This window comes from Maylandia zebra, linkage group LG7 (genome assembly GCF_041146795.1).
Source record: "Maylandia zebra isolate NMK-2024a linkage group LG7, Mzebra_GT3a, whole genome shotgun sequence".
Classification (NCBI taxonomy): Eukaryota; Metazoa; Chordata; class Actinopteri; order Cichliformes; family Cichlidae; genus Maylandia; species Maylandia zebra.
Genome location: NC_135173.1, coordinates 1,299,314 through 1,413,590, shown reverse-complemented (window position 1 = coordinate 1,413,590; position 114,277 = coordinate 1,299,314). Strand labels below are relative to the sequence as shown.

General features: G+C 43.6%; 5 protein-coding genes and 2 pseudogenes across 12 annotated transcripts; all 7 read left to right on the top strand.

Moving 5' to 3' along the window:
• Window positions 1-7,069: 7,069 nt before the first annotated feature.
• LOC143419615 (uncharacterized protein F54H12.2-like) lies at window positions 7,070-8,311 on the top strand. Its single transcript, XM_076887024.1, has one exon. It carries the CDS (start codon window positions 7,070-7,072, stop codon window positions 8,309-8,311), a length of 1,242 nt encoding a protein of 413 aa, XP_076743139.1.
• Window positions 8,312-24,044: 15,733 nt separating this feature from the next.
• Window positions 24,045-34,619, top strand: LOC101482289 (cytochrome P450 2D3-like). Of its 2 annotated transcripts, none has more exons than XM_014409551.4 (11): window positions 24,045-24,254; window positions 24,994-25,156; window positions 27,796-27,948; window positions 28,018-28,178; window positions 28,367-28,435; window positions 28,512-28,616; window positions 31,018-31,156; window positions 31,647-31,732; window positions 33,774-33,875; window positions 33,969-34,110; window positions 34,197-34,619. In XM_014409551.4, exons 1-11 carry the CDS (start codon window positions 24,087-24,089, stop codon window positions 34,382-34,384), a joined length of 1,476 nt encoding a protein of 491 aa, XP_014265037.3. In that variant the 5' UTR covers window positions 24,045-24,086; the 3' UTR covers window positions 34,385-34,619. The 2 variants fall into 2 exon arrangements, with proteins under 2 accessions (XP_014265037.3, XP_076741640.1); XM_076885525.1 differs by having other exon boundaries at window positions 24,126-24,254; window positions 24,883-25,156.
• Window positions 34,620-36,005: 1,386 nt separating this feature from the next.
• LOC112432575 (uncharacterized) lies at window positions 36,006-43,803 on the top strand. The gene has a single exon (XM_024801090.2). It carries the CDS (start codon window positions 37,181-37,183, stop codon window positions 42,791-42,793), a length of 5,613 nt encoding a protein of 1,870 aa, XP_024656858.2. The 5' UTR covers window positions 36,006-37,180; the 3' UTR covers window positions 42,794-43,803.
• Window positions 43,804-43,838: 35 nt separating this feature from the next.
• On the top strand, window positions 43,839-69,886 carry LOC101482583 (cytochrome P450 2J5-like). 5 transcript variants are annotated; one of them, XM_076885522.1, is made up of 16 exons: window positions 43,839-43,913; window positions 55,458-55,610; window positions 55,720-55,880; window positions 56,197-56,265; window positions 56,374-56,478; window positions 60,114-60,221; window positions 60,960-61,122; window positions 61,872-62,024; window positions 62,122-62,282; window positions 62,471-62,539; window positions 62,617-62,721; window positions 62,936-63,074; window positions 63,611-63,696; window positions 65,697-65,798; window positions 65,894-66,035; window positions 68,133-69,886. In XM_076885522.1, the coding sequence occupies exons 2-16, from the start codon at window positions 55,466-55,468 to the stop codon at window positions 68,318-68,320; spliced, it is 1,896 nt and encodes a 631-aa protein (XP_076741637.1). In that variant the 5' UTR covers window positions 43,839-43,913; window positions 55,458-55,465; the 3' UTR covers window positions 68,321-69,886. The 5 variants fall into 5 exon arrangements, with proteins under 5 accessions (XP_076741637.1, XP_024659006.2, XP_076741639.1 ...); XM_024803238.2 differs by lacking the exon at window positions 43,839-43,913 and having other exon boundaries at window positions 53,758-55,610; XM_076885524.1 differs by lacking the exons at window positions 43,839-43,913; window positions 55,458-55,610; window positions 55,720-55,880; window positions 56,197-56,265; window positions 56,374-56,478 and adding an exon at window positions 56,557-56,650 and having other exon boundaries at window positions 60,849-61,122.
• Window positions 69,887-74,431: 4,545 nt separating this feature from the next.
• On the top strand, window positions 74,432-84,803 carry LOC101464957 (cytochrome P450 2F2-like; annotated as a pseudogene). The gene is made up of 11 exons (XR_013099257.1): window positions 74,432-74,626; window positions 77,663-77,852; window positions 78,021-78,173; window positions 78,283-78,443; window positions 78,760-78,828; window positions 78,937-79,041; window positions 79,204-79,342; window positions 79,922-80,007; window positions 83,097-83,198; window positions 83,286-83,427; window positions 83,536-84,803. The product of XR_013099257.1 is annotated as a cytochrome P450 2F2-like (transcript).
• A 2,285-nt stretch (window positions 84,804-87,088) lies between these two features.
• Window positions 87,089-91,935, top strand: LOC143419614 (cytochrome P450 2J1-like; annotated as a pseudogene). The gene is made up of 8 exons (XR_013099623.1): window positions 87,089-87,155; window positions 87,368-87,436; window positions 87,865-87,896; window positions 88,568-88,583; window positions 90,681-90,841; window positions 90,939-91,084; window positions 91,225-91,737; window positions 91,834-91,935. The product of XR_013099623.1 is annotated as a cytochrome P450 2J1-like (transcript).
• Window positions 91,936-93,894: 1,959 nt separating this feature from the next.
• Window positions 93,895-113,249, top strand: hsf4 (heat shock transcription factor 4). Its single transcript, XM_004569159.5, has 14 exons — window positions 93,895-93,953; window positions 95,650-96,080; window positions 98,203-98,311; window positions 98,388-98,515; window positions 99,258-99,382; window positions 102,227-102,302; window positions 103,412-103,479; window positions 104,573-104,672; window positions 106,759-106,877; window positions 106,956-107,186; window positions 107,289-107,406; window positions 108,552-108,617; window positions 111,256-111,350; window positions 112,814-113,249. Exons 2-13 carry the CDS (start codon window positions 95,955-95,957, stop codon window positions 111,313-111,315), a joined length of 1,326 nt encoding a protein of 441 aa, XP_004569216.1. The 5' UTR covers window positions 93,895-93,953; window positions 95,650-95,954; the 3' UTR covers window positions 111,316-111,350; window positions 112,814-113,249.
• The last annotated feature ends 1,028 nt before the right edge of the window (window positions 113,250-114,277 follow it).

The window sequence follows — 114,277 nt, the reverse complement described above, 5'->3', positions numbered from 1 at the left end:
TCATTCCTGACTGCTGAATCATGCAGTTTTTCAAATGACCTAAATTATTGATGAATATTCAAAAATATTACTGAACAATATAAAGCACCTTGAGGCGACTATTGTTGTGATACAGCCAAGTGTGACTCACTTCACACTTGGCTGTATCCAGTGAATACTGTGAGTCAGTTCTTTGGCAGTTCTGAGCCTTCCTTTCTTTATAAGCCAATATTTGCAAAGATTATTTTCTATATGGGTGAAAGGGCTTGTGTTACATAACTGATTGCATGTTGATAAGATGTTTGATCCTTAGCAGTCTGCAAAGACTCTGTGTGCCTCCCAGAGCACTCTGGCATACACACGCATCATAAGGTCATGAGAGAGGTCGTACCTTCTCTTACTGATTTATGCTATGGGAAGACACCTACTCTGTATCTGCTTAAGTAAGACACAGAGAAAAAACCCAACAATCATATGACCCCCTATGAGCAAGCACTTTGGCGACAGTGGGAAGGAAAAACTCCCTTTTAACAGGAAGAAACCTCCAACAGAACCAGGCTCAGGGAGGGGCGGGGCCATCTGCTGTGATTGGTTGGGGTGGGAGAAGGAAGACAGGATAAAGACATGCTGTGGAAGAGAGACAGAGGTTAATAACAGATATGATTCAATGCAGAGAGGTCTGTTAATACATAGTGAGTGAGAAAGGTGACTGGAAAGGAAAAACTCAATGCATCATGGGAATCCCCCGGCAGCCTACGTCTATTGCAGCATAACTAAGGGAGGATTCAGGGTCACCTGGTCCAGCCCTAACTATATGCTTTAGCAAAAAGGAAAGTTTGAAGCCTAATCTTGAAAGTAGAGATAGTGTCTGTGACAGGGGATTTCTTTAAATCACCCGTAGTTCTTCAGCTAAGACACCTGAGTTAGAAAACACAAACACTGCAGTTGTCTTTACTAATTCATGAACGCAAGACCTGCGACCTGCGTCTCATCACTGTCTGCGTTCTTTATTTATACTTTTCTGTGTGTGCATGTGTGTGCATGTGTGTGTGTACAAAAATAACAACGTCACTCAGAGCAACGGGTTTTCCCCTTTTCTACATCTGTATGTTCTCGGAAAAGAGTTGAGGTTTCTCTTCTCTACATCTAACTGTTCTCTGAAAACAGGAAGCGGTTAGTAGCTGAATAAGTTCATCATCACAAAAGTTATTAGGTGAAAAGTCACGTAGACATGTAGATTGCTTAGTGATCAATAAAAAGCACATTTCATGAAGCTGATCACATTATATAAAAACAATTTCCCTTTGACATTCCCTCCTGTTGATCAAAAAAAATGAAATGTACAAGTCATCAGTAAGTAACTACTTGTCTTTCACATTTTCAGTTACTACATAATTAGTTGCACGTCATCTTCATCTTACAAATAGGAAAGAAGTCTTCATGATCTTCATCGGTTTGTGGTACATCTGCGTATGCTGTGAGTGATAAACGTATCATCTGTGAAATTACAGCTTTTAAACAAGGAATAACACAAGTAAAGAAAAGCCAAATAAAATAAAATAAAACCAGGAAAACTCCAACGCCGATCAGCAGTCTCTTTAGAATCTGAAGCCATGTTTAAAGAATGTACATTATCTGGTATGTAGGTGCAGCACATGGTGTTGAAAAAGACACACAATCCTCCTTTCTCAGCCAGGATCATGTCCAGTGCTACACGATGTTGCATTACAGCAATTCTGAGAGCGTCTATTTCTTGGTTTTGTCCCTCGTTGACCTTGCAGGATGCATTGAAGAGCAAGCCGAATCTATAGTCCAGTGTCTCACTTCCGAGACCATGAGAGAGATACTCCCATACGGTTTATGACAAAATTTGATCCGATTTGATTGATGGCCCTAATCATGACCTTTTGACCTCCCCCCTCCCCCCCGGAAGTGTGTAATTTGATCCCCTAAGCGTGACGAATTGCATCCTGAGAAGGGAGGGGGGAAACCTCCGGAAGCGCGGCACCTGTTGTTGGGAAAAAAAGAAAAAAGTTTTTAGAGGGAGGGAGGGTCTGCGGTATGGGAGGAGAATAAAAGCAGAGAGGAGGAGTCCGTCACAATTTCTAAGGCACAGACGCAAGATGGATTTCCTTCTGCAGCCCAGCAGCGCTCCTGTGTACTTGGACGGCGAAGAAATCTGCTCCCCCGAACCCTCGAGCATGGGGGGCAGCAGCAGCGAGTGGTCCTCGTCGATTATCAGCGATACCCCCGTCACCATCTACAGTAACAGATCCGGAGCAACCGCCGCTCCGCGGAAAGAAGGGAGAAATAAGAGCGTCTTTATGTTCCGCAGCCAAATACCAGCACCGAGAAACTTGCGGGGAGAATGGACTCTGCCTTTTGAGGGCTGTGGAAAGTGGGGCTACATATTCAAATATGAGGTAGGAGAGCTTTGGCTTTATCAGCTTAATGAAGGAGAGAGCTTGATGGAGTCGAGCAGCATTGTGAAGCTGACTTCCGGTGACTGGGCCGTGCTGAAGCTGCTGATTGCGATGGTTATCGGAGAGGCTAACGAGGATTTTCCCATTCCGGAAGAGGAAGATGTTGCCCCTAAAAGACGCCGGAGAGAGGTAGATCCCCCTCCTCCTTCTCCTTCTGATGAAAAAGAGCATGATGATCCTCCTGCTGCTGAGAATGATGAAAAAGAGCACGATGAAGATCCTCCTTCCCCTCCTTCTGACTCCTCTGATGAAAAAGAGCACGATGAAGATCCTCCTTCCCCTCCTTCTGACTCCTCTGATGAAAAAGAGCACGATGAAGATCCTCCTTCCCCTCCTTCTGACTCCTCTGATGAAAAAGAGCATGCTGACCCTGCTGCTGAGAATGATGAGGATAAAGAAAAGACCCTCTCTGTAGAAGATGTTTCCTCCTCGGATGAATCATCTGATGAGGATGATCTCTACACCATTACAGAAGATGATGAGCCCCTGGCTGAAAAACTTCCAGAAGATGACGATGTTCCCCCAGCTCCTGAAAAAAAAGAGGAGAAAGCAACCCCTGCTTCAGCCGCTGAGAATAAAGAAAACATTCCCCCGGCTCCAGAAAAAGCTTCTGAAGAAGAAGAAGAAGAAGAAGCTATTCCCCCTCCTCCACCACGGAACGGGGGCATACGCTTCAATGACGAGGAACTGATCAAGACTAAAACAATCTTGTCAACCGTCTGGTCTTCAGGAACCACAGCCACGGGGAGATGGAGAATGCGTGCCAGCCTGCGCTCGACGGATGAGTCTGATGCGCCTGACATTTTTGTCATGGAGAAATTCAACCCCGACTGCGGTTTATTTCGCAGCATGATGGTTTTACCAGCCAAAGAGTGGGTCGTAAGAATGCTGCAAGTGAGGAAGGATATTACAATTCTTTTTCAAACTTGCCGCTGCTGGAGGGATGCTGTAGGGGTGAGAAAATCTCTCAGCTTTTGAAAATCCCCGCCCCTCCCGGACCACGCCCCCCTTCCTTCTGTTTTAAAAAGGAAGCCCGTTCAAAAAGCCTTTTTTAGCTCAGAGAGAGAGATGGACTCTGCACCCCTGCTTCGCGATGAGGAGATCAGTTTTTCGGACGAGGGCGAGCTGGTACCCGACACTCCCGGCTACTACGGACCTCTGAAGCGACGGCGGCGGCAGCAACAGCAGCAGCATGCCGACAAGATGGACGGCTGGGCGTCTTCTTTATTCATCGACACTGTGAAAACGGCCGTGTATCATCTGGTCAACTTGGTGATCAACAAGTACCGCACCGAGGAATGCAACGGCTGTAAGATCGATCATCCCAGCCAGAGACAACACGAGTGTCTGCAAATCCTGGAGGATGATTTTTACTCCGACAACTATTACAACATCAGAAAGAAACTGCTCACCCCTCGCTTTGTCCCTTCCATTCAACGTCTGCTGATAGCCCGCAACATCAAGACTGATGACGTCAAAGTCGGGACGGTGGCGGAGACTCTGCTTCATGAGCTGAAATCGGTGAGGAAAGTCTTTGACGCCATCACCGATGCTTATGACAATTTGGTGGGTCAAGACGTAGTTAAAATCGGGGAACTGCGTTTGGTCACAGAGTGCTACAAAGGGTACTGATTCTTATTCTGCATGCAACCTTGTTTTCTGAATCATGTATTCTTTTTCTTTAAAAAGAAAAAAAAAAAAAAACTACCTCGTTTTTTAATCCTGCTTTATTTTTTTAAAAAACAGAACAAAACGAAAAAACATGTATGCTGCTTTTTTTAATCATGTATTCTGTTTCTTAAAATCCTACCTCATTTTTTAATCGTGTATGCTGCTTTTAAAAGAAAAAAGTATCCTGTTTGTTTGTAACCTTTTAGCATGTTTACCTCAGGTTTTTAAAAAAAAAAAAAAGTTTTTGTAATTGTATTCCTGTTTGATTCTATAAGTGTGTTTTATCTCAGGGTTTTGAATAAAAATGTATTCCTGTTTTTTGCATGTTAAACCCTCTGGTTTTGAATAAAAAATATTTAAAAAGCATTCATCTCTGGTTTTTGAATAATGTATTCCTGTTTTCTGCACATTAAGCCCTCTGGTTTCGAATAAAATAAAATAAAAAAAAAATAAAAAATAAAATAAAATAAAAAATAAAAACATTCATCTCTGGTCTTTGAATAAAATAATAAAAGCCGACTCCTGCGACGCTATAACGCAGACGGGCTTTTTATCAGAAGACGAGATGGCTGAGGAAAGAGAGATGAAAAAAGTGTATTACGACCCCGGTAGCTTCGGAGGGGTAGATAGACTCCGACGTGCTATAGAAGATGAGACTGGTAAAAAAGTAGATGTCCGCAAGGTGCAGGATTTTTTATCTGAGCAGGACGCCTATACTCTACACAAGCCGGCGCGAGTAAGATTTAAGAGAAATAGAGTGTTTGTGACCAAACCCCTGAAGCAGCTTCAGGCCGACCTGTGCGACATGAGACACCTGTCTGAATACAACGACGGATTCAATTATTTATTAACCGTCATAGACGTATTTTCAAAAAAGGCTTACGCCCGCCCCCTGAAAAAGAAGACGGGTTCGGAAGTGACTGAAGCTTTCGAATCTGTGTTGAGAGAGAGTGAAATACCGGAAAATTTACAGACCGATGCGGGAAAAGGGTTTTTCAACAAGAGTTTTCAAGCTCTGATGAAAAATCACAGCATCTCCCATTTTGCGACCGCCAGCGACCTAAAGGCCTCGGTGGTGGAGAGATTTAACCGCACCCTGAAAACGAGAATGTGGAGATATTTCACCGCACACAATACCAGACGCTATCTGGAGGTGTTGCCCGATCTGTTAGAAGGTTATAACCGCAGTTATCACAGCAGCATTAAAATGGCACCTGCCGAGGTAAGCCTCGAGAACGCGGATCGAGTGTTTCGTAACCTGTACGGAACGACCCCCGCCCGTCCTAAAATAAAGATGAAATTTAAGAGGGGTGATCTGGTGAGAATATCCAAATTGAGAGGAGTATTTGATAAAAAATACGAACAGAGTTTCACGGACGAAACCTTTACTGTGATCCGGGTCCTTCGGCGCTCGCCACCCATGTATAAGCTAGAAGATTATGACTCCCTATCGAAGGATCGTTTTATGAGCCCGAGCTGCAGAAAGTGAAACTGACCGAGGACAAAGCGTTTCATGTGGAGAAGATTTTAAAGCGGCGCGCAGTCAGAGGCGAAAAACAGGTTTTTGTCAAGTGGAAAAACTGGCCGGATAAATTCAACAGCTGGGTGAAAGCCTCGGAAGTGGTCGGCGTATAAAAAAAGAGGCCCCTCGGATCATTCGGCTCATTTCTTTTAATTTTCTCATGGAGTCCGATGGGTTTTACGTGACCCTGCCTTCCAACGCCAGCAAGGACTTATTTAAAGATAACACCAGCGGCTGCTACACGGTGGATCTGGCCAAACCCCTCGAGCTGACCGGAGAATGGACCGTGGGCCTCTGCGAATTTATTTATCCGCGCACCTGGTACAATCTACCGTCGGACGCCTCCTACTTGGAGCTGATGCGGACGACGGAGGAGGAAGCTCAGCCCGTGGTGATTTTAAAATTCGGCAGGGGAGGTCATTACGGACGCGTTAAAGATCTATTGGATCACCTGGTGCCGGCGATCAAAAAGTACGACCCCTCCTTCGAGGCCTCTTTCAACAACATCACCAAACGTCTGGACGTCAAAGGAGACGGGAGCCATAAAATAAAGGTCTTCCCTCCTCTGGCTTACATGCTGGGATTGAAAACGAACGAGTGGTGGACTCTGACGAAGCGCTCTACCCCCTATCCGTGCGATATGAGCGCGGGCGTATATAACCTGTTTCTCTACACCGACATCGTTCAGTACCAACCGGTCGGTGACAGTTACTCGCCACTACTGAGTGTGCTGAACGTGAAAGGCGATTACGGAGACGTGGTGAGCGTCAGACACAACACGGTGCATTACCTGCGCGTATCTAAAAAATACATTAAAACCATACGCGTAGAAATTAAAACGGACCGCGACAGATTCGTGGATTTTGTTTACGGGAAAACGATAGTCAAGCTGCACTTTAAACCGGCTTGAGAATGGCGGCGCGTCTCCCACAGGACCCTCACCGTTTTGTGAGATATTATGAGGGTCAGGTGGGCGGATCCCTTCCGGGTTTTTACGGAGCCCCCGTGATGTACGGCAGAGGGATAGGATCCATCTTCTCCAGGCTGTTTCGTTTCGTGTCTCCTCTCTTCAAATCGGGGTTCGCCGTAGCTAAACCTCACCTGAAAACAGCCGCTACCAACATCGCTACAGACGCTGTGAAAAGAGTGATGGGTAAGCTGACCGAGCCTCGCCAGGAGGGGGCGGGGGGCATGATGGTCCTCTCCCGCAGGAAGAGGAAACGCCCTCCGGGCAAGCGGGTTAAAAATAAAAGCGCCGGAGTAAAAACTAAATCAGTCAAGACCGGCGGCGGAAAGAGAAGGAACCCCCAGCGGAGCTCGGACATATTTTAGAAAAAAAAAAAAAAAAAAGTCTCTCTTACACAAGAAATCTACCGAATGCACCCTGGCCGAACTGGATCTATTTTCGGCTCCCATGACCCAGCTATCTATAGAGGATAAAAAATATCAAGAATGTCAGCCCCTCTCTGCGTTGAACGACAACTCACCCATTGAATTTTTCATCCCCGGAGACGGGGAAAAGTATCTCGATCTGAACGACACCATGCTCCATCTGAGAGTGAAAATTACGGAGAGGGACGGGAGCGACATCCCGCCCGACGCCGGGGTAGCGCTCATCAATTACCCCCTCAATACAATTTTCAGTCAGTGCGACGTTATACTGGGGGATCATTTGATTTCGCAGTCCAGCGCCACCCATCCTTACAGGGCCATGATCGAGACGCTGCTCAACTTTTCAGAAGACACTCTAAAGAGTCAATTCAGCGCCGGTCTGTTTTACAAAGACACTGCCGGAGACATGGATTCTATAGTTATAAGCAACGGGCCGAACAAAGGGTTAAAACAGAGAGCCGTTTTCACGGCCGAGTCGCGAGAAGTGGACCTGCTGGGTCCACTCCACGCAGATATTTTCTTCTGCGAGAGGCTCCTGCTGAACTCTGTGGATTTGAGAATTAAATTGATACGCAACAGCGACGCCTTCAGTCTGATGGGAACTCGGGATTCGCAGTTTGCCCTGAAAATAACTTCGGCCTCTCTGTTCGTTAAAAAGGTCACGGTCTCGCCGGCCGTCAGGCTGGGGCACGCCGCGGCCCTGATGAAAGGAAACGCCCTCTATCCTCTTTCGCGCGTTTCTGTGAAAACCTACTCCATCCCTGAAAATTCCAGGATCTGCAACCAAGAGAATCTCTTTCTGGGAGCCATGCCCAAATACGTGGTCCTGGGCATGGTTCATCACGACGCCTTCACCGGGAGGAGGGACATGTCGCCTTTCAACTTTAGACACAACGACGTGGAGTATCTGGCGTTGTGTCAGGACGGCAGGCAGGTGCCCGCCAAAGCTTTCCAGCCACAGTTTGACCGCGGAAATTCGGTCAGGGAGTTTTACCACATGTTTTCTGCCACGGGGAGACACCTCAAAGATTTGCCTCTGAGCATCGACCGCCGGGAATTTAACGAGGGGTACGCCCTGTTTGCCTTTAATCTGGAGCCCTGCGAGGATGCGGACGCCCTGTCTCCTGTCTCCAACGGGAATTTGAGGCTGGAGATGAGATTCAGAGTTCCTTTGCCTCAGACCACCACTCTCATAGTATACGCCTGCTACGACTCCATTTTGGAGATTGACTCTAAAAGGCAGGTGCTGGTGGATTATTACTAAAAAAAAAAAATACATGGATAACCTTCAGCTGGAGCACATTCTGCATCGCGCCTTGGGAGACGTTTTCTGCGGGGTTTGGGCCTCGGACCAGCTGGCCTTTTTGAGGCGCGACTTTAAACCCCCCGCCTACTTTATAGTAAACACTCACCCCTCGCACTTGAGGGGAGAACACTGGCTGGCTCTGACTCTGGAAAGGGACGGTTCCTCCACTTTTTTTGACTCTTACGGATTCCCTCCCGACTTTGCTCACTATCCCTCGGTCATCTCAGAGTTTCTGGAAGACCGCTCTGACAAAATACTCTATCATGATCGTCAGCTTCAGCACCCTATGTCTGTCGTTTGCGGGCAACATTGCATTTTTTATCTATGTCACAAGGCTCAGGGGTTATACGTCGGCAAAATACTTTCTCTGTACTATAACGATGTGTTTAAAAATGATGACATGGTGTCTGACTTTCTGAAAGGACACTGCCCCGCTCGCTCTCGCAGAGGTCATCACGGGGCGTGCTCCTTACAAAAGTTTAAAGATGCGTGTATCGAATAAAGAAACGTAAACAAAAAAAAAGTTTGTTGCAGCGTTTTTTATTTCATTTGTAAAAAAAAACAAAACGTTTGTTTTACATAGAGGTCCAGGTCGGGGAAAGCATCTTTTTGACCCGAGAGGGTTTTCTCCCCCTTCGCGCAGGTGTCTGTACTCCCTCCTCCTCCTCCTCCACAGATTTAAGACGCACGTACTGGTCGCGAGCTCGACGGTTATGTATGGAGGATGAGGGGATGTTTGATTCGACCAAAGTAGTTAAAAACGCGTTCCATCCTTTCGGTCGCGTTTGGTTTTTACTTTTAAAAGAGAGGGAGAGGTTTTTAAATAGATCGATCATGTGCGAACCCCGCACCGCATCCCCCTTGTAAACGAATTCTCCCCTCTTTGTCCATCCTCCTCCCCCCTCCGCTAATTTCTGCATAATGTAGCGGGCGTTTTTGCGGTCTCGAGGGGGTAAGGATTTTAATACTTCTTCCACCATTTCATCCTCTTCCTCCTCCCTGGGCTGCTGCACCTGCTCCTGCACTTGTTGCTGCTGCTGCGCCTCCTCGGGCGGGAGGTGGAAAGTCACCTGACTCTCCTCGTCCCGACCCTGTTTAGAGAGTGTGAGATATCTCCGCAGCAGAGACTCGTATCTTTTGACTTTTTTGTACGAATTTAGCCGCGGATCCTCCAGTATGGCTTTCATCTTTTCGTCCAAATCATCTTTGGCAGTTTCTCTGACGGTAGGCTCGGTGGGTCGGGTCAGTTTTTTCAACTCGTGAGAGGGAACGAGAATCATTTTTTTAAACATCTCAGCATTTTTGAAATATTCCTCCCAGCAGGTTCCCCAGAATGGGTACGGCTGCAGACAGCAGAGGGAAAAGAAACCCACCCGTTTGTTTCTTTAAAACTTGACGTTTACGGTTTAAGCTCGTTCTCTTGTCGGCCAGCAGCCTGATGATCTTTTGCTGGCGTTTCAGTTTTTGGTATTGAGAAGCGGAAAGAGGTATGTTCCCCTTTAAAAGATTTAAAGCTATCTCGCACAGCGCCTGGAGGAAATCCGGGGAGCTGTGAGCGAGAATGTCTTTGCGTTTCTGCGGCGACGCGTGGTACAGAGCTTGCAGTAAGACTGCGTTTCTTTTTATACGCTGAGACATGGCTACTTGGGTTTGGGCAGGTAAATGACGGGGTACTGCCCCGGAAGCAGACCGGCGCGCACTCTGTAGCGTTCTGGGCACGAGGGAGTGAGATCGAGGATTAAATACCCGTGGGGCTCCTCGGTGGCGTCTTTGAAACTGTCTGAGAAAAATGTTTTTTGCGAAGGGAAAATCTGACGGGCCAAAATCTCATTCTGCAGCTTGTCTCTGGGGTTTTTAAACAACACCATATAATTGGAGTTTAAGCTGATGGTGCGGCTGTATTTACCCTGATGGAAAAGGTTCTGGGTCAGCATCATGACCGAGACGTTTTTATGGTGGCGGTATTGAGTGAAAATTTTAACCACTTCCTGGTGATCCGAGGCCTGAAAGATGACGTCATCCCGCACCACCAGAACGTCTCGGAAATCTTTGAAAGAATCAGGCAGCCCCTCGACAAATTTAATGTTTTTATTGGTCTTTGAAAGTTCCTCGTACATGGGTTGAAAAGAAGTATAAATCCACACAATATTCGCGGGCACAGTATCCATGACGCGTTCGCAGTTTTCCAAAACACACTTTACAAAATGAGTTTTCCCACACCCGCTAGGCCCCACAACGAGACAGGAAAAAGGCACTTTCAGTCTGTGATCAAAATCAGTTTCCTCCATTTTTTAGAAAAAAACAAAAAACAAAAACAAAACAAAACAAAAAACAAAAAACAAAAAAACACCCTAGTACCCGAAAGGCAGAGTTGTGCCGTCTGGAAAGAGACGTCTCTTGTCGTAAACCACGCGAAACTTTTTCTGAAATGATCTGTTTTTGAGCACAAAGCCTCTCTTATCCCTCTGAATCCCGTGCTGAGGGGTCTCGAGCTCCGCCTCCTTCATACCAGAAAGGTAACTTTCCACCAACCCGCTCATACTGTCAAAATTGACCCGGTCGCAACATTCTCTCGTCTGCGTTATACCTTTCATCTTTACCACCATTTTCTTTTTGTTTCTGGTCCAGTAGGCGTAACTCTTTGGACCCACGGAGACAAATTCCTGGATGGTGTCCCCGTCTAATTCGTCCGTGAGATCCCCTAGATAGTTGCCCAGCTCTAAAGGTTCCTCCCCCTCTTTCACTACGTAGATCAGAGAGTCGGTGTCAGTGTACAGAACGCTGCGCTGCAATTTTTCTAAATACTTGTAGAGTTTTAGACGGGCGTAGGCTGTGGTGAAAGCGGCGATGAAAACGTTATTGGTCACGCCGGGAGGTATCACGCACCGCTCGTTATAGCTCCACTGAATTAACGCCACTTCCTGTTTTTTGGTCTTTAAAAAAGAGACGTGTTTAAAGTCGTACTGGCCTGAAAAGACGTAGTTAAAAAACTGACTGGGCTTTCTGACCAGAGTGGTCTGAGTCAGGTTGGTTCTCTGAGCAAACTTTCCCCAGAAACTGTTGAGACACAATTTCGATACCTGCCTTTTGGCCGGATTCACCTCTATTTTTGACGGGTCTAAACGTATGCCCTGATGCCTGTGGTACTCTTCCACGTATTTGCTCCTCTCATCCTCGTCGCGAGCTTCCGGAGGATAGCCGGAGGCTTCCTGTTTGCCTTTGAGAAAAGTGTTAATATAACCGGCAAAAATGTCGCTGCTGCGGCTATCAAAGTGCCAGACCTCTGTGATTTTTGCCACTCTGTAACCCAATTCTAAGGCTTTGTTAAACTCGACGGTGACCCAGACCCCTGTGAGAGCTCTGGTCTCGTCGTCGTGAAGGCACGGGCCGCTTTGATGATTAGTCTCGGCGCAGGTGCGACAGAGGGAGAATATTAATTTACCTCCGGGGGTTTTGTACGGTAGAACGGGGAAATAGAGCCCGCGTGGCGGGTAAACGGTGGCTCTGATCAGCCCGAAATAACTGCGAGGGTCTGCAAAATTCTCTCTGATGATTTGGGGGTGATGCAGAGGGTAAGCGCGCTTGGCGTTGACGTAAGGGTACAGGGATGTGACGTCTACGTAATACACATTTTCTCCTGGCGAGGCGCTGTAACGCAGCCTCAAGGCCGAAGTGTGGCCTCCGTAAAGTCCCGAGTGAGGAGACAGAGGTTCCGGGGCTTCGTAGCTCCGCATAAAATTTTTAACCTCCTCGTTCGATTTTTTCATCTCGTTCCATTCGTGCTCCCACAGCGTGACCGTGCGGACTCTGTAAACGTTTCTCAGCTCCCGGAGCCTCGCCTCGGCGGAGGCGTGCAGGTCCCCGTAAGGAGCGCGGGTCAAAGGGCAGATTTCCTCGGGCCTGTAGCATTTTGGACAGCCGTGATAAAAGCATCCCAGAAATTCCCACACCCACTTTTCCCCGTTAATCAGCGCGTATCCGTCGACAAAGTACGGGCCTATTTTTTTCTCCCCTCCGGTTGTGAGAGCGTGTTGAATGGGAATTTTCTGAGAGCGAGCTACCCACTCCAGCCACTGAATGGACGCGTGCGAATAGGCTTTGAACCTGCGGCCATAGTTGTCGGGCGAGGGGATGGCCAGACTGTTTTCGGGTAGGAAATTGGTGAGAAACACTTTCATGCAGGCTGAAGCTATAGTGACGCAGCTGAAAGGGTCGACTTTAGTTTCGCCTATAAACCCGTCTCTGAACTTTACGCACGCCTCCCTCAGGATATTAACGTCGTTTCGGCAGTAATACAGTAATACAAAGTTAAACACCCCACGGGAGGCCTCGCCGTGCCAACGCAAAAACTCCTCCCGTTCGGAGAGGGACATGCGTTCTACCCCGTAATCCGAAGGAGGCGGGTACGGACCCACGTATTTTAAACGGTCCCGCGAGCTGAATTTGTGAGGAAAAAATCCCTTGGATTTGTCCTCGAAGCCTAAAGCTTTGGGCATAGCGCTGAGACGCATGGTGAGAAAAGAAAGCGAGTCTATGAATTTGAGAAGGAAATCGGATTCTGTGAAACATATAATTTTACTGCCTTGCATGATGAGAGAGGGAGTCATCCCCTCTCCCACCAGGTGACTTAGAATTAAATAGCTGTCAAACCCTTTCGCGTTGTGCGCAACGAACGTGGTCTCTCTATATCTTTTCCTTCTGTATCTTTGGAGAAACTTTTCAACGCAGTCTACACCGTAAGCGTGCCACTCTTCTCCTTCTAGAGATTTTGTGCACACTAGGTAAGGGACGTGCGCCCCCTCCCTGTCTGGGAAGGTTTCAAAGTCATAAAAGATTATGGAAGCGGTGTCGAAGCTTTCGTGTTTCAGAGGTTGAATGTAACACAGGTGCTGATTTTTGTCGGGAGGAAGCTCCGCGCGACAGATTTTACATCTGGCGGCTGTGCACCTGTGCTTTTCGCGACGGGAGAGGAGTTTGCAGTCTGGACATTTATACAATTGTTGACAAACGCTGAGGCCGGAACTGGAGTGAATTCTGGGTTGTTTGTGTTTCAAATAACACATGCGTGTGCGACATGATCTGTTACAATCCGTACAGATTACAGAGTCCAGAAAGTGAGTGGGGCACGCGGGGTCAAAACAGAGGTTGCAGCGGTTTTGACAAAAGTGTTCCTCTCTTTTATAATATATGACACTCCTCGCAAATGTACTGGATTCCTAAAAATGTTTTTAGATTTTTTATCCCGTAATAGTGATGTCGGAATAAGAATAAGTACAGCGGGTGAGACGTGTTTGGGTAGTCTGTTTCGATTAGCGAAAGAGTTCTGTCCTCGGGCGGGCGGTAAAACACGACGATTTTACGATTTAGTATTTGCTCGAATTTACCTATGTCGGTGAGGGTTACCTGGGTGCGATCGCTCAGCCCCGCTAAACGTTGCAGCTCTCTGCCGCGTTCCAGGGCCTGTTTATCTGTGAAATGAGGTTGAGTGAGGTGAATCAGGTTAATGGCGAAACACAGATTATCGTTTTTGTTTCTTACCACATACAGACAGCGTCGCTTTTTGACTAGAATTTCATCATCTAACGTTTTGCGAATCTTTTTACGCGGGTCATTGCCGCCTCTAGGATTTCTAATTACTTGCACAACAATTTCTAGGGGAGAGCCCGCCACGATCGCGCCGTTTGATTGTATCAGCCTGGCCAACAGGTCCTCAAAAACCGGTACAATGTTTTCAACGCTTTCGTCGACATTAAAAACAGAGTGATTTCGCGCGTGCTCGCTGATGATCTCCAGTTGAACCCGGTCGTTACGACTAACTTCCGGTCTCACCCTATCCGCTAGATCTACAAAATTATCCCTGACGTCGAGGTAAAATTGAGCGAGGTCGGTCGCTTCATCCGGAGAGGGAATGTTAAATACTCGCCTTATTTCAAAATTATTAAATTGTTCGCGGCGAGTCACCGCATCGTTCTGTACCCGAGATCCTCCTTGTTGATGCTCCGCAGGCCGCTCCTCCTCCGCGGGCTCCTGCTCTTGTTGCTGCACCTGCTCCTCCTGCTGCTGCTGCTGCTGCGCCTCCCTCTGCCGGTCGTAGAGCTGAAGAGCATTTTCTAACGGTTGCAGAGGATCAAAGTTCAGTAGACCGGCACGCCGTTCGTTTTCAATGTTTTGAAGGAGGGCTTGCAAAGCGTTTTCTAAAGGCTGTAGGGGGTCGATCGGTGGTGGGGCTATATTGTTTTCTATCGGTGGGGCTATATGATCAACGTCTCTGTTCATTTCTGCCACGGCTTCCAACAAAGCGTCAGGAATGCTGCGTTCTTCTGACATGATTTTCTTTATTTCTTAATTCACAGACTTTTACATGTGTATGCTTTTACTTTGCATCCCTTTACAGGTCCTTGTGTCGATATATTGATGCATATGCGCGGACTGTTATGCGTGAATGAAAGCGAGGTCTCCGAGGATTCTCTTCTTATGAAGTAGCCGTCGACCTGTAAGAAAAGACGGACAGAATGTAATTTTTAAAACTTACATTTTTTATAGAGCGGAGAAGTTTATTAGGATCGATTCATCCCTCGTCAATTACCTCTCAGTCTCCTGAGAGGAGGAGGAGGAGGAGGAGGAGGAGCTCTGGACGGTTCCTCCTCCGCCTGATTTTCTGTATCGGTCTCTGTCGAGAAATAAAAACAGAAGAGAGAAAAGTTTTAAGAAAACAATCTCCTGCTTCCTATTTTTGAGAATGAAAAAAACTTTTATTTACCTCGCTCCTCCGTCCGATTGTCTGTAGCGGGGGTTTGAATAGGTATATCCACAATCTCGGCTGTCGAGAAATAAAACAAACTTTTAAAAATCCGCTCCAAGTCGGGAGGGGCGGTATAGCACACTCGGATTACTCCGTCACATCCTGTTATTCAACAAAATGACGGATAATGCAACATATTGTTTACCTTCGGATTTAAAAGCTATTTTCCTGCAGTTCTCCTGGTATGCGGAGACGAAAATAACATCGTCTTCTTCTTTTCGCTGCGGCGGCGGGGTCTGTATATTCTCGATTACCGCTGTCGAGAAATAAAACAAACTTTTAAAAATCCGCTCCGGGTCGGGAGGGGCGGTATAGCACACTCGGATTACTCCGTCACATCCTGTTATTCAACAAAATGACGGATAATGCAACATATTGTTTACCTTTGGATTTAAAACTTTTTTCTCCGCAGTTCTCCTGGTTTGCGGAGACGAAAATATCGTCGTTTTCTCGCCGCGGTCTTTCGCCGATCGGCAGCGGAGGTTCTGTGGGGAGGATGGCATCTAAATCGCCTCGGAAAACGGCCGGATTTATGCTGGTATTCACCGCACTATCAATAGCGTCTGTAAGTAAGTAACAGAGTTTCATTGAAAAAAGTCTATCTAAACTTATTTAAAAAATGATATATACTTATTTAATCGCACCGTAGTCCACTTGCGTGAAATCATTGATGTAGAAATCTAAAAGAAAGTAATCAAATTATTGACATCTCTGTTGATATATAATTTAAAGTCGTAAAGAAAAAAAGGCTTACCGGGGTGAGGTACGAACAGTTCTGGCGAGATGGCCCTGGCGCTCTGATCGGCGGCGTTGTTTGAACGGAATGCTGACATAATATTCACGGATTCTTCCTCGCGATTGGTAGAACTTTCACAGTAGGGGCTGAGCAGATATCGGCTCTTTTGACTCCCCTCCCGTTTCTTCTCTCATTTTATCCTCGTCTAGCGAGGCATCTGTTTTTTCGCATCTTTCTCCTGACAATATTGTCAGTTAGAGAGGGTTTTTTTTTTTTTTCTCATCCTTCGGGTCTCTGTGTGTGTGTGTGTGTGTGTGTGTGTGTGTGTGTGTGTGTGTGTGCAGTCGGGAGAGTCGGGGTATCCAATTTCCTTTTTTTGAATGCCTTCTTGTGAACGCTGTCTGTTTTCCACATTCTGCAACGGTAAAATACGACTTAGAGGCGGATATTTGTTTTACCTTATGGGCAACAGTTGTTCTTGCTCACCTCCTGTTGACAAAACTCGCCTCATGGTTGACTCTGAGAAAAAACCTCTTTCCCACAGAGGGGAATAAACTTATTCGAATATGAGCTTTTTTCACATAAGGCTTATTTTATGGGGAGATGTACGAAATTATTTACCGGGTTACAAGCAATGATAATATCGGCTGTTGACTCCTCATTTTCATTTTCTGTCTATTGAGAAAACCCATTGTAAAAGTATTGAAAAAAAAAAAAACTCTACCAAGGAGCAGGCTGCGCAAAAGCTACCTCATATAGATGTTTTAATAATAATAATAATTTTTTGGAGGACGCGTTATAGGTTATAAGCATTGAGAAAAAACTGATATCTGCTGTCTCATTCCTCCTTGACCCGCGGTGTGTGTGTGTGTGTGTGTGTGTGTGTGTGTGCGTGTGTGTGTGTGTGTGTGTGTGTGTGTGTGTGTGTGTGTGTGTGTGTGTGTGTGTGTGTGAAACAAGAGCTCCTGTCACGGCTATTATGGTTTGTTTTTCAGTCTCTTGTAAAAAGGACTCTCAAAGGGAAAAGTAGTATTCACTAAGGGATATTTATTCATTTTTACACATACGGGGTAGGCAGCCTGTAGGTTACAAGCGGATAGAAAGTTCTTCTTTTCATCACAAGCTATGGTGTATCTTAAAGGTTTTTTTACTGCGTCTGTATTATAGGAAAATAAAATACTATTGAAAGAAACGGTTCTCTACAGGAAGTCACTCTTTTTTCCCATTACAAATGCCGGTGCAGCTTAAGAAAGTAAAATTACATCCGCTATTGTAAAAAAAAAGAAATACAGAGAAAATTGTCATAATATCGAAACAGAATTCAAACTATGAGTTTGCGGAAAACTAACTGCCGCTCTGTCTCTCTATACATCACAGAATCATCTGCTGCATCACCGCTGTGCTTCAGGAACCCTCTCTGATCTCCCCCCAGCAACCATACCCCTCCCCTCATGCTTAGGGAACATGACGCATCAGGTCTGAAAATGACTAGACACTTCCGGAGTATTTCCGGTAGGGTCATAAGGTCCGGATCGAGGCCTTCCATAGTAAATATGCTGTATTTGAATATGTCATATTTGTGCGGCTAACTTAGCTGCTTGACCTGCAAAGTTATTGCCTTTAGTTATTTCTGATTTATCTTTCTAATGTGCAGCACATTTGCATAATGCTAACTGTTTTGGCAATATTATTACATCTAATAGTGTTTTCAGAAGACTTCCATGTTGTACCGGGTTTCCAGTAGATGTAATCATTCCTCTGTTCTGCCAGATTTTTGCAAAGTGGTGCACTGCTGAAAAAACATACTGGCTGTCAGTGTATATATTTATATCTTGGCCTGCGTGCAATTCACATGCACGTATGGCTGCTTTGAGTTCTGCACTCTGAGCGGAGTGTGAGGATGTTAGCAGTTTTGCTTCTATCACTCTGTCTGCTGTCATTACTGCATAGCCTACACAGTTTTGTCCTAGGCTATTCTTAGACACTGAGCCATCTACAAAAATGTCACTGAAACCGGGTTGTGGTGTGCTGTGAATGTCAGCACGTGGCTTTGTCTCCTCATCTAATTTTTGCATACAGCAGTGTGGATGACCTTCTTCGGGTGAGGCCAAAAGTGTGCTCGGGTTCAGCTAACAACATTTCTTGATTCTAATGTGTGATTGCGACAATAAGATTCCAACATATGAGAGCTGTCTCGCATGTGTGAGGTAGATCAAATTGGCTTGGAGTAGAATTGAAGTCACTGCGTGGGGTACTCTGATTATGTGCTCTAATAGGGTGATAAGGTACTACAAGGTCATTAAGATAAGATGGGGCCTGATTATTTAAGCCCTTGTATGTGAGGAGCAGGATTTTGAATTCTGGATTTAACAGGAAGCCAAAACAGGAGAAATCTGCTCTCTTTCTAGTCCCTGTCAGGACTCTTGCTGCAGCATTTTGGATTAGCTGAAGGCTTTTCAGGGAGTTTTTAGGACATCCTGATAATAATGAATTACAGTCGTCCAGCCTGGAGTAATGAACTAGTTTTTCAGCGTCACTCTGAGACAGGATATTTCTAACTTTAGAGATGTTGCACAAATGGAAGAACGCAGTCTTACATATTTGTTTAATATGTGTGTTGAAGGACATGTCCTGGTCAAAAATGACTCCAAGGTTCCTCACAGCGTTACTGGAGGCCAAGGTAATGCCATCCAGAGTAAGAATCTGCTTAGATACCATATTTCTAAGCTTTTCAGGGCCGAGTACAATAACCTCAGTTTGATCTGAATTAAGAAGCAGAAAGTTAGCGGCCATCCAGGTCTTTATGTCTTTAAGACATTCCTGCAGTTTAACTCATTGGTGTGTGTTATCTGGCTTCATGGACAGATAGAGCTGGGTGTCATCAGCATAGCAGTGTAAATGTATGCTATGTCTTCTAATGATGCTGCCTAAGGGAAGCATGTATAATGTAAACAGAATTGGTCCTAGCACTGAACCCTGTGGAACTCCATAATTAACCTCAGTGTGTGAAGAGGACTCTCCATTTACATGCACAAACTGGAGTCTATTAGATAGATATGATACAAACCACTGCAGTGCAGTACCTGTAATACCTACAGCATGTTCTAATCGCTCTAATAGGATATTATGGTCGACAGTATCGAACGCTGCACTGAGGTCTAGCAGGACAAGCACAGAGATGAGTCCACTGTCAGAGGCCATAAGAAGATCATTTGTAACCTTCACTAAAGCTGTTTCTGTGCTGTGATGAGCTCTGAAACCTGACTGAAACTCTTCAAATAAACCATTCCTCTGCAGATGATCTGCTAGCTGTTTGACAACTAGTCTTTCAAGGATGTTTGATATGAAACGAAGGTTGGAGATTGGCCTATAATTAGCTACACGCCATTTCCTCTCCAGCTTACGAGTCATCTGCTTTAAGCTACATGTTTGAGAATTATACCACGGAGTCAGGTACTTCTGATTTGAGGCCTTAGTTTTCACAGGAGCTACAGTATCCAGAGTCGTAAGTAGTGAGGAGGTAAAATTATTAACAAGATAATCGACCTCTGTTGGAGCCGCGTTCAGATAGCTGCTCTGCTCTATGTTAGTACAGGGCATTGAAGATGATAACAGTGGGTGGATTATATTCTTAAACTTAGTTACAGCGCTTTCAGAAAGACATCTACTGTGATAAAGTCTACTCTCCACTGCTGTGTAATCAATTATTGTAAATGTAAATGTTATCGGGGGGCAGGGATAGCTCAGTAGGTAAAGTGGTCGCCCCATGATCGGAAGGTTGGCGGTTCGAATCCACTTAACGGCTACCCTGAGGTACCCCTGAGCAAGGTACCGTCCCTACACACTGCTCCCCGGGCGCCTGCTTAGTGGGCTGCCCACTGCTTCACTGAGTGAATGGGTCAAATGCAGAGAAAAACAAGTAATTTCCCCATGGGGATCAATAAAGTATCCATTATTATTATTATTATTATTATTATCAGGAAATGATCAGACAGGAGAGGGTTTTCAGGAAACACTGTTAAATGTTCAGTTTCTATGCCATATGTTAAAACAAGATCTAGAGTGTGATTAAAGTGGTGGGTGGGTTCTTTTACATTTTGAGAGAATCCAATTGAGTCTAATAACAGATTAAATGCCATGTTGAGGCTGTCATTTTTAGCATCTACATGGATGTTAAAATCACCCACAATAATTATTTTATCTGAGCTCAGAACTAAATCAGATAAAAACTCTGAGAAATCAGACAGAAACTCTGTGTAAGGCCCAGGTGGACGATAGATGATAACAAGTAAGACTGGTTTCTGAGTTTTACAGCTGGGGTGGACGAGGCTAAGCATCAGGCTTTCAAATGAATTAAAAGTCTGTCTGGGTCTTTGGTTGATTAATAGGCTGGTGTGAAAAATTGCTGCCACACCTCCCCCTCGGCCTGTGCTTCGAGGTTTCTGGTAGTTAGAATGACTCGGGGGTGTTGATTCATTTGACTAACATAATCATCCTGCTGCAACCAGGTTTCTGTAAGGCAGAGTAAATCAATTTGTTGATCAATTATTAAGTCATGTACTAACAGAGACTTGGAGGAGAGAGACCTAATATTTAATAATCCACATTTCACTGTTTTACTCTTTGGTTCAGATGTGGATACTGTATTGTTCTTTCTTTGTAATTGTTTATGTTTAAGTTGTTTGTTGCTGGTTTTTAGTTTGTTTTTTGTCTGTTTGGGAGCTGACACAGTCTCTATGGAGATGGGTTTTTGGGGGGGTAGCAGGAGGAGAGAAGCTGCAGAGAGGCGTGTAAGACTGCAACTCTGCTTCCTGGTCCCAACTCTGGATAGTCATATTTTGGGGGGTTTAATAAATTTGTCCATATTTCTAGAAATGAGAGCTGCTCCATCCAAAGTGGGATGGATGCCGTCTCTCCTAACAAGACCAGGTTTCCTCCAGAAGGTTTGCCAATTATCTATGAAGCCCACATCGTTTCTGGGACACCACTCAGACAGCCAGCAATTTAAGGAGAACATGCGTCTAAACATGTCACTCCTGGTCTGACTGGGGAGGGGACCAGAGAAAACTACAGAGTCCCACATTGTTTTGGCAAATTTACACACCGATTCAATATTGATTTTAGTGACCTCCAATTGTTGTAACCGGGTGTCATTACTGCCGACGTGAATTATGATTTTACTGTATTTACGATTACCCTTAGCCAGCAGTTTTAAATTTCCTTCAATGTCGCCTGCTCTGGCCCCTGGAAGACAATTGACTATGGTTGCCGGTGTCTCTAGCTTCACATGTCTGAGAACAGAATTACCAATTACCAGAGTTTGACCCCCGGCGGGTGTGTCACCGAGTGGGGAAGAACGGTTAGACACAAAAAGCGGTTCACAGGGGAAAGCCAGTTCAAGATAACCTTGGAAAGCAGATCTTTAGTTAACAATGGAGGATAATAAGCTGTCACGATCATTTGAAAAGAAGCTTTTTCTTTGCATATGAATTCGTCAAGGATCGATCTGACAGTTGGGTGGGCCCTCTCCCATTTCAGTCACCGAAACAGCGTCAGCTATTACAACAGGAAGTAAGACCTCAAACGTCTCATGTCTCTTTGGTGTAGGAAGGAAGCCAGAGATGAAAGGCCACTATGTACAGTTCATGGAAAAGATGTCCTGCAATGGTCAACCAGATTCTTCTTACATGGTAAAGAATGCTGGTACTTATCAAGGTTTGGTGTCTGTCATCCGCAGTAGTCATGGCAAATCAAGGGAGTGTTTGACTTCAGCGCTCAGTACAATAATATGTCCCTTTTTCATGTGCTACGCCAGGCTCAGGTCTAAATAACAGCCTGTTCGCTTTGCTTATCTGTTTCAAGTGCGAACCTTTTGCAGTTTAACTGACATTCAGCAAATGTTCCACAGCTTCTTGAATCCCAAAGAAAAACTTTGGTATTATTTCTGTCTTGTGGTTTTGTGACCTCAACCTTGAGTTTCAGATGAAGGTCCATGTGTTTGGTAATGGCCGATCTCCAGTGGCGGCCATCTATGGTTTGAAAAGAACAGATCAAACAGTTCACAAGAGTAAGACAATGGAAGTATGTGTATACCGACAACAATCCAGCTGACCAGCTAGTCTTTTCCTCATGGCTAATCAAGCCAACTCAGCAAAGCACAACCTTTCCTCGAAACATCTCAGAGTTGTCGGGTGGTTAACAAGAGCCCAGCTAACATCAGATGAATCACGCCTGATACTCATTCCTGGTAAACATCATGTTATTAAAGATTATCAGAAATGGTGACTTTTCCCGAGACCTGTGTCAGAGGTCATTCTTCTTGTTTGTGTTTGCTTGTTGTGTTTGTTAGTGTATATATGTTGTTTCTGGATTTGGCATCTTATAGATGCCAGGCCGGGAGTGTACGGATCCCAGTAAAGTAATTTAAACTTCTGCATATAAAACAGATCCACCGTTTTATTCTGGGGCACAGCAGTGTAAAGAGGCATTATTTGATGTTGAGTTTGTACAATCTGTAAGTATGTTTCAGTTGATTTCATGATTCACAGATTGTTATTTTCTTGTAATTTAATTGTCTCATGATTATAGTTAGTGAGGCAGATGGTACTATCCAGTCAGAACTAAGTATGTCACTGTTAAATGGCTTCCAAACCGTGCAGAGTTACTTTACTTGACCATATATTGAATTGGGTGTGCGACTGATGTGAACTTACACTGAAATTGTCTTTTATCTTTATCTATGTTTGCTTACAGTTTAACAAGTATGGTCCAGTAAACTACCTCAAACTTTGCTCTGGTCTCAAGTGTTTTATTGGACACTTGTTGAGCTCACTGTCCGTGTAAACTGTACATCGCATGGTGAGGGCAGCAGCAACGTCTTGACTTTAAACATCTTACAGAATTCTTCAAGATTTTTTTCAAATATTTCAGCATATTTTCTCAAAGGTTTTTCACAGTTTTCTTTCATAAACTACCTCTGAGATATTAGGCCATTCACTTTCTTTACCCCTGTAATACTCCATCATCTGTATCAATCAAACCCAGCACAGTGCTCTTAGACTACCAAAGGTTTCCATTCCAGTACAAAGAAAAAGAACAAATAAGCGGAGAACAAGGCATTGAATAGACACCACTAGCCTCTGAATGCTAAAAGTGGTTGAGCAATGTGTGCTGTTCTTTCAAAGTTGTGACTAACCTTTCACATAGAGCAAAGGGTAAACAGCTGGCTGAGTTACGCATTTATAATCAGGTCAGCCAGCTACTGCTCTCAGTGCAGTCCAACTCATATGACCATGTTTCTTTGAGTTGTGCTGCTATGGATCACAACTGGGTTTTTTCCTCTGTATGTATTATTGTTGGGTCTACCTTACAATGTAAAGCACCTTGAGGCGACTGTTGTTGTGATTTGGTGCTGTATAAATAAAATTGAATTGAATTGAATTCTTTTCCAACTAATGTCTTTACTTTTACATCTTCCACAATGTTTCAACATTTTTTCAACATTTCAGGAAATTTTAAAATATTTCCCACACTTTCACCACATCTGAGAAATTAGGCATTCACTTTGTTTACTCCTGCAATACTCCATCATGTCTACCCATCACACGTAATCACAGCACACAGTGCAGTGCTCTTAGGCTCCCAATGTTCGCCAATCCTTGAAAAAGAAATATGGCAAATTATTGGAGAGGTGGAGAAACCAACGAATGAATAGAAACCAAAAACTTCCTTTGGCTCTATCATATTTATGTGACGTCTTCACTCGCGTTTAATATAAAGAATCAATGTTCATAGGACAAAAGACAGAGGCAGAACAGTTGAGCTATTAGATTGTAGCATGTCAACCAGCTAGCCTCTACAGTGAACTAAGGGCTGTGGTATATTTAAGATGCTTCACACATAAATGACCACCTTAAGACTGAGACATGTTTCGTTAACTGTGGAGTGAAGGATCATAAAGAGAGATCCCCTTATCTTTGTTCTTTCATAACCTCAGCTTCTTGTTGCATATTGTTAGAGAAGACAGGTACTGATGTACAGTAGCCTATATGCACGCTAAAAGTGGTTGAGCAATGTGTGCTGTTCTTTCAAAGTTGTGACTAACCTTTCACATAGAGCAAAGGGTTAACAGCTGGCTGAGTTACGCGTATATAATCAGGTCAGCCAGCTACTGCTCTCAGTGCAGTCCAACTCATATGATCATGTTTCTTTCAGTTGTGCTGCTATGGATCTGCGTTTTCTTTATCATCCTTCAGGTCAAATCCAAGAGGCCAAAGAACTTCCCACCAGGACCCCCAGTCTTTCCCATACTGGGAACCATTTTGCAGCTGAGTTTAGAGAACCCCTTGAAGGACTTTGAGAGGGTAAGAAAAACCTTGCAATGAAATGTGTTTAAATGTCATATTCTTATCCCACTAGTGGATTTATTAATTAATATAAATTAACATCTGTGACTGGTAAATGAAATCATTTGAAATCCAAAAATCTTACACTGAAAGTGAAAATGCCACCATGAAACTAAACTACACTGGAAAAACTAAAGAAATTAAAAAAAAAAACTAATTAGGAAATGGAGACTATAATAACACCTGCGTCTCTAATCGGTCACACACTCATTAACATCTTTTAGAATATGAGTAAAACCCTAAATAATTGTGAAAGTTCATGCTAAACATGCACCTTTATGCAATAAACAACTTACTGGTTACCAGTACAGTTCCTTTTATGTCATGACTGTTAACTTTTGCATACATAAACTTTATATGGTACTTCCCCCGAAACACTTAGCTTAACTAATTTGGTAAATATGTTTAAGTCCTTTAGAAAGAAATGTTGATCTGAATATGTGTAAATGATTTCAGTCACTGTCATGTTACTTGTGGCACAGATCCACAAATGTAAGCATGTCCCACTGTAAATATGTGGGCTTCCTCTGTATCCCTCCATGAAATGTTCAGGATTAGTTCATTTGATGCTTTTTTCTCTCCACAGAATAACTGAAATTACTGGACAGAAATGTTTAACCGTGTTGGAGGGAAATGTCCACCTGAGTATCTGGTTCATAAATTTCAAAAACTGCCATGTCATTTTGTTCCCTCCCAGCTGAGGAAGTCTTATGGAGATGTCTACAGTATTTACATTGGCCAGAAACCAGCTGTAGTCATCAATGGGCTGAAGGCCGTAAAGGAGGCGATGGTGACTAAGGCTGCTGATTTTGCTGGACGACCCCAAGACTTGTTTATTAATGATGTCACCAAAAGGAAAGGTAGAACAGATGTTATCTATCATATGAATTTTATACACCTAATATTTTACAACAAAAAAATTAAAATATAGACACCATCTCATTTAATGTTTTTTCTTTACTGTCACGACTACTTGAAACTATGAATAAACACATATGGATTTATTTACTAAATAAAGAAAGTGTGAAATTTGCTCACTCTTGGCCTTCTCTCCGTGAGCTTCATCAGGTCGTCACCTGAAATGGTTTCCAACAGTCCTGAAGGAGTTCACAGAGATGCTGAGCACTTGTTGGCCCTTTGCCTTCACTCTGCGCTCCATCTCATCCCAAACCATCTCCACTGGGTTCAGGTGCCTGTGGAGGCCAGGCCATCTGACACATCACTGCATCTCTCTCCTTCTTAGTCAAATAGCCCAGACACAGCCTGCAGGTGTGTTTGGGGTCATTGCTCTGTTAAACATAAATGATGGGATGGCATGTTGCTGCAGGATGCTGTGGTAGCCGTGCTGGCTCAGCGTGCCTTCAGTTTTGAATAAATCCCCAAGAGTGTCACCAGCAAAGCCCCCCACACCATCACACCTCCTCCTTCATGCTCCACCTTTGCACCAAATGACTCACGGACCGATACCGGTCCGTGACCCGGGGGTTGGGTACCGCTGGTCTAATGTCCAGTCCTTGTGTTTGTCAGACCAAACAAATCTCTTCCGCTTGTTGCTTTTCCTCAGTCGTGGTTTCTCAGCAGCTATTTGACCATAAAGGCCTGATTCCCACAGTCTGCTCTGAACATGTAGAGATGTGTCTGCTACTGGAGCTCTGTGCGGCATCTATCGGGGCTCTAATCTGAGCTGCTGTTAATGATTTCTGAGGCTGGTGACTCGGATGAACGTATCCTCAGCAGCAGATGTGACTCTTGGTCTTCCTTTCCTGGGCGTCCTCATGTCAGACAGTTTGATCGTAGTCTTGATGGTTTTGGGGGACACATTCAGAGTTTTAGTGTTTCCTGGACTGACTGACCTTCAGTTCTTAAAGTAATGATGGGCTGTTGTTTCTCTTTACTTAGCTGATTGGGTCTTGTCATAATATGAATCCTAACAGTTGTCAAATAGGGCTGTCAGCTGTGCACAACACACCTGATGGTCCCAACCCCATTAACAAGGCAACAAATTCCACAAATGATCGCTGACAGGCACACCTGTGGAGTGAAACCATCTCAGGTGACGACATCATGAAGCTCGTTGAGAGAAGGCCGAGTGTTTGCAGCGCTGTCAACAAAGCAAAGGGCGGCTGCTTACAGGAATCTAAAATATAAGACACATTTAGAGTTATTTATCAGCTTTTCCTTTGCTACATAATTCCATAAGTCTTGCTTCATATATTTGATGTCTTCAGTATTTATATAAAATGTAGGAAGTAGTAAATATAAACAAAAATTATTAAATGAGAAGGCGTGTCCAAACTTGGTAGTGTACCAGACCAGACTGGTAGTATATTTGATACTGATCTTGGAGGTTTTAGTGTGTTATTATTTAGTGCATACATAGGGGAAAACACGAAAACACGAATCGTTTTGGAAAGAAAACAGACATGGGTTAAACTGCTCTTTAATATGTCTTTGTCCTATACTTCATCTTATCACAGAAAACAACACAAATACATGAATGCAAATTAAAAACACAACAAGCTACGTTATTATTGATAACCTTCATCTATCATGTAAAAAGCAATAAGTTATAAATTGAATCTAAATTCTAAGATGAGTCTAAGCTGAGCTAAGTTTTCAAACCACATTGGTTCATCTTGTTTGTTATTTCTAATTAATGAGATGTTTTTTGTTGTACCGTATTTTTTGGACTAAAAGGCGCACTCAAAATCCTTTTCTCAAAAGTGTGCCTTATATATGAATTCTGGTTGTGCTTACTGACCTCGAACTGATTTTATGTGGTACACTCAAAAATCTGTCAACAAATGTTTTAGTACGACTTTGGTAAGCTATGAAGCCGCACCGCTTGATGGACTGTGGGAGCATTACGGCTACCGTAGTGATCGCAAGGCTCCTGCAAACACAATCGCATGGCAGGATGCTGTAAACGGACCAAACTTCAGTCAGGAGAACAACTGAGATAATCCATCCACAATATGAGGTTAGTCATTAATATACTGCAACAACATGGGAATAGAGCAGCGGCCAGAGAATTCATCATTGATGAATCAATGGTACAGAAGTGGAGGAAACAAGAAGAATGAGTTGAGTAAAGTTTGACTTATCTGTTTTGTTACGCTTAATGCGCCTTATGGTCCAAAAAATATGGTACTAGCCTGTAGGTTCAGCAAGAGTCTAGCATTCCCAGAGCAGCTTCTATCAATGGACCTGTTATTCTCATTTCAAGATCCTTGTAGTTATCCTGGAACTGGACTCGACTAGCTTTGCATCATTCACAGTTTAAATAATAATTGAATTTTAGCATGCATGCTAGAGATGTTAACAGTCCTTTCTGACTGCAGTGAAACTCCAGTGAGATGCTGGTGTATCGAGCTGTATTGAACTGGACATAAATAAAAGATGAAATGAGCCAGAAAGTCGAGATTCTCTGAGAAAGAACAAAATGCCACCATTGATTATCCAAACGTTCTTCCCTTCTTTGTCGCTATTACTGTCGTAGGTGTCGTTTTGGTAGATTATGGCTCTAGTTGGAGGGAACATCGTCGCTTTGCTCTGATGACTTTGAGGAACTTTGGTCTGGGGAAGCACTCAATGGAGGACCGGGTTCATGAAGAGATAAAGTACCTCGTTAGTACGCTGAAAGAGAGCGTTGGTAAGTGTCCACATAACTGAATTTTGTGCTGTGCCATTATTTCTGTAATGTTTTGTGTTACATTACCAGGTAAAACCATGAGTCCTGGAGTTATGTTTCACAATGCTGCCTCCAACATCATCTGCCAGGTTCTGTTTGCGAGACGCTTTGAGTATGATGATGCGCTAATCAAACAGATTGTTCAGTGCTTCACTGAGAACTCCAAGCTAGCCGTTGGACCGTGGGCTATGGTGAGGACGTTTTTATGAAGTAATAAAGCTCAATTAAGTATATAATTTATATTGAGCTCTTAAACCCACAATTCTACCAGTAACAAAACTAATATACAGATGTTTTACATATACAGCTGTATATTTACCAATCTGGACTGGCCTCTTCTGCTCCCAATTAAACAAAACTCACTTATCGTTCTTTCCAGCTCTATGATTCGTTCCCTATAATTCGTAACCTGCCATTGCCGTTTCAAAAGGCCTTTGAGAATTTTGAGGTAATATTAACAAAAACTTTATCAGTAGGAAGAATATGTTTTTGTTTCTTTGTGAATGACAGCTTTTGCTTTTTAGACTTATGGGACTATTGCAATTGGTTTTATCAATGAGCACAAGAAGACCAGAGTCCCTGGAGAGCCACGAGACTTTATTGACTGCTATCTGGATGAACTTGAGAAGGTGTGTGAGTGTGAAAAGAATCAAATCTAACCAGTGTAATCTTTTGAATTCGTGGAATCCTGGCTTTTCCACTGTGGAATTTTGACCCAATACAGGAACGTCTATAATTGGTTCTGTTTAAAAAAGTCTAAGTCTATGAATATTACCTTGTAGGAAAACAGCTTAGATAATGGAATTGTGAAGAAGACTCGCCCAGCTCTGACTGCTTTTCAGTCATCCATATGTTGAGCTTGCTCATTCTGGCCTAAGGTGTGCATGCAAGGATGGCCCTCCATTTGAGCCCAAATCCCCTCAGTCACAGCCATGATCAGCAGCTCTCCTCTAAATCTGTGCACTTGGTTACATACCAAAGTTAGAATTAGTGATAATTACTGTAATCATAATCCTGTTTTTGCCTATTACAGTATACTCAGAATAGCTTTTTTCAAATTATACATGTTAACATCAGAGTGTCTCTTTAGTGTCTCGCTTATTCCCCACTCCCATCCACACAGCCTCCAAGGTCATCTTTAACATGAACAAGCCACTCCACACAGAATCTCAGTGAGAGGACTGTTATTATTTCCTTACTCAGATCATATTTTATGATTCGTCGTATTGGTTAAACTCATACTTGATTGTATTCGGGCTAGTATTAAACATAATTACCTGTCAGCAAAATTAGATACACATTATGAAGGCTGGAGACACATTTCTTATCTTACACACACACACACACACACAACACACACACACACACACACACACACTAATCTGACAGGGTCGATGCAGAATCATGCCAGCGCACAAATAATCCAGACACGATAATCATTTTCATTTCCCGACGGCATTCCTAATTCAACATATTAATTAGACTTATACTTTGATTATATATTTGATTAAGAATTACAATTACAATTAGCAAACTCACGTACAGAAACATGACGTTTGAGCCCTCTGTGTCACTTTTACAGTTTTTTCTGAATGCTTAAACCCTAACTGTGATTCCTGTAGCACAATCTCTAAAACTATTCAGACTTATAGCAAAACCACTCACTGAGTTTGCAAAACTAAAAGCACAAAAACTGCTTTGCACTCAGTTTGCAATTTTGTAACACACGCTTTGCAAAACTGTAGGCACAATTCACTGCACAACACTCAATTACCAAATTTCCAACACACTCCTAGCAAAAGTATACACATGTATGGCTATCATTAACACTAATTTGCCAACTGTCTGGCACACTTTCACATGTGAAAACTTTTCTAGATAATTAGTTCACTTTGCAATCAGCCCAAGCACTATAATACAGGTAAGCTGTGTGTGCGGAGTACAATGGAGGGAGCAGGAAGAGTGAGAAGTAGAGGAGGCCGAGGACGTGGAGGGGAAGAAGTAGGATGAAGAGGACGACAAGGACAAGGAGGAGCAAGAGGAAGACGAGGAGGGGGGAGAGGAAGATGAGGAGGGGGGAGAGGAAGGGTAGGAAGAGTAAGAAATAGAATTGCTGATGACATCAGAGCTACAATAGTGGACCATGTCATCAACCGTGGAATGACCCTGAGGGTAGCTGGCCAACGGGTCCAGCCTAACTCGAGCCGCTACACTGTAGCAAGCACCATAAGGACATCTTGAAATGAGAATCGGTGAGTACAGTCACTTCGCACAAAGATTTGTAGCTCTGCCATATGCCAATGAGAAACACACCAATACCATTGATGTAAAAATACTGAAATTGTTACTTTACAGAATTGCTAGATGACCAGATGCTGGGGGCAGAGGAAGCATGTTCACTGCAGACCAAGTAACCCATATAGTCATTATGGCGATTGCAAATAATCCTATACTTGGAAATAAACACTTGTGTTTGTTTTGATGTGTTTGAATAAACACCAGTACTTGAAGTTTGGATCCCTCTATGCTTATGGATCTATGACAGAAGTATGAGCTCAAACTGACATAGCCTACCTTGTGCACAGAGAAAGCAAAAGCCAGATGTGTTTTGTATTCATACCATCAGTGTGCAGTTGGCGCATTGTGTGCTTAGTAGATGATGGCTTGTGTGTACTGTTTGATACGGAAACACCATTTTTACGAAGGTGTGATGAGTTAATCTAGCTGTGTTTGCTTTTGCAAGAGAACTACAATGTTTTGATGATTGGGTGACAGGTTTTCTTATTTGTGTGAAGAGTTTTGCAAAATTAGCCAATAGTTACAAAAAAAGGGCTTAAGCAATCAGAAAAAACTGTAACATAAAAAGCTGGATTTAGTCTGTTTACTGTCTCTCAGATATACTGAAAGGTACGCTTCTCAACACCAAAGAGAGATATCCATAAAGTTTTAATTCACACATTTAAAAAATGCATTTCCTTATTACAACTGAAAAAGACATTTGTCTTACAATAATCATTCTCCTCTTTTTAGAGAGGCAATGACGGTTCTTCATTTTCAGAAGAACAGCTCATTATGTACTCTTTAGATCTTCATGGTGCTGGGACTGACACCACCTCCAACACACTCCTTACTACTTTCCTTTACCTTATGACCTTCCCACACATACAAGGTAAATCTGCACATGTAAATAAGACATAATATGTTTTTTTGATATTTGTATCTGCTACAGGCTCTGTATCTTCAGTTTGTCACATTCACGTGCACTTTAAGCTTCACATAGTAGAATCTAATTTGAAGGGGTCAAAAAGTGCCCTGCGCATCACATATCATCACATCTTGTAAAGGTATGAGTCCTACTGAAGTCAGCTGAAATAATTTCCATTAGATCAACTGTGGATTTTGTATTTAATGACTGGTATTGTTTGACAAGATGAAGTGAATTAATACAGAAGGTTTCATATGTTTTCCCCACTGCACGCATATAAAATAACTTCAATCTCAACACGACATGCTCCTTTACTGACAACATCAAACCAGTTCCTTTTTCAAGAATGTAGTTGCAACAATGCGTTGGCTGGAAACAACTCTCCTAGTGTGATAGTCTCAACATGTTATATAAGCCGTCATGTGAATTGTGTTATTTTATTTTGTCTGCACAGACAGATGTCAGCAAGAGATAGACCAAGTACTGGAAGGGAAGTATCGGGCCAGTTTTGAAGACAGGAACGAGATGCCTTACACCCAGGTGCTGTACATCAGGCAGTTCTACTTATAAATGTCCCTCGGTTTACGTCTTGATGCGTGCTCAATCATCTAGCATTTTCAGTTGAACTACGTCCAGATGAACAGAATCAACCTTTGGAGGTCCCTCTGTTTAGCAGGTGTTGTTCAATGGTGTGTTTAATTCAAAAGCCGACACAACTGCTGGCAGCTGTAAAAATTCAAGGGACCTTATGGAAGAGTGAGGTATAATCCATTCAATTACAAAAAGGCTAAGAAATAAACAATATTAATATAAAAGGGACACAAAAAATGCTTAGGGTCCACAATAATAAGAACAGATGAAGAACAGGAGGTGGAAACTCCAATAGACAGAAGTCCTTTATTGGGGTGATATGGTACTATGAGGTCTTTAACATAAGACCTTTTATGTGAGTGGAAGGATTTTAAATACGAATTCTGGATTTAACAGGGAGCCAATGAAGAGAAGTCAATATGGGGTACATATGCTATGCTTTCTAGTCCCTGTCAGTACTCTAGCTGCAGTATTTTGGATTAACTGGTTATTAGGGAGTTTTCAGGACAGCCCGATGATAAAGAATTAAAATTATTAACCCAGAAGTAATAAATGCATGAACTAGTTTTTCAGTGTCATGCTTAAATGGGATGTTGCTAATTTTAGAGCAGTTTAGCTAATTGGTGTGTGCCATCTGGCTTCATGGACAGATAAGGTTGGGTATCATCTGCATAGCAATAACAATGTATGCTGTGCCTTTGACTGATACTGCCTAAGGGTAGCGTGTATAATATAAACAGATCTGGTCCCAGCACAAAATCCTTTGAAACTGCATAATTAACCTTTATTGCATATGATTCAATCCACTGCAGCACAGTAGCTTTAATACCTACAGCACGTTCAGCTCTCAGTAATAATACATTATGGTCAAACCTTTTGACCACTATACTGAGATCTAGCAGGACAACCACTGTCAGAGGCCATAAGAAGATCATTTGTAACCTTCACTAAAGCTGTTTCTATGCGCTTTACACAACTTGTGCATTCGCACAAGCACATTTTCTTAGTGCTTTCTAACTAACATTCACACTCAAATTCATACTTCGATGGATGCATCGGAGAGCAATTTGGGGTTAGTATCTTGCCCAAGGATATTTGGCATGCAGACTAGGAGAAGCGAGGAATCGAACCACTAACCTTACGATCAGTAGATGACCTGCTCTACCGCCTGAGCTACAGCCAACTGAGGAAACAGCTGGCTGAGGAAAACACTTCTGTGTTTGAAGAGGCTCTGGGTTGTACCCAACAGCGCGTGTAATGTAATACTCCTGCCACTGCTCAGGGAACATGAACTAACAGGAGTAAGTGTGTACTGCCCCAAAACATTTATTACTACTAATAAGTAGTTGCACCACAACTGTGGCTCAGGTGGTAGAGCAGATCAGCTACTGATCGGAAGGTTGGTGGTTCAATCCCAGGCTGCTCCTGTCTGCGTGCCAAATATCCTTGGGCAAGATACTAACCCCGAGTTGCCCTCCGATGCGTTCATCTGTGTATGAATGTAGTTTAGGTTGCACTTGAGTTTAGAAGTGCTTTTATGAGTGGGTGAATGAGGCATGTTGTATAGAGCGCTTTGAGTAGAAAAGCGCTATATAAGAATCAGTCCATTTACCACAAGGCATGTGATAATACAGGGGAGACTGCCTGACTGCTCACTGAGGCTACATTACTTATCTCACCACTACAGCATTCTGCCAGTTGCTTGGGAGACGAGCCCTCCACTCCAATAATGTCTAAAACTGGCTAAAAGCTTTTTAAAGTTTTTTTTGTATAAAAGTGAAAAAGGAGCAGAAAGTCTTGCTCACAGAAGTTTGAAACTCTACGTTTTGCCATTCCATCACTTCCTGATGATGCTGATGATAATCAAAAACCTGACAGTGTGTAATCATCTCAGATGACCGACCTGATCTATTCGTATGTATTTTTTGTCTGAGCACCTGAAGTCTTCCCAGAGTCGATTAAGCACAGACAATCTCTTCTGTTGGTCCAGGCTGTGATTCATGAAGTGCAGAGAGTTGCCAACACTGTTCCTCTCAGTGTCTTCCACCGCACAACTACAGACACAGAGCTCATGGGATATTCCATTCCCAAGGTAAGGTACAGCTCTTTAAATATGTTTGAACAACTGAGGCAATAAAGAGCATCCGTGGTGGACATTTTTTCTTTGTATTCATTTTCCCCTCAGGGAACAATGATCATTGAGAATCTGACCTCAGTGCTCAACGAGGAGGGACAGTGGAAATTCCCTCATGAATTCAACCCTGAAAACTTCCTTGATGACAAAGGAGAGTTTGTTAAACCAGAGGCCTTCATGCCTTTCTCTGCAGGTACATGAGCACACTGACGGGGACAGACAGGGCCAGTTAAAACAGTTTTTGTTTTGATAATTTTGCAGTCTTTTTCAATGCCTCAGGTCCTCGGATGTGTCTCGGAGAGGGTCTGGCTCGCATGGAGCTCTTTCTCATTATGGTGACTCTGCTGAGGAAGTTTAAATTCATCTGGCCCGAGGATGCAGGAGAACCAGACTTCACTCCAGTCTTTGGGATCACAATGACTCCCAAACCTTACTGCATGAAGGTCCAACTAAGAAGGCCACAGTGAGGCAGTGTGAATACAAAGAAGCAGATGGAAATAGAATGCCAGTTAGTTTAGAAAGGTCATTTTAAAATAGGAAATACACTGACTCATCCTGCTGGGAATGAGCTGGGATGAGACAGCATTTATGTAATGGTTCTCAAATGGTAGGAAACAGCAAAGGGAAAAAATTAGAAAAGCAAAGCTGAATGAGTCTGATTTATGTAGGAAAAAGACAATAAACAAGATGCTCACACACTCATGTTGATTGTGATTTTATTAAAATCCATCTTTTATTAATTATGTGATTTTTTTATATGAGGTTGTGGAGGTAAGCATCAACGACACAGAGCTCTCAGTTCTCACTCCTTCTTTATTCGTCTCCAACATCAACTGCGCATATCGCGCCACAAAACACAGGAACACACTTCCTCTACACTGGGTGTGAGTGGAGCCCTCTAGTGATCCACCACACATGCCCCCCCCCGAACACCCAGCAGAACTAGTCCAGGACCCGGGTGTAGCACTTACGTGGAGTTAAATAAAGTACCAATGGATAATTACCAAGGTAATAAGTAATTTGGGCTAGTATCAGAAGACTGAGAACGACTCTTAGAGCTCTGGTACACGAATGGCAGAGAAACCAGACAAACACAGTTGTGTGGCTTTTAAAAATACTTTAGTGATGTTAAGCCTTGTAAAATAAATTTGTAAACAACACAGTATTACAACAGGTTTTAACAGAATGTCAAGTATAAAAATTTCCCCCAAAGTAGCAAAAAAATAGAATTAAATAAAATTGTGCACAAGTAAAAGAATTAGTCTTTTTTTTAAGTCCAAATGGTACCGGTGGGGCCCATGAAAAACAGGTGTATTCCAATAGAATTCGTCCGACAAAGAGTGTGTGTGTGATTGTCTGTCCTACCGTACTACTTGTACAGTAGAGGATTGTAGTCCATCAATGTGCAAATGAGTGTGCGTGTATATGTATATCGCCTCTTAGGATCTTGGGTTGGCTCGCCATCCAGTGAACACTGGAACACTCTGGGTTCTGGAATCGCTGACCTGGTCTTTGGATTCGTCCCATATAAAAACCTGACCTATAAACAATGGCCAAATATATGTCACGTTTCCTTTAAGGATAACTCTCACAAATTAAACTAAAGTAGTGTCACAGTGCAGTAACTACTATTCAGATCAGCTATCATCAATTCAATCATCATCAGTTCAGTCATGTTGTACAACATTAAAATATCAAGTTTCAAAGGTCAAAGTATCAATATCCAAAATTTCACAGTATCAAGGTTCAATTATTTGTAACCTGCAGTAACATTAAAGATTATCTACAAGGTTTTAAACATTCAGGAATTATAGTCACCATATAATTCACTTTCATTGTAAACATTAATTACATCGATCAAAATAAACTCACTGTACATATATATCTAATCACAAATAAATAAGTATATTACCCCTTTTAAGAAATGGAATAATATGCAAATGCTTATCAGAAATTGAACAAAGTGCAAATAATCAATTTCAATAACACGTAAACACAAGGACTCAGTCCACAAATAGGAGTATTAAAATAGACGTGCTTAATCCCGCTTGTACCATAGGCCTACTAGTACAAGTGGAAATACACTAAAAATTACCTCCAAGTGTTCAATACTGAGTATTGTAAAACAACTGATTGACATCAAAATTTAAACAGGAAGCAGGATAAAGTCTGATTACAATTATCTCTCATAAAGTTATTTTTAGCTGCTTTAACCATTTACAGCTTTTCACATGTTAATGACTTAGTTAACGATCTAACTAGCATAACAACAGCGTTTCAGAGACATGCAACAACTGTACCCACACTCCGCACATCACGTGTCTGATTAGCCACATTTAGCTTACCGCCGTCGAGTGGATGCTCAGCATTTACATGGAGCCACAGCTCAGTAAACCCTCCGGTTTCGCTCTGCCCTTGACAACAACAAGTGCAAATACATAATTTGTGAAAAATATCAGTTTAGATGGTATTTCTTTTAACTCGTTAGAGGTTAATTTCTCCAGCTTACCGATAACAAAAGTTTTAGTCCGTCTGCTCTGTTCGGCTGTAGAAGCAAGAGACTGAAAACTTGGGAGCTGGTACTAAGGAGGGACAAGAGCTGCCTAGAGCTTCACCGATTGGCTGACATGTGAGGAGTGGAGTAAAACAATAGGCTCTCATCAGAGCTCATCAACCCTCTGAGAAACTTAACCCTTGTTTGACCAGAGCATATCATATATAATCTGCATCCCTTCTATGTGTTGCAGGAATTGCTGTCTTGTGTGTGACTGGGTGCAGTAAGGAGTGTATGTAATGTGTGTGTGAGCATGCGCGTGAAGAAAAACGCGGGGAGCGAAAGAGGAAAAAGAGAGTGAGAGAGTGTGTCATGGGTAGAGGGCGACCGGGAGCAGCGTTCTAACGGGCTACAGGCTATGCAGTGTGTTTCCAAAGTGTGCAGTACTGTTATTAAAGCCTCATCTCTTCAGTACTCTCCGGTGCCTCGGCTGATTTCTGTCTGCCTCACTACTCCACAAAAGTGAAGGGAGTTAACCCCGAAGGAGGACAAACTTCGGCCCTGGAGGAAGCATCTCCCCTCGTGTCTCCCGACCACGGTCAGGGGACTGACGGCGAGGAATGGTTAACACTGGCGACCCAGATGGGACCCTCTCACGTTGTTAAAGAAGTGGTGAGCACAGAGAAAAACCGACAGGCTAAAGCGGCTAACGATAAAGCCGAGTGACTGTAATTACAAGTGTATTAGCCCGCAGCTAAGCTAACTCGCGATGGCCGCTGCTCGCCATTCTCGTGAAAAGTACGGACTTGAGACCAATTACTCCAACCCGTTCATATCGCTGACCAGTGTCTCCGAGGGTGCCGCGAGCATTAGGGAAGCTAACAGAGACAGAGCTGTGACTAAATGTGAACATATGAACCCATTCCTGTGTGCCGAAAGTTGTGCTAACACACACGCTAATGGAGAGTGTGTATTCGCGCCGCCCGATGGTCCTGCCCGGCCGCAGTTTTCCCGCACGAATCCCTTCGTTGATGCTGAATGCCGCAGCTACGGCCGTGAGAGAAACACAGGCAGCAGCATGAACTATTATCCAGCTCCTACTCCCCAAATGAAAATCCACTATCCAGACTCAAACCCATTTTCCTCCGCTCACATGGACAGTTTTGTACACAGCACACCGGCTCAGTTTAACGCAATGTTAAATACACCCATGCAATGTATGCCTTCCAGTAGCCTTAATGAAGCCATTAGCTATGGGGAAATCACTGCACAGCATAAACCCCGCTCGAAACCAGGCAAGACCCGCTGTGTGCCCCGTCAGCCCCCATCTGACAGTGAAGAGGACGGTGACACTAGAGAGAGAGTCCCCACCCTACGTCCGGGCCAATATGACGGCACCACACCGTGGAAGGAATTTCTGCACAGGTTTGAGAGCTGCGCTGAAGCCAACTATTGGTCAGAAAAAACAATGACAACTCAGCTTAAATTCTGCCTAGTTGGAGCAGCAGGGGCCATTATCCACAGAAATCCCCGCTCATCCAAATGGGATTACCGCCGCCTGGTGGACGAACTGGAAACTGCATATGGCGCTTCTTCTGACCATGCAGCTGCTGTTGCTGTAGAACTGAGGCAGCGAGTGCGTAAACCTGGTGAGGCCCTGCATGTTTTCAGAGATGACATTTATGGGAAAGTGGCTGTTGCATATGGTAATAGAGCAGAGATTGAACAAGACTCTATAGCTGTTGAAGTTTTCACCAATGGGCTGGGTGATGCAGAAATAGTACAGAAGTTGCTAGAGAGGCACCCAGCCACACTTGCCTGCGCATACGAAATAGCCCACCGACACGAAACCACTAAAAGGGCTGCATCTTATGTAACCAGTGCCATGCAGCAAGGAGCCCGTAACGCAGCTGAACGCCGGCCCCGAGCTGCCGTCGTCAGAGAAAAAGACAGAGATGAGACTGTTGCTGAGCATGCACCTGCAGCTAGCCCCTCACCGAATCGTTTTGTCCCACACAGACCCTCGACAACACCGAACAATCACAGAAATTTTAAAAGGAGTGGGGTTCGCTGCCATAACTGTCAAGGTTGGGGCCATGTCCAAAAGCAGTGCCCTTCTCCTCACAAAACCACCAAGGCCTTAACATTGAACAGTAGCCCTTGGGACAGCCCAAAACCCACTGTGCTCCACCTTAAGTGCCAAAGCCAAGAAATGAGTATCCCCATGCGCCTCTACGAAGTGGAGGTATGTGCTGTTTTGGACAGTGGAGCCCGGAGGAGCGTGCTGCCGCTGCCCTACTACAACTCCATCCACCCAGACGTGAGACCACCACTACAGCCCTCAGTTGTTGAGACCTTGCTTGGTGTGGGACCTGGGGACGTGCCGGTGCTAGGTGAAGCCCAGATACCTGTCAATATCAACAATCGACAGGTGGATGTTGATTTCTTGGTGGCAGATATAGCAGGAAATGAGGTGCTGCTTGGGCATCCCTTCCTCACTCAAGCTGAAGCACGTCTTGATTTTGGCAAACGCCGCATCATCCTTTTCGGTGAAGAGGTGCTCTACTACCAAACCGAAGCCAGTACAAAGTCACACGCAGTGAGAATAGCTAGAACTGTGGTGGTGGAACCGGGGCAAGAGTATATGGTGAAAGGCAACGTGCATCCTGGTGCAGCAGCTCGAGGTGACATGATGCTTAGTCCCACCAAAGGTTTTGTTGAGAAGCACAAAGTACTTATCGCCAGAGTCCTAGTCAACGCACAGCCTTCTAAAGCTGTCCCACTTCGCCTTTTTAACCTTGGCAATAAAGCAGTAACAATTAAGGCGGGATCCATTGCCGGGCTCCTCCAGCCAGCTGAGGCCGTGGAACCCTCCATGGTCTCCCCAGCTGCAGACTCTCTGACCAGCCCTCCTGTGGTTCCTCTGCACCTGCAGGAGCTCTATGCCCAGAGCTCCACAGACCTCAATGACTATGAACAGCTCCAACTGAAACGCTTGCTTTGCACTTATGGACATGTGTTTTCTACAGGGCCTGCTGACCTGGGCCGAACCAGCCTTGTGCAGCATGACATCATAACCCATCCTGGTGCCCCAGTCAAACAAAATCCACGAAGAATGGCAGGGGAAAAGCAGCAAAATGCTGATCAGCAGATCTACGACAGTCTACAGAGCGGTCTCGCCCAACGCAGCTGCAGCAGCTGGGCCTCGCCCATCGTTATGGTGCGTAAGAAAGATGGGACATACCGTCTCTGCATTGACTACAGGGCTCTCAACGACCGCACCATAACAGACGCCTACCCGCTGCCCCGCATCCAGGACACGCTGGACACACTCTCAACTGCCAGATGGTTCAGCACATTAGACCTCGCATCTGGCTACTGGCAGGTTGAGCTGACGCCTAGAGCACGCAGGGCCGCCGCTTTCTGCACTAGGACAGGCCTCTTTGAGTGGAACGTCATGCCATTTGGACTATGCAATGCCCCGGCAACGTTCCAGCGGCTGATGGACCGCGTCCTGGCTGGCATGCAGTGGGAGACCTGCCTGGTCTACTTGGACAACATCATCGTGCTGGCTAAGGACGTGTCGGGGATGCTGCAACGGCTTGGCCAGGTATTCTATAGACTTCAACAAGCTAACTTGAAACTGAAACCTGCCAAATGCTGCCTCTTTCGCCGCGAAGTTGCTTATCTTGGCCATGTGGTATCCGAGCATGGTGTGGCTACCGACCCCAGCAAAGTTCAAAAGGTTCAGATGTGGCCCACACCTACGTCCATCCAGGAGGTCAGACGCTTCATCGGCCTGGCCTCATATTACCGCCGGTTTGTGAAAGATTTTGCCTCTATAGCCGAACCCCTGCACAACCTGACCAAGAAGAATGCACATTTTCAGTGGCATGCTGAGCACCAAGCAGCTTTCGACAAGCTGAAGTGTCGACTCACCTCTGCCCCTGTTCTTGGCTATCCACTTGACCATGGAGAAATGACACTAGACACTGATGCCAGCGACACTGGCATCGGCGCGGTGCTGTCACAGATGCAACAGGGCGTGGAACGTGTGCTGGCATATGGCAGTCGTAAGCTATCAAGAACTGAACAAAACTACTGCACCACACGACGTGAACTACTAGCCGTCGTGGATTTCACGTCCCACTTTCGCCAGTATCTCCTTGGACGGCCTTTCAAAGTGCGCACAGACCACAGCAGTCTACGGTGGCTAACAAAAATGAAAGAGCCAGAGGGACAATTAGCTCGATGGCTCGAGAAGCTTGCCGAGTACAACTTTGAGATCATCCACCGTCCAGGTCGAGTGCACACCAATGCTGATAGCCTCTCCAGAAGACCCTGTCGCCAGTCTTGTCCATGCAGAGTGCAGGACCCCCCCAAGCATCTCGGGGGGACCAGTCATCAGGCAGTTCAATGCGAGTTGGACTCTGACACCAGCTCCCTGTTGCTGAGTCCGGTGAGGGTGGAGGGACAACCGGCTACTACAGCGGTGTGTCTAGTGGGGGTAAGTCATAACACCACCACACCAGAAACAAAGACTTTAGACCAAACTGCTCTTACAAAGTCAGACATTTTATGTCAAAACACTTCTATCAACACAGACATCTCAGAACAGACAATTCACACTAGAACAGACATATCACACCAGAACATGTCCACTAATACACATACTGTAAAGCTGACTGAGAAAGTATATGTGGCTAAAACCCTTGATACTGCTTCTCTGTTTCATGGTTGGACCATGGGGGAGCTGAGCCAAGCCCAGGACGCTGATGCAGACATTGCACCCATACGCGCCTGGATGGAGGCCAGCAGTGAGCGCCCCCCATGGACTATTGTTTCACCATGCAGCCCAGCAACTAAGACATACTGGGCTCAATGGAAACGGCTCTACTTCAGAGATGGAGTTCTGGTCCGTCGCTTCTACTGCCTTGACGAGACCCAGTTCTATCCCCAAATCGTACTGCCACGTAAGCTACAACCAGAAGTGATGGGCCAGATGCACGAAGGGCCAGTGGGTGGACATTTTGGTGTCGAGAGGACTGTGGCCAGACTACGAACCCGATTCTATTGGTATCACATGAGGGAAGACGTCGCTCTTTGGTGCCGTACTTGTACCAGCTGTGCATCCAGGGCCCGACCCCAGAAGACACCGCAAGCTCCGATGGGAACTGTCCGGGTAGGAGCCCCAATGGAGCGCGTTGCGCTGGACATTATGGGACCACTGAATGAGACAGAGCGCAGAAACCGATATGTGCTTGTGATACAAGACTACTTTACAAAGTGGACTGAAGCCTTTCCTATCCCAGATGAACGGGCTGCAACCGTTGCCGAGGTCGTTGCGTCTGAGTGGGTGTGCCGCTACGGGATACCTCAAGCACTACACAGTGATCAGGGACGCAATTTTGAATCTGATGTGTTCCAAGGGGTGTGCAGTTTGTTTGGCATAGATAAGACTCATACAACGCCATTCCGACCCCAGTCAGATGGCCAGGTTGAACGTTTCAATGCCACTCTCCAGAAGATCCTGGCCTCCACAGCAGAGCGTTGTCATTGGGACTGGGACCTGATGATCCCGTACGCTGTTATGGCCTACAGGGCGACCAAACACAGTGCTACAGGTTTCACCCCGAACTTCATGATGTTTGGCCGAGAACTGAGTGAGCCAGTGGACCTTGTCGCAGGTCTACCTCCTGATCCAGGCAACCAACCCTCAGTTCCAGAGTATGTGCAGCAAATGCGTGAGCGGCTGGAGCTGGCCCACCTCATCGCCAGGGAAGCCCTGGGTGAGTCAGTCAAGCGCGCAAAAAGGCAATATGACAAGAACTGTTGCCACACACAGTATAAGACTGGAGATCCTGTGTGGTATCTCATCAAAGGAACACGTCACGTCAAGAACAAGGTCAGAAAGTTCCTCCCATCGTATGAAGGACCATTCTTTGTCCTGGGACAATTGGATGACCTAGTTTATCGGATCCAGAAGAACCCAAGGTCTAAAGTGAAAGTTGTCCACCATGACCAGCTAAAGCATTATCGCTGCCGCGAGCCACTGGACAATACCTGGGTCCTTGATCAGGCTCATCAGTGGTCCCCTACAGAGGTCCCACCACCAGCTTTAGAAGATGACCCAGCAGACCGTGATCTGGGTCTGCACAGTCTGTTCTCTACTGCAACTGGCAATGCCCCCAGCTCCTCTCAGCCTTCTGTCTCAGTTGCAGCTGATCCCGCTCTGGTTGTGGTTGTCCCATCGTCCCCTTCCCATGTAGACCATGAGAATGGTGGGGGTGTGGTGGGTGAGCCAGACCACCCGGGCCAGCAGTTTCAGCGACCAACTCGTCGGCGCAGAGCTCCAGACCGGTATGGAGTGTGGATCACTTAACTTGGTTTACCTACCATGGACAGTTCCAAGTAGGACTGAAGATTCGGTTCAAGTTTAAATCGTTTCAGCCTCCTATACTGTTAGCTACAATGGTTTAAAAGAGTTATATATTTTTTTTTCATTGTTCCAGTGTTTACATTTTTTTTAAAAAAGTATCTGAAGGACCTACGGGGTTATCTACATGCACTTATCCATTTGTATTTGTGCCTTCCTAGATGCTAGGATAAGTTGGTTATTCCCGGTCGCCATGTAATAGTTACAATTGTGTAATTTCTTTTCTACTTAACAGCACTTGAAATGCTTTATTTTGCACATGTATGTACACCTTACTTGAGCCAACCTCTTTGTCACTGAAGTGCACTCGTTGATACTATACCTCACCTTATATGCGGTAATGGCTAACACGTTTATCTCCTGTGGGCTCCAAGTGGTAAAGGGGATTGTGTACCAGTTTTATGCATTACAATGCTGGAGTGGAATTATTGTTTAATTGCCATCCAGAGTGGGGGTAGTGTTGCAGGAATTGCTGTCTTGTGTGTGACTGGGTGCAGTAAGGAGTGTATGTAATGTGTGTGTGAGCATGCGCGTGAAGAAAAACGCGGGGAGCGAAAGAGGAAAAAGAGAGTGAGAGAGTGTGTCATGGGTAGAGGGCGACCGGGAGCAGCGTTCTAACGGGCTACAGGCTATGCAGTGTGTTTCCAAAGTGTGCAGTACTGTTATTAAAGCCTCATCTCTTCAGTACTCTCCGGTGCCTCGGCTGATTTCTGTCTGCCTCACTACTCCACAAAAGTGAAGGGAGTTAACCCCGAAGGAGGACAAACTTCGGCCCTGGAGGAAGCATCTCCCCTCGTGTCTCCCGACCACGGTCAGGGGACTGACGGCGAGGAATGGTTAACATATGTTTAAATAATTATTTTGATCTCATTTCACTTTCATTAACCGGGACAGTAAGAACAGAACAATGAACATTAAATGTTTTAATTTTTCTTCTCTTTCTGTTTGAGATGATTTTAGGAACTGGGTTACACGGGGGCTTAAGCAAACGGCCGGAACGACTGAACTGGGGGGGTGGGGAACTGACAGAGGGCAACCCAGCCCGGGAGCGAGGCTGGCACTGGCGGTAAGTAAGTAAGTAAGTAAGTAAGTAAAATTTTATTTATATAGCACATTTCTAGATAGAGATCACAAAGTGCTTTACAAGATATAACAGATTAAAAAGACAAAATACAAACAAAGTTAGCAAAAGGCAGTTTTAAAAAGATGTGTTTTTAGCTGTTTTTTAAAAGTAATCAATGAATCAGCGGATCGTAAGTCCTGAGGAAGGGAATTCCACAGTCTGGCGGCCACAGTAGCAAAAGCTCTATCACCCCTAGTTTTCAGTCTCGTATACTGAATGACAAGTAGGCCCTGACTACTCGACCTCAGAGACCTACTAGGGGCATAGGGCTGTAAAAGTTCAATGATATATGGTGGTGCTTGTTGTTGAAGAGCCTTGAAAGTTAAAACCAAAATCTTAAACTGGACTCTAAATTCAACAGGAAGCCAATGTAACTGCATGAGCAACGGTGTTATATGTGAAAATTTAGAAGCTTTCGTCAAAAGTCTTGCTGCAGCATTCTGAACGATCTGCAGACGCTCCAAAGAACCTTTATTTAAACAAGTAAACAGGGAATTGCAATAGTCCAGTCGTGAAGAGATAAAAGCATGAATAACAGAAAAAGCTGCAGACGACTCGGACTCCGTTGATTTTGGGTCGCTCCTGGGGGAAAAAACAGAATCCATCAGCCCGGTGGCAGGTGGGCGGCCGCAGCGAGGGGCCTGGGCCGGGACCACCTGATCCTCTTGCATAACATGTGCAGGCTTAAGTCTGTCAACAGAGACAACTTCCTGCCGACCGCCAAAGTCCAAAATGAAATGTTTGTTGCCTGGTTTAAGAACCCTGTATGGCCCGTCATATGGTGGACGCAGCAGAGTCCTATGGGCATCGTGCCTGACGAAAACGAAACGAGCAGAGTCTAATGAACTCGGAACAAAAGTGTCAGGCAGGCAGTGGTGCACAGGACCAGGAACAGGAAATGAGTCTCTTGGGGGGCGAAAAGGCAACAAAGACGTATCGAAACATGGGGGAGGGCTCTCAGGTAAGAATTCCCCGGGGACCCGGAGAGGCTGGCCGAGGACCAGTTCAGCCGGGGAAACCCCGAGGTCTTCTTTAACCGCGCTACGCAATCCCAGCAAAACCCACGGAAGACGGTCGACCCAGTCGCCACTTGTTAAGGAAGCACGGAGCGCGGCCTTAAGTGACCGGTGAAACCGTTCGCACATCCCATTAGCTTGCGGGTGGTATGCTGTGGTGCGGTGGACCTTGACTCCCAGGCCGTCAGCCATAGCAGACCAAAGCTCGGAAACAAACTGGGGGCCCCTGTCCGAGGTAATGTCAGCAGGGGGGCCGAAACGTGAAACCCACGTTGACAAAAATGCCCTGGCCACCGTCGCCGCTGTCGTGGACGCCAGGGGTACCGCCTCCGGCCACCTGGTTGTGTGGTCCACCACAGTCAAAAGGTGCGTGAAACCCTGTGACTGCGGCAAGGGACCAACCAGGTCCACATGAACGTGATCGAAACGCCTACCCGGGACACGGAAAGGTTCGAGGGGTGCCTGTGTGTGCCGGTGGATTTTCGAGCGTTGGCATGGGATACAAACCGCCGCCCATCCTTTCACCGTCTTGCGAAGGCCCGGCCAAACAAACCTGGCGCTGACCAGCTTGACCGAGGCCCGGACGCCGGGATGAGAGAGGGCATGCACCGAGTCAAAAACACGACCACGCCACGAAAGGGGAACCACCGGGCGGGGGCTGCCGGTGGAAACGCCCCCGCCCGGGGTGTCCTCCAGCACGAGGCCCGTTTTTGTTGACTGAAGGGCAAGGACGTCCGGGTCAGCACGTTGCTCGGCGGCCATGGCAGTGTAGTCGATACCGACATACACCGGAGAAACCAACACACGTGAGAGACAGTCAGCGACGTGATTGGACTTACCAGCCACATGCTGAATGTCTGTGGTAAACTCAGAAATGGCCGCCAACTGGCGCTGCTGGCGTGCGCTCCATGGGTCAGAGACCTTGGACATCGCAAACGTCAAAGGTTTGTGGTCAACGTACGCAGTAAAGTTGCGACCCTCGAGGAAAAAACGAAAATGTCGTGTCGCGAGGTGCAGGGCCAGCAACTCCCTGTCAAAAACACTGTACTTGCGTTCAGCATCCCGGAGCGTACGACTGAAAAAGGCGAGCGGTTGCCAGAGACCTGAAACCCGCTGTTCCAACACCCCACCCACTGCCACGTCAGAGGCGTCGGTGGTCAACGCGATCTCCGCCGACGGAAGCGGGTGGGCCAGCAGGGCGGCGTCAGCCAGCGCAGACTTGGCTGCGGAAAACGCACGGACGCGTTCCGGCAGCCAGTCAACCGGATCTTTGGCTGTTTTACCCTTTAAGGCAGCATAGAGTGGCTGTAGCAGGTGGGCAGCTCTGGGGAGAAAGCGGTTGTAAAAATTTATCATCCCCAAGAACTCCTGCAACGCTTTAACCGACGTGGGACACGGGAAAGCCGAAACGGCCTGGACTCTGTCGGGCAACGGAACCACACCTTCAGCGGAAATGCGGTGCCCGAGGAAATCCAGAACAGGCAACCCAAACTGGCACTTGGAAGGGTTGATGATCAGGCCGTGCGCTGCCAAACGCTGGAAAACCTGGCGCAGATGGGACTCGTGCTGGCTCGCTGAGCAGCTGGCCACCAATATATCGTCCAGATAAACAAAAATGAACGGCAGCCCACGCAAAACGGAGTCCATCAGCCGCTGAAAGGTCTGGGCGGCACCTTTCAGGCCAAACGGCATGCGCAAAAACTCGAACAAGCTGAAGGGGGTAATGACAGCGGTTTTAGGAACGTCTTCGGCGCGCACGGGAACCTGGTGATACCCCCGCACCAAGTCAATTTTAGAAAAAAATCGACGTTCCGGCGAGATTGGCAGAAAAATCATGAATGTGGGGGATGGGGTAATGGTCATTCTCCGTGGCATTATTTAAACGGCGGAAATCTCCGCATGGCCGCCACCGACCGTCCGATTTGGGCACCATGTGAAGCGGAGAGGCCCATGCACTGTTCGAACGCTGTACAATGCCAAGGCGCTCCATGGCTGCAAACTCTTCCCGAGCGACGGACAGTTTCGCGGGGTCGAGGCGGCGCGCGTGCGCGAACACCGGGGGCTCGACCGTGGGAATATAATGCTCAACCCCATGCTTCGTTACCGTGCTAGAGAAATTAGGGACAGACAGCGATGGAAACTCTAAAAGCAAACGCTGAAAAGCATCCCCGGAGGTCACTACATTAGCCCGAATCAGGGGCTCGGCGGCCCGAGTAAAACAGGGTAGCGAAGAAAACGAGAGAGCATCTATTAAACGTCTGTTAGCAACATCGACAAGTAGTCCATGAGCACATGTCACGGGGTGGAGAGAGACAAGTTACCTAGGTTTTTTGTTGTGCATGTTTTTGTTGTGTTTTATCTTTTTAATGTTTTAATATTGTACATTGGGTTATTTTTATGAGTTTTACTGCATGTTTTAATGGTATTTATTTGGTGACTTGTCCTGGAAAGACTCCGCCCCTACCTGATAGTAAACTGATCACACCTGCGAGAGATTCCTGAGAGGCCAATAAGAGGGCCTGGCAGACCACAGGAAGGAGTTCGACCGAAAGGCAAGAGAGGACCGAAGCATGAAGGCACCCATAAGTGTCACGGGAACCCACAAGAGCCTGGAGTGACATGGAGGCTTAAGAGATGAGGTCTGAGAGGCCTGACGTGAGGCTTCAGAGTGAAGTCACAGAGGCGTGACACATGGGGCTCGAGAGACGGGCCGGAGTGTGTGTGTCAGTCCTGTAGTCTTGCACTCGAGGAGTCTGGCAGTCTTGGAGCCTTGACTGTTGGAGCTTGGTGTTCCAGGGGAGGACGGACAGCACCAGCGACTAGGGACGCGGAGCGAACAGTCGGACGGCAGTAGCAACAAGAGCCCAGCTTGTGCACTGTGGGAGAGCAGAGGCGGCGAGACAGCTGGTGGCGAGACAGCTCCGGCGGGCAGAGTTGAGAGCTCTGCCCACCCGGGATAAGTCTTCGACTTATCCCCTTTTTACGAATGAAAACTGCCTGAAAAGAATAGTGACTGCCGCTCCCTCCCTTTCTTCAGCGTACCGGGACGCGGAATGCAGGGAGGAAGGCGAGGACTCCGCTGGGTTTCCCTTTTACACCATTTCGCTGGATTTCTTAGTTCTTTGTGACTTTTATACCGTGGTGGATGCCACTGGACTTTTAATGTTGTGTTTTATTGATTTTTATTGTGTAGCAATCCCTGCCGTCAGCAAGGGGGCGGATGCTCCGGGGGAGGCAGGTGGAGGCGTGGAAGGTGGCGCTGGCGTGTCCGTAGCCAGGGCGTGAACGTTGAAAGTGCGGCTAGCCAGGAGAATGCGATCCACTTCTTCAGCCAGGGAGCGATAATCCTTCGCAGGCAGAAGCGGAGAGTTCGCGAGGACAGCTCTTACGGCGGCCGGTAGTTGGCGGAGGAAGAGGTGCACGAAGAGGAAACCACCGTCATCCGGCCCGAGCAACGATAGCATGTTCTCCATGAGCTCGAGCGCGGTACCGCCACCCAAGCCTGACAGGTTGAGGAGCTTTTCGGCGTCGGAGAGGGCATAGCGCCGAAGAAGCAGCTCTTTGAGGGCGGCGTATTTCCCTTGGGCGGGTGGGTCCCGGAGGAGCGCCATCGCGCGACGGGTGGCCAGCGGGTCGAGCGAGGCCACCACATGGTGATACTTCGTGTAGTCAGCCGAGATGCCGCGAAGGGCGAACTGAGCCTCCACGTGTACAAACCATGACGGGGGGTCATGGAGCCAAAAGTCCGGCAGTTTCAGCGCCACAGCGAACGTAGCTGCAACAGGAGGCGGAGGTCCAGCGGCCGCTGATGCATCCATAGCGGAGTCTGCCTTATCTACGGCCCGTTGCATGCTCGAGTCAGCGGTCACCAATGTGGAGGTAAGCATCAATGACACAGAGCTCTCAGTTCTCACTCCTTCTTTATTCGTCTCCAACATCAACTGCGCATATCGCGCCGCAAAACACAGGAACACACTTCCTCTACACTGGGTGTGAGTGGAGCCCTCTAGTGGTCCACCACAAGGTTATGGACTGAGAACTTTTGGGGGGCTTCTTAAAAACATAAGAACAACCGTAGTCATCCAAGAAGAAGACACTCTCCAAGAAATTGTCATATTTGTTTATATACAGTGGGGCAAAAAAGTATTTAGTCAGCCACCGATTGTGCAAGTTCCCCCACCTAAAATGATGACAGAAGTCAGTAATTTGCACCAGAGGTACACTTCAACTGTGAGAGACAGAATGTGAAAAAAAAATCCATGAATCCACATGGTAGGATTTGTAAAGAATTTATTCGTAAATCAGGGTGGAAAATAAGTATTTGGTCACCTCAAACAAGGAAAATCTCTGGCTCTCACAGACCTGTAACGTCGTCTGTAAGAAGCTTTTCTGTCCCCCACTCGTTACCTGTATGAATGGCACCTGTTTGAACTCATCATCTGTATAAAAGACACCTGTCCACAGCCTCAAACAGTCAGACTCCAAACTGGAGGACGAAGAATACCGAGTTGCATCCCAAGAACACCATACCTACTGTGAAGCATGGGGGTGGAAACATCATGCTATGGGGCTGTTTTTCTGCCAAGGGGACAGGACGACTGATCCGTGTTAAGGACAGAATGAATGGGGCCATGTATCGTGAGATTTTGAGCCAAAACCTCCTTCCATCAGTGAGAACTTTGAAGATGAAACGAGGCTGGGTCTTCCAACATGACAATGATCCAAAACACACCGCCCGGGCAACAAAGGAGTGGCTCCGTAGGAAGCATTTGAAAGTCCTGGAGTGGCCTAGCCAGTCTCCAGACCTCAACCCCATAGAAAATCTGTGGCGGGAGTTGAAAGTCCGTGTTGCTCGGCGACAGCCCCAAAACATCACTGCTCTCGAGAAGATCTGCATGGAGGAATGGGCCAAAATACCAGCTACTGTGTGTGCAAACCTGGTAAAGACCTATAGTAAACATTTGACCTCTGTTATTGCCAACAAAGGTTATGTTACAAAGTATTGAGTTGTATTTTTGTTATTGACCAAATACTTATTTTCCACCCTGATTTACGAATAAATTCTTTACAAATCCTACCATGTGGATTCATGGATTTTTTTTTCACATTCTGTCTCTCACAGTTGAAGTGTACCTCTGGTGCAAATTACTGACCTCTGTCATCATTTTAGGTGGGGGAACTTGCACAATCGGTGGCTGACTAAATACTTTTTTGCCCCACTGTATGCATATATGTATACACATGAGCTTGAGTGGCTCTTTTTGTTGATGTGGCCTGGTGCTGTTGCACACCGGACACACAGTTGTTTCTTGCTCTATATCTTCAGTCATTGTGTGCCAAAACACGATACCACGGGCCCTGCGTTTAGTAGCTTCTGTGCCTGGTTGCCCTCTGTGGAGGATGGCGAGATAATCGTTTTGCAAAGACTTTGGGATCACTGTCTTCGGGCCTTTTATGACAATGCCATCTTCAAGGATGAGTTAATCTCGATATGGGTAGTATTGACGAATTTCTGTGGGCAGCTGAGTTTGTCTGCAAGGCCAGCCTGTCATTATGACAGTGCTCAGTTTCTGTAGCTCTGGATCAGAGGCAGTGTGTTCCCTCAGTTCAGTCAGCCTAGAAGAAGAGATTTGTTGGATCGACATGATCTCGTTGGATCTGTGCTGATCTGTCGAGGTTGTGGGAGCACGGGACAAAGTGTCGGCAAGATACATCTGCGAGCCTTTTTTGTACACCATCTGAAAGTTGTACTTCTGCAGTCTGGCTGGAGCTGAGTGTATGGGCTTGTTTAGGATAGTGACCAACGGCTGATGATCTGATTTGGATTTGCTTTCCGTAGATGTAATCATTGAACTTGGAACATGCGAATACAACTGCAAGAAGTTCCTTCTCGATCTGCGCACAGCGCATCTCAGTCTGCGTCAGAGTACGAGAGGAGTAGGCGATCGGGGCGCCTTCCTGGAGGCATGCAGCCCCGAGTCCATACTGCGAGGCATTGCACGTAAGCGTGACAGGTTTCTGGACATCATAGTAGCTGAGAGTGGGTGGACTGGTTAGGTTCTATTTTAAAGCATCAAATGCATCTTGATGCTGCTTCAGCCAGCACCGCTGAATGTCTTTGCACGTTAGCTCCTGAAGTGGGGCTGAGAGCTCGCTGAAATTAGGAAGGAACTTTCCTAGGTAATTAATCATCCCTAAGAAGAGGAGCTGTGACCGAGAGCTGGAGAGCTGTGACGTTTTCAGGTGTGGGCATCTCCTTGATTGCTTTGGTCTTTGCTGGATCAGGCTTTAAGCCCTTGCTTGTGAAGACATGTCCAACATAACAGACTTCTTTGAGTCGAAATTTGCACTTCAGGGGGTTGAGTCTCAGCTTGACTTCCCTTGCACGGTCGAGTACCTTTCTGAGATTCTGTTCATGCTCGTTCATATCTCTTCCACCAATGATTATGTTGTAGACAATGATAGCACAGGGGTATCCAGCAAAGATCTGCTCCATTGCACGCTGGAACACCTCGCTGGCTGAGTTTCTTTCATACGGCATTCTGAGAAAGCAGAATCTGCCAAATGGAGAGCTGAAAGTCGTGAGCATGGATGATTTGTGGTCAAGAGTTTTCTGTGGAGACTGTGGAGTTAGGCATTTGCGCGGCTACCTCCTCTATGGTACGCATAGGGTGATGCGGGCGTTTCAGCACTTTATTTAGATCTCTCGGCCATCCCACTGGTGCTGAAAGGCTCTGCTTTCAGAATCAACTTTTCTCTCCACCATTGTGAGCGGCTAGCTTCGCAATAACAGAAGTTTGACTTGATTGAAGCGGGAATGTTCCCAGCTAGCCTAGCGTTCGGCAAGGAGGCTGCAGCGCTGCATTATGGGATCTGTAGTTTGTATATTATTAGCGGCTCATATCGCCGGGCCATGCATAACAATAATACAGGGAGTGCAGAATTATTAGGCAAGTTGTATTTTTGAGGAATAATTTTATTATTGAACAACAACCATGTTCTCAATGAACCCAAAAAACTCATTAATATCAAAGCTGAATGTTTTTGGAAGTAGTTTTTAGTTTGTTTTTAGTTTGAGCTATTTTAGGGGGATATCTGTGTGTGCAGGTGACTATTACTGTGCATAATTATTAGGCAACTTAACAAAAAACAAATATATACCCATTTCAATTATTTATTTTTACCAGTGAAACCAATATAACATCTCCACATTCACAAATATACATTTCTGACATTCAAAAACAAAACAAAAACAAATCAGAGACCAATATAGCCACCTTTCTTTGCAAGGACACTCAAAAGCCTGCCATCCATGGATTCTGTCAGTGTTTTGATCTGTTCACCATCAACATTGCGTGCAGCAGCAACCACAGCCTCCCAGACACTGTTCAGAGAGGTGTACTGTTTTCCCTCCTTGTAAATCTCACATTTGATGATGGACCACAGGTTCTCAATGGGGTTCAGATCAGGTGAACAAGGAGGCCATGTCATTAGTTTTTCTTCTTTTATACCCTTTCTTGCCAGCCACGCTGTGGAGTACTTGGACGCGTGTGATGGAGCATTGTCCTGCATGAAAATCATGTTTTTCTTGAAGGATGCAGACTTCTTCCTGTACCACTGCTTGAAGAAGGTGTCTTCCAGAAACTGGCAGTAGGACTGGGAGTTGAGCTTGACTCCATCCTCAACCCGAAAAGGCCCCACAAGCTCATCTTTGATGATACCAGCCCAAACCAGTACTCCACCTCCACCTTGCTGGCGTCTGAGTGGGACTGGAGCTCTCTGCCCTTTACCAATCCAGCCACGGGCCCATCCATCTGGCCCATCAAGACTCACTCTCATTTCATCAGTCCATAAAACCTTAGAAAAACCAGTCTTGAGATATTTCTTGGCCCAGTCTTGACGTTTCAGCTTGTGTGTCTTGTTCAGTGGTGGTCGTCTTTCAGCCTTTCTTACCTTGGCCATGTCTCTGAGTATTGCACACCTTGTGCTTTTGGGCACTCCAGTGATGTTGCAGCTCTGAAATATGGCCAAACTGGTGGCAAGTGGCATCTTGGCAGCTGCACGCTTGACTTTTCTCAGTTCATGGGCAGTTATTATGCGCCTTGGTTTTTCCACACGCTTCTTGCGACCCTGTTGACTATTTTGAATGAAACGCTTGATTGTTCGATGATCACGCTTCAGAAGCGTTTGCAATTTTGAGACTGCTGCATCCCTCTGCAAGATATCTCACTATTTTTGACTTTTCTGAGCCTGTCAAGTCCTTCTTTTGACCCATTTTGCCAAAGGAAAGGACGTTGCCTAATAATTATGCACACCTGATATAGGGTGTTGATGTCATTAGACCACACCCCTTCTCATTACAGAGATGCACATCACCTAATATGCTTAATTGGTAGTAGGCTTTCGAGCCTATACAGCTTGGAGTAAGACAACATGCATGAAGAGGATGATGTGGACAAAATACATTTGCCTAATAATTCTACACTCCCTGTACATCTTATGCCATCAGCTTGTCCTAATTTCCCTAATAAGATGGAGCGGCCGAACTTTTGACATAACTTTTTGCAAAAACTGCATAAAAAGCACTTGCAGCAACAAAAACATAATATTCCAGAAACACGCTTTGCCATCCAATCAGCTGTTCATAACACTTCCTACATTGGAATAGACGTCAGCGTGAACTTTTGCATGTCCGCCATTACCTCTTCGAAACCGGAAGTGACGTCATTTTTGCGGAAATGTAGTTTGCTTTTTTTTTTTTTACCATCAGGGCCTCATGAGCCTATACTGGTGTTTTTAAAAGTTATGTTTGACTTTATGACTTTCTGTGTCGTTTCTGGGATGCTGAGGACTCATATTGCACTGCTGGAAATAGTTTATTTTGATGCACATGCTGCTTTTTTGCAAATTTGTTGTATAATATTTATTTTCGTTTTTCCTGCAGTGTATAAAAATTGGTGTATTTCAAAAATAAAACTATGAAGACAATCAAAATAAATTTCCTGTGGTGGGAAACTATCTTGTGCAACTTGTTTGGGATAAGCCTCTTAAATTTCTCTAACTAGAAATATATGTTAAAAAGCAAAAACGATTTTCAATTTTTTTTGTAGTTTATTGCACTTTTTTGCAATTTATGTAATTACTATGCACTTAATGCAGACATATTATTAAAATCTGGGCTATAATGGTTGTATTGATGTATAGCAACTTGAAATGCTCCCAAAAATGGCTCCACAGCATGTAAAAATATAATATAAGCTCTGGCGGACTTGGTTCTATGGTAGGTCTTAAAGGGTTAACAGTACTGATCTTACCTTTTTACTGTGATTGCCTAATATGTTGTTGGTATAAAACTGACTCTCTGCACAGTTGGCATTTACCCAGCCAATACAGATTGGACCTTACCTTCTTGATAAGTCAGTATTTGCCAACAGAGTTTTTCTGTATGTGTGAAGGGGGTTATAATTATAATAATAATAATAATGGATTGGATTTATATAGCGCTTTTCAAGGCACCCAAATCGCTTTACAATGCCACTATTCATTCACTCTCGCATTCACACACTGGTGCAGGCAAGCTACAGTTGTAGCCACAGCTGCCCTGGGGCAGACTGACAGAAGCGAGGCTGCCATATCGCACCATCAGCCCCTCTGGCCAACACCAGTAGGGTAAAGTGTCTTGCCCAAGGACACAACGACCAGGACAGAGAGCCCGCGGATCAAACCGGCGACCTTCAGGTTACAGAGACGCTTCCCAACCCCCTGAGCCACGGTCGCCCCATCTTTATGTTTCTTTATATAAAATAATAAAAGAGCAGTATATGCTTCAAAAAAACAATTATTTTATTGAGTATAATTTGTCAATATAGCTTTACTAATATGCCACAAGCTGTGTCTAGCAGGATGCGTACACAGGGTCCTATTTTCAGGTCGTAGTAGAAAAATATTAAGGACATAAATTACATTTAATTCAATTTTTTTCATAGCTGCTTTAGACCATATAAAATGTTAATTCCTCTGGTCGGTAAATATGTTTAAAGCCCCTTCAAAATGTAATATTCATCTGAGGGTGTGACGCATGGATTTCAAACATGTCATTTTGTTTCCTCCCAGCTGAGGAAGTCTTATGGAGATGTCTACAGTATTTTCATCGGTTGTAAACCAGCTGTAGTCATCAATGGTGTAAAGGCCATGAAGGAGGCTATGGTGACCAAGGCTGCTGATTTTGCTGGACGACCTCAAGGCTTGTTCATTAATGAGTGACTTTCGCGTGCATCAAAACAAGCGAAACAGACTCACAGTGGTTTATGTTTCCTACCTGGGAAAGTTGATGTTGCTGATGTTTTACTGACTTTAAACTACACTGTGAGGATCAATTGTTCACTTACGTTTTAGGCCAAGAGGTTGGAGAGCTTTGGAACAGGGAACATTTTTGAGTTCTTTCTTCTTTATGTTGCTCAACCTGTTGTAGGAGTCATTATGGCAGATTATGGCTCTAAGTGGAGGGAACAGCGTCGCTTTGCTTTGATGACTTTGAGGAACTTTGGTCTGGGAAAGAATTCAATGGAGGAGAGAATTCATGACGAGATCAAACACATCATCAGTACCCTGGAAAAGAACGTTGGTATGTTCATCGATGGGTTCACGCAACAGTTTTGCACAGTGCTGTTGGTTTCAGAATATTGATTTGTACTCTCGTACAGTGCTGTCTTGTTTCATTATGTCTCCTACAGGTAAAACAATGAGCCCTAAGGTTATGTTTCATAATGCAGCCTCCAACATCATCTGCCAGGTTCTGTTTGCTAGACGCTACAAGTACGATGACGAGTTAATCAAACTGTTTGTTGAAGTCTTTACCGAGGTTTCAAAGATAGTCAATGGACCGTGGGCCACGGTGAGTAAAACTGACAGCAATGCTATCGAGGCAAAGTGTTTACAGTTTCCTAACAGGTCTGTGAGACTGCCTGGAGCATGCCAACATGGCTACAGTCTTCAGCTCAGTCTAGAGCTGAAGGTGAAACGTCTTCAAGATCAAAATCCACTGTGAAATCACTGCTATGCTCTTATTGTTTAGAAGTCAGAATGGACTTTGTATCGACTTGTTGACTGTCCATCCAACATAGTTTTGCCAGTCAAATAAAAATCTTAAAAGTTATCTTCAGCAATACGTCTTCTTCCACCAATTATGTTGTTTGGTTGTTTTTCTGCAGCTGTATGACTCTTTTCCTATAATACGTAACCTGCCACTGCCCTTCCAAAAGGCCTTTAAGAAAATGGAGGTAATGTTGAAGATCATTCTTAACACACGTTTGTACAATAAAGATAGAAACATACGCATGCACACTGTCAGTGAAAAACGAAAAGTAATGAAGAATTGCATGTTTTAGATTTATAAGAATCTTTCACGTCGCATGGTGAGCGAGCACAGAGAGACCCGAGTTCCCGGAGAGCCACGAGACTTTATTGACTGCTACCTGGATGAACTGGAGAAGGTGTGTGAGCGTGAAAAGGAAAGCAATAAATAAATGGAAATTCTCAGTATTTACTCAGTATCTTGTTACACAATTATGTACTCGCTGAATCTTCACTTCGCTGGGACTGGCACCACCTCTAACACGCTTCTTACTGGTTTTCTTTACCTGATGAACTATCCACACATACAAGGTAATACAACTCCCCCCGTACTCATTTATAATCAAGAAAAATTCAACTTGTTGGCACATTTATAGTAAAACATTACACTACACTGCCGTGTTTTATTTGCGTTATCTGTGCACTAGATATTACTTTGTGCACACCAGATGTTTTTGTACGCTAGACTAAAACAAATGATTTTGATCCAAGATTTTGCTTTTTACTGTGAACAAAAAGAGTCCCTGCTAGAGCTGTGCTTTCACAATCTTTTAGTAATATGCAACAATTCCCATGTTAGAACCTAATAAGGTATACTTAGATAGAACTTTATTAATCCCTCGGGTGGGTTCCTCTGGGAAATTCCCATCCCAAAACAGTCAAATGTCACATGTCTGAACGATTTCAGACCTGTGGCACTCACCCCCATTCCCGCCAAATGCCTGGAGAGACTGGTCATTAAACACATCAGAGCTGCTTTTCCACCATCCCTGGACTCGCACCAGTTTGCATACAGGGAGAACCGGTCAACCGAGGATGCAATCGCCACAGTGCTGCACACATTACTGAAGCACTTGGAACACAGGAACACCTATGCACGGCTCCTCTTTGTAGACTACAGCTCGGCTTTTAATACCATCCGGCCATACAAACTCCGTCCCAAACTCCACCAACTGGGACTTAACTCTTCTCTGTGCAACTGGATTGTGGACTTCCTCACTAACCGTAGACAGAGTGTCAGAGTGGGTAAGAACACCTCCTCCACCCTTGTGGTCAACACCGGTGCCCCTCAGGGGTGTGTTCTGAGCCCTCTGCTATACACTCTCTTCACCCATGACTGTATTTCCTCCTGCGCGTCCAATCTCATTGTTAAGTTTGCAGATGACACTACAGTGCTCGGACTTATATCCAACAATGATGAGACAAACTATAGGACAGAGGTGCAACAACTAGAGTCATGGTGCCACGACAATAACTTGGTCTTAAACACCAAAAAGACCAAGGAGATCATTGTAGATTTCCGGAAGAGGGGTCATAACAACCATCTGCCTCTCTTCATTGGCAGTGAGGCGGTGGAGAGGGTGAGCAGTTTTAAATTCTTGGGGGTAACTGTGACCGAGGACCTGTCCTGGGGCAACCATATCACCTCAGTTGTACGGAAGGCCCAACAGCGCCTCTACTACCTGAGGAGACTGCGGAGCGCACACATTCCCAGATCTCTGATGTTGAACTTCTACAACTGTGCCATCAGCAGCGTTCTGACGTATGGATTTCTAGTGTGGTTCCTCAGCTGCACCAAGGCCGATCAGCAAGCACTCCAGCGGGTGGTGAAAGAAGCTGGCAGAATTATTGGAACAAGTCTGCCAGAGATCAGTAATATCTTCCCCACTCGCTGTCTGAGGAGGGTGCACAGTATCCTGCGGGACCAACATCACCCTGCGCGCCACCTTTTCCATCTGCTGCCCTCAGGGAGAAGGTACAGGTCTATACAGGCCAGAACATCCAGACTGGCCAACAGCCTGTATCCACAGGCTGTGAGGCTCCTGAACTCTCTGCCCCCCTCTCACGGACAATAACCATATCCAACTTCTTAATAGCAATGAACTGGTCTGCATTGGTGCATCATATCTTTATTCTCTTCCCCCTCCTGCCCCCCCCCCCCTCTTTCTTAAATAGATAACTATCATATCTGATATCATATCTCACAGTACAATAATATTGAATGGGTTGCATTGTTGTATTTTGTCATGTTTCTCAGGTCTTTGTCTGAATTTCTACCAACATTATTGCTAAGGATTGTCTTATTGCATTGGAGTCACACTGGGTTAAATATGTACACTTGGGTTTTAAGGGGTATTTATTATTTTCTTCTTTTTTTTGGGTTGTATGGAAGCCCCAAACGCAATTTCATTGTTCTTGACAATGACAATAAATAAATAAATACAAAATACAAATACAAATTCGATTTCCAAAAAAGCACAGCACCGACAGAAGTTACAGAGTTACAGAATATTATATATATATATATATATATATATATATATATATATATATATATATATATATATATATACACACACACACACACACACACACACACATATATATAAATACAGAGACAATATAAATAAAATATACAAAGGGGATAAATAGAATAAATAGGAATAAAAAATAAAAATACAAGTGAATTGCACATTTCAAGTATTGAGGTCAATTGCACTGTTGACTATTTACAAAAGGTATTGCACAGTGAGGTGAAGAGGCACTACAGCTTAGTTGTTCCCCCCTCCTTTGTCCTCCTGTTTCCCCTCCCTCTCCCCTCCAGAGAGGAGTTAAACAGTCTGATGGCGTGTGGGACAAAGGAGTTTTTAAGTCTGTTAGTTCTTGTCTTTGGGAGAAGCAACCTGTCACTGAACAGACTCTTCTGGTTGTTTATGGCCGTGTGCAGAGGATGCCTGGCATTGTCCATAATGTCCATCAGTTTCTTTAATGTCCTTTTCTCTGCCACTGTCACCAGAGTGTCCAGCTTCATGCCGACCACAGAGCCAGCCCTCCTGATCAGTTTCTCCAGCCTGCATGAGTCCTTCTTTGAAGTAGCTACTTAGAAGTAGCTGGAAATGGTCTATAAGCCTGTGAAATTACATATGAATTTGTCTTGAATTTGTTTGGGTTTTTTTTCATGTTAGGGTGTCGAAAAACAATGCAGAATTACAGCAAATGAAAAGCACCCATTATTAAAAACTTGACTAATCCTATGTTTAGTTCATCATTCACTCGTGGCATTTACCACATTGCTAATTCACTTTGTTTACTCCTGCAATACTCCATCATGTCTACCCATCACACGTAATCACAGCACACAGTGCAGTGCTCTTAGGCTCCCAATGTTCGCCAATCCTTGAAAAAGAAATATGGCAAATTATTGGAGAGGTGGAGAAACCAACGAATGAATAGAAACCAAAAACTTCCTTTGGCTCTATCATATTTATGTGACGTCTTCACTCGCGTTTAATATAAAGAATCAATGTTCATAGGACAAAAGACAGAGGCAGAACAGTTGAGCTATTAGATTGTAGCATGTCAACCAGCTAGCCTCTACAGTGAACTAAGGGCTGTGGTATATTTAAGATGCTTCACACATAAATGACCACCTTAAGACTGAGACATGTTTCGTTAACTGTGGAGTGAAGGATCATAAAGAGAGATCCCCTTATCTTTGTTCTTTCATAACCTCAGCTTCTTGTTGCATATTGTTAGAGAAGACAGGTACTGATGTACAGTAGCCTATATGCACGCTAAAAGTGGTTGAGCAATGTGTGCTGTTCTTTCAAAGTTGTGACTAACCTTTCACATAGAGCAAAGGGTTAACAGCTGGCTGAGTTACGCGTATATAATCAGGTCAGCCAGCTACTGCTCTCAGTGCAGTCCAACTCATATGATCATGTTTCTTTCAGTTGTGCTGCTATGGATCTGCGTTTTCTTTATCATCCTTCAGGTCAAATCCAAGAGGCCAAAGAACTTCCCACCAGGACCCCCAGTCTTTCCCATACTGGGAACCATTTTGCAGCTGAGTTTAGAGAACCCCTTGAAGGACTTTGAGAGGGTAAGAAAAACCTTGCAATGAAATGTGTTTAAATGTCATATTCTTATCCCACTAGTGGATTTATTAATTAATATAAATTAACATCTGTGACTGGTAAATGAAATCATTTGAAATCCAAAAATCTTACACTGAAAGTGAAAATGCCACCATGAAACTAAACTACACTGGAAAAACTAAAGAAATTAAAAAAAAAACTAATTAGGAAATGGAGACTATAATAACACCTGCGTCTCTAATCGGTCACACACTCATTAACATCTTTTAGAATATGAGTAAAACCCTAAATAATTGTGAAAGTTCATGCTAAACATGCACCTTTATGCAATAAACAACTTACTGGTTACCAGTACAGTTCCTTTTATGTCATGACTGTTAACTTTTGCATACATAAACTTTATATGGTACTTCCCCCGAAACACTTAGCTTAACTAATTTGGTAAATATGTTTAAGTCCTTTAGAAAGAAATGTTGATCTGAATATGTGTAAATGATTTCAGTCACTGTCATGTTACTTGTGGCACAGATCCACAAATGTAAGCATGTCCCACTGTAAATATGTGGGCTTCCTCTGTATCCCTCCATGAAATGTTCAGGATTAGTTCATTTGATGCTTTTTTCTCTCCACAGAATAACTGAAATTACTGGACAGAAATGTTTAACCGTGTTGGAGGGAAATGTCCACCTGAGTATCTGGTTCATAAATTTCAAAAACTGCCATGTCATTTTGTTCCCTCCCAGCTGAGGAAGTCTTATGGAGATGTCTACAGTATTTACATTGGCCAGAAACCAGCTGTAGTCATCAATGGGCTGAAGGCCGTAAAGGAGGTGATGGTGACTAAGGCTGCTGATTTTGCTGGACGACCCCAAGACTTCTTTATTAATGATATCACCAAAAGGAAAGGTAGAACAGATGTTATCTATCAAAAAACATAACATCTGTTACAAAAAAAGCCAAACAAAGTCTTTCTATTTCTTTCTGGATTCTAATGTTGGAGGTTGTAGTGTGCTGTTATTTGGTGCGTTCATAAGAGAAAAGACTCATTACTTTGGAAATAATCATGGTGGCAAAACAGACACAAAACATTGCAAATAAATTGATGTAAAATAAAAAAATACATCATGCTACATTATTACTAATAACTTCCATCCATCATACAAAAAACTACAAACACATTTTTTTTAAACAGCAAATATGAATCTAAATTATAGGAAGACTCTAAGATGATCTAAGTTTTCAAACCACTTTGGTTCATGTTCTTTGAAACAAGCTGGTTAAAAAATGACTTGCTTCACATGTTCAGGCAATGAAATGTTTTTATTGCACGTGTTTGCATGTTTAACCAGAGTCTAACATTCCCAGAGCAGCTTCTATCAGTTGACCTGTTGCTTATTTTAAGATCCTCGTAGTTATCCTGGAATTGCACTACTGTTCACGCTTAAATCAATAATTGAATTTTAGCATGCATGCTAGAGATGCTAAGTCTTTTCTGACTGCAGTGAAACTCCAGTGAGATGCTGGTGTATCGAGCTGTACTGAATAAAATAAAAATAAAAGATGAAATAAGCCAGAAAGTAGAGCAATGATGACAAATTGTCAGCATTGATGATCTTTACGTCTTTCCCTTCTTTGTGTTTCTAATTTTGTCGTAGGGGTCGTTATGATAGATTACGGCTCTAGTTGGAGGGAACATCGTCGCTTTGCTCTGATGACTTTGAGGAACTTTGGTCTGGGGAAGAACTCGATGGAGGACCGGATTCATGAAGAGATAAAACATCTTGTTAGCACGCTGGAGGAGAGCGTTGGTAAGCGTTGGTCCACATAACTGAATTTTGTGGTGAGCCGTTGTTTCCATAATGTTCTTTTGTGTTGTTTTACAATGCTGTGCTGTTACATTACCAGGTAAAACCATGAGTCCTCGAGTTATGTTTCACAATGCGGCCTCCAACATCATCTGCCAGGTTCTGTTTGCTAGACGCTACGAGTATGACAACGCATTAATCAAACAGATTGTTCAGTGCTTCACTGAGAATACCAAGATGGTCAATGGACCGTGGGCTATGGTGAGTAAAAGCATGTTTCTGAGGTAACAAAGTTTCCTCAGGAATTTCGTTAAGGCGGAGATTTTACTGCAACAATTCCACCTGTAACAAAACTAACATGCAGATGTTTTTGTCACATCTAGCTTTAGCATGCTAGCGTGGTCATTTGATAAGTAGAAGCAAATTACCCAGCTTGTCTTTCCTTTCAGCTCTATGACTCTTTCCCTATAATTCGTAACCTGCCACTGCCCTTCCAAAAGGCCTTTCAGAATGTGGAGGTAATTTTAATTTTCACTTTACCAGAAGGAAGAAGTAAAATTCTTTCAAACTGTGAATAATGTCGTTTGCTCTTTAGACTTGTAGGAATATTATAATTGATTTAATCAATGAGCACAAGAAGACCAGAGTTCCTGGAGAGCCACGAGATTTTATTGACTGCTATCTGGAGGAACTGGAGAAGGTGTGAGTGTGAAAAGAAACAGATCTGTTTTTCATATTCTGTTTTACATATGTATTAGGCATATTTAAAATCAAATTAATTTAATCCTACTTTCTAAAAGGAAATGCCTAAATACTTCACAGAAACGTTTTTGTTTTTATTTTACAGTTTTTAATTAATTTCCAGGAACAGATTAAGACATTTGTCTTACAATAATTGTTCCCCTTTTTTGTAGCGAGGCAATGACAGGTCTTCATTTTCAGAGGACCAGCTCATTATGTACTCTATAGATCTTTATATTGCTGGGACTGACACCACCTCCAACACCCTACTGACTGGTTTTCTTTACCTTATGAACTACCCGCACATCCAAGGTAAACCTGCACATGTAAATAATGCATATTATGGTTATTTGTCATTGAATTCTATGACTTGTCTGTAGCCTTCACATAACAGTCTAAATTGAAACACAGCTTATAAAAAATGTAGGCGGGGCCAAAAGGAGACCTGCTTAATCATTATGCATTTTCATCTTTCTTTTGAACCCCAAATTATTACTTACAAAATACAGTGTTATCATGTTGTGTAAGCTGTCGAGGATACTTGAGGGCACACGGGAGTTTGCCCAACTGGTCTATATGTGTTTTGTGGACTTGGAGAAGGCATTCGACCGTGTCCCTCAGGTGTCCTGTGGGGTGTCTGACCCATTGCTACGGGCCATTCGATCCTTATACAACCGTTGTAAGAGCCTGGTCCTCATAGCCGGCAATAAGTTGGGCTTCTCTGCTTGGGCTGCTGCCCCCGCGACCCGGCCCCGGATAAGTGGAAGAAGATGGATGTATGGATGGATGGATGGAAGCAGTATTGTGAAATGTGGATGTTAATGTGTGATGTTATCTCTCTTACACAGAAAAATGTCAGCAAGAGATAGATCAAGTATTGGAAGGGAAAGATCAAGCCACTTTTGAGGACAGACACAAGATGCCTTACATTCAGGTACTGTATATATGCTGCCCTCATGACACGTGACCATGTGAAGCTAGACAGCTAGCGAACAAAATAGAGGAGATCTTCCACACAAGGCTTGCTTTTCTTGCTTTTAATGAAGATCCTTTAAAGCCTTATCCTCTCTCAAGGCTTCTCCTTGCTATTTCTTATTTGTAACTGAAACATACAGAAAATGAAAATAAATTGCTAGCTAATACACATCTTAATGACAAATTTACTGATTAGCCTAGCTTAACACGTGCGTTACATTAGCATCGCAGTTCACTCCAGTTAAACACATATAAAAGTTATTTCTGAACATATAAATACTCACAAAGACAAACGTTTCCCAAGGTACAAGCGTGTAGGGCACTCTTAGCGTGTACATGAACTCGTTCACTCTTTTAATACTGCCGAAGCACTTTTCACGGCATTAACGGAAAAAATACATCAAAGATAGGCAAATGATCAGAGCGCTCCCTCACTCCCATTTCCGCACATACAATACAAAGATCGCTTGTGATAACGATGTCTCACTCTGAGCAAATTTCGAACCCAGACATTTTAACTGTTTTTAGCATGAATTACTTAGAATATTTCTTAACTTTGAACTTATTTATCACTTTGCTTATGTAACTTAATCAGACTATGCACTAACTACTGACCTTTGACCAAAAGGCATAACAGTATATGTTAGAGATCTTGCTACTTATAGTTGTCCTCTATTTAGACGAGTTGCACTGGGTCTTCATAGATTGAGGGAAATCATATGATAGGATGCCAAGAGAGAAACTATGGTACTGGATGAGGAAGTCAGGAGTGGATACAAAATATATTAGAAAAGTGTAGGACATGTACGAGGACAGCAAGACAGTGATCAGTAATGTAGCAGGATTTGAAAATTGGTTCAAGTTGGGGCTGGAATCACTTCAGTATTGGACCTTTTGTTTACAATGACAGATGAGATCAGGCAGGAGTCTCTGTGAACTATGTTTGTAGATAACATTGTGATCTATAGTGAGAGTAGGGAACATGTGGAAAGAGCCTGCAGAGCAGACGTATGCTCTGGAGTGACTATGATGGTAAACATTACAAGTCAGTATATCAGAAGGACAGCTCACGTTGATCATTTTGGAGATGCAATGCTGAGATGGTTTGCTGTACACATGTACATCCCTCCTCTGTGAATAATTTGGACAAAGTATAGTAAAGACTGAGCTGGCAGGTAGGAAAAGAGGAAGACCATAGAGAAGGTTCATGGATATATTGAAGAAGGACATGCAGAGTGTTGGCGTGACAAAAAGAGGATGCCAGAGATAGGATGAGATGGAGACAGTAAGCACAAATTCCAGCATTTCAGCTGAATTAAATTGTTGTCAAATTGGTGTCATCCTGAATCTTTTGCTTCTTCAAAACCTTTCATGGTCTGGTTGTCTTGGCAACAGATCCAAAATCTTAAAACTACAAAATGAATTAGAAGATGCACATAAACAGCATTATTCAGGAAATCCATCCAACCATGGCAGCTCTGCTTTTACTGAAGGAATTGGTCTGACTTGATGTAGACTTGATCTACTGACCAGAAAAGAAGCATTTCATGGTAAAGGAGTATCATCATAACCTTTTCCATGCTTTGAATAGTTATTTGTAAGGAGTAGAAGGAACATTATTTATGCAAACAACATGTTTTAACATAACGCATAAAATCTAGTAATGCTGCTGTGTGATAAAAAACACATGGAGTACTTGGACAAACTCCACTGGGTGTTGTTCTTGCAGAACACTGGTGTGTGCAGACAAAGTAGTTTTCACGTGATTGCAGGTTAATTAATAACAACAGGTAACTATTTGTTTTAATGAGGAAAATTAGACTGATATGGCTTTTTATCAGGATTTCTTACTGTGTTCAGATCAGTTCCATATTAAGTAACAGTGAAGAGAGCCCTCCCTCTGAATAGAAAAGGTCTCTGCTCAGACAAAGATAAAGCACAGATAATCTCTTCATCCAGGCTGTGATTCATGAAATACAGAGAGTTGCCAACACTGTTCCTCTCAGTGTCTTCCACTGCACCACTAAAGACACAGAGCTGATGGGATATTCAATTCCCAAGGTAAGGGACGACTGATTAAATCATTTTTAACATTAGATACAATAAAGTCAAGAGTGTCCTTAATGGACTTGTCTTTGCATTTGTTTTCTTCTCAGGATACAGTGATCATTGAGAATCTGACCTCAGTGCTCAGCGAGGAGGGACAGTGGAAATTCCCTCATGAATTCAACCCTGAAAACTTCCTCGATGACAAAGGAGAGTTTGTTAAACCAGAGGCCTTCATGCCTTTCTCTGCAGGTACATGAGCACAAACACGCTGGCTGACACAGACAGGGCCGATTAACCTGTAAACCCTGCTTGAAATATGCAAGCCCAAAATTAATTGATTATTTTTCTATGATTACAAACTCGGTGTAAAATATCTTGGTATCATAATACCTTAATAATACCTCGTCTTCAACGAGTCTTCAACCTCAGTCTGCGACTGGGGAGAGTGCCCGCCCTATGGAAGACATCCTGCATCGTCCCGGTCCCCAAAAAGAACCGGCCCAATGAGCTGAATGACTTCCGACCGGTGGCACTGACGTCACATCTTATGAAGACTCTAGAGCGGCTCTTCCTCAACTTCCTCCGACCACAGGTACAACATGCCCAGGACCCACTACAGTTTGCATACAAGGCGGGTGTCGGAGTGGAGGATGCCATCCTGTACCTCCTACACAGAGCCCACTCACACCTGGATGGGGGAAAAGGCACGGTCAGGATCCTGTTTCTTGACTTTTCCAGTGCCTTTAATACCATCCGGCCCTGTATGCTTCAGGAAAAACTGAACAGGATGGAGGTGGACCCCTGCCTGGTGGCTTGGATCTCCGACTACCTCACCGACAGACCACAGTACGTCAGGCTGAAGGACATCACGTCTGACACTGTGGTCAGCAGCACTGGAGCACCACAGGGAACTGTGCTGTCCCCTCTTCTCTTCACCCTGTACACCTCTGACTTCTGCTACAACTCTGAATTATGCCACATTCAGAAGTTTGCAGATGGCACGGCCATCATGGGGTGTATCTGGGATGATCAGGAAGAGGAGTACAGAAGTCTGGTGAGGAACTTTGTCGCATGGAGTCACACAAACCACCTGCAACTCAACACCTCAAAGACTAAGGAACTGGTTGTGGACTTCGGGAGGTCCAGAGAAGGTCCACTGCCGGTTCAGATAGAGGGGGAGGAGGTGGAGGTGGTCAACAAGTACAAGTACCTCGGGCTGTGGGTGGACAATAAACTGGACTGGTCATGCAACACAGAGCACCTGTATAAAAAAGCCCAAAGCCGACTGTACTTCCTCAGGAGGCTGAGGTCTTTTAACATCTGCAGGAAGCTCCTGAGGATGTTTTACCAGTCGGTGGTTGCTGGAGTACTTTTCTATGCTGTGGTGTGCTGGGGGAGCAGCACAGCAAAGAGGGACTCATCCAGGCTGGAGAAACTGATCAGGAGGGCTAGCTCTGTGGTCGGCATGAAGCTGGACACTCTGGTGACAGTGGCAGAGAAAAGGACATTAAAGAAACTGATGGACATTATGAACAATGCTGGGCATCCTCTGCACACGGCCATAAACAACCAGAAGAGTCTGTTCAGTGACAGGTTGCTTCTCCCCAAGACAAGAACTAACAGACTTAAAAACTCCTTTGTCCCACACGCCATCAGACTGTTTAACTCCTCTCTGGAGGGGAGAGGGAGGGGAAACAGGAGGACAAAGGAGGGGGGAACAACTAAGCTGTAGTGCCTCTTCACCTCACTGTACAATACCTTGTGCAATACTTTTTGTAAATAGTCAACAGTGCAATAGACTCAATACTTGAAATGTGCAATTCACTTGTATTTTTATTTTTTATTCCTATTTATTCTATTTATCCCCTTTGTATATTTTATTTATATTTGTCTCTGTATTTATATGTGTGTGTGTGTGTGTGTGTGTGTGTGTGTGTGTGTGTGTGTGTGTGTGTGTGTATGTGTGTGTGTGTGTGTGTGTATGTGTGTGTGTGTGTGTATATATATATATATATAACAATTCTGTAACTGTAACTACGGTCGTTGCTGTGCTTTTTGGAAGTCGAATTTCCCAGAGGAACCCACCCGAGGGATTAATAAAGTTCTATCTAATCTTATCTTAAAGTTAATAGGTAGAAGCATCAGAGCAGATGTCACTGTGTCAAACATGAAGGCTTTTTTTCCTTTTTGTCTTTTATAGCATGTAAAATATGCCGTAGTTAGTAGACCAAAAACCTAAGAAAACTGTGAATCCACATATGGACATGCCCCTGTTCCCACAGTACCAGGGATGTTGGGTAAATCTGTTTGTTTTTGATAACTTTGAAGTGTCTTGTAATGCCTCAGGTCCTCGGATGTGTCTCGGAGAGGGTCTGGCTCGCATGGAGCTCTTCCTCATCATGGTGACTCTTCTGCACAAGTTTAAATTCATCTGGCCCGAGGACGCAGGAGAACCAGACTTCACTCCAGTCTACGGCATCACCATGACTCCCAAACCTTATGACATGAAGGTTCAACTCAGAATGCCACAGTGAGCCAGTGTGCTTCATAGAAGGAGAAAGAAACAATTTAGTCTTAGTCTTTAGTCAATTTAGTCTAATTTTATTTTCATTAAAATTATTGTCCTTTATTCATTCATTGTTGGTTGGTTGATGTCCTATGATTACTGAAAAAACAGTGAGACTTTGTAGAACATGTCCTATTTTATAAAATCTTCTTTCACGTTTAAGAAAAGACTTTTTAAGATTAGAAACATGTTCTGCTGGGCAGGTTTCACTGAGATGTGCATCAGCACAGCAGTTCTCAAGCTGTGGGACATGGAGCCACTGTGGGACATGAGTGTTGATGACAAGGGGAATAATGAGAAAAACTAAGTTGAATGAGAATAATTTATGCAGGATATGTATATCTGTACGTAGGGCTGCTCAATTAATCGAATTTTAATCTCGATTACGATCTGGGCTTTCAACGATCATTAAAAATGACTGAGCCGATTATTAGCCCCTCCCTCATTTATCCGCGACACCTAAAGGCCGGTCCGTGAAAATATTGTCGGGCATAAACCGTCCATGGCGCAAAAAAGGTTGGAGACCGCTGATTAAGAGGACCCGAGGGAAGCTCGGAAAGCTAAGCAGAAGTTATTTGGAGAGGAGAGTGACTGCTGTTGGTTGAAAAGAGGTAAAAAAAAACTTCAGTGGTGTTGCACACTATTTTATATTATTTTTTAAAGTCATTATTCAACACATTGTTATTGTTAACCCTTTAAAGCCGGTCAGAGAAGCATGCTCCGTTTTGCGTAACTATTTTTAAATCCCTGTAGAACCTGAACTGTGTAAGCTAGCGCAATAATTTGTTTTGCATATGAAACCGGAGGAGTTGTACTTACATCTGATGCCATCAGCTTGTCCTCGGTCACGGTTTCCTTCCACATAAAGCTTTGCAAAAACTGCATAAAAAGCGCTTGCAGGAACAAAAACATAATATTCCAGAAACACGCTTTGCCGATCCATCAGCTGTTCGTAACACTTCCCACAGTGAAATGATGCACCTTCTGTTTTCTTTGCAAATTTGCATCATAGGATTGTTTTTTGTTTTTCCTGCAGTATATAAAAATTGCTGTATCTCCAAAATAAAACTATGAAGACACTCAAAATAAATTTCCTGTTGTTGTAAACTAGTTTGTGCAACTTTTTGTATTTAAAGTTTTGAGGGATAAGCCTCTTAAATTTCTCCAAGTAGAAATGTATGTAAACAAAACAAAAGCAATTTTCAATTTTTTTTGTAGTTTATTGCACTTTTTTGCAATTAATGCAGTTACTATGGACTTAATGCATACACATTTTTAAAATATGGGCTATAACAGTTGTATTGATGTATAGCAACTTGAAATGCTCCCACAAATGGCACTACAACATGTAAAAAAAATAATATAAGCTCTGGCGGACTTGGTTCTATAGTAGGTCTTAAAGGGTTAAATAAATATCGTCGAATAATCGAGATCTCAATTTCAGTGAAAATAATCGTGATTATCATTTTTGCCATAATCGAGCAGCCCTATCTGTACGATTTGTGTAGGAAAAAATAAATGAAAGATCCCCGTACGCTCTTGCTGAGTGTCATTTTGTTTATTTTTTGCCCCAAAACATTTGTGGAGCTTTGGGGGGGCATGGCTGTGAAACGTTTAATGACTACTGCTATTATCCATGAAGCAGAGTCTCCAAAACTCATTTTTGTCTTGCTTCTGTCTGAATCACTTTCTTCCACATAAAGGACGTGTCCAGCAACATCAGGGCTACAAACAACCAGTTAAATAATGAATGCTCTTTAAAAAAACCAAACCAATGGTTACCACATCCACTGAGAAACCATCAACTTAAACTTTACAACTTTGTAGTTCACATCAACGATAGTTAGTCTGATAACAGTCAGCATGGAAGTGTCATGGTTCTCGGTCCTTTTGACCCAGCATTTTGAGTTTTTGTGTTTCTACGTCATTTTTCTTTAAATCATGGTTTATAAACTCAGGATTTTGTAATCCTGAGTTTATTCCATGTTAGTTTCTTTTACATCCAGGTCCTCCTTGTGTCTCGGTCCTCTGTGTCCCTCTCTCTATGTTCAGTGTCCTTGTCTTGTTTCCCTTTTCTGTTCCCGTGTTCCTCTCCTTGTGTTCCACGTCCTGTCATCACTTCTCACTGTTTCCTGTTTTATTTTGACAGCCTCGTTGATAGGTTTGTAGCATAAACCTATTCGCTGGAACGTTAAGGACAATTTAATTACACAGCAAAGCAAGACACGAGTGGGCAAAGTTCTTCATGTTTCTCGTGCACAGGAGAGAACCGGACAAACGCCGTTCCTTCGCTTGACCCCAGTTGCTCTTGTCTGCTCCCCCGTAACACTGCTCTTTTATTGAGGTTACATGAATATGCATAGGTGCATTAACATACGACGTATACATACAAACAAAGAGTACCTTGCCTGTGCGTTGTGTAAGTGTGTGCGTGTGTGTGTGTGTGGGGGGGTCAGAGTGTGACCCCATAAACGACTTCCCTAACCCTGCTGGTTTGGAAGTCCAACAGTTCATCTAAACAAAAGGCACTTAGACTAAAACAGACATAGCTACGTTTATCCTACCATAAAACGATAAGAGAAGGTACGACCTCTCCCACGCTCCCAGAGTGTGGGTGTGAATGCCAGAGCCCTCTGGAATGCACACAACGTCTCTGCAGACTACTAAGGATCAAACCTCTATCAATCTACAACTAATTATAAAACTCTAAGCATATATAAGTAGATATTTCTAAGCATAAATGATAATCAACAATACAAATCCAACACTGGTGTTTGGTGTGTTTGTTCATTTGTGTCAGCTGTGTTCCCCGTGCATCTCCACTTCCCTCGTTACCCTCCTGTCTGTATTTATGTCTGTCCTGCATCGCTGTCTCTCTCGTGGGTGTGTTTTTCCCTGCATGTTTCTCTGTATGTTGTGTTTATGTTCCTGTATTCCAGTTTAGATTAGCTTAGTATTGTATCTCCAGCACTCTGTCAATAAAGCTGTTTGAGTTTCTAGGTCCTGTGATTCTGCACTTGGGTCCTAACCTGCCTGCGTCACACAGCTGTTTCATGACAGAATTCACTTTAAAACTCAGATTAAATAATCTATGAACCAGGGTTAAAGGGCTGTGTCTTTTGGTTAGTTATTTTGTTCTAATTCTGATCTGATTTGACTTGTAAGTACTTTTTGTATTTTGTATTTTCGCTATTTGGTGATTTTGTGTAGTATTGTGCATGTTTGCATACATAGTCTGTGGAAATTCTGAATTTGTGAATACAGAACAAACAAATTCAGAGAAGAAAATACTAACAAGTCATAATTTTGTGCATGAAATATTGGTAAGTATGGTTAATGCAGGCATTTCTGGGTTCTGTTGTGTTCAGTTTTTCTAGAAGGAAGTACAGAAGAAATACGTGTCTTTTAAAAACATTTAAGTTGCTTCGGCAGTTAAAATTACAAGTGCTGGACTTCTCTGTGAAATCAGTCGTCTGTCTTCACACGAAAACATGACTCTGAATCGGGCTGTACAGTTTTATACCTCAAGAATAACACATTTTATTATGACTATCTTCTTCCGGAAGCAACATGGTGTCGCGTTCGAATTTTGAGGAAGAGACATACGACTGAAAGTCCACAGTCGGTAAACACAAATTATTTTATTAAAACACATATATGTGGTGAAGATCGGCTCTGCAAAACATCAAGCTCCATCTCCTCCTACAATAGGTGGGTGTAATATTTATACTTATGATGACCAGTACCTCGCGTCACTAAAACAGAACAGTTCCTCTTTCAGTTCCTCCAGATGCATCCTGTTATTCTGCTTGTCCAGACTTAAACAACACTTGCAGTCAGTTTACCCAGACAGGCTATGTGTCTGTGTCGTTACTCTAAGTGCACGACCCCCCCTACATCATCTGTGACCAGGCAAACTCCAGTGCAGCCTGCTGAATTCACACAGGCAATATGTAGTAAATTATACTGTAAACATGTAGGCAACCTTTCAATAGCTGAACTTTGCTCCATTGATCGGCCAGACATCGCGCTGCCCGTAGCTTCAAACCATTAATTAACTTAACCGAGCTTCAACCCTTTAAGTATGCAATATGTGTATAACATGATTACAGTTGCACCTGCAATGAAAGATTATGTGCTTATGCTAACACCTGAAATACAGACTTTAATATAACCTCACCAGTTTCAATAAATGTGTCAATAAAATGATAACAATGATAAATCATAAATGATGCAACAGTAATAATAAGGATTATGAATAGTGACAGTAAAATAATATTTCATCTCGACAATGGCCTGCTGTCTCCCTATTGTCTTCTCTCCATCCACGTTCAACCTCGGATCTCCTCCTTTTCCTGGAATGACAGAGCCAGAAAAGAAAACACCTCCCTGCCTAGCCTTGATGAATTAATATCATCCTACTGATTCTATTTATTATCTAAGATCTGGACATTCTGTTCGGACTTCCTTTTCCCAGAAAATATCATCCTGACTGTCAACCAGTGTGATGTGTAAGCATGCTGCAAGAAGACGCTCTGTGCTCTACGTCAGTCTCAATATTTCAATTCAGTCGAAGCGCTGAATGAGGATCCCGACCCTCAAAAACACGGCAGCAAGCTAATGGGGGCGACCGTGGCTCAGGGGGTTGGGAAGCGCCGGTTCAATCCCCGGGCTCTCTGTCCTGGTCGTTGTGTCCTTGGGCAAGACACTTTACCCTGCTTGCCTGCTGGTGTTGGCCAGAGGGGCCGATGGCGCGATATGGCAGCCTCACTTCTGTCAGTCTGCCCCAGGGCAGCTGTGGCTACACCTGCAGCTGCCTCCACCAGTGTGTGAATGTGAGAGTGAATGAATAGTGACATTGTAAAGCGCTATATAAATGCAATCCATTATAATGAGCTGAAATGTGTATATAAAAATAATTTAAAAAAAACAGCTTTACTTAATCATTCTAACAGTTCACATAGTTTGTGAATGAATTCCAATGGGTCTTCAAAAATGAGTTTGAGGATCTGCTACTTACTAGACACCCATATGGAAAAGACTTGCATAAGATGTGGCCTACTTCATATAGTGAATCATATAAGGCTCATATGATTTACTCATGAAAGTGGCCACTTTCATATATTGTTTTAATAAGTATCCAAAACATACAAGTTGTCACGGCTCGCAGTGGCAGACCGTGTGGAGAGTGTGAGGAGGACTCAGGTGCAGACACAAGTGAGGATACGGGAGTGAACTTAAACAAAAGCGAGCCTTTAATTGTGGCTGATGAACACAAAAGAAACAAGAGTGAGGGCAGCACAAGAGCAGTAACTAAACAGAAACCTAAACTGGGAACAAACTATGGTAAGGCTATGGGGTGGGAACACAGACGACGCGACACAGACTGCATGAAACACCGAGACTAAATACACATGAGGGATGATCAGGGGAAGTGGCCACACATGGGAGCACAGCTGACACACATGAACCTAACGACAGGACAGGAGAGGTGAAACTAAATACACTGACATTGAATACAGACTTTCAAAGTAAAACAGGAAACATGGAGATTAGACATGACATGAACTAAACATAACCATGCAGACATGACTCATGACAGGTAGACGCACGAACCAGGGAGACGGAGTACAGGGGAAGATGACAGAAGCGACAGCATGAACTTGACAACACAAGACACACAGACATAAACACATGAAGGGCAAGGGAGGCTTAATACAAGGGTGATATAATTACAAATGAGCTGGAATAACTTAATGAACCTAAACAAACAATAAACATCAAAATAGACTAAAACTCAAAACACTGGGTCGCATGACCCAGGACCATGACACAAGTTTCATTTATATAATTTTTCTAGGGATCTTATATCTGTTTTCACTCTTGTATGCTTTTCATACAAGTTTCACACAAGACAGAAAATTTATAAGATTTCTATATATATATCTTTTCCATATGGAAACCGTGCACAATTTTTTTTTTTTTAGCTTGACATGCTTTTATTTGAAAGTACACAAACAGAAAAGGGAGGGCCAACGACTGAACTACCCCTTTAAAAGAGGCTAACCATGTACACTACTCTTTTTTTCAGTGCATTCCTATCTGTCTCAACATGTTTGCTTCACTTGTGCTGCTATGGCTCTTCATTTGGATCGCCATCCTTCATCTCAAATCCTGGAGGCCCAAGAACTTTCCACCAGGACCTCTTAACGTGCCCCTACTGGGCAGCGTTTTTCACCTGAGCCTAGAGAACCCCTTGAAAGATTTTGAGAAGGTAATAAAAATGCTGTTTGTTGAATTGTGTTGTTTTATCATTTTAAGTAAGGAAAAATGGGCCATTCACATACAGGCACTTAACCCTTTAAAGCCGGTCGGAGCGGGCACGCTCTGTTTTGCGTAACTATTTTTAAATCCCGGTAGCTAATTTTTTTGCATATGAAACCGGAGTTATACTTACAGGGAGTGCAGAATTATTAGGCAAGTTGTATTTTTGAGGAATAATGTTATTATTGAACAACAACCATGTTCTCAATGAACCCAAAAAACTCATTAATATCAAAGCTGAATGTTTTTGGAAGTAGTTTTTAGTTTGTTTTTAGTTTTAGCTATTTTAGGGGGATATCTGTGTGTGCAGGTGACTATTACTGTGCAGAATTATTAGGCAACTTAACAAAAAACAAATATATACCCATTTCAATTATTTATTTTTACCAGTGAAACCAATATAACATCTCCACATTCACAAATATACATTTCTGACATTCAAAAACAAAACAAAAACAAATCAGCGACCAATATAGCCACCTTTCTTTGCAAGGACACTCAAAAGCCTGCCATCCATGGATTCTGTCAGTGTTTTGATCTGTTCACCATCAACATTGCGTGCAGCAGCAACCACAGCCTCCCAGACACTGTTCAGAGAGGTGTACTGTTTTCCCTCCTTGTAAATCTCACATTTGATGATGGACCACAGGTTCTCAATGGGGTTCAGATCAGGTGAACAAGGAGGCCATGTCATTAGTTTTTCTTCTTTTATACCCTTTCTTGCAGCCACGCTGTGGAGTACTTGGACGCGTGTGATGGAGCATTGTCCTGCATGAAAATCATGTTTTTCTTGAAGGATGCAGACTTCTTCCTGTACCACTGCTTGAAGAAGGTGTCTTCCAGAAACTGGCAGTAGGACTGGGAGTTGAGCTTGACTCCATCCTCAACCCGAAAAGGCCCCACAAGCTCATCTTTGATGATACCAGCCCAAACCAGTACTCCACCTCCACCTTGCTGGCGTCGGACTGGAGCTCTCTGCCCTTTACCAATCCAGCCACGGGCCCATCCATCTGGCCCATCAAGACTCACTCTCATTTCATCAGTCCATAAAACCTTAGAAAAACCAGTCTTGAGATATTTCTTGGCCCAGTCTTGACGTTTCAGCTTGTGTGTCTTGTTCAGTGGTGGTCGTCTTTCAGCCTTTCTTACCTTGGCCATGTCTCTGAGTATTGCACACCTTGTGCTTTTGGGCACTCCAGTGATGTTGCAGCTCTGAAATATGGCCAAACTGGTGGCAAGTGGCATCTTGGCAGCTGCACGCTTGACTTTTCTCAGTTCATGGGCAGTTATTTTGCGCCTTGGTTTTTCCACACGCTTCTTGCGACCCTGTTGACTATTTTGAATGAAACGCTTGATTGTTCGATGATCACGCTTCAGAAGCTTTGCAATTTTGAGACTGCTGCATCCCTCTGCAAGATATCTCACTATTTTTGACTTTTCTGAGCCTGTCAAGTCCTTCTTTTGACCCATTTTGCCAAAGGAAAGGACGTTGCCTAATAATTATGTACACCTGATATAGGGTGTTGATGTCATTAGACCACACCCCTTCTCATTACAGAGATGCACATCACCTAATATGCTTAATTGGTAGTAGGCTTTCGAGCCTATACAGCTTGGAGTAAGACAACATGCATGAAGAGGATGATGTGGACAAAATACTCATTTGCCTAATAATTCTACACTCCCTGTACATCTTATGCCATCAGCTTGTCCTAATTTCCCTAATAAGATGGAGCGGCCGAACTTTTGACATAACTTTTTGCAAAAACTGCATAAAAAGCACTTGCAGCAACAAAAACACAATATTCCAGAAACACGCTTTGCCATCCAATCAGCTGTTCATAACACTTCCTACATTGGAATAGACGTCAGCGTGAACTTTTGCATGTCCGCCATTACCTGCCCGAAACCGGAAGTGACGTCATTTTGCGGAAATGTAGTTTGTTTGTTTTTTACCATCAGGGCCTCATGAGCCTATACTGGTGTTTTTAAAAGTTATGTTTGACTTTATGACTTTCTGTGTCGTTTCTGGGATGCTGAGGACTCATATTGCACTGCTGGAAATAGTTTATTTTGATGCACATGCTGCTTTTTTGCAAATTTGTTGTATAATATTTATTTTCGTTTTTCCTGCAGTATATAAAAATTGGTGTATTTCAAAAATAAAACTATGAAGACACTCAAAATAAATTTCCTGTGGTGGGAAACTATTTTGTGCAACTTGTTTGGGATAAGCCTCTTAAATTTCTCTAACTAGAAATATATGTTAAAAAGCAAAAACGATTTTCAATTTTTTTTGTAGTTTATTGCACTTTTTTGCAATTTATGTAATTACTATGCACTTAATGCAGACATATTATTAAAATCTGGGCTATAATGGTTGTATTGATGTATAGCAACTTGAAATGCTCCCAAAAATGGCTCCACAGCATGTAAAAATATAATATAAGCTCTGGCGGACTTGGTTCTATGGTAGGTCTTAAAGGGTTAACAGTACTGATCTTACCTTTTTACTGTGATTGCCTAATATGTTGTTGGTATAAAACTGACTCTCTGCACAGTTGGCATTTACCCAGCCAATACAGATTGGACCTTACCTTCTTGATAAGTCAGTATTTGCCAACAGAGTTTTTCTGTATGTGTGAAGGGGGTTATCTTTATTTTTCTTTATATAAAATAATAAAAGAGCAGTATATGCTTCAAAAAATCAATTATTTTATTGAGTATAATTTGTCAATATAGCTTTACTAATATGCCACAAGCTGTGTCTAGCAGGATGCGTACACAGGGTCCTATTTTCAGGTCGTAGTAGAAAAATATTAAGGACATAAATTACATTTAATTCAATTTTTTTCATAGCTGCTTTAGACCATATAAAATGTTAATTCCTCTGGTCGGTAAATATGTTTAAAGCCCCTTCAAAATGTAATATTCATCTGAGGGTGTGACGCATGGATTTCAAACATGTCATTTTGTTTCCTCCCAGCTGAGGAAGTCTTATGGAGATGTCTACAGTATTTTCATCGGTTGTAAACCAGCTGTAGTCATCAATGGTGTAAAGGCCATGAAGGAGGCTATGGTGACCAAGGCTGCTGATTTTGCTGGACGACCTCAAGGCTTGTTCATTAATGAGTGACTTTCGCGTGCATCAAAACAAGCGAAACAGACTCACAGTGGTTTATGTTTCCTACCTGGGAAAGTTGATGTTGCTGATGTTTTACTGACTTTAAACTACACTGTGAGGATCAATTGTTCACTTACGTTTTAGGCCAAGAGGTTGGAGAGCTTTGGAACAGGGAACATTTTTGAGTTCTTTCTTCTTTATGTTGCTCAACCTGTTGTAGGAGTCATTATGGCAGATTATGGCTCTAAGTGGAGGGAACAGCGTCGCTTTGCTTTGATGACTTTGAGGAACTTTGGTCTGGGAAAGAATTCAATGGAGGAGAGAATTCATGACGAGATCAAACACATCATCAGTACCCTGGAAAAGAACGTTGGTATGTTCATCGATGGGTTCACGCAACAGTTTTGCACAGTGCTGTTGGTTTCAGAATATTGATTTGTACTCTCGTACAGTGCTGTCTTGTTTCATTATGTCTCCTACAGGTAAAACAATGAGCCCTAAGGTTATGTTTCATAATGCAGCCTCCAACATCATCTGCCAGGTTCTGTTTGCTAGACGCTACAAGTACGATGACGAGTTAATCAAACTGTTTGTTGAAGTCTTTACCGAGGTTTCAAAGATAGTCAATGGACCGTGGGCCACGGTGAGTAAAACTGACAGCAATGCTATCGAGGCAAAGTGTTTACAGTTTCCTAACAGGTCTGTGAGACTGCCTGGAGCATGCCAACATGGCTACAGTCTTCAGCTCAGTCTAGACCTGAAGGTGAAACGTCTTCAAGATCAAAATCCACTGTGAAATCACTGCTATGTTCTTATTGTTTAGAAGTCAGAATGGACTTTGTATCGACTTGTTGACTGTCCATCCAACATAGTTTTGCCAGTCAAATAAAAATCTTAAAAGTTATCTTCAGCAATACGTCTTCTTCCACCAATTATGTTGTTTGGTTGTTTTTCTGCAGCTGTATGACTCTTTTCCTATAATACGTAACCTGCCACTGCCCTTCCAAAAGGCCTTTAAGAAAATGGAGGTAATGTTGAAGATCATTCTTAACACACGTTTGTACAATAAAGATAGAAACATACGCATGCACACTGTCAGTGAAAAACGAAAAGTAATGAAGAATTGCATGTTTTAGATTTATAAGAATCTTTCACGTCGCATGGTGAGCGAGCACAGAGAGACCCGAGTTCCCGGAGAGCCACGAGACTTTATTGACTGCTACCTGGATGAACTGGAGAAGGTGTGTGAGCGTGAAAAGGAAAGCAATAAATAAATGGAAATTCTCAGTATTTACTCAGTATCTTGTTACACAAGTATAACACTCATACTCTTATATGTATGATAAGATACATTTTTGTCTTGCTTGAATGTTTCATACAATTATCACTCTCTGCATTTTTAGAGAGTTGATGAAGAGTCTGCATTTTCAGAAGAAGAGCTCATTATGTACTCGCTGAATCTTCACTTCGCTGGGACTGGCACCACCTCTAACACGCTTCTTACTGGTTTTCTTTACCTGATGAACTATCCACACATACAAGGTAATACAATTCCCCCCGTACTCATTTATAATCAAGAAAAATTCAACTTGTTGGCACATTTATAGTAAAACATTACACTACACTGCCGTGTTTTATTTGCGTTATCTGTGCACTAGATATTACTTTGTGCACACCAGATGTTTTTGTACGCTAGACTAAAACAAATGATTTTGATCCAAGATTTTGCTTTTTACTGTGAACAAAAAGAGTCCCTGCTAGAGCTGTGCTTTCACAATCTTTTAGTAATATGCAACAATTCCCATGTTAGAACCTAATAAGGTATACTTAGAAGTAGCTGGAAATGGTCTATAAGCCTGTGAAATTACATATGAATTTGTCTTGAATTTGTTTGTTTTGTTCATGTTAGGGTGTCGAAAAACAATGCAGAATTACAGCAAATGAAAAGCACCCATTATTAAAAACTTGACTAATCCTATGTTTAGTTCATCATTCACTCGTGGCATTTACCACATTGCTAATTTTCATTTTCTCTTTAAATATCATTAACTGTTGTTTGTTATGTAACATTTGTTTTTGACTTTCTTTACAACACATTGTATGATGCAACATCTCCCACAGAACGATGTCAGCACGAGATAGACCGAGTGTTAGACGGGAAGGACCGCGCCAGTTTTGAAGATAGACACAATATGCCCTACGTGCAGGTACAAATCATACAACATATGTCTGGTCATATGTTTACTCATATTTTACAATGAAGACAAGGAGACCCAAATGCAGGGTATTGCAGACTGAACATTTCGACTGGTTATGTCGCTGTAGTATTGTCATGATCGAGCCAGCGTTTTGAGTTTTCATTTATGTTGATGGTTTGCGTTTAAGTTCATTTAGTTATAAGCTTCTAGGTTTCCCAGTTACGGTTCATTGTTTATTAGATTATGTGGGCTCAAATTTTGGTCATAAATATTTTTTAACCTTGTAAACCCAAATATCTGAAAGTTTTATGTTTCCGCATCTATAGAGGAGAATTTGTGAGTGTGTAAAAAGGATTTGTGTTTGTAAAAGATATTTACACAAGTTACAAATTTTTTTGCTATGGTCTGCTTACAGATACAAAACAAAACAAAAACAGAAGCATTTATGTGTCGACTAGGCGTGCGACAATACACAAAATTGATGGTTCGGTTCGACACTTTGGTGTCATGGTTTGATATTTTTTCGATACAAAAAAATGTTCATGCCTTTTTTCATTTGCAATTTATTAGAATTATAAATATTTCTTTTACCTCAAAAGTACAGTTTTTCAATTAAATGCTGCTGAAACAACAAAATAATCTTCTTCCTCCCAGTGTTATTTCCGCTCTGCGGGGTCCGCTTTTCTGCAAAGCCGCCTCCACTCAGCACGCTCAAGGGCGTCGTTCAGGTTGGCGCCAATCTTTACGTCGTCTTTAATTCGGTCCATCCATCGCCTTTTTGGTCTGCCCCTTGGTCGCCGGCCTTGGGGGCTGAGTCGCACTGCTGTTCTTGCCACCAATTTTTTGTCACTTCTGACCACATGCCCGTACCATCGCAGTCGCGCTCCTTGCATCTTCTCCGTAATTGGTGCGATGCCCAGCCGCTTTCTGATGTCGATGTTCGTGACGTGGTCCCATCGTGTCAGGCCCAGGCACTATCGCAGCATCCGCATTTCCATTGTGTGAAGGGCCTGTTCGTGCTTTGCGGCGGCTGGCCAACACTCTGATCCGTAAATGGCCACAGGGTGCACAACGCTCTTGTAGATCTTTGACTTGAGGCGGTCAGGCATTCGTCGGTCGCACAGGACACCATTGACTTGGCTTCACTTCATCCAGGCCGCATTAATCCTGGCTCGTACGTCTGGCAGGATGTCGCCATCGTTGCTGATCATTGATCCGAGGTACTTGAAGTGAGATACTCTTGCCAGGTGCTGTCGGTTTGGGGGCCGGCTTCTAAGTACTCAGTTTTTTTCAACCTCAGCCTGTACTCAATCAGGCGTGTCTTCCATTGCTATGTTTGGTGTTGCAGCTCCATTCGAGATTCAGCTGCGAGGAAGACATCATCAGCATTGAGGAGTGTCCAAGGGTGGGGAGCTTGGAGGTCAGTGGTCGCAGTGTCCATGCAGAGGATGAAGACAAGCGGGGACAGCACGGAGCCGTGGTGCACGCCCACAGTGATGTTGAAAGGTGGTGATGTTCCCACTGGGCTTCTGACTCTGCTGGTCACATTTCTGTACAAGAGCTTGATCCAATTGACGTAGGCCTCGGGGACCCTGTGTGATCGCAGAGAGTGCCAGATCAGGTCATGAGGGACTCGGTCGAAAGCCTTTTCCTGGTCGAGGAAGACCATATAGATGGTCTTCTTCTCTCGGTGCTTCTCCAACAGCAGGCGGGCCTCATAGATGGCATCTATTGTGCCGCATCCTTTGACGAAGCCACACTGGTTGGGCGTTATTGTGATGATTTCTTGCAGCCTGGCGTTGATGATCAGCTCGAAAATCTTCATGGTGTGGCACAGGAGTCGAATTGGGCGGTAATTGAGAAATACTTGCTCCAACGTTTGAGAATGATGGGCAGGTCATGGAGGATCTGATGGTTGGCATCCTTGATGTGTTTGACCTGGCCGATGTCCTGCGTTGCTCGATGGCGGTTTCTGGTGAGGCGGTAGATTTTGTTCGCTCCCCCAGGCATGTCCAGTTCTTTGTAGAGTTTGTTATAATGTGACGCCTTTGCCGCTACTATTGCCTTCTTCGTGGCCGATTGAAGGGCCCTGTAGTGTTGATAGTCGCCATCGTTGCGAGACTGAAGCCACATCTTGAATGCTGTCTGATTGTTTGCTGCACGCTGTCATTGACAGCAATAAAAGTTGCAATTGCCCTGTCTATTTCTTTTGCCCTCTTATAACCATGTGCTAACGGCTGTCTAAATGACTCGGGTAGAGTTTGTAGCATGTGTGCTTGTTGTTGTTTTTGTCTGCTTCCACTTGTCTTTGCACTAGGGTGATGTCGACATAAATGTGCAGTCATATTCGTTGTGTTCCCACCGATGGAATTGAGCATTGCGTGACACAATCCAACATACTGTTGTACTTTTGTCCATGACGTGTTTACCATCAGGGTCATGCTTCACATGAAAACCAAAATAGTTCCAAACGCCAGATCTGAACGATGGTGCGGGAGGTTCAATTTCGGGTAGCGTTGAGGCAGTTGCCATGTTGCAACGAGCTTAACTTCTGTCTCGCTAGCTTGAGTGAATGCATATGGGCGGTGCTTAGTGGATCTGTGCTCGACAATGCAGCCTAGGCGGAGTAGTCAAACGCAGATCCACTGAACTCTCAACACAGACAGCATCATCAGAAGAAAAGTTGATAAAATAAATGAAAAATTTTGTATTGTTCGATACATATGCGTACCGAACCGAAAGCACTGTATCCAACAGTTCAATACAAACACATGTATTGTTGCACCCCTAGTGTTGACAATGCACAACTTTCAAGGATAGAAGACATACTAAAGACAGAGACAAGAAGACTCACATTAAACATGAAGACGGAGACAAATGCTTTGCAATGGACCTTATGCTTCTCACCTTATAACATCTGGGAGAGGCTTCGGACAAAGTTTGCTTTGTCATTGATTGAAGCCATTGATTTGGATAGCTGTTGTAATCATTCATTCATTACAATCTCTTTATAGAGAGAAACTAGATAACTGCTAGTACTAGTGAGCCTGCACTGTTTGTCTTTTGCTCTATGCTACATAAAACATGTCTTAATCCAGGCAGTGATTCATGAAGTACAGAGGGTTGCCAACACTGTTCCTCTCAGCGTCTTCCACTGCACCACCAGGGACACAGAGCTCATGGGATATTCCATTCCCAGGGTAAGAGGCAACCGGCTATATAGGTTTTAGGAATAGAGGCAATGAAGAGTTTTCTTAATGTCTTTTATTGTTTTGGTGTTTTTTCAGGGTACAGTAATTATCCAGAATCTGACCTCAGTACTCAACGAGGACGGACAGTGGAAATTCCCTCATGAATTCAACCCAGAAAACTTCCTAAATGACCAAGGAGAGTTTGTTAAACCAGAGGCTTTCATGCCTTTCTCTGCAGGTACAAGAGCATAGACAAATCTTACTTGGAGCAGCAGCAGAGACAGGGTTGTAATATGTTGTCAAATATGTGAACTACATGGTACTGAGACCTTTTTTAATGTCTCAGGTCCTCGGATTTGTCTCGGAGAGGGTCTGGCTCGTATGGAGCTCTTCCTCATCATGGTGACTCTGCTGATGAGATATCAGTTCATCTGGCCCGAGGACGCAGGAGAACCAGACTTCACTCCGGTCTACGGGATCACCTTAACTCCCAAACCTTTTAGCATGAAGATCCAACTCAGGACACCACAGTGAGATGGTGTGCCGACGCTGTAGCTCAGTGACTCAGATAAAAATAGAGGCATACTTAGAATTGAATAAAAATAAATTTCTGCTGCCTTAAAGTCAACAGTCACAAAAGTAAAATATACATAAATTGGGCGAGTGCACCTATCCCAACATAGGGTTTGATCCTTAATTAGTCTCTAAACTATGTATTAGATTTTCCCAAATACTGCAGGGTCTACCCTGAGGCAACGCTTTGTGTGATTTGGAGCTATATAAAAAAAACCTGACCAACAGTCATCCAACATCTAATTTGGAAAAAAAAAAAAGATGTGTGGATGTGAATCAAATCAAATTCAAATTCAAATTTTATTTGTCACGTACACAGTCATACACAGTACGATATGTAGTGAAATGCTTGGACAACTGCTCGTGACCTAAAGAAAACAAAAAAGGAAAAGGCTATGAATAAGATAGGAAATAAATATGAAAAATTAAAAAGGGTAAATTTAACTAGGAAGGAATAAAATATAAATTAAAGTTGAAAATAAAATAACTGTACAACAAAATACACAATATAGAACTATATAAGAATGTATGAAGAAATCTAAATATAAATAAATATATACACAATAACAGCAGCTGTACAAGTATTAACTGGAAATGAAGAATATAGTGACCAGTGTTGTGCGATCCACATTATGTCTTGTGCAGTGCAAACATGCTTAAAGTGATTTAAGTAATGAAGTGAAAACAAAGTCCAGAAAGTCCAGTGTGTGTGTAAGAACTGTATGTGTGGGTCAGTACTGTGTGGTGGTGTGATTGAGAGACCGTATCGCCTGCGGGAAGAAGCTCCTCCTCAGTCTCTCTGTGTTGGTCTTCAGGGAGCGGAATCGCTTTCCTGACCTCAGCAGAGAGAACAGTCTGTTGTTGGGATGGCTGAGGTCCTTCACCATCTTCCTGGCCTTGGTCCAGCACCGCCTGCTGTAGATTGAGTGCAGGTCAGGGAGCTCGGAGCGGATGGTGCGCTCAGCTGACCGCACCACACCCATCATTGTGTTAATAAAGAGTGTTTTCTCTCATAGAAGTGAAACAATAAATCCATTACAACCCAGATTTGTGTGTGTTGTTTTACACTCTCATGGTTATGCAGACTCTTTTTTGAGGTCATCTTTTGTGACAATTAATTTTAGTTATTGGTTGTTCAGCAGATCTTCCTGGTTTTCAGACATTAACAGAAACTCATTTACAACTGTCCCAGATTTAAAAACTCACAAAACACATGTATAGTCTTTACATCAGCCCGAATTACAGGTCTTTATAGATTTTGATGGTAAGAAACACTTTAACTTAAAATGGGTTAACAGACAATTTTTAATTTCATCATTTCACAGAAGTTATTATAAATACAAATAAAAATAACATCATTAGTTTTTTCACTTGATATAATAATAATAATAACTTTCGGTTGTTAAACAAACATTGTGAAGTTTGCGGACGACACTACAGTGGTGGGTCTTATCACCAACGGTGATGAGACGGCTTACAGGGAGGAGGTCAGCGCCCTGACCCACTGGTGTCAAGACAACCATCTCACCCTCAACGTCGCAAAGACAAAGGAGTTGATAGTGGACTTCCGGAGGTGCAGAGAAGTACACACCCCCATCACCATCAGCGGCGCTGCTGTGGAGAGAGTGAGCAGCTTCCGGTTCCTTGGAGTACATCTGGCTGAGGATCTTACGTGGTCAGTACACACAAACAAAACAGTGAAGAAGGCGCAGCAGCGCCTCTTCTTTCTCAGGAGACTGAAAAGATTCGGCATGAGCCCCCGCATCCTCAGGACCTTCTATCACTGTGCCATTGAGAGCATCCTCACTGGATGCATCACCACCTGGTATGGCAACAGCACCGCCTACAACTGCAAAGCTCTCCAGCGAGTAGTGCGGTGCTCTGAACGGATAATTGGAGGTGAGCTTCCCTCCCTCCAAGACATCTACAGGAAGCGCTGCCTGAGGAAAGCGGGGAGGATCATCAAGGACTCCAGTCACCCCAGCCATAAACTGTTCAGACTGCTTCCATCAGGAAGGAGGTTCTGCAGCATCCGGTCCCGTACCAGCAGACTGAGAGACAGCTTCTTCCATCAGGCCATCAGACTGCTGAACACGTCATAGACACCTCAGCTTCACTACTGGAACTTCAACATTATGCACTACATACTGTACAGTAATGCCACTGTTTTGCACATATTCAACTCTGTATATTTTATATATTTTATTATTATTATTATTATTATTATTATTATTATTTTTTTTTTTACTATTTAATTTGTAAAAATGTGTATACACACACACACACACACACACACACACACACACACACACACACGTAGGAAAATATTTAGTATACACATCCAGAAATGCATACACTATTATATATTGTACATATATTTATTAGTTTCAGGTTGGCCATTCTTGTATTTTGCTCGTTTGTGTTGTTGTGTTTGCACAACTCTGTTGCTTGTGGGGCTCGCACACAAGAATTTCACTCGCATGTGCTGTGCCAGTGTGCCTGCACATGTGATGTGACAATAAAAGTGATTTGATTTGATTTGATTTGATTTGATTTGTAGTTTCTTGTTTTGTATTTTGACAGTTTTATGGGCTCATATTTCATCTTCTTACCTTAAACATGGATTAAAGATTTTTATTGTAGTACATATGTATTTCATTATCTTTTCATGTTTAAATACTATTTATTCAACATGTTTGTCCTTAAAAATGAAAATTATGTTAAATCTACAACATGTATTTTAATTTACTGTCTCTTAAAAATACAGAAATATTCTAAATATTAATTACAGAAAGCTTATATATTTTTATGTGATGGTATCCATCCATCCGTTTTCTACAGCTCATCCAGGTTCAGGTTGTGGGGGCGGAGTTTGTGGAGAGCGGCACAAAGAAGCCCAGACATCCTCTGCCTGTATAATGAGACATTTACAGTTTTACCAGGTCTAACTGATTACAAATAGCTTGGGGAAAAAATGGATCCCATTGATGCGACCGTCTCAGGAGTACATCACGCCCACCCACATAATATTCAAACCTTTGATTTCCGAGGAGCAGCCAATCAAAGGAAAGTGGGTGGAGCTGCTCCAAGTACCAGTACAACATTTTTAAAAAGATGGTTTGAAATGCAGTATTTTTCCAATATTGTGAATCATGCAAATCCAAGAATAAATATCTGAAGTTGTAAAAACAGTCCTAATACAGGCATCCATTGTTTTTCTTTTTTTAAACTTTTGTCAGTTAAACATTAAAACAAAAAGTACAATTTTAAATATTTGCATTTCTATATATTAAATTAAAAGTGAAGTAGGCATCATAGGTACCATTATGTTCTGTGGCAACAGTGATAGCAGACATTTGCTTGCCTATGATGGCACAGACATGCGTAGATCAAGTCGGTGTCGAACAAATGACTAACCCGATTCAGTGCCTCTGCAGGCCCCACGACTGTGCAAAGGTTGTCTGTGTTTGTACAGTAAAGGGTTAAGGTTAGGGTGTACAAAGGCCCGATGAAACAGAATACATTGAATCACAGCATCACCATGTTTGCATCTGTTGCTCTGATATTGTTGTTGGTGTTGTTGCTTCTCCTGCTGCTTTTTTCAGCATACAGACCCAATAATTTCCTTACAGGCCTGCGACCAATCCCCGTCTTTGGAAACCTGTTGGATCTCAATTCAATTCAATTTTATTTATATAGTGGCAAATCACAACAAAAGTCGCCTCAAGGTGCTTCATAGATACAGGGAAAAACCCAACAATCATATGAGCCCCTATGAGCAGCACTTTGGCGACAGTGGGAAGAAAAACTCCCTTTTAACAGGAAGAAACCTCCGGCAGAACCAGGCTCAGGGAGGGGCGGGGCCATCTGCTGTGATTGGTTGGGGTGAGAGAAGGAAGACAGGATAAAGACATGCTGTGGAAGAGAGACAGAGGTTAATAACAGATATGATTCAATGCAGAGAGGTCTGTTAACACATAGTGAGTGAGAAAGGTGACTGGAAAGGAAAAACTCAATGCATCATGGGAATCCCCAGCAGCCTACGTCTATTGCAGCATAACTAAGGGAGGATCCAGGGTCACCTGAGGGAAGCCAATGCAGGATCTGGAGAAGCCTATTGCTGGTCTAGAGGGGGTAAAGTTTAATATCTTTTCTAATATTTTAAATATATAAAACAATTCTACAATTTTTTTAATATATGCATTCATTGATGTACACACTGATAGGTTTGTCTGAGATTCCTGCATCTTTAATTGTTTCCTGGTGTTAGTTTTTGTTTTCCGTTCTCTCTAAAAATAAAATATTAGATGGGATTAGATAAAACTTTATTAATCCCTCCGGTGGGTTCCTCCGGGAAATTCGGTAAGCTGCATACAGGTTAATAAGGGAAATGACTGTTTTTAGTCTAGATATAATGATACTCACTTGTTGAATAAATATCTTAAAAGATGAATGAAAATAGAGTTGAATATGCCAAAGGTTTTTTTTTCGTGGTAGTTATTTCACTCGGCTGTTTGTCTGCCCGAGCTGATGAGCTGAGCTCCTCACAGAACAGAGGGGGCTTGGCTCTGTGACCTGATGGTCAGTTATTTATCAAAAAATCTAACTTAAAAGAATAAAAATGCTCTGCAGAGCTGCTGTGAGGTGATTTTAGTCCAAACAAGGTCACTCGTTTGGACTAAATCTTTACGACGACGATAACTTTTTAAAATCAACTGTAAATCAATGTTACAGTGTCTCATAATTGCACTGAATCTGAATTTCATACCCTATTTTTATAAAACATGCCACTTTATCTCCCCCAGCTGGCTGAACACTATGGTAACATCTACAGCCTTTTTATTGGTCCCAGGCCTGCGGTTGTTATCATTGGGCCTTAAAGGAGGCCCTGATCCACAAAGCTGCTGACTTCTCTGGCAGACCACAACACCTAATGTACAATCATGCTGCACAAGTGAAAGGTACGATAGCTTTCTGTGACTTTCTGTCTCTTTATGCAGCCCCCGCAGACATGTTTCATCTCGTCTCAATTTTTACACCAGATCCTCTTCCTGATACAGCTCCCAAGGGATTTGTGTCTCTTCCAATCAATCAATCAATCAATCAATCAAAGCTTTATTCGCCACATGCAGGTTGCCCTGCAGTGAAATGGGACCCCACCCTCCCGACCTTACACACACAATACAGACATCACATGGGGATACAGGTCGGAGATCGGTAGCGTTACAGAAAAAACACTGAAATGTACACTACAATGGGAAAGAACAAGAGGAAAAAAAGAGACCTCTACTCATGCTGTGCTTCCATGGTAGGACAGCATGAGAACAGGAAACAAAAAAACTCCTCTGCACAAAAAGCACATAAATGTCCACAGCACAACATTATGAAAGACATGACAAGCCACAGGATTGGGTGGGGGGTGAGGAGTAATCCGAAGCGAACACAGCAGCCGCCCTGCACAGCGCTACCATTCCAGCGCGGCGCACAGACCCGCCGTGTTCCCCAGCAGGAAACAAGCATCGAAGGCGTTTGGAAAGGGAGGGGGATGAGTGCGTGCTTATCAGTGTAAGTGTATGTGTGTGCGTGTCCATAGTTCAGCTGAGACAGTGTCCTTCGCCCTATCATGCTAAGTAAACAGTCTGCCAGCCAACCCAGGTGGCCTTGCATGGAATGGGGGGAGCAGTCTAAACACAGTCGTTATCAGGGTGTTGTTGTTCAGCTCCAGCCTTGAGGCCGCAGCTGGCGCCGAAGGGGTCTCCGCATGAAGTGATGGTGGTTTTTACTTTAGTGCGAACAACTCATATGAATTTCAAAGCTGTTCTACAGTCCGACACTGGTCTCTCAATCTCCCGTTGGAGAGCCGCGAGCTTCCTATGATGTTATCAAACTTACGTTCCGTGATGTTGTCGTTCTTTTTGCTCAAAGAGCCGATTCTGAGAACTCACGACCGCAGTGCACTTCCCCAAGATGTGATCGAATTTGCGCTCAAAGGTGTTATTCGAGCGAGCCCCTCCAGATGTAATCCAGTTTTTCACTCAGAGATCTTATTCTGAGTATTCACGGCAGCCGTAGCCTCTCCAAGATCTTCTCCGTGCTGACTCAATGAGCCCATTTTGAGAAACTCACGCCTCGTCCCATCGTTCCAATCCCAGCGGGCAGCCTTGTGGGGGTTTGAACAGCCGGTTCCGCTTCCTTAATTCTTCGATAAGTCAGGGTCAAGCCAGCTCCGATCAGCCAGAACCCTGTTACCATAGTTCCGAATAGGTAGATATCTTCAGCAGTCAGGCTCACCCAAGCCCAGACTTCTCGTTGAGAAAGGGGTGTCAATTGCATTCAGAGACCAGTTGATCAAATCCATAATTCCTCTTTTAGGTTTTAGAGAACAGACTGTGAGAGAGTGTCCAGGGAAAAGTACACGAGACAGGACAAGGACACAAGAGGCTAAGCAGCGAAGATAAGGGGAAGAGGAGAGGAGAAAAGTGCGACCGCCTTCGCCGTGAGCCAAACGAAGTTTGGAACTGAACTGCATAACTTTTGCTTGTGAGGTGAATGTGTAAACCACTAAACTATGAAAATGTAACTGCTGTGGTCCTCCGTTTGTTATTTTAATGGTAAAGGAGTAAGAGCACAATGACAGCCTCGGGTCTCAGAGTTGCATCGGATAACAGTGGCCACTGGAAATGTAATGCAGACGTATTAGTCTGCATGTGGTTGGAGTGCAAGATTAAAATAAATTAAGTGGGAATACTTTCTGTGGTGACATGAATGTGATGTAAATACTGTGAAACAAAGTAAATGCTGAATGTCAAAACTCCTTACACTGGCGCCATCTGGTGGTAGCAGTGAGAACAACAGGTGATGTGCTTGTAATTACTGAAACATAATTAAAGGGATAAAAGTTTCCGTTTTTGCATGTAGCTCACCCTCCAGGAGTGGTTTTAGCAGATTACAGTCCCGGTTAGAGCACAGACGCTTCTGCCTGATGACCCTGAGAAACTTTGGTCTGGGGAAACAGTCCATGGAGCAGAGGATTCTCGGAGAAATGCAGCACGCTGTGAAGCTTCTGCAGGAAAGTGTTGGTATGCTTTTCTCCAGCAGTGAGTAACTAATTGTTTTTGTTGCTCTGTTTTTAATGACGTGTGTGACTAAAAACGTCTGTTCACATTGTTTCTCCAGGTAGGACCACAGACCTTCAGCTGCTGTTCCACACTGGAGCCTCAAACATCATCTGCCAAGTTCTGTTTGCTGAGCAACGAGGATGAATTCATCAAGTTTTCTGTTCGTCTTTTTCATGAGACATCCAAATTAATCGCTGGGGCACGGTGAGCTGCTTTCATAGTGACGCCTCTGAATATCATGCTGTCACTAATATTATGCAGAATAAATACAATCTGCAAACAAGGTCACACCATAACAAGACCTTCAGTAAAATTACATTTCATCACTTTTTTCATCTGTACAGACTTCCTGTGGTGCGCACCTTCCCGCTGCCTTTCCCGAAAGCCTTCAAGTATTTCAGGCTATGTTTTGGAAAGTTTTGATTTGCAAAACTTTTGTAAATAATCCTTATTTTATGTTTTAATGCAGAGACAATAGCAAAGCTGTCATATGTTTGATGATATACTCCTGTAGAAGTGAAGGAGCTGACAGGTGAAACCTCTTCCTTAGATGAACATGATCAATAATCATGTATAACCACTATATTAAAAATCAAATATTCTCATTCAAACCAGGAAAATGTTCGTATTAAAAATTAAAATTATGTCACTTGAAATTGAAATGTTGAGGTGACCACATGTGACCACATTGAGGCACATTTGAATCAGGCACAAATGACACAAGCACTGAGTGCTAGCTCTCCATATATTTTCAAACATTTCCCCCAAAAGCAAGAAAAGCCCCAAAATTCTGTTATTTTACTGGACGTAGTATGATGCAACACAGGATCAACAATACAGCACCTGCAGTATTAAGTGTGAGTCAGTTTTATCCATGTGTTTAAAAACATCCATGTCAGCATGACACACGGTGCAGTCATCGAAACAGCTCATCAAAGCTTTTTTCCTGTTAGATCGCCCATGAAAGAGATTTGGAGAAGTTGACAGAGAACAAAAAGAGCAAAGTTCCCGGTAAACCACGTCGTTTATAGATTGCTACCTGGAACCTGGATGAACTGGACAAGGTGTGTGTGTGTGTGTGTGTGTGTGTGTGTGTGTGTGTGTGTGTGTGTGTGTGTGTGTGTGTGTGTGTGTGTGCTGTCTCCTGCTCAAACATTTCAGTGTAAACAACTGATTAAAAAAACACTGACGCACTCGTTTCCTCTCGTCTGTTCATCAAGAGAGGAAACGACGGCTCGTTGTTTTCTGAAGACCAGCTTTCACTGCGCACCGTCACTATGCTGGAACTGACCCACCTGCAAACACCATGCTTGTTGCAATCCTCTACCTGATGAATTAGCGCGAGGTGCAGGGTATGCTTTTTATACAGTGTCTCGTTTAGCCAAGGATTAGCTGCATGTTTGATGCTTTGTGACCTGCAAAACTAACGGCATCTTAATAATAATAAATAATAATAATAATACATTTTATTTAAAAGCGTCTTTCAAAACACCCAAGGACACTGTACAGAACAAACAATACAGCCATAAAAACAGGAAATAAACACAATAATAAAAAAAATGTTTACGAGCATGGAGAAGTTATATAGAGAAGGCTATCTTGAACAGGTGGGCTTTGAAGGTGGACTTAAAAAGAGGGAATGAACTGATGTTTCTGAGGTCGGGGCATAGGGAATTCCAAAGTCGAGGGGCAGAGCGACTAAAAGCCCTGCCTCCCATGGTGAAAGGAAGACGAAAGGAAGGAACAGAAAGAAAAAGAGAAAAGGAGGATCTGAGGCACCGGGATGGGATGGAGATCTGTACCAAATCAGAGAGGTATGGTATGAATAGCCTTATAATAGACTATAAAGGAGTATTTTAAAATTAATGCAAAGTTTAACCGCTAGCCAGTGAAGCTGCTTCAGGATAGGGGTGATGTGGTGGGTAGGGGGAGTCCTAGTGATAATACGGGCAGCAGAGCTCTAATCCTGCAGGGATGATGGAATGTGTGTGAGTTTGGGGTATCACGCTTGGTAAACATGTGTTACCATCCTGCAAGGATTCGCTGTGTACCGGCTGATATGAAAACCAGATTTACAAAATATGTAGACGATAAGGAGAATCAGCACCTCCAAATCCGAGGCCATGGTCCTCAGCTGGAAAGGAGTGGAGTGCCCACTCTGGGTTAGGAATGGGTTCCTACCCGGAGTGGAGGAGTTTAAGTATCTCAGGGTTTTGTTGAGTGCGGGAGAAGGGAGCGGGACGCTGACAGACTGATTGGTGACGTGGACACTGTGCTGGTCCACTGTGGTGAAGAGAGAGCTCAGTGTAAAAGCAAAGTTCTCAATTTACCAGTTAATCTGCGTCCCCACCCTCACCTACAGTTTGAGCTGTGGATGGTGACTGAAAGAACGAGATTGCGGATACAAGCGGCAGAAATGAGCTTCCTCTGAAGGGTTTCTGGCCTCTGCCTTAGAGATGGGGACTCAGGATAGAGCTGCTCCTCCACATCGAAAGGAGCCAGCTGAGGTGGTTCGGGCATCTGATGAGGATGCCCCCTGGGCGCCTCCTGGGTGAGGTGTTCCAGGCATGTCCCACCGGGAGGAGGCCCCGGGGCAGACCCAGGACACGCTGGAGAGATTATATCTCTCGGCTGGCCTGGGAACGCCTTGGTGTTCCCCCGGATAAGCTGGAGAGGGGTGGCTGAGGAAAGGGAGGTCTGGGCTTCTCTGTTTATGCTGCTGCCCCCACGACCCAACCCGGATAAGTGGAAGAAGATCGATGGATGGATGGATGGATGGATGGATGGATGGATGGATGGACGGACACCACCAACATAGCATTTGAATGCAAAGCAAGGAGATCTGCTCATTAACTAACCTCCTTTAATTGGCCTGTAATTAGTATTTTGAGGCCATAACAGACGTCGGTCAGCCAGGACAAACTGACACCAGGTGCAGCTACTAATGTCTTTGGAATTGTGGTTGTATACACAGCTTAAAGATAACTGTGTTTCTCCGAGCATTGTCAGCAGGAAATAGACATAGCTGTGGATGGGAAGGATCAAGCCAGTTTTGAAGATGCTCTGTGTGCAGGTAGATTCAATTTTGTTTATTTATTTATTTAGACAGACTATTAACCCGTCATTGCTTTAAAGTCACCAATAAGACAAACAGGTACAATAAATGTAGCCTGAATATTTACATAGTCTGAAATAATGTATTATAGAAGGATGCTGCTGTTTCTTTGATGTTGTAACAACATAGTGTCATATTTGTCATGCAGGCTGTTATTCACGAGGTCCGGAGGATGGCTAATATTGCTCCCCTCAGCATTTTTCACCGCACTACTAAAGACACTGAGTTAATGGCGTACTCGATAGCCAAGCTAAATATGAAAGAAACAGAAATAATTTTCTTGAATAAAACATTTGAGAAAATGTTACTGCTGTGCTAAACAGCTGAGAGAAAAGTGAGGGCAGCAGTTATCGTTTTTACAATAACGTATATTTACAGCATTGGAAAATGTATGAAAGCATACGTGAGGTGATGAGGGTCATCTTTGTATTCTTTAGGGAACCATCGTCATCCCCAACCTGTCATCGGTGCTTTTTGAGGAGGGGCAGAAACTTCCTCAGTGTCAGTGGAGGGTTTGTTAGACCAGAAGCCTTCGTGCTTTCTGTGCTGCTGCACAAAAGATGTCAAATGGTCTCTCTGGTTCTTACTAACCACCAGAAGATTACAGGCTACCCTTCATTATCCTTCAGTTTCACAAAATGCTACGTGTGGGTTTTTTGCGAGGTTGTTGGTGTGAAGTTGAAATAAACAATAGCTAATAGTCTTTGAGCATTAACAAATTTATCCTTTACATCCTCAACATGAAAGACAGACATGGTCACTAAGATGTCTTCTATTAGTTTGCACTTTTTGTTTTTTGGAGGTTTTGGAGATAACAGTTACCAAATATAGTCAAGACCTTTGACCTGTGACTGATCAGTTAATGAGTCTGTTCTTTATTCTACAAACTCAGATACAAAACGAAGATAAAACTACCATTTATATGTGGACAGGAGGATGGAGTGCTAAGCTATCCACTGAGGCTAGCAGTCTGGGTAGAAAGCTGCATCCATAAACTGTATGTGTGCAACCCACACACACATAACAACTTCTAAGTTTAGCAGAAAGCTGTTGACTACACTTGTGTCAGCAGTTTCTGACACTTTTGTGTAGGCTTCATATTTCTGCCCTGGACATTACTGCTTGGTCAACATTATAGTTTAGAGGTGAATGATTGGCTCCTCCGGGGAGCCGGAGCGTGCTTCCTCATTAGTCAAACGGGAATCTGCTGGTGAACTGCTAATAATTTTTTGTGTACTTTTAAAAATGTGGCCTGATTTTGGAACTTAACGACAGAAGGACTTAATCTCTTGAGATGAAACCCGCAGTGATAGATATCTGACACGAGTCATCATTCGTTTGTGATTCACTCAGATGATTAAAAAGTTGGTCTGTTGCTGTGGTTTTACTGTACAAGAGTTACATGTGTACTTAATAATGACACAAAGATATTTAAGATATGCTCACAAATGAATCAATTCTGTCTTTTCTGGCTGACATAAAGGCACACTGCACGCTGTTCACTTTTACCAGTAGCCTTTTGATGGTAGGACAGCACTGTGTTATTGAAGCTTTTGTGTGGATGCTGTATTGTTTGACTGGGCGGGAGGCCGGGGTGGGGGGCGGGATTGTGCATGTGTGTGTGCTGACATGGACCTTCTGTGATGGCTTTCAGCTGGATGGATGATGTGGTACTGAGGACAGTGAGAGGAGAGTGGAAGAGAAAAACAGGCTGAAGGAAGATTTTAAAAACACTCATTAAACAAACGAAGCACGCGGCGAGACGCACGGCTGACTGAGATGGACTCGAAGACACTGAGACAAACTTGGGATTATCAGTAAGGGATCATCAGAAGAGGAGTTTCTCAAACATGGACTAGTCTGGGAGCGTGCACATATATAGACAAACACACACTCACCCTCATACATTCGCACACTCTGTTCCCTCGTGAGAGGCCTTGGAAGCGGACAGGTGCCATTATGCAGGAGTCTCCAGGTGCGGTTGGTGTGGATGGCAGCTACACTAGTAATGTTCCAGCCTTTCTAACTAAGCTGTGGACCCTGGTTGAGGACCCAGACACCAACCACCTTATCTGCTGGAGTGCCGTGAGTCACATCTACATTAATATTAATGGTTACTACTTAATATTAATTTTTAGTACAGTATATATAAGAAGTGAATATGGCATAGGTTGTCTATGAGAGACTGACCAGCTTGTTAAAGCTCTGGGGAAACTGTTGAAGCTGATGTTGCAGCTTTAACAGTACAAAAAATCCTACATGTCTTGGTTGCAAGATCTTTATTTGGTGGTGACTTAGTGGTTTCAGTATCAAGGCTTTGTTATTGGGTTGTTTAGCTTGTTAAGTAGTTGCATTTCTGATATTGATCCTATGTAACAAGTAACTCCATCAGTGGACTAAAGCTTTGAACAGTATCGTAAAGTAAATATTTCTGTTAATCTGAAATAGTAACAAAAATCTATTTGTGTAGTGTGAAGGCATCGAGTATGATCACAAATCCAGCACAGAGGCTCTGCCATGTGTCCTCGAGAACACCGCTGTGCATGTAAAGCTCACTGCTCATCCATGTTTGAGTTATTTTAACAAATGCAAACAAAAGCCGCTAACAAAAGCGTTACCCCCTTCAAAGCGTGTAACGTTTAGTTACAGCAGACCTTCCCAAAGTGTGGGGCGCTGAGCCATTGCAAGGGGGGGGGGGCGCGGTATGAAAGGGGGGGACGCTTGGACACTGCTAGCACGGGGCGCCCACACAAACGCAAAGCAGGAGATGAAGCATCGCTGAATATGTTTCCAAACCAACTTCATTCTAAGCCAAAGACTAGAAAATATGGTGAAGCAAATCTGCCCTTTGGCTTCACCTGCACAGGTGCTGAGGTAGGTCTCCCTGCAGGGTTGGTTTTCCCTGTGTCGGGAGCAGCGCTGGGCTGTTCAAATCACGGACAAACAGGATCCCACATCCTTGATTTTTAGTTCACAAACACTTGTTGTAATGACTAACTACTCCTGACATGTTGGAGATGTTTGCTCTGTATACAGTAAAGTTACAGCGGGATACAAATAACATCAGGCTGATCCTGCCACAGTTTGTTCCCTCGGTTCAAATCACAGACAAACAGGATCCCACAGCTGTTTATGTTTTTACACCCATTTTGCACAGAGAGGCATTTTTTAAAAATGTATTGACAGCAATGTTGAATATTATTACACAGGAAAAAAACAAGTACACGTAAAATAATCACACGGTGACGCCTCTGCCTTTGTAAATGGAGGGACAGTAACTGCGTGTAAACCTGCAGACAGTCAGATTAACAGTATTTTGTCTCTATCTGCCATTCTGCGATTCATCTCCTGTAAACAATAACATGGCCACAGTGTGACGTGAAAAAGGCACATACCTTTGACGCTGCGTGACCAACTCCGTATTCCTCGTCCACATGGAAACGCAAAAATTTCGGAATTTCGGTAAAATGTACAAATTTATACCTGCTGGTAAGAAAAAAAAGGACAAAAATGGGCAAAAACTGGGTAAAAGTTCTGTTGTTATTCATTTAATGTTCCCCAATACATGCAGCATCCATATAACGTTGATTTCACCTGGTTTCAAACAGTGATGTTGCATTTTATCACTGACAGACTCTCTGCTTGACCAAAACACCAAATTCCCAAATAGACAAACATTTACTTTCATGTTTACACCGAGTTTGTGCTGCGCTGCGTTACTGGCGTTACTCACTGCTAGTTCTGATTAAAATGTGTTATTATTGGGATCAGTCATCTGTAGACGAACCCCGGCATCGGCCAGTTTTCCAGATGACTCCCTATTGTTAGTATTATTTAATAACTCATAACGTATTATTATTTAAAGTTAACTCAGCTACTTGTAAGAGCTTACCTGGATGTCTGTGAAATCCAGAGATGGAATCAAACGCAGCACGATGGTAACCGCACTCAATGTGTAAACACATTTAAAAAGGCTAAAAGTTAACCTGATCTTCAGTTTCTTCATGTTTTTGGTTGATCTGAGGAAAAGTACATCACAGCGGTGTTTCCTGTCACACTGAGCTGCCGTACGCTAATGTTTGCAACACAAAAACGATTCAGTACAGATTAGTACGCACATGAATGATGTATTTCTCTCAGTGCTGTATTAGCTATGCACAGAGATCCTGAAAACTGATTCTGCATTTCTGTGTTTTCTCTGTTTCAGACTGGGACTAGTTTCCATGTGTTTGACCAGGGTCGCTTTGCTAAGGAGGTTTTGCCCAAATATTTTAAACACAACAACATGGCAAGCTTCGTCCGGCAACTCAACATGTGTGAGTTTCTCCTCTCCTCTCCTCTCCTCTCCTCTTCATTCTCCATTTATTTATCAGTCCTACTTTTTGCTTATAGATGGTTTTCGTAAGGTGGTAAACATCGAGCAGAGTGGTTTGGTGAAACCTGAGAGAGACGATACAGAGTTCCAACATCTGTACTTCCTCCAGGGACATGAGCACATGCTGGAACACATCAAAAGAAAGGTATGGATGCAGATAGGAGCAATGTCTCTGAAGGAGTTCTTCATTATGCTAAATTGTTTGTTTTCCTTCATAAAAATTATTAAGATCCAGTCCAGATGCTTTTCTTTTCAAGTTCCTTAGACGACGCTTCTATCAAAGCCAATAACAGTGTGGTGCTTTGACCAAAGTCCAAGACCTTGCTATTGGTCCAGTTAGGTGAAGCTGCACGTTTAGAGAGGGGTTTTGCACAAAAAATATTATTTCTCTCTTACAAAAAGACATCTGAGAAACAGAAATCATTGTTTTCTTTTTATATCAGTCTGTAACAAACCATCTCCCTCAGCTCTGGACATCCAGTGACAACATCATACTTCAAGAGTTCAGGCGCAGCTTTTTTCACTGAACACTGTTCAAATTTTCACATAAAGGAGATTTTAAAACGTGACATGAAAACACAGCATTGGTGTAGTTTGTGGACATGAACTACCATTCGTGTAAAACGCCCGTAGAACTGTAGTATTTCTGTTGTCATAAATTAATTCTATGCCAAAGTTCTTATGATTTATCTTAACATATAATTCAAATCATTCAAAAATGAGAAATGTGATTTTTCCTTTGCATTTGTGGGAAAGTGAGAAAAATGGACCCGATATTGATGCTTGATAATTGCTGGAGTTATTCATCATTTGAGGTGTTTTTACCTGAACACACAACATCAATGTTAGTTTGGAAATGAGTTACCCAGAATGCATCATGTTTTCAGGTGTCCATAGTGAAGAGTGAAGAGACTAAAGTTCGTCAGGAGGACCTCAGTAAGCTGCTGTACGAAGTCCAGCTTCTCAGGACACAACAGGACAACATGGAGTGTCAGATGCAGGACATGAAGCAGTGAGTACAGGACGTGTGTGTCTGTGTGTGTCTGTGTGGGTCTGTGTGTCTGTGTGTGTCTGTGTGGGTCTGTGTGTGTCTGTGTGTCTGTGTGTGTCTGTGTGTGTCTGTGTGGGTCTGTGTGGGTCTGTGTGTCTGTGTGTGTCTGTGTGGGTCTGTGTGTGTCTGTGTGTGTCTGTGTGGGTCTGTGTGTCTGTGTGGGTCTGTGTGTCTGTGTGTGTCTGTGTGTGTCTGTGTGGGTCTGTGTGTCTGTGTGTGTCTGTGTGTGTCTGTGTGTCTGTGTGTGTCTGTGTGTGTCTGTGTGTCTGTGTGTGTCTGGGTCTGTGTGTCTGTGTGTGTCTGTGTGTGTCTGTGTGTGTCTGTGTGGGTCTGTGTGTCTGTGTGTGTCTGTGTGTGTCTGTGTGTCTGTGTGTGTCTGTGTGTGTCTGTGTGGGTCTGTGTGTCTGTGTGGGTCTGTGTGTCTGTGTGTGTCTGTGTGTGTCTGTGTGTCTGTGTGGGTCTGTGTGTCTGTGTGTGTCTGTGTGTCTGTGTGTGTCTGTGTGGGTCTGTGTGGGTCTGTGTGTCTGTGTGTGTCTGTGTGTGTCTGTGTGGGTCTGTGTGTCTGTGTGTGTCTGTGTGTGTCTGTGTGTCTGTGTGGGTCTGTGTGGGTCTGTGTGTCTGTGTGTGTCTGTGTGGGTCTGTGTGTCTGTGTGTGTCTGTGTGGGTCTGTGTGTGTCTGTGTGTGTCTGTGTGGGTCTGTGTGGGTCTGTGTGTCTGTGTGTGTCTGTGTGGGTCTGTGTGTGTCTGTGTGTGTCTGTGTGGGTCTGTGTGGGTCTGTGTGTCTGTGTGTGTCTGTGTGGGTCTGTGTGTGTCTGTGTGTGTCTGTGTGGGTCTGTGTGTCTGTGTGTGTCTGTGTGTGTCTGTGTGGGTCTGTGTGTCTGTGTGGGTCTGTGTGTGTCTGTGTGTGTCTGTGTGGGTCTGTGTGGGTCTGTGTGTCTGTGTGTGTCTGTGTGTGTCTGTGTGGGTCTGTGTGGGTCTGTGTGTCTGTGTGTGTCTGTGTGGGTCTGTGTGTGTCTGTGTGTGTCTGTGTGGGTCTGTGTGTCTGTGTGGGTCTGTGTGTGTCTGTGTGGGTCTGTGTGTGTCTGTGTGGGTCTGTGCGAACTGATATCACAAGTCCCGCCCCTTCTTGATTTTGATTTGTCATTGTCACAGAGGCGACACTGTTTCAAAAGTTCAACAGATTTTTAGGTAAAAGGGATTTTAGTGCAGCAGAAAATAAAAACACTCAACTTCAGACGATTCGCACAAACGTGCTGAAAAAAGTTCCCTTTGACTCAAAGCCTGAAGTTTCAGACACACGTTTCAGTCCAGTGTGAACTGGAGCATCAGACGTTCTGCAAAATCACTTTGTTTATTTTACTGTAGGTGCAAAAACTACATTTGTAGATTATTACAGTCATAAACACGTGTAAGCACAGAAACGTTTAATAGTTTATATTTGACTGAAATTTGAATGTGAATTACTGTGATTGTGGAAGAGTGTTGTGCTGTTCTCTGGAAGAATATAAGCACAGTCTTTCATATTAACTAACAATTATTAAAGCGTAGACACCTAAATAAAAACAGTTAGCCCTTTTGGATCGTTGTGATCCTGTTTTTATTTATTTTAACATTTTAACCTCTGAGGGAGCTGAAAAGTATGATGTGTGTGTGGAGCCCAGAAACATGACTGACGCTTGTTGGGCTGCATAAAATGTCCTTGTTCAGTTTTACACTGGCAGAGAAACGATGCCCTTCCTGACTCTTCTGTCTCCTTGAAAAAATATTTCACATTTTTCTAGTTAAAAACATTTTTTTTATTTGTCCTCTGAACTTGTTTTTGGTAAAATAAATACAGCCATGCTACAGCGATGTCCGCTCGTGGTCATCTGACCCACACACTCACACATTGCTGGCCCATGTTGAAGACAGGGATTGTGTCAGAGCAGCAGCTAACCTGTGTTTTGTTTCTCTTGCTAAGTAGATGACCTCACTTTTTTTCTACACACTATTGTTACTGAACAGAGCTGCTGTGCCTGTTGTGTGGCTGCTTTGTGCTCCGTATTGTTTGTTAATGAGAGAAGAGAATGTTCACCTGCTCACCTGACTAACACACACACACACACACATCGGTAACCACTGGTAATCTTCTCAGAAAGGTGAGCACACGTGAACACAGGTGCGTGCATATGTATGTGAGCAATGGTGTGGACATCCATCACAGAAAGTCAGTGTGTCAGCAGGTGGATGATGAACATCATCGCTGTGTGTTTATGTCGACGTGACGCCATTGCTTCCTTTAGCTACCCTGCACACATTTCCACATTGAGGGAAATTTGGGATTTAACCAACACAACTATTTAAACTTTTCTTCTTTTGCACATCAACAAAACAAAGACAGAATCTTCATTTCCTCAGGGTGGATTGTTTTTAGGCAAATGGAGGAAAAGACAGCTAATAGAGTCATAAATACATTATAGAGATTGCACATGATTAAACTTGTTGAGCATGTTTGGCTGAAAGATTTCTGCTGTGCACTGATGCCTGACAGGTTAAATGAAACACTGCTTGTGCCTGAAGCACGCATGCTCGTGAGATTAACCTGAATGAACCTAAAGTAGTGAAAAAAACCTACATGGAAGAATCGACTGTGCTCTTTTCTTTGCATCACATCGAAACCCAGTTTTTAACTCTGCTTATTAAAAACGTAATTAGTCTATAAACAGGTGGCTATAACAAAACGTTCAGGTCGTACTTGTAATGTTTCGCATTCGTTCTGCTCGTTCCGCCTTTCTGATCTCTGCAGTGTTTCCCCTCCGTTTGCAGGCAGAATGAGGTGCTGTGGCGGGAGGTGGTGTCACTGAGACAGAACCACACGCAGCAACAGAAAGTCATGAACAAGGTCAGTCTATGGGTACTCATGATGCATTTATATGTTTATGTAAAACACAGATACAAAAGTAAGTAATGAAAGTTTTTGCCTTCACGTTTGACTCACGGGGCGGTCGTGGCTCAAGAGTTGGGAGTTCGCCTTGTAATCGGAAGGTTGCTGGTTCGAGCCCCGGCTTGGACAGTCTCGGTCGTTGTGTCTTTGGGCAAGACACTTCACCCGTTGCCTACTGGTGGTGGTCAGAGGGGCCGGTGGCGCCAGTGTCCGGCAGCCTCGCCTCTGTCAGTGCGCCCCAGGGTGGCTGTGGCTACAATGTAGCTGCCATCACCAGTGTGTGGATGTGTGGATGACTGGATGTGTAAAGCGCTTTGGGGTCCTTAGGGACTAGTAAAGCGCTATATAAATACAGGTCATTTACCATTCACGCTTCTGTATTTCACATGTATCTTCCACTCTAAAGGAATAAACACTGAACAAATACTTCAAAGCTATATTTCGGTGATGTTACCGTTTCTTTCTGTTATCGCTGAGCTTCCAGCATCTTTGTAACTGATGAAACCTGCCAGAGGTCGGCAGCATATAATTTTCCTTCCAGACGTTATTCAAACTACACAGTGGATGTTTGTTCTCTGTGGGTTCGTCGCTGTGGTGGAAAGTAAATGAAGTTCTTTTCACAGCTAAGGTGATTTATGTATAAATTTGTGAGACGTTTGAATGCAGGACCGACGGCACTTGTATCACAGTGTTTTACAGTATTTCTTTTGAACTTTTTGTTTTAGAGTTGAAGGTAAATGTTCTGGCGTCATAAAGCATTGTTTCCTTTGCTTTGATAGAGTGCTGTTTTAACACCGTCAGCTAGCTTACTGGATTGTTACTTGAAGCATCAGCACTTTTGCTGCATGTCTGATTCACAAAAAGATGAATCAGTTTATAAAGTGAAAATGTTCAGACCATCAGACCTGAGAAACACAAAGGTTCATCGTCTGAACATGTGAGCGGGGAGGTTAGGGCTCGTGTCTCTCAGTTTCCTGTTCTGTTTATATCTGAAGGTAAAAATGAGAGTTGGTGATGTTTTCCTGTGTGAGCTGCTGATTCACACATGCTCGTTCTGTCTTTGCCAGCTGATTCAGTTTCTGTTCAGCCAGATGCAGTCCAACACACCCAGCACTGTGGGCCTAAAGAGAAAGCTGTGAGTAGACACACACCTACACACACAGAGCCGTGCACAAACACACACGGGCGCACAGTAGAGCAATCAACAAAAGTGAGACAAACAGGGCCACAGTGGGGCAGAGGGAAGGGCTGGCTCAGCTGACAAACTGAATAATCGAACTCAACAAGCGATGTGAATGGAGACAAGTGCTGAATCAGTCAGTCAGACACAAACACACACACACAGTGAAGGCAGAGCAGGGTGCGCGACCCTGCACGACAGGCTGTGTGTGTAAAATGCTGGTTCAGCTTTGTTACTGAGAGTGAACGAGGCCGACGTGAGAAAGCAACGGCACACCGCAACACAAAAGTGCCAAAGAAATGTGTATTTCTGGGTCGGGAAGAGTTCAGATGTATGCTTTGCAGAAATGTGTGTCTTTTTTTTCATACACTTCCACAATCTGGGTTTTGTGTCCTAGTTCATCTACTCTCACTGCAAGTTTCCTTGCTCCAAAATTAACCTTTTAAAAAAGCTTCGAGCTCATTTCTGCATGGGTCTTAACATGTGCACAAGTCTAGCATGTTTGCCATCATAGTTACAGTGTTAGCATGTAAACTGAAGCACAGATTCCTTGGATGGTCTGTATCACCACAGACAAGCATACAGTTTGTTGGTTAATCCATTAAAAACATTCCACATACACATCACAGAGGTCCAGTTTAATGATTTAAAACAGTGGAGGTGGGGTCTAGCACACCACTGGCTGCTGCCAGCTGACTTTGCCCTTCAGTGTTGAGATTATTATCCGTGGATATAAAGCACACACACACAACTATGTGTTTGCTGCATGGACTTGTTGGTTAATAAATAGAAAACCGAAGGAGCACATGAGCTCTTGAAAGACTGAATCTTGTGACACAGCATTGTTAATTACATGAAGCCGTGTAACAAAGACGGATCGAAAAGAACTGTAGCATTCAGCAGGTTTCAGTGTAAACACCACAGACAAACAGACGTCTGCTCCAGTCACACCAATTAACCATTTGTTAATTAGTACATTGATGATCATTGTGCGTAGCTGATATTACTACTGTTTTATAACTTAGTGAAACAATAACGCTTCCTCCAGGCCTCTGATGTTGGACGATGGCTCTCCCAGCCCTCCTGCCTCCAAGTTCAGCCATAGTCACCAGATGGAAGCCATCCACGAGCCCTTCTACATCCAGTCGGTGAGAACGACACACCTCAAGTCTGGTTTTCAGTTTGTTGAAAGTACCGTGTGGACACATTTTACTGGGAACTATAATTAATAATCTGCTGTGCTGCTGCTGACCTTCCACATTCAGCACAAACAGCGCTGGTAGCAACATGCAGTCAAATCAGCTGTGAGGTAAACAGCTGGCCTTCCTAAGTGCTCGGCTATGTGCGATTCTAAAATGACCTTTAAAACCAACTGATCGAGTACATACACACTTCCCAATACTGATGAATCTAAATGTAGAACCATGACAGCTACTGTGTTAAATCATAATTTATTATACAGATGAGGACAGAATCATTAGCACCTCTGATACTAATAATGAATCATATCATTTTTGCTGGATAATAGATTCTATTCTTTTGTTGTAGGTTTTGGCAACTCGCACCTACATCGCCTGAAATATCACAGCCCATTCTTCTTTGGCTAAGCTCTCAGGCTTCTCCATGTTTGATGGTCTCTTCTTGCATTTACCTCAGTCTGAAGAACTTCAGTGGGATTTAAATCAGTGCATTGTGCAAGCCATTCAATAACATTCACTTTGGCCTTCTGCAGGTAGTTCTTCACTGTGGAGTGCTTGAGGTTTTCTTTCAAAATCTTCTGTTATCTTTCCCGACTCCCCACAGTTGTGTCTCACTGTGGGAATGGTGTCCTTGGGGTTGTCTAAGGAGCTTGGGAAGAAAAGCATCTGGAGATGCTTGAAGATGTTTCACCTCTCATGGTGGAGAGTCCCAGATTTAAGCCCTGTGGGAGTGTTCCCCCAAGAGGGTCATGGACTCCCTATTGATCCTCTACCTAATCCCACGAGCCAAGGTGTGAAAACAGGTGTGGGTCACAATCAGCCAGAGTTTCGGGTGTGTTCATTGTGAAACCTGGCCCCACCTTATCATGTGATTTCCTGAGGTCAGATGGCCCAGGATGTGAGTGGGCGTTAAGGCGTCTGGGAAGGATCTCAAAACTGGATTATAGATGGCAGAGAGTTGGTGTCGTAAACCCCGCCTCTGTTCAAAGATGGTCGCTCACAGTGGACATAGATGCTTCTTTCACTCCTCTTTCAAACCATCTGTCCTCTCTGTCTAAGATGTGAACACTGGCGTCCTCAAAAGAGTGACCTTTGACCTTTAGATGCAGATGGACCACTGAGTCTTGTCCTGTGGAGGTGGCTCTTCAAACAGGAGAGGCCTCTTCAGATATAAGTAGTGTTTCTAGCCAAAGAGCTCTAGTTTTGTCTTATCTGACCAAAGTCTTCTGGCTTGAAGACGTCTCTTCTGAAGAAGTGGAGTTTTGTTCCTGTGCAGGCTTCTCGTGATTATCTTCTTTGAGACTTCAGTTCCCAACTCGGCCAAGTCATTCACCAGTGTCTCGGTCGTTCTTCTGCTGTAAACACATCTCTCACTAGTTTCCTTCTTTGAAATCTTTTGCTTCCTACCTCTGACAGACTGGCTCTTTACTGTCCAGCTTTCTTTGATGAAACTTCTCACTCCAGTTCATGATACTTGGAATGATAACTTTGGATCCATCTCCTATTTTATGAACATCAACAATTATTTTTTTCCATTTTAGACAAGCGTGTTTATAACTGATGCACTTTTTAACCTTTAATAGGAGGGGTTAATCATTTTGTCCTCATCTGTTTGAATACATATCCTAACACTCCAGCGCCATCAATCCAGCTGTTACTGTACGTCACCACTAGGGGGAAGCAATGTGCAGTGACAGATTTAGGGGGCCACCGATGTGCTTCACTGCAGTCCGAGGTCAAACACATGAGTCTGTAAAGGACTGTTACATACAGGCTCTGCTGCAAAGGCAACAATCACAGAAGTGTTGAAGTTGAAAAAAGGTCTAAACGAGTCCAACGAAATTCTGACTTCAACTGTTTTCAGGAACCAAAAGCATTTATGTGGGCTCACAACCAGATATGTTTGAACAGATTCTAGGTTGTGTGTTGTTTTGTTTTTTTAACTAAATACAAGCATCCTGAAAATCTTCAACTTCATTGGTGCTAAATTTATTAGAGCAAACATGCATCACAGTCCTCTCCTCTTTGCCCTCAGCCATCCAGTGATACTGCTTCCTGCTCTGCTAGCGGACTTGCAGGAGGACCGATTATATCCGATGTTACTGATATGTCTCAGGCGAGCATGGCTCTGCAGATGCAGCCTGATGAGACTAGGTAGGAGATCCATGTGTGACTTTCTTGGCTCACTATTAAAAGCTACTTTTAACACACAACGTGTGACTCTGCTTGTAGGGAGAAGTGCATGATGCTGATCAAAGAGGAGCCTGTGAGTCCAGGGGTACGAGGGGGAGGAAAAGGAAGCAGTGTCCCGGGAGGAGAGGCTGTAGCGTTGACCTCCCCGTGTGAGGTGTGCTCCTCTGAACCACCTGTCCTTCCTGTTGCAATGGTCCAATCTGTTCTGGAGGGGAGGGGCTCTGTAGGCTCCATGCTGGAGAGGAGGAGCAAGAGACCTGCTCTGGAGAGGTAGGTGCTCACAGGTGGACGAAGTCATGAAAAATGTAATGCAACAGAAAAGTACTGTGAGGTGTATGAATTGTATAACACATCCTCCATGTGTGTGTGCAGAGCTGAGGTTGCAGACACAGTGGAGAATGTGGACATGAGTCTGGAGGAGCTGCAGCATCTGCTTCTTAGGAGCCATCAGCAAAACGCTGTGGAAGCTGGGACCAGTGCTGTCATGGATGTCAGTAGATATTTGCGACATCAGGCTGACCGATGTCAGTTTGATGATTATTAGGGATGGGTATCGTTTAGGTTTTATCTGATACCAGTACCAAACCGGTACTTTTGAAACGGTGCCGGTGCTTAAACGGTGCTCGAACCGGTGCTTAAAGAATCAAGAACACCAACTTTGTCCAAAAACCTCTCATGTTCAGCTGTTTTTTGTAAAAAGATAACAATGTTAGCCTTTTCTGCAGCTATGGGGGATTTATGGCATCACTCTTGGCTGGAAGCAGTGCTTAAACAATGGAAAAAACAAACTTTGTCCAAAGTTTAGCTGTTTTCCACTTTTTCTTTGGTCATTTTAGCCTTTTTGGCCAGGGTGAAGGGAGTATCTGCCATCAAACAAGAGGACAGCTGCATGTAGCTATGATGGTGTTTGCTAGTTCACCTTACATGCATTAATGTAATAACGTGGTTAGCCTACTCAACGTAAATTACACACGAACAACATTAAGCTACTCACGCAGAGAAGAACGGCTGCTGCTGCATCATCATCCTCATCATTTCTGCTACACTGGCAGGGCTAGGGGCCAGGGCTCTCCTCTTCGGGTTCTTGGGGGATGTTGCTAACTCCGGGTCCGATAACAGGCACCACACCCGCAGTAGATGTGCTCGGTGTGAGGTCTCGCAGCAAGCTATCAAATACGGCGCATTTCTCGGCTTTAAAAAAACGCTATGCGTCGCCAGGTGTTTCATCAGATTCGAGGTGTTACCTCCTTTGACAGTATCACAGTATCAGCTTAAAGCACTTGTTGCTGCTGAGTTTGCATCTTTTGCTGTGAAGTACAGCCAGACTTTTGAACGCTTTGCCTTGGACATTTTTAATCTGTAGCTCTGCTCTAACAGAACGTATGTACCTGGCCCCGCCTACTATCCTCGGAAACGTAAAATGATTGGCTAGAATCCAAAGTGTGTGACATCTCAGTAAAAAAAAAGAAGAAATAAAGCACCGAAATGTGCTCTGCTTTTCGGTCTGGTTACTACCGTTTATGTCAGAACTGGTGCCATGATACCGGTACCCATCCCTAATGATTATAGACAGCAGCCAGCGGAGTGTATTATTGTATTCATATCATTATGCTGCTTCCCCCCTGTTTCTTCTAGCCTTTCAGTCTAAGTCTGCCTCTGACTGAGTGGAACTTCACAGAGATGGAGCCCAACCTCAAACCAGTAAGTTTAGTCATGTGACTCTCAAAGCTTTAGTCACTGGGAGGTAAACCAGCTCAATAATATTGAAAAGACCCAACAATCCCCTACGAGCAAGCACGTGGCGATGATGGAGAGACTTTCATCTTCTATTTTATTTCCAGTTTCAGTAACATTAAATTCAATGTTCATCTGATTCTTAGACATTTTTCCGCACAGCAACACAAGTGCTTCAGTTTCACTACGATGATGTGCATCAGTGTGAAAACACTGATCAGCTACAAAGTGAATGCTGTAACAGGATCAGTCACATCAGTGCAGTGTGAAAAAGCCCCAGCAGGTGGAGCTTTACTACAGCAGCTCCATACTGCTCTGTGACAGAGACACTTAAGGAAGCAGAATATGACTCTGATACAAACTCCAGATGTTTTTATACCGTTCACCTTGTGGGAAGCTCTCACTACCAGCAGCTGCAGGAGGACAAAATATTCTTCTTACAGCCTCATATTCACTGGAGTTTAGTGATGTTTTGTATGAGACCTCTCCACCTTTGAGGATCTTTGAGAGTCTTCTGCAGATCTCCTCCTGATTGGTTGATCCCATGGGCTGGTCTATTGATGTGTCACCTGCTGATTGGTTCCTGTGAACATTTTAAAAACACTGGTTCCTGCTCAGCCTCCAGTCTGTGATGATGAACTGACTCTGACACCGGAGCTCCCCAGTCTCTTATTTTGTAAAGCATCTCAGCCTTTCCTGTGGTGCCAGCACTCTTGTGTGGGGGTAAAAATGAGTATGTTCAGACCCTGTAGCACAAAGTTTCTCTCCTCTCAAGCCTTGGGGTTCTCATCAATCAGTCACCATGATACTTTGGAATGATCTACAGCAGCAGGGGAAACCTGCTCGTGTGTCTGCTGGAGTTGAAACTTCTTTTGAAGTAAATAAACATAATTTGTCCATGCACTGCAGACCAACCCAACTCTGGCTAAATGTCTGCTGCCAGCTCAAACAGTGAAGGTTTTGGGAACACTTTGGAAGGCTGTGCCTTTTCTGGCTTTCTCCTCGGTCACTATTGTTGGAGTTTCTTCAGTCAGATTTTCCCCCACTTTCGTGCCTCAGAGGTGCAGCCCTCTTTCTCGATACATCGTCACCAACATCTGGCTTTTTAAAAACCCACTTTGAGAGATCTGCATTTTTAAAAATTGCCTTGAAGAATGGTCACATGGTAACCTAGTGCCATGAAATGTTGATCTGAAGTCAAAGGAGCTTGGAAAGAAAAGCGTCTGGACTTCTTTAAGTTACTTGAAGACGTTTCACCTCTCATCCGAGAAGCTTCTTCAGTGCTAAGGTCAAATGGTGGAGAGTCCCAGATTTAAACCTAGTGGGAGTTTCCCCCCACAGAGGGACAAAGGACCCCCTGATGATCCTCTAATCGCCTGAGCCAAGGTGTGAAACTGGGCGTGGGTCACAATCAGCCAGAGTTTCGGGTGTGTTCATTGTGAAACCTGGCCCCACCTTATCATGTGATTTCCTGAGGTCAGATGGCCCAGGATGTGAGTGGGCGTTAAGGCGTCTGGGAAGGATCTCAAAACTGGATTATAGATGGCAGAGAGTTGGTGTCGTAAACCCCGCCTCTGTTCAAAGATGGTCGCTCACAGTGGACATAGATGCTTCTTTCACTCCTCTTTCAAACCATCTCTGTCCAAAATGTGAACATTGGCCAGAAGAAGCTTCTCGAATGAGAGGTGAAACGTCTTCAAGCAACTTAAAGAAGTCCAGACGCTTTTGTTTGCAAGCTCCTTGACTACGATGACCTGGATGACTGAGAACCTTCACAGACATGTTGATCTGAAGTGTTTTTTCAGATCAACCACTGCTAACTGCCTTTTCCTAATTGTTGACCCTGAATGTTCCTGCTATCCTACAAAAACACAAAACCCCAGCACTGCACTCTGTTAAACTGTCTTATAATTACAGTGTTTTCTGATCCTGTGTCACCACATTGTTATATCTGCCATCCTATATTTCACATGTGCAACACGGGTGGCTTCAGATACCCCCCCCCACAGCCCACTCATGTTGACTGAAGACACAAAGACCAGCTGTGGAGCCCTGCTAGTTCTGTTTAATACAACTGTTACTTTAACTTGTGGTCTGAGTCTTAATTCATTCTTCATCCTGCTTCTGTTCCTCTTCAATTTAGATGAGAACACTTGATTGTTGACATTTTCTCTGTGTGATTGTAGAGTCTTTACCTTACAGTATAAAGTGCATCGAGTTGGTTGTTGTAAATAAAATTGAGCTGAGATTATTCAGTAATTATAAATACATAAAATTCAGAGTTTTGTATGAAGAACACATAAAGTGTGATTTGGTGTATTTTGGATGTTTTAAAGCCACTAAAATTACAACCTTTTATTAAATGTTCAAAGCTCCCTTTAGTGCCACGTTTGTTCATAATCTTTTCTGTTCCCAGCATTTACAGCCTTGGTGTTTATTAGCATGGATATTTCATAACAACATGAATGAGTGAATGATTTATTAGCTCATACTGAGTTTTGTACAGTGCAGTCCTCACATATTTGTTGTGTAAACAAATTGTTTGATATAATATGAAACGTTTCTGTTGGGATTTATTTTAACGTGTGCATGTTTATTTTCACAGTACATGTTCCAGAACCAGGAAGTCGAGGCTTTTCCAGCCGCTGGCTGTGAAGAACAGTGAATTTGTGCCGTGAACAGTCCTTTCTGAGGTGAAAGGTAAAAGTCTCTTGTTTAAGACTAATGTCAATGCAGCTTCATATTGTCAGAGGATCATCAGACTAATCGAACTGTCAAACAAATCCATTTCTTTGTGCACGAATGCAGGACTGTTTTTTACAGTGTTGTCACGTCACGAAGAAATGATTTAATCAGCGTATTTCTCACATCAGCCACAAACCACACGCATGCTGCATCTGACTGAATCGTATTCGTTTAGCTGCTGGAAAGTGTTTTGGTAACTTTTTGTGATTTAAATAGACTTTTTGCCCGTACACAATGAGACACAGCTTCTCATTGTTCGTTCATAGATCCCCCTGGTATTACACTGAAAATAAACATTGTAATGTATTAACAGATATAAAAATCGTGACACAGCTCCTCGCTGCTCACACACAGCAGACCTGCTCTCTGATTCCTGTTCAGGTTTGCCACCGTGTGGTCAGAATCAGACTTCAGAGGTTCAGAAGTCTTTGGATGACGAGAACATTTTAGCTTCTGTGTATCGACCTCGTAGATCGTTAGTTAAGCAACCTGGGACTGAGGGGGCGGCTGAATCCTTGGTTTGGGCTCAGGAGGAGACTCACGTTGCTTTGGGATGTGTCAGGGAGGAAGTTTAAGAATCTGCTGCATCAGATCTGTGGAGGTACCTGCTATGGTGACCTCTTGAAAGTATAAATAGTTGTTGTCACTTTTAAATAAAATGAGTGGCTTTAATGCTTGCATGAATGAAACCATTATTATAAAGACATCACTTGACCCACATGTCCAAACTCCTGAAAGAGTAGCTGATCGCAGCACAGAAACAGCTTTAGTGAAGGTTACAGCTGATACTCTTAGAGCCTGCTAGACCTCAGGTTGACACCTCAAACCTTTATATTTTATTACAGAGATTAGAATGCTGTAGGCTTTAAATGTACTGCGTGCAGCGGATGAACCAAATCTCTTTAATATGCTCCAATTTTTAATATAAATGGGGAGTCTTCTTCACAAATTAAGGTTAATTATGGGGTTCCAGTGGGCTCTGCGCCGCGGCCGGCCCTGTTTACATTATACATGCTTCCCTCAGGCAGTATCATCAGCATACATTTTCATTGCTGCTCAGATGATACCCAGCCAGAAACAGAGAGCATATTTCTCCCATATTGACTTCCTGTTAAATCTGGAACTGAATTTAAAATCCTTGAATAATCAGATTGGCCCTTATGTCAAAGACTTCGCAACACCACATCAGCACAGAGCTCCTCGCTCGCAGACCGCTTCTGGTTCGTTTAAAGGAGAACGGGAGGCAGAGCTTTCAGCGTTCAGGCTGCTTTTCTATAAAACTAGACGTTTTTTGTAATGTAAAGGTTTGTAACCTCATCTGCATTATTTTTAATAAGAAAATGAACGTGATGCCACACCGATGACTGAAAACTGTGTGCTCAGTTTCTGACGCTCCTTTCTCCTGTTTGTGTCTGCAGGTCACAGACGCTGCCGTTACGCTTTGTACTCCAGTGGGCACCAGTTTGAGCCCCAGGCCCTGCCAGGCTATTTCCTACAAGTGACTTTGATTTTATTCTTTATACATCCACATGCCTACAACAGAAAAAGGTCTCTGCGGTCGTTTTGATCAAAGCTTTTACTTCCTGGTTTTTTGACTTCATCGGATCTATCAGCTGTCTGATCTGTGGGCATGAACGATACCCACATGGCGAAAAAAGATGTTAGTGACTATGATTTTCACAGTTAACCAATCACAGAAGAGCATTACGACAGCCTTACATCTAGACTCTGATATTAAGCCGGATGGATGCAGACGGTGCATTCTTGGCTCCTGCACTTTAGTCTTTGTGTGAGAGGGAGTTCCTGCTTGGAGAGGTGACTTTTTCTTCCTATAAAGATTTCACGACAGATGAATATTTTTTATTAGTTTATCCTTATTAAGAATATGATGTATTTGTATCAAAGAACAAACTTTGGCAGATTTTATGTGATTTTCTCAGTCTGTGTAGGAGTGTAGATTTTGAGGTATACTTTAGGCATTTGAAAAAAATCATATCCTTCAGAGAGATAAGCGTGTTCGCGTTTCTATCAGGCTGTGTTAAAATCCATAAAGAAGGCTCTCTGAAATCTATCGCAGTAGAAGGTAACACCCATCTTTGCACAGTCCCAACGTGAAGCCTGGGATTAGGTTATTTCTCTTCTGTCTGATTTAAGTGTTAAGTTTTAATAGACAGATTCTCATTTGACAAAATCTACACTGGACACTACGGCATATTTGCACAATCGGTATATCTAGTCATTTATCTAGTTACAACAGTGGGTCATTGATTTCCTGTTTGTAAATAGCCAGCACTGGGTTGCTCAGTAAATGAATGACAGCATTTTTAAACCGTAATCTTTCATCTTGGAGACGAGTGGTCACACAGTGTTGCTGCACTTGTATCTGTGCTCAGTGCTACACATGCATAAAAACCAAAGTCAGGACAGGGGGCTACGCCAAAACCACAAGGAGACGAAGAATTCGTCAGCTGTCCAGGAGCCGGTGTTTACTTTGACTTTGTTTCACTGAATGTACGGTGGGGTGATTACTTGATAATTGAATCTTTTACCTGCTTGAAGGAATGCGTCTTATTTACTCTGGATAACGACAGTTTATGACAGATTATGACGTTGGACATCGAATATTAGTCCTCACCACTGTTTGGAGGCAGTAGATGAACTTGAATTGTGCAATACTGTACAGAACTGTGAGAAACTGCAATGACCATAGGAATGTAGAGAGCAGCAGCTGTAAGTGGTGGACTGGAAAGCACCATAGAAAGATGCACTGCAGAAGGATAATGTTAGCTTGTGAGCCTAAAAGCCCCGCTATTCATACAGAGTCTGACAAAAGCTTCAAATTTTAGTAGCATTAGTGAGGAGGTCAGCTGCAGCGCTGCCTG

Coding starts and splice junctions, on each gene's coding strand:
- LOC101482583 (XM_076885522.1), top strand. CDS start 55,466: ATGGCAGATTATGGCTCTAAGTGGAGGGAACAGCGTCGCTTTGCTTTG. Junction 62,540..62,616: donor AGGCCTTTCAGAATGTGGAG/GTAATTTTAATT, acceptor TTTGCTCTTTAG/ACTTGTAGGAATATTATAAT. Junction 63,697..65,696: donor ACAAGATGCCTTACATTCAG/GTACTGTATATA, acceptor CTCTTCATCCAG/GCTGTGATTCATGAAATACA.
- hsf4 (XM_004569159.5), top strand. CDS start 95,955: ATGCAGGAGTCTCCAGGTGCGGTTGGTGTGGATGGCAGCTACACTAGT. Junction 104,673..106,758: donor AGCCCTTCTACATCCAGTCG/GTGAGAACGACA, acceptor CTTTGCCCTCAG/CCATCCAGTGATACTGCTTC. Junction 108,618..111,255: donor TGGAGCCCAACCTCAAACCA/GTAAGTTTAGTC, acceptor TTATTTTCACAG/TACATGTTCCAGAACCAGGA.
- LOC143419615 (XM_076887024.1), top strand. CDS start 7,070: ATGACCCAGCTATCTATAGAGGATAAAAAATATCAAGAATGTCAGCCC.
- LOC101482289 (XM_014409551.4), top strand. CDS start 24,087: ATGATCATGTTTCTTTCAGTTGTGCTGCTATGGATCTGCGTTTTCTTT. Junction 24,255..24,993: donor CCTTGAAGGACTTTGAGAGG/GTAAGAAAAACC, acceptor GTTCCCTCCCAG/CTGAGGAAGTCTTATGGAGA. Junction 28,617..31,017: donor ATCTGGATGAACTTGAGAAG/GTGTGTGAGTGT, acceptor TCCTCTTTTTAG/AGAGGCAATGACGGTTCTTC.
- LOC112432575 (XM_024801090.2), top strand. CDS start 37,181: ATGGCCGCTGCTCGCCATTCTCGTGAAAAGTACGGACTTGAGACCAAT.